Genomic DNA, 144,179 nt, shown 5'->3' on the forward strand with positions numbered 1-144,179 from the left:
CTACTGCATTTTGTTTTGCCATGTTCGCTGTCACATTGGTATGGGCATCAACATGATATACGGTTAGCTCACGATGATGGGAAGCATCCCACAACAGCTGCCACAACTATTTGCCCCATACTGGGCGGTCATGTACCAGCCAGTCATTCTTTTGCCAATCATGCATCCATACCACTAGTCCATTAGCCACAGCCCAGGAATCAGTAAACAGCCGAAGAGGGTGATCATGGGGGTCTAGTGGTAAAGTGACCGCCTTCAACTCAGCATACTGACTGGAGCCACCATCCCCTTCCTCCAATAAGTGAGTTCCTGACCTGGGATGGTAAGCCACCGCCTTCCACTTCTGCTTTCCTTGCACCCACCAGCTGCTACCATCAGTAAACCAGGCGTCCTCTTGTTCTGCTTCCTGTACCATCTCTTACGTGGTCCCTTGGATCATCACATCATCAATATAATGGTGAATCGAGAGAGAAGGTGATACTGGCACCGTCTCCAAATCACGGGCAATTAGGCTGTGGCAAATAGTGGGAGAGTGTACATAGCCCTGAGGGAGGCGGGTGAAGGTATACTGGCACCCCTTCCAGGTAAAGGCGAACTGATCCTGTGAGTCCTCAGCTATAAGAATACTGAAGGAGACGTTAGCGAGATCAATGACAACATACCATGTTCCCGAGTTCCCAGTAGCAATGTTTTCAATAAGGGTAACAATGTCCGGAACTCTCGAAGCAAGTGGTGGGGCATGTTTGTTCAAGAATCGATAATCAACTGTCATCCTCCAGGAGCCATCCAGTTTCTGGACTGGCCAAACAGGGCTATTAAAGGTTGACGTTGCGGGCCTCACTACCCCTTCCTCTTGCAAAGCATCGATGGTGGCAGTAATCTCTTCTTGCCCTCCAGGGAGGCGATATTGTGGAATGCACACTGGTTTTGGGGGGGGAGGCACCATCACAGGATCCCACTTAGCCCGACCCACCACTAGTCTTTTTGTAATAGTCCGAATTCCAAATGCAAATCCCCCTTCGCTAGTATTAAGGGCCGTACTGGCCAACATATTAATACCCAGGATACACTTGTTAGTGGCAGCCACCAGGGCGTGTAACCATATAGGGGAAGGGCCATCACCCACCGTGGCGCGGACTTTTATTTCCTTCGCCAGGGTGATCGCTCCTCCCATCCCCTCTATTCGAAATGTCGGTCCAGTCCAGAGGTCGGGGTTACCAGGAATCACCGAGTGCTCCGCACCAGTGTCAACCAAGGCCATATATTGGCGGTCATTGCCCTCACCCCAATGGATCGTTAATAGTATGTAGGGCCGTGGGTCCCCATGTTTCCGCCGTATCTCAATGGAGTAGACATGGGAACCCCGCCCACACCCTCATGCCTTAGTAGGGTTCGGGGGCTTCCAGGCCCACATGCTACTATTATCCATAAGAGCCTTTTTAACCAATTGTTGTATCTCATCACAGGTAACTGGAGCAAGAGAAGCTGGCTCGATAGGAACAGCAGTGGGAGCAGAAGGCATAGCTGGGCCAGGAGGACTCAACAGCTGGGGAAGATGTTCCCCTGCCTTCCTCTTATAAAGGGCATAAAGGACTGCAGTAGGTTTCCCATCAATATCACTTATAGGTACACCTAACTTTAACAAGGTTAGAAAAAGGTCCTTTCTTGTCGGTCCGTTATGAGCAGCAGCTCCTCTCCTTTCATCCTGCTTGTCTGATTTAACCTGGGTTGTACGTGAGTGGATTTTACCTCCCAACTCTAATTCTCGAAGCCCAGATAAGGCATGCACCGCCTCAGACACAGGGTGCCCAATTAGCAGACTAGTTACGGACAGAACCAGTCCCCGTACAGTGGGTTGGGCGGAACGAACCAATCGGGTATGCATTCCGGCCGTGAATATCTCTTTGCCAGGGCTCCCCCCATGTACCCACAGCCTCAAACTCCCTGCATACAAAGCAGAGGCCAGGGCCTGTTGACGAATTACTGCTATACCCTCCTCTGGGGTGCCCCAATTGTTATGTAAATATAAATCCCAATCTACTGGTGATGGGTATACTCGTAGCAGGGCATCCCCTAGAATAGCAAGTAAGTAATCCACCTCTCTTCCTCTACCCCGCAGCTCAGCAGTGGCCCTGATATCAGTAGACAATGTTCCTAATCCCAACAAATCCTCAGGGGTTAAAAATACATTACCCCTTCCTTGTTCCCAGACATGCAGGAGCCAGGCTGCCAAAGTTTCTCCCGCCTTTTGCCTATATCAATCTCCAATGGCAGCCAGCTCTTTTACAGAGAAGTCACATATCAATTACTGCTCTTGACCCCTGCTCCCACTTTGGCCCACAGGGTCCTTTGCCCAGTGGACGGGACGAGGCCTAGGTCTTGTCGTAGAGGGGGTGGGCCATTGAGCATAAGCAGGGTTTTGGGTACCTTCCCCTGGGTCCTCTAGTGAGATCAGGGGATCATCTACCTCTTCAATCTCATCAGTTATATTCCACCCCTCTCCCTCTCCATCTGTTTGGAAAATCTGCTGCCTTACAGGGCGGGCGTGAACAGCGGGTGGAGAGGGTAGTATGTTAAGCATATGCTGAGGAGTATCTGCATTTTTACCATTGTCATCTCTCCAGATATTCCCGTCACAATCATCAATTACATCGGGATCGTTGCCATTCCTTATCATGGCACGAATACGATGCGGATCGGGTTCTACTCCATGCCTTTCTTTATCTGCACAGAGCTGCTGCCGGAGTTTAATATTACAGCAGATCATTTGGACATGCTTATCCTCCCATTCTTTGGCTCGGTCCTGACTGGTGCAAACAATCTCACTCATCATCGAACAGCATTGTTGCAGGGCTTCTAGCTCCTCCTCTTGTTGCTCTCTCTTGTGCTGAGATTCGACTTCTCGCTGAACTGATTCTGCTTCACGCTGAACGGAGCGGCGTAAGGCTGTGGCCAGCAGCCAAAAACCGTCCATCAGCGTCCCCTTTTTAACAGGAAATTTATTTTCTCGAAGGAGAGTGGCAATCCGCTCTCCCAGAGGCGCACTTGATGGATCTAACTTCTCATCCCAACTAATGGGTGGTCCCAACAAAGCCAGGGTATTGGCCAACATGCCAAATCCATCGTATTTGGAAGTCCATCCCGGAATCAAGAACTGTTCAGGGCTCATCTCTTTCTTTCGGCGAAACATCTCAAGACCAACCCTGCTCGTTGCGCCAATTGTCCTAGGTAAACTTGTACCTCTCACTTTGTTCGTTTTAGATTGGTCACAGTGTTTGAGCTACCTAAAGAAAACAGACACCCACACACCGAGAGCACTTCAGTTTATACAAGTCTTTATTACTAAATCTAAAGCTAAATTCAAACTACAATATGCAAGCCCTTCCCAATTATACTTATCAATGCCTGGACTGGTCCCAACTCCTGAAGCGAGGCAATGACCGCACACTTGCAGTAGGTTGTCGGGGCGCCGGTAGCAGCTTCTCCACCTCCCCCAACCGGGACGTTAGCTGGACTCTAGAAGGTCTTCTTCTTGCTGAGAGATGTTTCCACCCCTCAGAGAGTCTCCACTTCAGCAGTGGGACCATGGCTTATATTACCCAAATTGTAAACAAAAGTTGTTTACTCATAGTTTATCTCTTTGAATAAATGATTTAATCTTCAAGGTCTCCTGACAGTCTGCGACCAACAAAAGGCAACTGCATCTCTGGGCCTCATGGTGGTGTAAATTAGATTATGTTTACTGATTCATATGCATCTCTGGGCCCCATGGTGGGAATTTAGATGTGTCTACTAATTCATATGCATCCTGGGCCATGGAGTAAATTAGATTATGTCTTCCTATTCAACTGCATCCCTTCTTGCATAAGCTGGTCTAAATCCTCCATTACACCGCCTCTCTTCTTCTTTGGCTTGGCTTCGCAAACGAAGATTTATGGAGGGGGTAAATGTCCACGTCAGCTGCAGGCTCGTTTGTGGCTGACCAGTCCGATGCAGGACAGGCAGACATGGTTGCAGCAGTTGCAGGGGAAAATTGGTTGGTTGGGATTGGGTGTTGGGTTTTTCCTCCTTTGCCTTTTGTCAGTGGGGTGGGCTCTGCGGTCTTCTTCAAAGGAGGTTGCTGCCCGCCAAACTGTGAGGCGCCAAGATGCACGGTTTGAGGCGATATCAGCCCACTGGCGGTGGTCAATGTGGCAGGCACCAAGAGATTTCTTTAGGCAGTCCTTGTACCTCTTCTTTGGTGCACCTCTGTCACGGTGGTCAGTGGAGAGCTCGCCATATAACATGATCTTGGGAAGGCGATGGTCCTCCATTCTGGAGACGTGACCCACCCAGCGCAGCTGGATCTTCAGCAGCGTGGACTCGATGCTGTCGACCTCTGCCATCTCGAGTACTTCGACGTTAGGGATGAAAGCGCTCCAATGAATGTTGAGGATGGAGCGGAGACAACGCTGGTGGAAGCGTTCTAGGACCCGTAGGTGATGCCGGTAGAGAACCCATGATTCGGAGCCGAACAGGAGTGTGGGTATGACAACGGCTCTGTATACGCTTATCTTTGTGAGGTTTTTCAGTTGGTTGTTTTTCCAGACTCTTTTGTGTAGTTTTCCAAAGGTGCTATTTGCCTTGGCGAGTCTGTTGTCTATCTCGTTGTCGATCCTTGCATCTGATGAAATGGTGCAGCCGAGATAGGTAAACTGGTTGACCGTTTTGAGTTTTGTGTGCCCGATGGAGATGTGGGGGGGCTGGTAATCATGGTGGGGAGCTGGCTGATGGAGGACCTCAGTTTTCTTCAGGCTGACTTCCAGGCCAAACCGCCTCTACCAATTACTCAAACAACTCATTCTACATACACATCATGTGGAAACTTGCCCTTTTGATTCTTTCCCTATCTTCCCTTAAATCTATGCCTTCTGGTTTTAGGCTTCCCTGTGCTGGGAAAAAAAACTGTGACTATCTAATCTATGATTCATTGCCCATTCCCCATTGCCTTAGAACCATAAGACTAGAAGGTATAGGAGCCGAAGAAGGCCAATCGGCCCGATGACTCACATTATCATGAGCCGATCCATTCTCCCACTCAGCCCCACATCCCTGCCCTCTCCCCATTACCTTTGATACCCTGGTAGCTATCAATCTCTGTCTTTAATATACTCAATGACTTGGCCTCTACAACCACTCTTGGCAGCAAATTCCAGAGTTTCACCACTCTCTGGATAAAGAAATTCCTTTGTATCTCCGAGTAACTTGCTTGGAAAAATCTGAGGGCAATTATGACTTGACTTCATGCACCAGGTTGATGCAAGAGCCGGTGCTTTTAGTTCCTATTGGGCATCACACCGGCTTCTATGGTAATTCAAATGTTTTTAATTAGGATCATTTCAGATGAATCAAATAGCACCTTAAATTGCCCAAACACTATGGCAGGATTTCAACTATTGATAATTTGTCCTTGACCAATTATCAACATTTGTTTCTTAATGTTGCTGTGAACCACCTCTTGTTACATTTTTTTTAACGACACAGTAGGAGCCGATTCCCACCACTGAGACCCGTTCCACCCAATTACACCCAATTAACCTGCCAACTCCCTACGTCTTTGGAATGTGGAAGAAAACACATGCAGACATGAGAAGAATGTACAGACGCCTCACAGACAGCGGCGAATTGGAACGTGGGTCACGGGCGCCATAATAGTGTCAAGCTAATGCTACACTAATCGCGCCGCCCATTATAAATGTAAATTGCTGCTGCTTCGGCAATATCTTCCATTTTCAAATTTTTTATTTTAATGATGCATGAAACCCCTGCCACCCAATCACACCCAATTAACCTGCCAACATTACACTCGATCTTAACCAAAAGGCCGTGAAGCGATAACCTGCCGACGTTGTATACATTCAGAGGGTGGGAGGAAACTAGGGCACCCAGATAAAACCCTCACTGGTCACAGGGAGAACAAACAAATGATTTTACCAGGATGTTGCATGGATTGGAAAATAAGTGTCATGAGGCAAGGTTGGAAGAGCATAGATAAGGGGACAGCCAGCACCTTTTCCCTAGGGCAGGAATAGTAAACACCAAGGGAAATCTCTGTAAAGTGAAGGGAGGAATGTTTAGGGGAGACATCAGGGGCGTTTTTTTACACACAGAGTTGTGGGTGCCTGGAATGCCTTGCCAGGGATGCTGGGACATTAGGGAAATTTCAGAAAGACTCTTAGGCAATTTGATGGAAGGGTTATAAGGTAGGAAGAAGCACGTTTTTTTATTGGAACGTATTCTAGAGATCGGCACAACATCGAGGGTTGAAGGGCCTGTACTACGCTGTAATGATCCGTATTCTATGTTCATCTGTAAAGCAAAGCACAGTATTTCAAATCTATGACTTTATGTGCTCTTTTCCTCATTCTATAACCAGTTCCCTGCATGCATCACAAGAGACTCAGGCTGCATCCATGGATAGAAATGGTCAATGTTTCGGGTTTGGACTGTATCAAAATTAAAATTGGAAAGGGTGATATAAAGAGGGGAGGAGATGAGGACTGACTGAGGTGGTCAGCTATTGGGCAGAGGATGGAAGAGGTGAAGAGGCTGGAAGAGGCAGAGAGCACTGGAAGGGAGGAAGGTGAGAGAGGAAGTGAGAACGGAAGTAGGTAAAGGAGATCAGAACAGCTGAACTGGATCAGGGTGGAAGTTACCCAAAATTGGTTAAAAAATTGTTTGTGCCTTTGAGTTAAAGGCTGTCCAGGAGGAATGTAATGTGCTGTTTGTTCCTCAGGCTTACATTTAGCCTCAATGGATGAGGCCAAGGACGGTCGTGTCTGGTGAGGGGAATTAAAGTGGTGAGCAACTGGGAGCTCTAGTTTGGGCCTCCAAAGCACTTGCGGGACCTTGGTGAAGTGTTTCCCCAATCTGCCTTTGGCCTCATCAGTTCCCTTATTGCTCATTTCTAGCCTCTCCTGCTTTCTCTTTTTTAAATATGTGGAATTAGGTTTTGCTGTCTTTGTGTCTCAGGCTGGCCTGTGATCTTTTTTCTCGCAAGAAAACATCTCCTATTCGACCAATTTGTTTAAAACCATAAGACCGTAAGAAATAGGAACAGAGCAGGCCATTCAGCCCATCACCATTCCAACTTGAGCTGATCCATTCACCCACTCAGCCCCACTCCCCTGCCTTCTCCCTATAACCTTTGATACCCTGACTATTCAGCGGCGTTTCAAACTGTACCTTAAATAGACCCAATGACCTGGCCTCCACAGCTGCCTGTGGCAGAAAATTCCAGAGGTTCACCACTCTCTGGCTAAAGAAATTCCCCCGCACCAGCTGTTTTCTTTATTCACTCATTTAAATAGGTGCCCTTCAATCCTGAAGTTATCCCCTGTCGTCCTTGACTCCCCTACCATGGGAAACAATGCTGCCATATCCACTCTGACCAGGCCTTTCAACATTCAAAATGCTCTTATGAGGTCCTCCTCCCTCAATCATCTGAACTCCAAGGAGTACAGTCCAAGAGTCGTCAAATGTCCCTCATCGGCTAATCCCTTCATTTCATGCTTGTGAATCTTCCCCAATGCCTGCACCTGCTTTCTTAAGGTATTTTCACTATTTGCCCAGATGGTCCTTGTACACCGCGTGTTTATTATTCTGAGGGTGAAGTAGAGATGGCGGGATGGTGGGGGGGGTGGGGGGAGGGCATCAAGTAGGTATCTGGATGAACAGAGCTCAGTCGAGTGCATGTGTGGAAGTCACGGTACTGAGACCATGGACTTGTTTATGTTGTATCTCATTATGTCAACCAAGCCAAAGCTCACTTCAAACAGGGCAATTAAAATATGCAGGTGCTTACCACGCTGCTCGACAGTCTGAGCACAAACTGAAATATTTTTTATCTCTCTGAATGAGTTAATTGCATTTCACAGCAAATGTTACGCTCTTGTTGCTTGCAATTGTCAAGACATTTGCAGAATCAACATCACGGTAAAGGATGATGCCAAATACCCAGCAGTTAGTGTCTTAATTAAAAGCAGACAAGGTAAACAATAATCTTGGAATTAATGGACAGCTGTTTTATTTTTTTCAGTCATTATATGTGATGATTTAACATGTCACAGACAGTAACTCCAAAATTGCTTGAAGTGCCAGTGGAGCAAAGGTTTCAGGCAGCAGGCCAATGTACCTCTGTACCCTTCTTAAATCTAAAGGCCCTCCAAGATCATTGTCCGATACAGAGTCCGCACAGTGGAGCAAGATGAGACATGCTCATGCTTTTGCACTATTATTGAGAGAGAGCTCCCTTCCCCCAGATCCCATTTCTGTGGGATCTTAGCGATCCTCTCTGGCCAATTTTTTTACACGGTTTGACTCCCTCCAAACCAGATCCCCAGCACCTTCAGGAAATTTGAGCTGACATTGATCAATCAGACTGAGGAGCACTGCCTCGTTCTTCTTCCAAATTACTCCGACACCTAATGCAGACTCAAACTGGCCACAGGTGCTGGTCAGTCTGCGTCTGCACCAATCGTGCGTCTGAACAGAAGTCGGCGACATTGTCCATGGACATGGAGGGTTTGAACTGGGTGCCTTCACTGCCTGGCAATGTCACTCCTCTTATACCCTTGTCGGCCCTGATGGATTCGGCAGACGACTCTCTGCAGTACACAAATGGAGAGAGTGGGCAACCCTGCCTGACACCAGACTTGATGGAGAAGCTATCTGCTTCACACCCAGTGATGTGGACTGCACTGGGGATGTCCATGTAGAGCATTTTAATCCAGTTTTGGATTCCCTCCACAAAATGTGTATGGAGCCAGAGGAAATAGCAGGGGTAATTGATGAATACATAACTTCAGTATTCACTATGAAAAAGGATTCTGGTGATTATAGTGATGCTTTATAACCATTTACCAAGCGGAAACAGGCCATGTCGGCCTTTCAAGTCTGCACCAGTTCACTGGAACAACTCCACTAGCTCAAACCTCCCATTCACCTCCAATAACCCTCCCAGTCCCTCATCTCCATGTACACATCCAATCTTCCCTTAAATGGCAAATATCTCATTCGGAAGTTCATTCCATTCTGCCACCACTCGCTGAGTGAAAAAGCCACCTCGAATATTTCTCCTAAAGTGTTGTCCCCTTACCCGTAACTCATGGCCTCTTGTTCCAACCTCCCGTGCCTCAGGGGAAAGAGTCTGTTTATGTCTAGTCTATCTATTCCTTTCAAAATTTTTAATACCTCTACCAAGTCCCCTCTCAGTCATCTACGTTCCAATGAATAAAGTCCCAGTCTCCTTAATCTCTCCCTGGTATCCAGATGCTGTAAGGCAGGCAACATCCTTATAAACCTTCTCTGCATCTTTTAGCAGATTGAAAAGCTATAGCATGCAGATATTAAGAGAGAGAATGTGCTGGAGCTTTTGGGAAGCATCAAGTTGGATAAGTTGCCAGGACCAGATGAGATGTCCCCCAGACTACTGTGGGAGACGAAGGAGGAGATTGCTGAACCTCTGACGATGATCTTTGGATCACCAATGGGGAAGGGAGAGGTACCGGAGGATTGGAGAATTGCGAATGTTCCTTTACTCCAGAAAGGGAACAGAGATAGCCCAGGAAATTATAGACCAGTGAGTCTTACTTCAGTGGTTGGTAAGTTGATGGAGAAGATCCTGAGAGGCAGGATTTATGAACAGTTGACAAGGTATAATATGATTGGGAATAGCCAACATGGCTTTGTCAAGGGCAAGTTGTGCCTCACAAGCCTAATTAAAGTTTTTGAGGATGTGACCAAACACATTGATGAAGGAAGAGCAGTAGATCTCGTGTAGATGGATTTCAGCAAGGCATTTGATGGTTCCCATGCAAGTAAATCACAAAATTCTGCCAACACCGTGGTTGGAATAAAATTCATTCAAAGTGCTGGAGAAACTCAGCAGGACACTGTCCTTTATCTAGCAAAGGTAAAGATACATATCCGATGCTTCAGGCTTGATCCTTTCATGGCTTATTGAGAAAGTAAGGAGGTATGAGATCAAAGGAGTCATCACTTTGTGGATCCAGAACTGGCTGGCCCACAGAAGACAAAGAATGGCTGTAGATACTGTCATATTCTGCATGGAGGCTAGTGACCAGCGGTGTGCCTCAGAGATCTGTTCTGGGACCTTTACTCTTCGTGAATTTAATAAATGGCTTGGATGGGGAAGTGGAGGGAAGGGTAGGTAAGTTTGCTGAGGACAGAAAGGTTCGGGTGGTGTTGTGGATAGTGCAGAGGGCTGTCAGAGGTTACAGCGGAACATTGATAGGATGCAACACTGGGCTGAGAAGTGGCAGATGGAGTTCAACCCAGAGAAGTGTCATGGCTCATTTTGGTAGGTCAGATATGATGGCAGAACATGGTATTAATGGTAAAACTCTTGGCAGTGTGGAGGATCAAAGGGGGTCTGAGTCCAGAGGACACTCAAAGCATCTGTGCAGGTTGACTCTACAGTTAAGAAGGCATTCATTAATCGTGGAATTGAATTTAGGAGCTGGACGGTAATGTTGCAGCTATAAAGGACCTGGTCAGACCACATTTGGAGTGCTCAGTTCAAGTCACCTCACTACCAGAAGGCTGTGGAAGCCACAGAAAGAGTGCAGAGGTGATTTACAAGGATGTTGCCTGGTTTATGGAGCATGCTTTATGAGAACAGAGTGAGTGAACCTGGCCTTTTCTCCTTGGAGGAACAGAGGATAGAGGTGTATAAGATAATGAGAGGCATTGATGATGTAGATAGTCAGAGGCTTTTTCCCAGGACTGAATGGTTGCCACAAGAGGACATGGGTTTAAGGTGCTGGGGAGTAGGTACAGAGGAGATATCAGGGGCAAGTCTTTTTATGCAGAGAGTGGTGGGTGCCCTGGAATCGGCTCCCAGCAACACTGGTGGAGGCAGGTATGATAGGGTCTTTTAAGAGACTTTTGGATAGGTACATGGAGCTTAGAAAAATAGAGGGCTATGGGTAAGCCCTAGTCATTTCTAGGTAGGGACATGTTCGGCACAACTTTGTGGGCTGAAGGTGCTGCTTTGTGCTGTAGGTGTTCTATGCTTCTATGCTTTCTGTTTTCTCCTCTCTTCGAAGGGAGTTCTATGAGAGCATATTTCACTGTTCCCCTCTGCACTCACTCCTGCCCTCAAGCTCTGCAACTATATCCTTTTCTCCACTGGTCCCCCAGCTTTTTATTCAGGCAACTGCCTGCCCTTTGCTTGATGAAGGCCTGAAATGTTGGTTATATATCATAAACTCCTATGGACACTGTGAGACCTACTAAGCTAATTTAATTTATTTATATCTATAGCTTGGTAACAGGCCTACAAACCCATGTTGCCCAATTACACCCAGTTAACCTACAACCTCAGTACATTTTGAAGGGAGGGAGGATACCGAAGCCCTTTCTCCTAACTGATCTGAGTCTCTCTGCAGCCTCTCTCACAAGCTTCCTCTGGATGCTGTGTGACCTGCTAGGTTTCTCTAGCACATTTCTGTATTTCACTTGACCCCTCCTAACTGCCCTTCCACCTATCTTTGTATCATCTGCAAACTTAGCTGCAATCCAAATAATTTTCAACATACTGCAGAAAACTGCTGGTAACACATAGCCAACCACAAAAGGATCCCTTTAGGCCCACCCTTTGTTTCCTGCCAATCAGCCAATGCTCAATGCATGCTGGTATCTTTTCTTCCATTCTAACATTCATACGTTATGTAAAAAGTACTATTTAGAGAAGATCAATTAACCTCAAGCAGGACAGCATGTTATGGGGCTCATTTAGGATCCTGATGGCTGTGGGGAAGAAACTGTCTTCAAGCCTCTTGGTGCCGGCTTTCACACTCTTGAGCTTTCTCCCTGATCGGAGGAGGGAAAAGGGTTTTTGTTCTTCTTTCTGTCAAGAAATAATTTCTAAAGTGCTTTATAAATAAAAAATGATACTTTCCTTTTAATGCTGGCAGGCCCTCCCTGCACTGTTTCCTGACAGTGCAACACTACCTGAGTGCTAAGTTATTGATCATGTAGTTGTCTCTCAGCCCTCTTCCTCCAATTCCCTTTCTCTTTGAATTGTCAGGAGAAACAATCACAATCTTGGATCAAAACCTGTCCTTCCAACATCAAACAAAGCAAGCCTCCTTCCTTGAGATTGTAACAGCAGAAATCCTCAGGCATTTCTTGCTGAGGGCTAATATTCTGATGATGCAGGATCTGTTGTCCATGCAACATTCCACAACCTCGGTAACGTTCAATCAGTTGTGATGCGCTGACAGTGCAAAATTTCCAAAATACTGACCCTTTGACAGTTCAGCCCTCCTTCAGCATTAACCTTCCAGCAGGACAGGGCTTGCATATTGGTGGGGTGCAGAGGGAGAGGTAGAGGTGGGTACAATTACAAGGCATTTGGACAGGTGTATCACAAGATATATCGCAAGTTTGCAGATGACACAAAAGATTGGAGGCGTTGTGGACAGTGAGGAAGGCTTTCGAAGCTAGTAGTGGGATCTGGACCAGCTGGTAAAATGGGCTGAAAAATGGCAGATGGAATTTAATGCAAACAAGTTTGAGGTGTTGCATTTTGGAATCACAAACCCAAAAAGGACATTCACAGTAAATGGTAGGATACTGAGGTGTGCCGTAGAACAGAGGGATCTGGGAGTACAGAAGTACAATTCCCTGAAAGTGACATCACTGGTGGATAGGATTGGAAAGAGAGGCTTTGGCATATTGGGCTTCATAAATCAAAGTATTGAGTATAGGAGTTGGGATGTTATGGTAAAATTGTATAAGACATTAGTGGAGACACATTTGGAGGATTGTGTACAGTTTTGGTGACCTAACGACAGGTAAGATAGAAAGAGTACAGAGATTTACTAGGATGTTGCCTGGACTGCAGGAACTGAGTTACAGGGGAAGGTTAAGCAGGTTAGGATTTTATTTCCTGGAGCGGAGAAAAATGAGGGGAGATTTGATAGAGGCATTTAAAATTGTGAGGGGGATAGACAGAGTAAATGCAAATAGGCTTTTCCCACTGTGGGGTCTAAAAACCAAAGGAAATGGGTTAAGGTTGAAAGGGGAAAGGTTTAGGGAGAACACAGAGAGTGGTGGGAGTGTGAAACGAGCTGCCAGTTGAGGTGGTGAATGTGGGCTCAATTTTAACATTTAAGAAGGATTTGGACAGGTATGGGAGAGGTATGGAGGGATATGGAATGGATGTGAGTCGGTGGGACTAGGCAGAATAATAGTTCAGCACTGACTTGATGGGCCGAATAACCTGTGTATGAGCTGTAAAGTTCTGTGGTTCTGTATGGGAACAGAAGTAGGCTAATCGGCCCATTGAGTCTACTCCGCCATTCTATCATGAGCTGATCCATCCTCCCACACTCCACTCCCCAGCTTTCTTCCTGTAACCCTTGATGCCCTGACTAATCAAATATCTGTCATCTCAGCCTTAAAAACACCCAATAACCTCATTTCCTCAAAGAAAGAAACATCTCCATATCTCTGTTTCAAATTCAGGCCTTTTATCCTGAAGTCCCCGACCATTGAGAAAAGGTTCAGGTTAAGCAAGAACAACAGCAGATCCTGTGCAATACACAAATGGGCTAGAGACACCAAGCAGGTCACATGGCATCCAAAGGAAGCTTTTGAATCCTATGGATGCTGTGAAACATGTTGAGTTTCTCCAGCACATTTGTGAATTGGAAAAGATACAAGTCCAAGTTTATTGCCACATTATTCCTGGCACCGTTAGAAGGGTACTTTCTCGAATTGTCTGGCAAGTCAATCTAAATGTGGAGTATTTGGTTACAATAAAAGAGAAGGAAAGTTAGTACAAAGCAAGGGCAGCATGAGATTCATTCAAGAGCCTGATGGCAGAGGGGAAGAAAGAGGCATATGCAGGCAAATTGCACTAGACCAGAATGAAGGGGTGAAACACAACAACCTGCCGATGTTGTGATTGTAGTCAAAGCCCAGAAATGATGGAGGAAATCAGCATTTCTTGCAGCATCCCAAGGAGGTTGGAGGTTTCGGGCCTGAGCCTCGAAATGAATAAAGCAATATTTATTTTTTTATTTGCATGTATGAATATTTGTCCTGCATATGTATTGTTTGCCTATAGACATGTTATGTCTGGTTGTGTGTCATCATGTTTTACACCAAGGACCAGAGAACGCTGTTCCATCAGGTTGTACTTGATGCTAATAAACTTGACTTGACTTGACTTGATATATCTTTGCCTCATGTAGGTGCCTCTGCTTCCTTAGGAGTTTGTGGAGGTTTCGTATGACACCAGAAACCCTGGTAAATTTCTAGAGAGATGTGGTGGAAAGCATGCTGCATCACTCTCTGGTATGGGAACACCAATACCCCTGAGCATAAAACCTCCCAAAAGGTAGTGGATACAGCCCAGGATATCACAGGCAAAACCCTCCCCACTATTGAGTACATCTACAGGGAAAGCTGCCGTCTGAGAGCAGCAGTGATTATCAGAGACCCTCACCACCCAGCACACACTCTGTTCTCACTGCTGCCATCAGGTAAGAGGTGTAGGTGACACAAGACTCAAAACACCAGGTTCAGGATCAGCTGCTCCCCCTCCACCATCAGACTCCTCAATGACAAACTCTATCAGAGACTCTAACTTAAACTTCATTTATTTTTTTATGTTCTCTCTGTATTGCACTGTCAGTTTGTTTACATTCATTACCTGTTTACAGTTCTTTACATTTGGACTACCAATCCGTGGCAATTTGCCACGCCTGCAGGAAAAAGGAATCTCAGGGTTATATGTGATGTACTCTGACAATCTAAAATCTCCTATAAACACTGAGAGAGCTGAGGAGTTCCTCCAGCATTTCTGAGTTTTTAGATCAGAAAAATACCGTGGACAGTATGCATATGTTGGGCTGAAGGGTCATAACCCTAACAGTGAATCTAGAACCAGACCTCCAACTGTGCTTCTTTGACACCAATGACAGTGCTGCAGTCCCTCAGAACTGCCCTTTTACCATCAAACAGCTATCGCTTGGCGTGGCTGGAATGGGCATTAATCAGGCAGCCTTGGTACACAAAAAGATTAAGCAAACCGACTGCCAAAAATTAGATAAGAAATGTTAATATGGAAATAAAGTGAATTTATAAAGAGACAAATTAGGTCAAAGAAATTTTGTTAATGTAATCTACAAAAAACATTCCTTGCCGCACCACTCCCTCATGATTAATTTATTGAGAATGAAGCTTTCCCTTGGAACTGAGCTATCTGTAGGGCAGTGGGCCCTTATTACTGATCCCCCGATGGTTCAGTGCTCACTCATTACTGATTAAAAGATTCAAGATCAAGATTCAAGATTCTATTTGTTATCGTGTACACAAAAGTACACAGATTTCTTTTCTCTACTTTGTAAAGGCAAACAAATAGATGCTATTTGTGTACCGCCACTATCTCCCTGAGAAGCAAAAGAGAGTCCTTTCTGAGACATCAAGTGCCCGTGGAGGAGGGGAGGAGAGGAGAGGAGAGGAAAGGAGGTTATCACTGTGATGCCATTAGTACTGTATCCCTGTATAGGCCTGGCCCGCCTCCTTGCTGTAACCCCTCTCCCTGAAACACCCCAATAAAGGTGATTACCCCCGAGTCCCTCCCTCAGTATGAATCCTGGAATCGGGTCAGTAACACTATCCAGTCTTACAGTAATAAAAGCCTGTCGTAAAGTAACTCCAGTCTTCTGGCGTTATTGATGGTGGATCGGGGAGGAGAGGGAGGGAGGGAGAAGGGAGGAGAGGATTGCAGAATGACAGGTCAGTATAGCTGGAAGAGTAAAAGAGATAAAGTGGAGAAGTGATGGGGAGAGGGTAGCTCTGTTGAGAAGCGAAGGGAGGAGGAGGGAGCTGGAAGAAGGATAGAGAAAGAGGGAGACTTAGGAGAGGGGTTTAGGAGGTCTATGTTAATGCCATCTGGTTGGAGAGTGCCCTGGCATAATATTAGGTGTTGCTCCTGAAATGTAAAGGGTCCCAACCGAAACATTGACAATTTCTATCCCTTGATCCCATCTGATCTGTGTTCCTCCAGTAATTCTTTGTCTGTTCAAAATACTCAGTTTCACATGGAAACAGTGACATCTAATGGGAGAAGGTTTTATTGAACACAGAACAGAGAACAAACCCTTTAGACCTCCAGGAAGCCAGTCTAGCTGTAAAAGAATTTATAAAAATTCACTCAGAAACAACAAATGTTAAGAAAAGGGCCCACTGTTTTATGTTGACTGATAATAGATTTGTTAACCTTACAGATAGGCAATTACCATTCATATAAACAAATGCAGAAATATCAACACAGGAATGTCAGATGTGAAGAAAAACTTCCTTTAGTTTGTGTGTGTGTGTGTGTGTGTGTGTGTGTGTGTGTGTGTGTGTGTGTGTGTGTGTGTGTGTGTGTGTGTGTGTGTGTGTGTGTGTGTGTGTGTGTGTGTGTGTGTGTTAAAGATTTGATTGACCCTGCAGATAAATTCGAAACCAAAGCTTCACAGAAACAAAGGTTTTTGATATATATTAGAAACAAACCCTCAAGACATTACCTTGCTTATGTAATGACCCAATACTTAAACAGGATTAGCTGTTAAGGTGATTAACTGTTTGTAATTTACATTCCTAAGAAAGAACCACAAAGACAGATGCTAAGTAACAGGAACAATCAACTTCAAACAACTTGTGAGAAATGTACCGCCAAAAAGAACCATATGAGGTGAACCAAAATACTATGAAGTGAAGTTCAATGTAAAGAAAGGGTGACACCATTTGCCTGCCCCTCTTTACATCCCCCTTACTCATAATATAATTAACTTGGTTGTATGCTCTGTGGTTCTGCCAAGTATCTTCTGTTGTTACAGAGCCAGCCGTCTATCACGTAACTACTCCCATGTGGTTGTAGCCCTGTTCCAAGCATCTGTTGAAATGCCTCTTAAACAATGCTATTGTATCTTCCTCTCCCACCTCCATTGTCAGTGTGTTCCAGGAACTTATCTTTGGCTTGGCTTCGCGGACGAAGATTTATGGAGGGGTATGTCCACGTCTGCTGCAGGCTCGTTGGTGACTGACAAGTCCGATATGGGACAGGCAGACACGGTTGCAGCGGTTGCAGGGGAAAATTGGTTGGTTGGGGTTGGGTGTTGGGTTTTTCCTCCTTTGTCTTTTGTCAGTGAGGTAGGCTCTGCGGTCTTCTTCAAAGGAGGTTGCTGCCCGCCGAACTGTGAGGCGCCAAGATGCACGGTTGGAGGCGATATCAGCCCACTGGCAGTGGTCAATGTGGCAGGCACCAAGAGATTTCTTTAGGCAGTCCTTGTACCTCTTCTTTGGTGCACCTCTCTCTCGGTGGCCATTGGAGAGCTCGCCATATAACACGATCTTGGGAAGGCGATGGTCCTCCATTCTGGAGACGTGACCCACCCAGCACAGTTGGGTCTTCAGCAGCCCTGTACAAAAGCAAAGGCGAGAAATCAGACTGCTCAAACTACAGGGGAATCACGCTGCTCTCCATTGCAGGCAAAATCTTCGCTAGGATTCTCCTAAATAATACCTAGTGTCGCTGAAAATGTCCTCCCAGAATCACAGTGCGGCTTTCGCGCAAACAGAGGAACTACTGACATGGTCTTTGCCCTCAGACAGCTCCAAGAAAAGTGCAGAGAACAAAACAAAGGACCCTACATCACCTTTGTTGACCTCACTAAAGCCTTCGACACCGTGAGCAGGAAAGGGCTTTGGTAAATACTAGAGCACCTCGGATGCCCCCCCGAAGTTCCTCAACATGGTTATCCAACTGCATGAAAACCAACAAGGTCGGGTCAGATACAGCAATGAGACACTTAACACCCTCAGTGAAATATTTATCTGCTTGATCTTCTGAGTTTCTCCAGCATTGCGTTTCTAACTTAACCTTCTCCCTTTCATCTGTGCCCTCTGGCGTTTGATATTTCCACCCTGGGAAAAAAACAAGATTCTGGCTGCCGACTCTATCTTTGTTTCTGATATTTTATATAAACTTCTTTCCTTGCCAGTCAGGGAAAATATCACAGCTGCGCAGAGGAGCCAACGGCAGTTTTATTTAAAATCCCGCCACCGCCCAAGATGGCGGCGCCTCTGAACTGCAGCAGCCACAAGGGGTTGCAGAATCCAGGGAAGCACAGGACTGGCACACGGCACCAGAAAACGGGGAGACCACCGCCACTCTGCCCCCGTCAGTGAAGGAGGAGCAGAGGAGACGACCCACGGGACGGTGACCACGGCGGCAGATCAGTGAGGGGCTCTGCGGCTGAAAGACTAACACATGTGGTGGACTGCTGACAACTTGAAGTGAGTAACCCATGGAGGCGGTGGGCTGCTGGAGACTGCTGTCGGGAGACTCGCGCCAGGCAGCGGACTGCTGGAGACTGGCTCGAAACTGGCTGAAGGGCTACAAGGTATTGGAACAGGGATGTGAGGGGAGGGCCCGAAGGGTTCCTGACCGTGTCGGAGGTTTGGATCTGGACCTCGGGTTGTGAATAGTTTGGGGTGGACTCTGTGTGGTTGAGGAGGCTGCGAAACCCCTGGAGGCGAATCTACAGACATTTGGTGACTCTGGGCGGGGTGGGTGGGCGGGGGGGGGGCACTCCCTTTAGCTTCTCTTTCTCTGACTGAAATTTTGTGCCAAGGGTGAATCTGTCTGCCTTACACCTTGAATCTTGAATCCCCCACCCACTTCCGCTCAGCTTTTTATTCAGGTGCCTGTCTGTTTTTGCTTATACCTGATGAAGGGCGCAGGCCTGAACATCGGTTACTCTTTCCTTCCTACGGATGCTACGTAACCTGTTAAGTTTCTCCTGTATTTCTCCTGCGTTCCATGTTTTTGGCAAATGAAGCTTCAGCAAGAGGGAGGCGAATCTTTGGAATTTGTTACCACAGGAGGATGTGGAGGCCAACTCATTGGTGGAGGACCAGAGGACGCTGTTTCATCTGGTTGTTCTTGTGCAATCGGATGATAATATACTTGAACTTGAACTGTACTCGTTGAACTTTCGAATGAGGGGTAATCTCATTGAAACATTGCAAATGTTGAAAGGCATGGACAGAGTAGATGCAGAAAAGTAGTTTCCCATGGTGGGAGATACTAGGATAAGAGAGCACAACTTCAGGATTGAAGGACGTCTGCTTAGAACAGAGATGCACAGGAATTTATTCAGCTAGAGGCTGGTGAATCTGTGGAATTTTTTGCCACAGGCAATTGTAGAGGTCAGGGCATTGGGCGTATTTAAGGCAAAGATTGATAGGTTCTTGATTAGCCAGGATTTCAAAGATTATGGGGAGAAGGCCAGGCAGCGGGGCTGTGGGAAAATGGATCAACCTCATGATTGAATGGAGGGGTGGTCTCGATGGGCTGAATAGCCTATTTATGTTCCTGTGTCTTAAGGTGCAAACAGCAAAGTGTTGGTGCAATTTGGATATCACACTGAGTACAGATATATGGGCCAAAGGGTCTGTTCAAGTGCCATACTGTTCTTTGTTACCCAGGAGGGGGAGTGATCTCCGCTGTTAGTTCCAATCTTGGACTCTCTGTCCAAATATTAAACTTTCCAATTATTTATCCCATTCCCTTTGGGAAGCTCTTGTTTATCCCGCTTCGAGTCCCCCCTCACACGATTCCTTATTGCTGTGGCTTTCCCCTACCCTTCTTTGGTCAACCTTCAATAGAAGCTCTACTAAGAGCATTCTGGCTGGCTGTATCACAGTGGGGTTCAATTGCTGCAGAGAAATGCATCGGAGGTCAATTCACAGGACCATTAGAGTGGCGGAGAGGATCACTGGAGTCTCTCTCCCCTCCCCCCCCCACCCTCACCCCCATCAATGTGAACTACCAGGATCATTGTCCGAAGAGGGCGCGCAAAATCATTGAGGATCCCTTCCACCCAGCACACAGTATCTTTCAGCTGTTCCCATCGGGGAAGAGATACAGGAGGATCAGAGCCAGCACCACCAGGCTGAGGAACAGCTTCTTCCCTCAGGCAGTGAGAATGTTGAACAACCAAAGGAACTGCTCACACTAACCAACCAAGATGCTCATTTTCACAAAACAAAATCTATTTATTTATTTAGATGAAATACTTGTCCTGCATATGCATTGTGCCTTATGACTGGTTGTGCGCCCACTCGTTTTGCACCAAGGACCAGAGAACACAATTTCATCAGGTTGTACTTGTGCAATCAGATGACAATAAACTTGACTTAGTCGGTTACTACATCCCAGTTATGGTTGAAGACTAGAGTTATACAGCGGAAAATAGGCCTGTCACCTCAATCTCTTCATGCCAACCAAGTCGTCTATCTCAAGTGCGTCCCATTTACCTGAGTTTGACCCCTTTTCTCTTCACCCTTTCCGATCCATGCACCTGTCTACAGGTTTTAACAAGGTTGCAATTGTACCTGTCTTCACTTCTTCCTCTGGTAGCTCGTTCCGCATACCCAACTCCCACTGTATGGAAAACGTTGCCCCTCAGGACCCTTTCAAATATTTCTTCTTTCACTTAGACCTATGCCCTCCAGTTTAGATTCTCCTACCCCAGGAAACAATTCTGTAACTATTTATCTTATCTTTATGGGTGGCACAATTAGTGTAGCAGTTAGCACCCCGCTGTTACAACACCAGCGATCGGGACTTGGGCTCAAATCCCATGCTATCTGTAAGGAGTTTGCACGTACTCACCTTGACAATGTGGATTTCCTCAGGGGGCTCTGGTTTCCTCCCACTGTTCAAAATGTACCGGGGGCGTAGGTTAATTGGGTATAAATTGGGCACCACAGACTCATGGGCCAAAAAGGCCTGTTACCGTGCTGCAAGTCTAAATTTAAAATTTTTAAATTTACTCCTCAGGATTTTATAGAATGATTCCAGGAGTGGGTTCAGAGGAGTAAAACATGAAAATCTGTAGGCACTGTGGTAGGTGAAAACACGGCTGGAGAAATTTAGCAGGACAAATAGTGTCCTTGAGATAGCAAAGGTAAAAATATATAGCCAACGTTTCAGGCTTGAGCCCCTTATCAAAGTAACCTTGATGAAGGGTTCAAGCCTGAAATGTCAGTTATGTATTTTCACCTTTGTTATATAAAGGACACCGTTTGACCTGCTGAGTTTCTCCAGCATTGTGTATTTACAGGGTTCAGAGGAGGTTCGCTAGGATAATTCTAGGTATGAAAGGGTTATCATATGAGGAGAGTTTAACAGCTCTGGCCCTGTACTCATTGGAATTTGAACCCCCTTTTACACTGGCACATTCTCCCAAGAATTAATGGGGAATTTACTGGGACAGGGTCCAGTGTGAAAGGTACACTGTCCGAATACTGGCGTCAAATGAGGTCAGGGATCAATGGTCTATATCCCTATTTGTATCCCCAGTGTCAGCTGACGCTAGCATGCCGATCAAATTAGTGGAAAGAGGACAGCAGAAAGTCACCCGTTTCCAGTTGAAGGTTAGAACACTCCGATCCTCAGAGATGAATGTGTTCAGCGGAAAAACAGTCAGTGTCCTGGTTAAAGTTGACCCAGTGGAAACAGCACAAATGGCTTCCTATCCCATCCAATTAACTGGGATGCCAGTAGAAAAGGGACTTAAGAGAATGAGGAGGGATCTCATTGAGAAGGTTGAATAAAACAAGTATGGTGTATTGATGCAGCAGTCAACTGGAAGTTCGGGGTCACGCGATTCCTTATTGCTGTGGCCTTCCCCTACCCATCTTTGGTCAACCTTCTATAGAAGCTCTACTAAGAGCATCCTGACTGGCTGTATCACAGTGTGGTTCCATTGCTGCAGAGAAATGCATCGGAGGTCAATTCACAGGACCATTAGAGTGGCAGAGAGGATCACTGGAGTCTCTCTCCCCTCCCCCCCCCCCCCACCCCCACCCCCATCAATGTGAACCACCAGGATCATTGTCTGAAGAGGGCGTGCAAAATCATTGAGGACCCCTTCCACCCAGCACACAGTATCTTTCAGCTGCTCCCATCGGGGAAGAGATGCAGGAGTATCAGAGCCTCCAAATCCAGAAGGGAAGGGAGGTATCAGAGATGGACTGTGGGACTTTTCTTTTCCAGAGAGGAGGGCATGCTTTTTTTTCCCCAAAAGGTTTACTGGAGCATTTCTTTCGTAAGTCCATAAGGTACATTATCCTCATTCTTTGATCACCAAATAATACAGGAAACCTGAGAAATAGAAGCAGATTAGTCCTCAGCAAAGGATATATAAATTATTTAAGTTATTTAATGTGGTTATAAACCCCTGCTGTCAGCAAGGGGTTTGTATGTTCTGCATCCTCCCCATGTCTGCATGGGTTTTCCCTGGGGGCTCCAGTCTTTTTCCGCCCTTCAAAACATACTGGGTTGTAGGTTAATTGGGTGTAAATGGGAGATAGGGACTCATGGCCCGAAAGGACCCTATTGCAATGCTGCATGCCAAAATTTTTAAAAATGTATAAAATTTAGATTTAAGATTCCTGTGACTTATCCTTGGGATGGTCGGAGGACGGATTAAGTGTACCAAGTTTGCCTTCACTGGAGTTTAGAAATATAAGGGAGGACCAAATGGAAACAAAGAAAGCTCCAGCAAGTTTGCAGAAGCTGAAGGTGGGAAGGATGCTTCGCCAGGACAAAGTGTTTCAAGTTGGAATCAGACCAGCATTGAGCTATGCACGGAAACTCGACAGGCATGATGAGATGGATGCCGGAACAGTCCAGTCAGGTCATTTGGCGGATTACCTCGTTGCTAATTCTGACAAACATTCACCACAACTTTGCCAGGATGCCAGTGAATCTTCCTGCCCAACCAGAACATCACCCACAATGCACGTTGCCCCCAAGATGACTGCGGTAGAGTGAAGACAATAGCCCCACCCCTGTCTGTTTATCCAGATTCCTGATGAAGGGCTTGAACCAAAACATTGGTTCCTCTTTACTTCCCATGGATGTCACGTGACCTGCTGAGTTCCTCCACCACATCTGTGCATCGCCTTCATCAGGTTCTGCTCTCCTCAGCCACTGCTTATGGGAGCTGCACTTGCCTCAACAAGGCAGAGGAGAGAAGATGTGATCCTGTCTGAGCAGTGTTGGTTTAAATTTAGACACACCGCATGATATCAGGCCCCTCTGGCCCACAAGCCCATGCTACCCAATTACACCCAATGAACCTACAACCTCCCAGCATGTTTTGAAAGGTGGGAGGAAACTGGAGCACCTTAAGGGTTCCTCGGGCTACTGATACTGATGAGCATCTCCTCTGCTCCCTCCCCACAATACAAATGTTGGAAATGGCATGTAAGGACTTCTGAGATGAAAATAATGAACAAGTTTTCATACTCTGGGATTGAGTGCTGAAGAAACTCAGCAGGTCATAGAATATCGATAGGAAGGGAAGGGGAACCAAAGTTTCAGGCCTGGCCCCTTCATCAGTAGAGCATCCATGTATTATCCCTCACCTGCTAGTCTGTGCTCCCCCTCCTAACCATACCAGGGGTGTAGGTTCATTGGGTGTAATTGGGTGGCACAGGCTCATGGGAGGAAATGGCCTATTACCATGCTGTATGTCTAAATTTAAATTTTAAACTTTAAATTACGACCCTGTCATCTGCAGCATTAGTGTCATTAGGCTCTGATAGCTCAGTGGAATCAGACCAGCACTGATCTTGTAAACCATGGATAGCAAGCTCATCCCTTGCTGGGGCCTCATTTCTGTGAGGGGCGCTGGACAAAGTGGTGACTCTCTGCCTTCCTTACTGTAGACAAAGTTAAAGAATTTCATGTCTGTTACTGTGACAGAGTACTTAGAGGTGGCTTGGGAGGAATTACTAGAGCAGCTTGCACACACTCATTTTAAAACAGAATATTTGCAGGACTTTTACAGAGTGCAACAAAGTTCCAGGATACAGCTTGCCTGGGAGAGCATGTGTTTTTTGCAGGCAGAGGGAGAATTGTTTTGCCCTCAGAGAGGGAGGGTGTGAAACAGAGAGAAAGGAGACAGAAATCAGTTCCAGAAGGACAAAGCTGGCAAACATTTGGAAGACTGCCTGGTTTAAGGAGGTGACTGGCTGTCTGAAAGGTGACCAGAAAAAAAGGAGGATCATCTGGAGAACCCTGAAGGGGCAAGTTTCATTCGCAAGACTGATTAAACAGGAATCAGGTGCAGATGTCCTGGAAAAGGAATCTCTCTCTGAAGACCAATAGGAACCCTCCTGAGTGGTAACCATTTCCCTGTTAAGCACCAAAGACTGGTGAACTTTGTTAATGCTAACTTCTGTGCACAGTACAAGAATGGCCTGCAACCAGTGAGATTGGATTGTGATCCAAAGAACTTTTCTAATCTTAAATACACATTACATACACCTGTGCTTAGTATTAGAGGGGGGATTATGTAGGTTAAGTAAGTAGGTTAAGTCATAAGTTAAAGTTTAATTCTGTTTTCTTGTTCTAGTATAATTAAAAACTACTTTTGTATAAGTACCCCTTTATGTTGTGGTGCATATCTATTGCTGCTAGATTTTTGGGGTCCTCTGGACTCTGTAACAGTTACATTTTAAATATAGTATTATGTGACAATAATGGAACATTTACCTTCACCCTTAGCCTCCACGTGATATAAGCAGCACATTACGATGGAGTATAACAGCGGCACGCACGAGGAGGTTCATGGTAGGTAGGTAGGCACTGTCCCCTGCCCTCCCCTCCCCACTGAGCGAATTTTCAAACATCAAATTGTGCCCCCTGTGGTTATCCTAATGCCACCCCCCCCTGCCCCGATTAGACCTGTTCTGACGCCGATCCTGGCATGTGCCCTTCAGGAAAGTGTTCAGGTGGTGCTGTTTGTAACCTTTCGTAACCCTTGTTGCTTAACACGCAAACTTGTGAGAGGGGACATTTGATCCGCCCAGATGCATAGCTCCGTTGCTTTTTGGAGATGATACATCAGTCAGATCACCCGCAGTGGGAGGATGAGCCTTTGGGGCATGCTGATTTCTCCACAGTTGTACTCCATGGGGCACTGGTGAGACCTCATTTGGAAAACTGTGTGCAATTTTGGGCCCCTTTTCTTCGAAGGGATGCACTGATGTCGGAGAGAGTTCAGAGAAGATTAACAAAAATGATTCCTGGAATGCAAGGGCTAACATATGAGGAGCATTTATGAGGTGCCGACATTGGAGAGGATGCAAAGGAGGTTCCCCAGGATGATTCTGGTAATGATAGGGTTATCATATGAGGAGAGTTTGACCGCTCTTGGCCTGTATTGATTGGAATTTAAGAGAATGAGGGGTGATCTCATTGAAACATTCCAAATGTTGAAAGGCATGGAGAGAGAACATATAGGAAGGTTGTTTCCCGTGGTGGGAGAGTCTAGGTCAGAGGGCACAACTTCAGGATTGAAGGGCGTCCACTTAAAACAGAGGTGTGTAGGAATCTCTTCAGCCAGAGGGTGGTAAATCTGTGGAATTTGTTGCCACAGGCAGATGTGGAGGCCAGAGCATTGGGAGTATTTAAGCCAGAGGTTGCTAAGTTCTTGATGAGCCAGGCATCAAAAGTTATGGGGAGAAGGCCACGCAGTGGGGGTGAATGGGAAAATGGATCAGCTCATGAATAGCTGAATAGCCTATTTATGCTCCTAGGTCTTCTGGATTCCCTCTGTGCAAAGGGTCACAGCAGCTCATCGAAGGAAGCTCTCATGGACCCGTCACTATGGAGTGGCCGTGGTAGGAGTTGATTCGTGCGAGAGTGGACTTGGAGGTTCCCATGTGAGAAAAATGGCAAATGCAGGAGTCTTGAGCAAACACGGAATTGCTGGGTGAACTCAGCCGATCAGACAGCATCCACGGTTAGAAATGGAAACGGTCAGTCAACATTTTGGGTCCGGACCCTTTGTCGAGACTAAGATAAAATTATAGCGATAAAGAGGGAAAGAAGCTGGGGAAGGAGCCCAGAATGGAAAGGGTATGGAAGGATGTGGACCAATGGGACTAGCCCAGAAGCCATTTTGGCAAGTATGGACAGGTTGGGCCGAAGGATCCACTCCTGTGCAGCGCCCCTCTGGCATTTTGTTCCTGTTCCCCCCCCCCCCCCCCAAAGACCTCCTTTAATACGAATTCAGTCCGGACACAGAAGCCCCTTGTACACAGTCACTTCAAGGTGACTTGAGTCCCCAGCCCTTCACTCAGCCGCCTGGGCGGATCGACCGCTTGCGCTTCCACCGCCGCCCTCTCGGGGCGCAGTCGAGCCGGGCGGGAGAAGGTCCCGGGCCGCGGACAGAGCGCAGGTGAGAGCGCGGGAGTCAGTCGGAGCCTCTCTCGGCACTTGGCGTGTGGGTGACGGGGAGAGCGGCGGAGATCCGGGGCAATGCGTGGCCTGGACAGCGCTGATAGAGCAGGGCTCCCCTCCCCCTGCTCCTGCTCCTCCCCCTGCTCATGTCCCTGCTCCTGCTCCTCCCCCTCCCCCTGCTCCTCCCCCTGCTCCTGCTCCTGCTCCTGCTCCTCCCCCACCTCCTGCTCCTGCTCCTGCTCCTGCTCCTGCCCCTGCTCCTGCCCCTGCTCCTGCCCCTGCCCCTGCTCCTGCCCCTGCTCCTGCCCCTGCTCCTGCTCCTGCCCCTGCCCCTGCTCCTGCTCCTCCCCCTGCTCCTGCTCCTCCCCCTGCTCCTGCCTCTGCCCCTGCCCCTGCTCCTGCTCCTGTACCTGCTGTTGCTGCTCCTGCCCCTGCCCCTGCCCCTGCCCCTGCCCCTGCTCCTGCCCCTGCCCCTGCTCCTGCCCCTGCCCCTGCCCCTGCTCCTGCTCCTGCCCCTGCTCCTGCCCCTGCTCCTGCCCCTGCCCCTGCCCCTGCCCCTGCTCCTGCCCCTGCTCCTGCCCCTGCTCCTGCCCCTGCAGCCCGGGCTGGTGCACTGTCTCTGTTTAAACTGGGTACTTGCCTTCCGGGTATTGCTGTTGCCTCTGGGTTCACTCCCCCATCCCCACTGGGTGTGGGGAGAGAGGGGTCGCTGGCATAGGATTGACGGTGGGAGGGAGACTGACAGCTGGTGGGTGGGGGGGCAGAGGGATCGCTGGCATGGGATTGACCGTGGGAGGGAGACTGACAGCTGGTGGGTTGGGGGGGAGAGAGGGGTCGCTGGCATGGGATTGACTGTGGGAGGGAGACTGACAGCTGGTGGGTGGGGGGGGCAGAGGGATCGCTGGCATGGGATTGACGGTGGGAGGGAGACTGACAGCTGGTGGGTGGGGGGGCAGAGGGGTCGCTGGCATGGGATTGACGGTGGGAGGGAGACTGACAGCTGGTGGGTGGGGGGAGAGAGGGGTTGCTGGCATGGGATTGACGGTGGGAGGGAGACTGACAGCTGGTGGGTGGGGGGGCAGAGGGGTCGCTGGCATGGGATTGACGGTGGGAGGGAGACTGACAGCTGGTGGGTGGGGGGAGAGAGGGGTCGCTGGCATGGGATTGACGGTGGGAGGGAGACTGACAGCTGGTGGGTGGGGGGGCAGAGGGGTCGCTGGCATGGGATTGATGGTGGGAGGGAGACTGACAGCTGGTGGGGGGAGGAATGGGGAAGACTAGTTTGTGTGACGCATTCCTTGCTGCGTCATTGCGAGGACGGGATCCCCCTTAAATCACTGGGTTGGCCATTTACTGGGGTTATCCCCCTCCCCCCATATCCAGATGCTACAGTTCAAAAGCACCTAATATATTGTCCACCCTGGGTGGAAGAGGTGATTCCTAGTGGACAGGGTAGGATAGGAAATGGGAAGAAAACTGAGGGACCCCCCCCACCCCCTCACAAATCCCAGAGAGGAAGGAGTTACAAACTCGGGACAGTCATTTAAAACAAGAGGTATCTGGGTGCCGTCTGAATTCTCCAACTCAGAGGCTGGGTTTTTAAGGAGGTTGATTTTTTTTTCCCCCACAAGTTCAGGCACCTAGAAATATAGGTGAAGGAGTTGGCCGTTCGGCCCTTCAAGTCTACTCCCCCATTCATTTTGATTATGGCTGATCATCTACTCAGTATCTGCCTTCTCCCCATACCCCCTGATTCCCTTAGCCACAAGGGTCAAGTCTAGCTCCCTCTTAAATATAGATAAGGAACTGGCTTCTTCCTGTGTCAAAGAATTCCACAGATTCACCACAAGGGAGGAGATGACAGTTGGAGCAGATCAGTCATAATTGTTATGTCTTAGAGCTTTGCAACAGAAACAGGCCCTTCAATCCAACTCTTCCACCTGAGCAAGTTGCTTCCCCAGAGTCACACTATTTAAAACCATACAACTATTGCACAGAACAGGCCCTTTGACCCTGCTAGTCTGTGCTGAACTGTTATTCTATCTAGTCTCACAGACCTGTGCCCACCATGTATCTGTCCAAATATTTTAATGTGTTATGGATCTATGTTAATAGTAATATTTAGGTTAAGCTGTATTTCTTATAAAAATGTCTTAATAAAGTAAATTATAGAGATAAAATACTGTATATGTATTCTAAGTAAGCTAGTTGTGGGCTGGTACAGGGTCACACACAGTTCACAGCACATTTACAGAGAACCATTGTACTCAGAGAAAGTTAATTCTCGAAGTCGAAGCGTTTTGGAAAGACAGCTAATGAATCTGAAGTGCTTCTTAATTATTCAAGAACAGTGGAGTGTTTGCTTTATTAAAGACTGAAGTATCTAAGTGCTCAATAAGAACAGCTGAGGAAGCCATTTGTTTCTAAACTAAACCACTTAAGCCTCTTGAACAGAGATGAGGTCAGAGGTTGTTAGGGATATTATGTGGTTTTGAAAAAGGAACAGAATTTTGGTAGAACTAAAACTTAGTCATGTGGTTTGCAAGAATTGGGACTAACCTCGTTGATGGTGTAACTGTCACAAGGGCCTGTTCTGTGCAATAGTTGTATGGTTTTAAATAGTCTGACTCTGGGGAAGCAACTTTCTCAGGTTGAAGTGTTGGATTGAAGGGCCTGTTTCTGATGCAAAGCTCTAAAACTCAACAATTATGGCTGCTCTGCTTCAACCGTCATCTCCTCCCATGTGGTGAATCTGTGGAATTCTTTGACACAGGAAGTAATTGAAGCCAGTTCCTTATCTATATTTAAGAGGGAGCTAGACTTGACCCTTGTGGCTAAGGGAATCAGGGGGTATGGGGAGAAGGCAGATACTGAGTAGATGATCAGCCATAATCAAAATGAATGGGGGTGTAGACTTGAAGGGCTGAATGGCCAACTCCTTCACCTATGTTTCTAGGTGCCTGAACTTGTGGGGGGGGAAAAAATCAACCTCCTTAAAAACCCAGCCTCTGAGTTGGAGAATTCAGACTGCCACCAGATACCTCTTGTTTTAAACGACGGCCCCGGGTTTATAACTCCTTCCTCTCTGGGATTTGTCGGGGGGGGGGTCCCTCGGCTCTCTTCCCATTTCCTATCCCACCCTGTCCCCTTGGAATCACCTCTTCCACCCAGGATGGACAATATATTAGGTGCTTTTAAACTGTAGCATCTGGGTAGCCCTCCTAGGACCTTTTAGGCTGATGGTGATGGGGGGGATGGGGAATAGCCCCAGTAAATGGCCAATCCCATCCTCGCAATGATGTGGCAAGGGACACATCACACAAACTAGTCTTCCCCTTCCCCCCCCCCCACCAGCTGTCAGACTCCCTCCCACCATCAATCCCATGCCAGCGACCCCTCTCCTCTTCCTCCCCCCCCCCAACAAGCCCACCACAACCAGTCTTTGAAGCCTTCAAAGGGAAATGCCAGCCAGAGGATAGTGCCACAAAATCCCCAGCCAGCTAGTTGGGGTGGGAGTGAGGTCTGCTTGAACCCAGATGCAACAGCAATTCCCGGAAAGCTCGGTTTCCAGTTTAACCATATTATTGAATCCACCACATGGGAGTTGGAACCTTGTGAAAGACAGGGTTGAATTACAGTAACCAGAATAGGTGATATGTGTTACTTCTACGAAAAGGGGAATACAGAAGAAGTGGGTTTTGAAATAGGAAGACCACTTTACAATCTCTTTGGAAATGAGGACAGCATTCTACAGGGTCCATTTTTGTATGGCCACTTTGTTTAACCTTTGTCTGGGTTTGTGAATTTATCATGGAAGAATATAACTTAATTCGCTGTCTCTTTGAAAAGAGGGCAGGTTCTTCGTGTGGAAAACAGATTCCTAAGTTTTCAGTAAAAGGAAAATTTGATCCTCAGAAGACAGGAATTGTATTCTCCTTTTCACAAGAAGTACATTGGTGGCTCAGAAGGTGGACACTTCCATATAAAGAATATTTTGCTGTATGTGGTATATAGCTGTGGCAGCAGCTAAACTGCTAACTTAAGGATTGCACAACCAGACGGGTTGAGTTCAGTGAGCAAAACTGTTTTATTGCAGGCTGCCTGGCTGGTCTTATACTCCCAGCCCGGACCTGGCTGAGAACCGCGCTGGGGGGCCCCGATGTCACTGGAGTGTCACGTGGGTCGCCAAGCGCGGGCTTCTGAGCCCGGTGCCAAGGTCGGGAGGAAACCCCTGACGGCGCCATTTTGGATGGCTTCCCCGCCGCATGCGTGACAAGCATGGCCAGTTCACTTGCCTAATGGCATACCGCCACATAACCATATAACCGTTTACAGTGTGAAAACAGGCCATATCGGACCTTCAAGTCCGCGCCAATTCACATGAACAATTCCACTAGCTCCCCCTCCTGCTCTCTGCCCATAACCCTCCAACCCCCTCACATCTATGTACACATCCAACCTTCTCTTAATTGACAGAAGGAACCCTGCTGCAACTATCTCTTCTGGAAGGCCATTCCATTCTGCCACCACTCTCTGAGTGAAAAAGCATCCTCTAACATTTCTCCTAAAGTTTTGTGCCCTTGCCCTTAATTTATGCCCTCTTGTTCCAACCTCCCCTGCCCTCAGGGGAAAGAGTCTATTTACGTCTCGTCTATCTATTTCCTTCATAATTTTAAATACCTCTATCAAATCCCCTCTCAGTCGTCTACGTTCCAAAGAATAAAGTCCCAGTCTCCTTAATCTTTCTCGTACTCTAGATGCTGTAAGCCTGGCAACATCCTTGTAAATCTTCTCTGCACCCTCTCCACCTTATCTATATCCTTTGTATAATTTGGAGACCAGAACTGAGCACAGTACTCCAAATCAGGCCTCACCAATGCCTTAAACAGCCACAACATCACATCCCAGCTCCTGGACTCTTATGATTTATGAAGGCCAGCATACCATATCCCTTCTTAATCACCCTGTCTATATGGGAATCCACTTTCAATGAACTCTGTACCATAACCCCAGGTCCCTCTGTTCCTCTGCGTACCTCAATGCCTTTCCCTTAACTATATATGTCCTATTTTGGTTATTTTTTCCGAAATGCAACACCTCACACTTGTCTACATTGACTTCCATCTGCCATCTTTCAGCCCACTTTTCCAAACTAACCAAATCTTTCTGTAATCCAAGAAAACCTTCCTCACTACCCACCACAACCCCTATTTTCATATCATCTGCATATTTGCTTAAATCTAAATCATTAATATAAATGATAAACAACAAGGAACCCAGCACCAATCCCTGAGGCACCCTGCTTGTCACAGGTTTCCACCCTGACAGACAGTTGTCCACCATGATTCTCTGTTGTCTATCTTCTAACCACCTTTGAACCCATGTCACAATCTCTCTATTAATCCCAAGTGGCTGAACCTTCCTTATTAACCTTGCATGCGTAACCTTATCAAAAGCCTTACTAAAATCCAAATAGATCACATTAACCGCCCTACCCTCATCCACCTTTTTTGTCACCTCCTCAAAAAACTCAACAAGGTTGGTCAAACATGACTTTCCCTTAACAAACCCATGTTGGGTGCCCCTAATCAATCCCTGCCTATCCAGATATGCGTATATACTATCTCGAAGAATATCCTCCATATCTTTCCCTACCATCGAAGTTAAACTTACTGGCCAATAATTACTTGGCCTGCACCTTATGCCTTTTTTAAACAATGGAACTACATTTGCAACCCTCCAATCCTGCGCCATCACACCCTGCTCCAGTGATCTTTGAAAAATTACTGTCAATGCTCCCGCTATTTGCTCCCTGACCTCAATTAAAGTCCTGGGAAAAATCCCATCAGAACCAGGAGACTTATCCACCTTTATTGACCCTAGAAGCTCCAAAACCCTCACTTTACTAATCCCTATCCTCTCCATAACTAAGCCATTTGCCTCACTTATCTAATATAGCCCAATGCCCGTTTCCCTCATGAATAGAAACAAGAAAAAAAAAATGTTCAATATCTCTCCCATCTCATACGATTCCTCACATAGTCCACCGCTCCCATCATCCAGTGGACCTACTCTATCCTTAACCCTCCTTTTACTGTTCACGTATCTGTAAAAACCCTTAGGATTCACTTTCACCTCATTAGCTATGGAATCCTCATACCTTTTTGCCTTTCTAATTTCCCACTTAAGGTTCTTTCTGCAATCTAAGTAATGATCATACATCTTCTCAATTTCCTGTTTCTTATATTCAGCATCGGCCTCCCTCTTTTCCGAACCAACTTCCTAATTTTTCTAGAAAACCACGGCTCCCTTGAATTTTTGGTCTTGCCTTTCGTCCAGACTGGAACATAATGATCCTGTACTCTCAAAATCTCACCTTTAAATACCCTCGAATTTTCCTCTGCATCCTTTCCAGCAAAAAAATCAATCCACACAACTCTCTGCAGATCCCTCTCATTCTTTCAAATCTGGCCTTCCCCCACTTGAAGACCTTCAACTTTGGACCCGACCTATCCCCTTCTATAATTAAGCTAAAGCTGACTGGGTTTCCCAATCTGTGCTTGGAAAATTGAAATCCCCAACCAACACCACCCTATTTCTCAATCAAAAGCTCACTCATCAAAAAAATTGGGAGTAAAGAGGCCTGAAGATATGATTTTTATAAGTGCTTCATAATTATTTCTGAACTAAGAATTTAAGACTTTTAAGCAAGACGCTGAAGTTTTAAAAATTGTCACACACACGCACACTTTTTACATTTGCGCATAGTGGGGTTAAATTTAGAGTTAAGTTTAGAGATAGTAAGAAATGTTATTAATAGTTTAATAAAAAACTATTATTTTGAATTCACCATTGTCTGGCGAATTTTCCATTGCTGCTCCTTTGTAAATGCTAACGAGGTCCCTTTCATTCCAAACATAATTTAAAATGTTTGGTAGTTCATAACAAATGTTAAAATGGACCCCGCATTCACCACTTCACCTGGCAGCTCATTCCAAGGGAGAAAAAAATGCCTCATACTATCCAGACTTTCCTCATAACTCAATCCCTCCAGTCCCAATGACCTCCTTGTGGATCATATCCACACCCTTTCCAGCTAAGTCGCATCCCATGGCTAGGCAACCAGAACTGCACCAATATATTGTACAGTTGTAACATGACATGCCAACTCTGACACTCAGGGCTCTGGCCAGTGAAGCCAAATGCCTTCCTTGCCACCATGTCTGCTTGTGTGGCCATTTTTGGGAAGTATGTCCAACGACACTCTCCTGGGCTTGCTATTTAAGTCTGACCCTGGTTAACTTTCCAAAATGCAACAGTTCACAGTGGTCTGGCTTAAATTCCATCTGCCATTCCTTGCCTCATTCTCCTAGTTGATCTTAGATATTCTTCTTCACTCTCCATGAAACTATCAATTTTGGTGTCGTGACAAACTTGCAAAACACGTTAGCTATATTCTCATCCAAGTTGTTCATGTAGATCACGAACAATGATGGACCCTGCAGGACCCCACTGATCACAGGCCTCCGACGAGAATGACACCCCTTCACCACCTCTAATTAGGTAGCTCAATCTGGTTCCCTTGTGATCTAATTTTCCAGTCCCCCCATGTGAGACCTTTTTCAAGGCCTTGCTAAGGTTTATATGGACAATGATGGGACAGAATTGAGGGTCTCCTGCTCCTATTGCCATTTATTTAGATGGAAAAAAAACTCAATATAACCATTGCCATCTGGGTCATGGATGGGTCTCATTTAGGATGGAGTGAGCATGGCCCATTTGTTTAGATCCAGCAGGAGGCTGATGGGAATGAATTTTTCCAAGACAATGACAGGAATGTGGAGCTTGTGGGTGGTATGAAGCAGTTGAGGTGAATGGCAAGGATGCAGATCAGTGCATCAAGGTTATGCTTCTAAAAGGATAGAATAACCCTGGTGTGGAACAAGAGCAGTAGCTTTTCCTGTTTGTGGTCTAATTCTATTCTGTAAACCCATGGAATTCTGTTTAAAAAGGCTTTGCACACCTGAAGGTCATCTCCAGGAATTTGAGAAGCTTCAGACATCCTCAGCATTGGACCAGACCATGTCAGCCATTTTCAAAAGTAAGTAAGATCAATTTTTGTTGCCCGCTGAATTGATTGACTCTCTCTCTCTGTGAAGAAGTTCCCCCTAATGTTCTCCAAACCTCTCCCCTTTCACCGCTAACCCTGATCCTTTGATTTGTTTCTTACCTAACCTCAGTGGATAAAGCCTCCTTACATTTTCTCTATCTATATCCATCATGATTTTGTAAATCCATATCATTTCTCCCCTCATTCTTCTACGCTCCAGGGAATAATGTCCTAACCTATTCAACCTTCCTCTGTAACATCCGAGTAAATCATCTCTGTTCTTTTTCAATCTTATTCATATGTCTCCTATAGTTAAGTGACCAAAACTACACACAATACTCCATATTTCACCTCATCAATGTCTTATACTCTTTTGTATACTCTCTTGTCATCTTTTGGCAGTGCAAGGTTACTTCAACAGACAGAGGGTCAGAGAGTCAGGAGTTACATATAGACCAGGACAGGCAAGGCTGGTAAATTTATGGCAATCCTTGGATTCCTGCTCCTCTGAGTTAAACCATCTGCTTTAACTGAATTTTTTTTATTGTCACAAGTACCAAGATATAGTAAGAAGGTTTGTTTTCCATGCTAACTAGACAATCCAACTCATACAACACACAGTGTAATAATAGTAAATAAATAGGAAGATAAATAAGTGTTGAAATCATGAGATAGGCATGGAAAATGTACAAAAAGACTTGAATAGGGAGTAGAGAAAAGTATTGTTTTACAGCGTGACCCTGTTATAACGCGATCCTTGGGATCCATAAAGTGTCATGGTGAGTAAAAGCGGGGTCGTGCTAAATATGGGTTTCACTGTGTATGCAGGATGACTCGGAGTTAGAGAAATGGAGGCAGTTTGACAATTGCGACAGATTACCAGAGGCCAGGATGTCTCCGATCGGCACTGACGCATTGCCGGGGCCAGGACCCGCTGCGGCTGGGTGGGGGGGAACGGAGAACCCGAATCAACTGGGCGTTGGGGCGGGGCGTGGGGGAACCTGCTTTGGCGGCTCCTTGTCTGTTGAACCCGAACCGCTTTGCGCAAACCTTCTGATTACCAGGGTTGCCAAAATAGCTTTCATCAGGCCACATGTCGGGAGTCTGCTGTGTCTGAACTCCCTTCATCCCCAGCATTTCACTCTCACTTAGAGTGTCTCCGCAAAATTTGTACTCGCAGTCGTCTTTAAAACATTGCGTGATTTCTCCACCGTGAAAAATATTTGTTTGATCCGCCGAGTATGCAAGTCGTCTTGCAAAAACAAGTTAAGCATTACATACCTTAATCATTTAGACACGCCACATCTAATCATCCAATGCGCCACTGGTACCACATGTTTTAAAATGGGCTTGCTTAACGTCTGATCTCGAATGAAACACAGACATGAATCGGCGCATGACTGATTGCATAATATCTAAATTTACGTTAAATCGAGGTGCTTAAAATTGGAGTTTCACTGTAACATAAACCTTTGGTAACGATGGGAAGCAAATATTCAGCCAACAGAGGGCCTTGGTCATGCTTTGCTCAGAGCAGCTATTTGAATTAGGTTGTGTAAAACAGCAATGACATTGCCCAGGATGAAGGGCAGGATGACGCTGTTGGGGTGACTCTGTTTAAGCGTCTCCTTATCCCTGATAAGTAAGAGTTTCCCCAATTTGTAAACTTGGTAGGGGGGGGTTTAATTATCTATAATGTTATTGTTCGCCTTTTGGGTGGCTCTGTGGAGGGGGAGGAACCTGCAGATGCAACAACAGTTAAATATTTCAAAGAATGTGATGGAAAATAAAGTAAAATGCTTTAAGGTTTATGCATTCATGCAAGAGAATTTGGTACAGAGTAGTACCGGGTCTTTTAAACTGTTTCTCTTTAAAGCAGCTGTATTAGTTAGGGATTGCAAGAGTAAAGTCTCAAGCAACTGGAAAGTACACTTTAGGAGTGCTAAAGTACCCCACAGGAGCTGGATACCAGGAGTTTTACAGTATATAACAATAAACTCAGTGTCATTTACCATTATTGGAACCATATAACAGAAATAAGACCTTCAGCCTTTCTAGTCTGTGCCAAACTATTATTCTGCCGCACCCCACTGACCTGTACCCAGTCCATATCCCTCCCATCCATGTACCTGACCAAATTTTTCTTAGGAACCGTTCTGCCACCATCTGGACCGTGGACCTGATAGACGGATGTGAAAGGTCGTGGATGTGACGGAAGACCTGCCTGCGTCATTGCTGCGGAACCACTGGCCGCGGAGTGCCCAAGGAGATATTATATTTAAGAATATATCTAAGAGGGAATTAGATCTATTTCTTCAGGATAAGGGTATTAAAGGTTACGGAGAGAAGGCGGGGACGGGGTACTGAACTTTAAGATCAGCCATGATCTCGTTGAATGGCGGAGCAGGCTCGAAGGGTCGAATGACCTACTCCTGCTCCTATCTTCTATGTTTCTATGAGATATCGCACAGGATGGTGCCTTCGCCGCTCGGAGTCCGGAGGTCTCGGAACCACAGGCCAGTGATGACGGTCTTGAAGGCCCTCATCTCCTCATCAGATTCCTAGTCGAAGTCGAGGCCGGGTGTCAGTGCGCAGATGGCCGGTCGCAAAAGTGCATCAGCAACCACATTGTTCTTCCCCGCCTTGTGCCGAATGTCGATGGTAAACTCCAACACGGAGGAGAGGTGACGCTGCTTGTGGGCCAACCAGGGATCCTTTGCCATCACCAGCGCCTGGGTGAGGGGGTTTGTGGTCAGTGAAGATGGTAAAAGTCCTCCCCTCCAAAAAATAGCGGAAATGCCGCACCGCCAGGTACATGCCCAGTAACTCGCGGTCGAAGGCACTATACTTGTGTTCCGGCGGGTGGAGCAGGCAGTTGAAGAATGCCAGCGGCTTCCAATGCCCATTCACCTGCTGCTCCAGGATGGCACCGACGGCTGTTACAGAGGCATCACAGAGAGTGCCATATGCAGGTCGGTGTGCGGGTGGGCGAGCATGGCGGCCTTCGCGAGGGCGTACTTGGTGGCCTCGAATGCGGTGCAGGCTTTTGGGTTCCAAACGAGCATCTTGTGGTCAGTGAAGATGGCTGCAATGAGGGTGAACAGCAGCTGCATGATGCACGCAGCTCCCAGGATGAAATGGTTGTAAACGTTGACCATACCCGCAAACTCCTGCAGCCTCTTGGGGGCCCCTGCAGAGGCTGGGTGCTCTACCACAGCGCTAGGGGTGGGCTTGGCATGGTCGTGCCCGTGCCTCCTGACCTGCTGGACCGCTGAGCCTTCCGAGAATCGTGCAAGCCATAGCTCTTAGGCCTTTTGGGTGACCTTCCTCGGGTCAGTGAAGCTCTCCTGAACCTGCAGCGGGCGGATGTCCCCGGGCATATGGTCGAGGAAAATGCGCTCGAAGAGTGGGCAGTTGGTGTGATCACCCATGAGCACGAGCATCTCATCCATCAGTTCCATCAGGGACCTGTCCCCCAGGGTGTCGAGATGCAGCACCCGAGCGGCATGCTGGTGTCTGGATAGTCCACGGGACCCTGTAAGCACTTGCTTGATGGTTTCGTACTTGTCCTCAGTGGGTGGATGCTGAACAAGGTGCAGCACGCGTCTGGCGGTGGCCTGGTCCAGGGCAGTGACCACATGGTAGAATTTGATTGTGTCGGACAAAATCTGGTGAAGGTGAAACTGGACCTTCACGTGGCCAAACCAGGTCTCTGGCTGCTGAACCCAGAATTCAGGTAGTTTCATGGCTATAGCGCTGATCCCAAGCTCGCTCATGATGGGTTCAAAGACATTTGAACCAGTCAGGGTCACCAATTGTAGCAGCGGCTACACTGCTCTTGCAATAACACACGCAACCAGACGGGTTGAGCTCAGTGAGCAGACTAGTTTATTGCAGGCTGCTGGGCTGCACTTATACTCCCAGCCCAGACCTGGCTGAGAACCGCGCTGGAGGGTGCTGACATCATCCGGGCATCACGTGGTCCCCAAGCGCAGGTTTCTGAGCCCCAAGCTGGAAGGAAGGGAAACCCCCGACAGTGCCATTTTGGCCGGCTGCCCCGCCGTGTGGCTTACAAGTGGGGCCTGTTCGCCTGCCTTGTGGTGAGCCGCCACACTTTTATATTTTCTGACTTATTTTCTGCATTTTTTTTGCCAGGTGCTTGAATTCTGGATAACAAGGATTTTATTGTACCACAATTATCCTACAACCCCCTTATGTTTTGAAGGGTGGGAGGAAACCGAAGCATCTGGAGGGTTTCCTGCAGGCAAGGGGAGGACGTACAAACTCCTGACTGACAGCGCCGGATTCAAACCCCGTCGGGGGTTTCCCTTCCTTCCATCACAGGGCTCAGAAACCCACACTGGGGGACCACGTGACGCCCAGGTGATGTCAGTGCCCTCCAGCGTGGTTCTCAGCCAGGAGTATAAGCTGGGAGTATAAGTGCAGCCCAGCAGCCTGCAATAAGCTAGTCTGCTCACTGAGCTCAACCCGTCCTGTTATTGCAGGAGCAGAGTAGCCGCCGCTACAATTGGTGATCATGCCCATGTTATCTTTTGTTTGATGGAAGGAGGCGGATGGATCCTCTAATACACAAATGTCAAACTCAGGCCCGCAGACCAAATTTGGCCCATGATATAATTATATTTGGCCTGCAAGATCATATCAAATATGTGTTAGAGCTGGCCTGCTGGCCGCCGCGCCAGTATAGCGCAAGCACAGCTAATACTACAGATCCCAGAATGCTTTGCAAATGCGTTGGCGCCGGCCCGTCAGCCCGCTAATCGCCCCCACCTCCTCTCTTTACTTTTATTAGCATCTGCGACCTGTCGCTTAACTCACATGTAATAAACCCCTTACGAAAAATGGCCAAACGAAAGACAGAAAACAGGACCTTTCAAGACAGGTGGGAGGCAGACTATATGTTCATCATTTTAAAAGACAAACCTGTTTGTCATTGAAGCAATTTGTTATTTTTTTGACTTGTTGGCTTGTGCAAAAAAATACATTTAAAAGGAGCTTAAAGGCGATAGAGAAATATTATTGATTGAATATTTTATTTCTCATTTGCTAATGCTTCTGGAAAGAGTTTAACCAAAACTATTATTAAACATTTATTTTAATAAGAAAAAGTTTAACATTACATATGTTGAAAGAAGAGAAAACATGCAGATGTTGTTGAAAATTTTCAATAAATATTTAGTTTGGCCCGCGACTTAGTCCATGTTTTTAATTTTGGCCCTCTGTGAATTTGAGTTTGACACCCCTGTACTAATGTGCTAGCAGATCTCTTGAGTCAGAAGTCAGTAGAGAGGAGGTTGGTTTGTGTGATTGCTTTCATTGCGTTGGCCACTCTCTGCAGTCTTGGGTAGAGCAGTTCCCAGACCAGGCTGTGATACACCTAGATAGGATACTCTCTGTGGTTTAAGCTTTAGTTTAAGTTCATATTTGTCTCACGGTACCTCATTACAGTGAGAAGAATTCTGCAAGCATTCTAACAGATTTTCTCTAACATTCGGACAACATGTAAAGAGCACAAATGCAGAGCATAGGAAAAGAAAGTCAAATAACTCCAAGCAAGGGCAGCATGAGGTGGGGTTCGTTCATTTGCCTAATGGCTTGTGGCGAAGAGCAGTCTTTCAGCCTGCTGTTGTGTTCTTTCACACTCTTGAGTCTTTTGCCCGACGGGAGGTGGAAGAAGAGAGTGTGCTCAGGGTGTAAACTTTGGTGAGAGACCTCAGAAACATGCTAAATTTTCTCAGACCTCTTAATTCTAAAGGTCCAATTTTATTTCATGACTTGAATATAAATTCTCCAGCTGCCATGAGAGGTATTGAACTCTACAGATCAATGATTTGCTGGTTGTCAGCAACTGCAGACTGAGAAGGGGATTTGTTGCAAATAAAAGGTCATTCACCTGATGGGTTGAGCAATTTTCTCTCGGCAGGTTTAGTCTTGTCTGTTTTATACCTTCAGATCATACGTTGAAACTTTCTTTGCAGGTGTCATGAACTACTCGAGATTTATCAACTCCGTGAGTGCGGCTCGGAGGACATCACCCATCAGAGCACTGAGTAAGTAGGTTGCCAATTGTGTCATTCTGTTTGAAGCAGTACAAGGTGAAGAAGCAAAGGTGACCAAAAGGGGCCCCTCGTTCCCGCTCCTCCTTTCGGTTTCATTCCTAATCCTGCGTCTTCTCTGAACAGATTGACCTGCTTGCTAAGTTGGCCATGCTTCCCTGGGTATTAAGTGGGGCTTGGGTAATGCTGGAGCCCGGAATGTTGGCACCCAGTGCTCGTTTACTTCACCTTGTCCCAGCGGTATCAATGGGATGAAACTCGCTGGGTTTTGTTTCTCACTCCCTCTGAACTGCTTCCTGTTCCCATTAAACTGATTTGATTGGCAGGAAAATTTATGATTACTTACTATTAATTTACTGTTAAAATAAAAGTAAATTAAATATTTGACTGGATGATATCTTCTTTCTTTGGCTTGGCTTCGCGGACGAAGATTTATGGAGGGGGTAAAAGTCCACATCAGCTGCAGGCTCGTTTGTGGCTGACAAGTCCGATGCGGGACAGGCAGACACGGTTGCAGCGGCTGCAGGGGAAAATTGGTTGGTTGGGGTTGGGGTTGGGTGTTGGGATGATATGAGCAATAGCTAATGCTCCAGCCGATCTCAGTGTCGGATTATCAGAATTCTACTGTAGATACCGCAGCAACTAAAGGGAATTATATGAGTGGGTTCTGTACCTTTAGCAAGGAATGGGAGGTGTGGACAGAACAATGTGGACTTATGTATCGAGCCACCTTACGAAGAAGCATTGTAGTGGTCCCATATCTCTTAACACATAAGTGTAAGATGTGACCAGAAGTTCGACAAAAGTTTTTAAACTAGTTTGATTTGGAGTATTGTCTGCAATTTTGGTCACCTCTCTTCTCTCTTTGGCTTGGCTTCGCAGACGAAGATATATGGAGGGGTAAATGTCCACGTCAGCTGCTGTGGCTGACAAGTCCGATGTGGGACAGACAGGAGAAATATCAATACGATTGAAACAGTGCAGCAAAGATTTACTGGGATGTTGTTAGGACTTAAGGAATGAGTTACAAGGAAGGATTTTATTCCCTGGAGTGTAGAAGAATGAGGGGAGATTTGATAGAGGTATACAAACTATGATGGGTAGAGAAAGAATAAGGTAGAGATACAAGCAGGCATTTTCCATTGAGGTTAGGAGGGATACAAACCAGAAGACATGGGTTAAGGGTGAAAGGGATAAAGTTGAAAGGGAACATTAGGGGGAACTTCTTCATGTGGAGAGTGGTGGGTTTATGGGATGAGCTGCGAGCTGAAGTGGTGAATGCAGGCTCAGTTTCAACAGATAAGAAAAATTTGGGCAGGTACATGGATGGGTGGGGTATGGAGGGATACGGACTGGGTGCAGGTCAGACTAGAAGGGCTTGTTTTCTGTGCTGTAATGTTCCATGGTTCTACAGAAATTGTCACAAATTTATTTCACTTCCGAAAGAGTGGATTTAGAAACGCACAGCTTTGAACAGAGAGAGTTGGTGGGGGGGGGGGGGGGGGTGGGTACAGGTACATAAGTCAATGAAGGTAGCAAGGCAGGTCGACAGGGAAGTGAGGAAGGTAATTATCACACTTGGCAGGACGTCATGGTACAACTGAATAAGATGTTGGTGAGACGACACTAATAGTAGTTCTGCGCTGTTATTGTCACCCAGCTGTTGGAAAGATGTTCAATTGGAAAGATTGCAAAAAAGATTCACAAGAATGTTGCTGGGACCTGGGGAGGTGGAGGAGGGTGGGGTGGGGACCGTAGGCTTGAATTATAAATAGAGGGTGCATAAATTTTAATTTTTAAAATTTAGATATTCAGCACAGTAACAGGGCCTTTAGGCCCACGAGCCTGTGCCTTCCAATTACACCCAATTGACCTACAACCCCGGTACAATTTTTGAACAGTGGGAAGAAATCTGGAGGAAACCTACGTGGGTGCGGGGAGAAGGTACATACTCCTTACGGACAATGCTGGATTTGAACCCCGGTCGCTAGCGCTGTAACAGCGTTGCTCTAACTGCTACACTAACCATACCTCCCTAGGCTGGGGCTTTTCTACATGAAGTGTAGGAGACTAAGCGGGGACCTAAGAGACATTTATAAAATGATGAGGAGTATAGAGTATCGTTTCCTCCCCCCACCCCGAGATTAGACAACTCTAAAACTAGAGGGGAGATGTTCAAGATGAGAGAGGAAAGATAAGGAACCTGAGGGGAACCTTCTACACACAGAGGACAGTGGGTAAATGGAACAAACTGCTGGATGAAATGATAGAAGTGGGTACCATTATAGTATTTAAAAGTCATTCAGACAGTTACGTGGATAGGAAAAGTTCAGAAGGGATATATGCAGATTGCAAGTAAGTGGGTCAACCTTGGATGACATGGACAAAAACATAAAACCATAAGACATAGGAGCAGAAATAGACAATTCAGCCCATCGAGTCTGCCCCACCATTTAATCATGAGCTGATCCATATTCCCACTCAGACCCACAGCCCGGACTTCTCCCCGTAACCTGGGTAATCAGGAACTTCTCATTTTCTGTCTTAAATGCACCCAATGATCCGGCCTCCACAACTGCCTGTGGCAACAAATTCCACAGATTTTCCACCCTCTGGCTGAAGAAATTCCTACACATCCCTGTCCTAAGCAGAGGCCCTTCCATCCTGAAGTTGTGCCCTCTGGTCCTAGACTCTCCCATCATGGGAATCAAAAATTCTACATCTAAAAGTTAAGTCAAAGGGCCTTTTTCCGTGCTCTAGAACTTTGTAACTATAACTTCGCCAGAGAGAAAAAAAATTTAAAGTCACTCTTTAGGTACAAGAACTAATTAGGTTTTGTCTAGTCCACACGTTATTTAATTAACTGAACTACTAGTTCTCAGTCGACAAGATAGGATTTGAATTCCACTTTCTGGATCACTAGATTATTGGACTGAAGATCAATTATTAATCACTATTCTCTATGACTGCTTCTAATTTATGAACCAGACTTCACTTTGGTCATGGTTTTAGAATGAAGATGCTTAACTTTGGTTTTTAAGTTTAAATTTTAATTTTTTTAACGATTTTAATGACACAGCACAGTAGAAAGGCATTTCCAATCCATAAAACTCGTGCTGCCCAATTACACCCAATGAACCTCCCAACTCCATATATTTTTTTTTGGAAGGGTGGGAGGAAACTGGAGCAGCCAGAAGAAACCTGCGCAGGTCATGGGGAGAACATACAAATTCCTTACAGGTCGCACCGGCTTTGAACCCGGGCCGCTGGCGCTGTAATAAGCTCTCCATTAACCATGCCGAAGGATGAAGGGAGACTTAATACAAGATTATGAGAGGCATAGATAGGGTGGACAGCCAGCACCATTTTTTCAGGGCATTTGTATAAGTAGAATTAAGTTTAAGGGAGAAATCAGGTAAGTTTGTTTTGCACAGAGTGGTGTGTGCACTGAATGGACAGGTGGGAACGGTGGTAGAGGCCGGTACAATAAGGACATTCAAAAGACTCTTAGATAGGCACATGGATGTAAGGAAAATAGAGGATTATGGGTGTGAGGTAGGGAAGGCTGGGATTGCAGTGGAGTAGATTTATATCATAGATCAAGACAGCATCTTGGCTGAAAGGCTTATTCAGTGCTGTAATGTACTTGTCAGAATGAAGTTGTTAAAGAAAGCTAGTGTATGCGTTATGTTAATCTCAATAATTTTCAAGGGCTGATGTAAATATTAACAGACAAAAAAGGTGCAAAAGTGTGAGTTTGACAAATTGGGTTAATTGCCACTAAGAGTAGTAAGTTGCTGGGTAACCAATCATCTGCTTAACATCTTGTCGAGCAGGGGTGAGAGTGAGACATGCTTCGAACAAACCAACTTGGCTTGGCACAGCGTGGAAACAAATCCGAAGCAAAATTTTACAGCTGCTGCAAATTCAGCTGAGTGTTTTCAGTGCCTGCCAAGTGGTTTCCTCAACATTGGCAAAAACTAAACAGAGGTTTGATGACTTGCATTGCATAACAGCTCCTTGAGTGACCTCGAGCGTACAAGTACCTGCTATTACAGTTCTCAAACATAAAAACAGAAACTGCTGGAAACACTCAGCAGGTCAGGCAGCATCTGTGGAAAGACAACAGTTCAGGTCCATTACCCCTAAACAGAAGTGGAAATAGGTTGACCAAAAGAAATGTCAGATTGGATGAAAATAATATAGCCATTAAAACCCAGATAAGCAGTTTAAGTTGTTTATTGTTGTGTGTACTAAGATACAGTGAAAATCTACATTTTACATGCTAGTCAGGAAACTCAAAATAGATGGTGCAATATTATTACCATATTTTCACTCATACAATATGCACATGCATATAACGCGCAGGAAATCATAAATTGTGTAGAAATATTTTTGTATAACGTGCACACGCATATACTGCATGGGTGTAGTTTTCTAAATTCCGACCGAAAAAAGTTATTTGCATTTAATTGGGACATGAGACAAAACATATACCCTATACCTTTCCCTACTCTTCCTCCATCTCCTCTTCTGAATTCACCATTTCTTTCCAACCCTGAAACCCTCTCATCTCCCTCCCTTCTCTCCAGTGACCCACCAACCTTTACCTCCCCATTCTGACCTCCCCTCTCCTCTGACTTTCCCGATGCCCCACCCACACCCTCAGACCTCCCTTACCTTCCACCTCCCACTGCCTGGGTTCCCCTACCTTCCATCTCCACCCTCTGACTTCCCTAACCCTCCACCACACTTTCTCCCACTCTGACCCCTGCTTAGTCTTTACTATCCCATCTGACCCTGTCAGAGATGGAGCTCTCAAGTTTATTTTCATCTGATTGTATGAAGAACCCAATGAAACAGCGTTCTCCAGTCTTTAGTGCAAAACGCGTGGGCACACAACCAGACATAATATACATACAAACAAACAATTCATATGCAAGACAAGTATTCATTCATACAAATAAATAAATAAATATTGCTTCATGAATATGAGAGTCTTGGATGATTGAGGTGAGCAGTTCCTTTAGTCGTTCAGAAATCTCATTGCCGGTGGGTGTGGGGTTGAAAAGGTGATCAACCATGAGGGAAATATAGGGTGGATTTAATGGGCTAAATGGCCTTATTCTGCTCCTACTTCTTAAGGTCTCAGTGGGATAAATGTATCCAAAACTCCACATTTCCCGAAGAACATTTAGTCTAATTAACACTTCCAAGTTCTTTCCTAATCCTATTGTAATTAGCCTTCCCCATTTAAATACTTCCCCATATCATCTGCTCCTGTCCTTGTACAGGGCGACGCTCAAGGAGTAGTGGTCACCATCTCCGAAATGCTTGCCCACCGATGGGTCTGTCACCTGACCAGAATCCAATATGGCTTCTCCTCTAGTCAGCCTGTCCACATTCTGCCAGGGATCTTTCTTGGACACACCTGACAAATCCTGACCCATCTAACCTTTCACATTAAAGAGTTGCAAATCAATATTTGGGAAGTTGAATCATCTATAACAACAGTGTGGCTATACTATTCCTCTAATCCGCAATGATTGCACCCATACTCTATCTGACTTCTATCACACTGACCCAGTTGACAACTCCTCCATGATGTTTCTCGTATGTTGCGCTATGTACAGGCAGTCCCCGCGTTACGAATGTCCAACTCACGGGCAACGTGCACTTATGAACATATTGTTCCCCTAATCGCACATGCACATAATGTTACCTCACGAATGCCCCTTCCGTTATGCAAAACATCTATAGAATGAGATTAAGTGTTAACTTTTAATCACGATTGGTTTTTGTTTTCTTTTTTTCATCGAAAGATAAAATATATACTATCATACTAAGATAAACATTTAACTAACTGTCTCTAAATAAGAACCTGTTCCAACTTAAGTACTTAATTTGATTTAAAGACATTTGTAACCTTGGGACTGCCAGTATGAGAGGTCCATTAGTTTGCTTGTGAAACAAACTCTATCACTGCATGTGGTATGTGTAATTTGAATTGAACCTGAAATATCTTCACACTCTCCTCATGTTTTACTATTTTAGTTCAGACTTTGATATTCTGTCCCTTGTACCCAAGCTCAATTAATCAAGTTGGTCAAACATGATTAGCTTTTAATGATCCAATCCTAAATGTCATTTATTAAACAAGGAATTTCAAAATACCATTTAATTTTTGTCAAAGGTTAATGTGCATTGGTTAATCTACCACCAACAAGCTGCAGTTTTAATGTGATGATCACTTTTTTTTTCCTTTTCCTACATCTTTCCTCCTTTCTATTTTCTCCCTTTCTTTCTTCCCCCCTATTTCTCTTTCCCGTCCACCCCTAATACCCATTTTCAATAATGGTTTTCTTACCTCCAGCCAGCACGTTTCTTTTGTACCATTTTCTCCCTCGTTCTCTCCTCTTCCACATTCTCTCCCTCTTTAATCTCTCCCTCTATCATTTTCCTCTCCCCTTTCATTCTTCTCCTTTCCTGTCCACTCTCTCCCCCTCCTGCCCCTCTTTCTCAACCCTCTCCCTTCCTTCCTTTTTCCCATTACCCTCTCCACCTCTTTCCCCCATGGCTTTTTCCAGTCCTACTGCACTCCCTATTATGCCGACATAGTGATGGGTGCAAGTTGCAAGAAATGTCCCAGAGCCCTGGAATATTTTTCTGCTACTTTCCAGCTGAACTTCTCGAGCGGAGTCCACCGACCATGATCTCCCTCGCTGGTGGACTGCCCAACCCGGACATGTTCCCCTTTGAGAGTGCCAGCTTCACCATAAAGGATGGAAGGAGCATCACGTTTGGACTGGAGACAATGAAAAGAGCTTTGCAGTACTCCTCGTCATCAGGGTAATGAGAGACTGTGCATGAGACCTCTAAGCAGCGTCTGCCCTGTCTCAGAAATGTCCAGGCATGTTGAGTTTACGGCGCATGTACAAGAAGATGGTTTAGGTAAAAGGATCTTGGAAGTGTATTGGGATACCTGCTGCTTCACCAAGGTTCCCAGATCGGAGGGAATTGGCTGCCTTTGCTTGCTTACCCTGGATGTACCTGGGGTTTCAACTCTATAAAACTATGGTTACACTGTGCTGGGAGTATTGCGTTCATTTCTGGTTCCTTCATTACAGAAAGGATGTAGATACTTTGGAGAGGGTGCAGAGGAGATTTACCAGGAAGTTGACTGGATTGGAGAACATTTTAAAGAAGCAAGGTTGACAGAGCTAGAGCTTTTCTCTTTGGAACGACAAAGGTTGAGCGGGTCTGCAGAGGTATACAAGATTATGAAGGGCTTGAATAAGATTGACATCCAAAACCTTTTTTCTCGGGTGAATAACCAGAGGACAACTGTTTAAGGTGAGCGGAGAAAGGTTTAGGGGACACGTCAGAGAATGGTGGGTACCTAGAATGCTGGTACAATGGGGGCATTCAAAAGACTCTTAGACAAAGCACGTGGATGTAAGAAAAATAGAAGCCATGAGGTGGGAAAAGATTAGATAGCTGTGGAGTAGCTTTCCATAATTCAGCACAAAATCATGGGCTGTAGGACCCGTACCCTGCTATGATCCAGGCAGCATCATAGTAAAATCTCTTCTCCATCCTCCTGAAAGCTTCGACAACCTTCCCATGGTGAGGTGACCAGAACTGAGCGCATTGTGTGTGGTGTATGCAGAGTTTTCCAGAGCTTGCTTCTTACCATTGATCAAATGTTCCACCTCCTTAATTCTTTTATCCAACCATCCATTCCTTGTCTTGGTGGGCCTAATTTGTCCAGTACCTTGTGGAAATTTCTGTTGGGCATTTCGTAGAGAATAACTGTGGCCATTTAACGTTGTAGTTCTCCCAAGGTCTTGCCTAACACCATTGCGAAAGGAAAAAGAGTTGTGGTCCCAATCTCCAAAATGCTCTTTTCTATCAACTCCCGCCTTCCAAGTGATCCAGAGTACATGCAGCTCCATAACACAGTTCCTAATTGCTATAGAAATGGCTACAATTCCAGCAATCAAAAGATATTTGACAGATATATGGATGGTAAGGGTTTTGAACGATAGGAACCAAATACAATTGGAACTCGCCCTCAGAGCTGACTTGGTTAGCATGGTTGTTGGGCTGAAGGGCTTGTCCACTTGAGAGAACTGTGACAAAGATAGTTCTTGTGTTTTGCAGAATTCCAGAGTTGGTTTCCTGGATGAAAGATCTACAAACAAGCATTCACAATCCACCAACCCTCAAGTGCAGCCCTGAGCAAGGACAAATGGACTTGTGTGTCACCAACGGCAGTCAGGAAGGGCTCAGTAAGGTGAGAAATGCCATGTTCAAAGAGTGGGAAGTAACCTTGAGCACATTGCTATTTCTCCACCAAACCCTGCATCCCGTTGTAACTAACATTCAACCCTATCCACAACATCTCCAAACCTTCAACACTGGGGCTACTGTGGCCTTCCCTGGTAAGTCATCCCTCCAAAAGTATCCAAAGTGGATACATGTGATGGAGGGGAACAGCCACGGGAATGCCCTGCACTGACCACCTATTCCACCACCACGCAGGTAGAGGATACCACTGCTCTGACAGCCATTCCATTTGTGTAATAAGAACACAGAGAGACCAGGATCAACCTCATTTACCATAGCAATCCCAAACTGAAGCCTTAACCCTCTCACCCAACCTTTCCTCTCTGCACAGCTGCATCCCAAAAACCTTGTTCTTTCCAGTCCTGTCACATACAACACCCCCCCCCCCAGTCCCCTCACTCCCAACAGCCGGGGCCCCTCACTCAACCTCTGCATACTGAAACCTTTCAAGCCACCACCTCAACTCACCACTCCAGCTCCTGTCAAGGAAACACCCGCTCAACTTCCTACTCTGATGCAGAAGCCTTTCAAGCCAAAACCTCATCTCCCAACCCAATCCAACAAACACCACTCATTTTATTTGCTGCTACCAATTTTCTGATTAACCGACCAATTATTCAATTACAATTTACAGATGTGCCACTTCTGGGCTCCTGGTCAGTGAAACAAACCAACAAATCCCGAAACCTACCCCTTGCTCAAGGTCTTGTATCCAGGGCTATGGCCTAAAGGGGGTTAAGGCAAACTTTTTTGCTGTGGATAAAATTAGAGGTTATTCCATACGATGGATACTACTAAGGATTAGGACCGGGCAGAACGGTCTTTTCTTTAAGGATCACTGGGCAACGATTTTTTTCAAAAGGTTTGCTTCCTGAAGAAATATTGGAGAATGTGATAGACAACTTCAAGCTGAACACAAAGATAATGTCAGATTTGCTGTATCACGTAAGAAGATGGAGAAACGTTTACTTTTATTGAATTTAGTATGTTTAATCGCATAATGATGTTGCCACGTTAAGTAAGTTCAACTGGGCCTAAAAATATTTTGTCATTGATTTTCATTTGTACTCAGCATCTGTTGCCTTTCGTGACCGTATCCAACAATAGTCGGCCAGCATTGATAGATTCCAGTTGCCCTGATACCAATTTTACACGGGTCACAATATCTAGTGAAACCTTCCACCATGTTCGTCACTGACTGCACCAAGACCAGCAGGGAAGAAGTCGTCCAAGTGCGAATGCAGAAAATGAATTCTCAGTGACATGATGCTTGAAGTAGACTTAAAATATGATAAGAAATCACAAAAATAGGTTATTTTCTTAAAGAAGGTATGGTGAAAATTGTAAGGTGATTTTCGTGATCAGCGGACCAAGATCCATACACACTTGAAAGTGTTCAGGAAGCAAAAATGTCATTGTCCAGTACTGTTCATAAATCAGAAACATCTTTACCCCGGGAATGGTTTGAATGCGGAGCAAACGCTGAGAAGTTGGAGGAACTCAATATGTCAGCATCTATTGGTAGAAATTGTCAGCCAATAATATTAGCCCTTGGGTCCTTTCATGGGGAGTAAAATAGCAAGGTTGATTTCCAGTCGATCTCGGAGAAGAAGCTGGGAAGGGGCTAAGAGGTGATGGGTATTGGACAGAAGGTTAGCAAAGAGGGCAGAAATTGGAGAATAAGAACAGGAAGAGGCAGAAATGGGAACAAGTTCAAGTTTATTATCATCTGACTGTACATATACAACCTGACCAAACAGCCTTTCCCCGGACCACAGTTGGCCAACATTGGTGGATTCCAATCACCCTGACACCACTTTTCCATGGTCGCCATGTCCTGGTGAAACCTTTCGCTATGTTCGTCACCAAGATCAGCAGGGAAGAAGCCAAAGAGCGAACGCGGAAAATGAATTTTCAATGACATGATGCCCTTTGTGATTTTGTAAGCTCGAGGTAGACTTAAAATATGACAGGAAATCACGAACGTAGGTTATATCTTATAAAACAGAATGTGATAGGAAATTTTTAAGGTGATTTTCATGACCAACAGCCCAAAATCCGTAAAATACTCCCAAACGTGTTCGGGAAACAAAACCTTTGTTGTCCAGTGATACTGTTTTGTAACAATGAGAGTCTCAGATGGTTACTGTGAGCAGTTCCTTTGGTTGTTCAGCCGTTGACTCAGGAAGATGAGAGCTCCCCAATAAACAGTAACTTTGCTTCATTATTTTTCTAGGTGTTTGAAATGCTCATCAGTCCTGGTGATTCCATTCTTCTGGATTGCCCCACATATTCTGGGACACTTGCTTTGGTAAGAAGTGTTTCCGGACTTCTTGGTGGGAGACCATTGATAATCTTTGACTTGGCTGACAAGGAAGATTGTTTACCCTCTGTCTAACTGCCTGACTGCCATTGCTTTGGCATAAGGCAGTCGCTACAACAGGAACACACTAGTTCCGAATCAAAGGAAGGGGATTCTCATCTCACTCCTGAGGTTCCAGTTCTCATCAGCAAGAGCTGTGGGAGCACTCCCTGGTCAATAGGGCTGCAGCTTAGATAAGATCTGTTACTGAAGGTGCTATGATTGGGCTCTGGGTGAAGAGTGGAAACTGCCCTTTCAGCCTATCTGTGCTGATCCAGATATCTCCCAAAGTTAATCCCATTTGCCTGTATCTGGATTACATAACTTTCACTGTGACTGCTTGGGATTCCTCTGTGTGCTCCACTTTTCTCCTCCAAATATGAGCAGGAATCAGACACTCATTCCTTCAAGCCTACCCCGATTTTCAGCCACAATGTAATGTTCAGCCCACAATGTTGTGCTGACCAATGTAAACTTTCTGCACAACCATCTAATGTTTCCCGACCTCACACCTATGACCCTCTAGCTACACAGGGAAGTCTGCAGGCACTGTGATTGAACACCTATATGTGCTGGAGAAGCTTAGCATCTGGGCCAGTGGTTCTCGACCTTTCTCTTTCCCCTCGCATCCCACTGTAAGTGATCCCTCTGCCATCGGAGCTCTGTGATTAATGAGGGATTGCTTATGTGAGTGGAAGGGAAGGTTGAGAATCACTGCCCTCGACCCAATTGTTACGGAAATACTTGGCTTGAGAAAAATTGTCATTGGCCCATTTCCTTTGGAGTTGTGAAACCGTGCACATAACGAGTCAATGAGGGACGATGAAAACAGTGGTTTTCAAACTTTTTCTTTTCACCTACATCCCACCTTAAGCAATCCCTTACTAATCACGGAGCGCCGACAGCAGAGGGATTACTTAAGGTGGGATGCGAGTAGAAAGAAAAAGTTTGAAAACCATTGGGGTAGCAGTTAGGGCATCTATTACAGAGCCAGCGACCGAAGTTCGAAGAAAGGAGGGAGGAAGTGCCGGGGGGGGGGACGGTGGGGGGGAGTACAGACTGATAAATAAGAGGTCATAGGTGGGAGGATAGAAGAGAAAAAAAGCTGAGAAGTGATAGTGGGAGGCGGTAGCTCTCTAAATGGAGAAGATGAGGAGGAGCTGAAGGAAAGGAGACAGAGGGATGGGGGAAGAGAGAGACTGGGGTTAACTACAAACTGGAGAAACAACACCTAATATGTCTTTGCGATTAATGTTGGTAAATGTGAGATTCTCCACTTTGGAAGGATAAATGGAAGATCAGATTATTACTTAAATGACAAGTGATGGCAGCTGTCGTGCAGACAGACTTGAAAGTTGCTTGTGCATGAATAGAAAAGGTTGCCTTCTCATCAGGAAGGCAAGTGGAATGTTGGCCTTCATTGCTGGAGGGATTGAATTTAGGAGCAGGGAGGTCATGCTGCAACTGTACAAGGTACTGGTGAGGCCCCATCTGGAATAATGCATGCAGTTCTGGTCTCCTGACTTGAGGAAGGATGCACTGGCTTTGGAGGTGGTCCAGAGGAGGTTAATTCCAGAGATGAGGTGGTTAACGTATGAAAGGAGATTTAGTCATCTGCGGCTTTACTGATAGAGGTAGATACGTTGTTTCCATTGATGGGGGAGACTGGAACTAGGGGACATAGCCTCGAGATTCAGGGTAGTAGATTTAGGATGGAGATGAGGCGGAACTGCTTTTCCCAGAGAGTGGTGAATCTGGAATTCTCTGACCATTGAGACAGTTAAGGCAGCCTCAGTAAATACATTTAAGGCAAGGTTGGATAGATTTTTTTATACAGTAGGGAAATTGAGGGATATGGGGGGAGTTGAGCCTATCATCAGATCAATGGAGTTGGCTAAATGGGCAGGATGGCCTCCTGTTTCTCATGTTCTTAGAATGCTGTTGAGTTTCTCCAGCACTTTTGTTTATTAAAATGTGAAAATAATATGGCTTGACAGGCAAGGTAAGGGGAGGTGGTTTCCGCAGAGTGAGGAGTCCAGGATTGGTGGCGCAGTTTGAAACTAAGGAACAGGCTGTCTACGACTGAGATGAGGAGAAATTTCTTTACTCAAGAGGATGGGGTGAGTCTTTGGAAGTCTGTTCCGGGCCCTTTTTAAATTACTTTTAAAATCTTTGATTTGGTATTAATGTAGAGTTGTTGGCTAATAAGGTCATTTATTATTGCAACAGGGAATTTTATTTTCTCTTTCTTTGCCAAACAGCTTCAGTTTTGGTAGTGGGATTAGATTTCTTTTTGTAATAAAATATTACTTAATATGTGTGATTAAGAATGCGAGGTACTGTGGATGAAGCAGTATGATCTGAGTGCAGTGTATTCAACACTTTTTCACTTTTCATGTTTATTTTTATATACTCTTTTGTTTTATGTGGAAATTCAATAAAAATATTGAAAATGAAAGGAAGTCAGTTCCCCCAAAGGGCTGTTGAAAGGAATCAATGTGTTCATCTAAAATAGATTTCCAAGGGGGAGGAGGTTATGGGGAGAATGCTGGAAATGACACTGAAGTTCTCGATCAGCCATGTCCTTAATGAATGGTGAAGCAGGCTTAAGAAATTATGCGGCTGCCTTTTGCTCCTATGTTTCTATGTTGGATGCTTCTTCCCCCTCCACAGATGCCGCCTGAACTTCTGAGTACAGTAGAACCCCTGGTATCCAGCACCTATTGGGGGGGGGGGGGGGGGGGGGAATTGGTAGATGCCGGATAAGCATGTTTTCCGGTTGCTTGAAACTCTGCTCTTACAATGCCTAACTAATATACCTGCATTAAGAATAAGCAGTTTAAAAGACAAAAGGAAGTGAAAAAAGGAATTTGGAAAAAAAAAAAATCAGTATTGCAGTCCTTAATTATGTGAAGTTTACTTTAATCAGATAATTCCCACAACTACAAAATTTAAATTTAAATTCGAACCAGTCTCTGGCGCTGTAACAACATTGCACTAGCCACCATGCTAACTGTGCCACCATTATAATTAACCACCTTGCCCCCAATTTACAGATAAAGCCTCACTAATATATTTAATAATATACTAATAAAGACAACGAGATAGACAACAGACTCGCCAAGGCAAATAGCGCCTTTGGAAGACTACACAAAAGAGTCTGGAAAAACCTCACAAAGATTAGCGTATACAGAGCCGTTGTCATACCCACACTCCTGTTCGGCTCCGAATCATGGGTCCTCTACCGGCATCACCTATGGCTCCTAGAATGCTTCCACCAGCGTTGTCTCCGCCCCATCCTCAACATTCATTGGAGCGACTTCATCCCTAACATCGAAATACTCGAAATGGCAGAGGCCGACAGCATCGAGTCCACGCTGCTGAAGATCCAGCTGCGTTGGGTGGGTCATGTCTCCAGAATGGAGGACCATCGCCTTCCCAAGATCGTGTTATATGGCAAGCTCTCCACTGGCCACCGTGACAGAGGTGCACCAAAGAAGAGGTACAAGGACTGCCTAAAGAAATCTCTTGGTGCCTGCCACATTGACCACCGCCAGTGGGCTGATATCGCCTCAAACCGTGCATCTTGGCGCCTCACAGTTCGGTGGGCAGCAACCTCCTTTGAAGAAGACCGCAGAGCCCACGTCACTGACAAAAGACAAAGGAGGAAAAACCCAACACCCAACCCCAACCAACCAATTTTCCCATGCAACCGCTGCAACCGTGTCTGCCTGTCCCGCATCGGACTTGTCAGCCACAAACGAGCCTGCAGCTGACGTGGACATTTACCCCCTCAATAAATCTTCGTCCGCGAAGCCAAGCCAAAGAATAAAGATAAAGACTCTGACTAAGCAGGGATAAGGAGACACTTTAAAAGAATCACTCCAACTGCAAGAGGCATCAAACAGATCTTCATTGTGGGCGACACCATTTTATTCAAACACAACACTATTCAAACAACTGCTACCATCAAAGCACGACCAAGGCACTCCACTGGCTGAATATTTGCTTCTATCAGTTGATGAAGTAGACAAAGACGATGTGGTCAAACAATAATCAGAGCTTTTATGAACAGAAACTCATGGTACAATAATGAAAGACAATAGGTGCATATACAGTTATATCCAAGGGGAGTGTCCTTAACAGTAGAGATAATGTATAGCCCATGTTAGTACAGCAAGGCTCGCCAGAGGGGAGACAGGCAGCTTGGCAGACATTCACCACAGTCTCCCCCCGGCAGAAGAAGGGTTAAAATCAAAAGGACAGCTGCTAGGAAAGACTGAAGCAAGCGATACATGGATACCATGTTTGGCCTTGAGATACTCTAACAGCCAAAATACGCCAGTATCTAGCAAGCAATCAAAATATAATGAGATGTTTTATGAATATGTCAGCCTATCAGGTTGTTTACAAATTCTGGTGCTTCGTCTCAAAACAGGTAGCTCCTTTGCAACCTTGGGAACTGGTACAGGTCTGTAGTGTGGGAAGGACTGACTTCTGGACCCGCTCCAGAATGTCCAGTGTGAGGCAGTGGAGCCTCAGCATGGCCATCTGAAAGCTTACTAGGGGTCACAGGCTGGGGGAGGAAGGGGGGTTTGAGTCCAACCTCTCAGGCTCACTCTGAGTAGGGTGCGAGGAAGGGGCGAACCAGGCGATGCCAGATCTCTTAGGGTTACAGTGTCAGTATTCCCGTCTGGGAATTTAACATGAGCGTAGTTGGGGTTGGTATGCAGTAGCTGAACTGGTTGAACTAGGGGGTCTGTTTTACACACCCGACCATGGCTCTTCAGCAGCACGGTTCCAGGCTCAGATAAACAGGCTGGCCAGTCCATCACAGTTCCTGATTTCCTAGGAAAGGCAAACATACGTTCATGAGGTGTTTGTTGTTGCAGTATACAATAAAGACCGAATAGAATGTAGTGCCTCAGGCAGCACCTCCTGCCACCAGGTAACAGGGTAACCATGTGTTTTTAAAACAAGATTAACAGTCTTCCAGACTGTTAGCCCTTTCGACCTGACCATTGCCCTGTGGGTTGTAGCTCGTGGTACAGCTGGTGGCAATCCCCTTTTGCAGCAGGGCTCGCCGCAGTTCAGCCCTCATGAATGCTGAGCCTCTTCAGAATGAATGTAATTGGGAAAACCAAAAATGCTGAAAATTCTGTCAAGTGACTTAATGACAGACACTGACGAGACGTCAGGGCAGGATATCACAAAGGGAAACCTGGAATATTCGTCAATTACAGTAAGGAAATATACATTTTTGTTGTTGGAAGCTAACAGCCCTTTAAAATCTGGCTAATCCTCTCAAAAGGTCAGGTTGCCGAGATGAGAGTGGCCTCCAAAGCTTTAAAGTATTGCGGTTTGCATTCTGCGCAAACAGGACAGCTTTTAGTCAGTTTCCTGACTTCTTACAGAGAGTAAGGAAGGTTGTTAGCCCTTATGTAGTTGAAGAATCTCGTGACTCCTGGTGGCACAGTCTGCTACGGATCTCTTTTAGCCCCTCCAGCTGAGCACCAGCAGCAGATCGTGACAATGGGTCAGAGGGATCATTTAACCTGCCCGGTCTGTACTGGATCTCATAATTATAAGTTGAGAGTTCTATTTGCCAGCGTGCCATCTTATCGTTCTTGATTTTACTTTTATGTTTAGTACTGAGGATGTTGGCTACAGATTTCTGATCAGTGACAAGAGTAAATTTTCTGCTGGCTAGAAAATGTCTACAGTAGTGAACAGCTTCAATAATAGCCTGGGCTTTTTCAATGGCAGGATGTTTAAGTTTAGGTCCGTGTAACATGCAGAGAAGAATGCCACAGGTCTGCCCTTTTGATTAAGGGTTCCTGCCAAGGCACAATCTGAGGCATCAGTTTCCTCTTGGAATGGGACATCCTCGTCAATGGACGAGAGTGCAGCTTTGGCAATATCAGCTTTAATTCTCTCGAAAGCCTTCAAGGCCATTGGAGAGAGAGGAAAAGATTTAGTGTCAAACAGAGGGCATGACTTCATGGCATAGTCCTGAACCCATTTGCAGTAGTAGGAAATGAATCCCATACACCTTTTAAGGACTTTTGCTGAGTATGGGAGCCATTCTTTCCGGGCCGGGGCGGATTTCGCCCTTGTGGACAATGTAGCCCAGGGTTGGTAGCTCTGTCACGTTGAACATACATTTGCCCTCGTTAAATGCAAGGTTGAGTTCTATAGAAAATAGGTGTAGGAGGAGGCCATTTGGCCCTTCAAGTCTACACCACCTTTCATTTTGATCATGGCTGATCATCCACTCAGTATCCTGTTCCAGCTCTTTCTCCATACCCCCTGATCCCCCTAGTCACAAGTACTAAATCTATCTCTCTCTTAAATATAGCTATGGAACCGGCCTCAATCACTTCCTGTGGCAGAGAATTCCATAAATTCATCACCCTCTGAGTGAAATAATTCTTCCTCATCTCAGTCCTAAAGGACTTCCCTTTTATCTTTAAACTGTGACCCCTGGTTCTAGACTTGCTCAACATTGGGAACAACCTTCCTGAATCTAGCCTGTCAAATCCCTTAAGAATTTGAACGTTTCTATTAAATCTCCTCTTAATCTTCTAAACTCCAGCGAGTACAAGCCCAGTCGTTCTAGCCTTTCTTCATATGCAAGTCCCCACCATCCCTGGTATCAATCTGGTCAATCTTTTCTGCACTCTCTCCACGGCAATGATGTCCTTCCTCAGATAAGGAGACCAAAACTGAACACAATACTCCAGGTGAGGTCTCACCAAGGCCCTATACAACTGCATCAATTCCTCTCTGCTCCTGTACTCTAATCCTCTTGATATGAACGCCAACATACCATTCGCCTTTTTTACTGCTTGCTACACCTGCCTGTCCACTTTTAATGACTGATGCACAGTGACACCCAGGTCTCTTTGCATCTCCCCTTTTCCTAATTGGATACCATTATGATAGTACTCAGCCCTCCTATTCTTTCCTCCAAAGTGAATAACCACACACTTATCCACATTTTATTGCATCTGCCGTGCATTTTTCCACTCACCCAACCTGTCCAAGTCACCCTGCACACTCTTTAACAGCCTCTATACAGCTTACAATGCCACCCAGCTTCATGTCATCTGCAAACTTGGAAATGATGTTTTCTATTTCCTCATCTAAAACATTAATATATATCGTAAATAACTGGGGTCCTAGCACTGAGCTTTGTGGTACCCCACTAGTAACTGACTGCCATTCTGAAAAGTACCCATTTATTCCTACTCTTTGCTTCCTATCTGTCAACCAATTCTCTATCCACCTCAATACCATATCCCCTATACTGTGTGTCTTAAGTTTGAATAGTAATCTCCTGTGTGGGACCTTATCAAAAGCCTTCTGAAAATCCAGGTAAACCACATCTACTGGTTCTCCCCTATCCACTCTACTAGTTACATCCTCAAAAAATTCAGTAAGATTAGTCAGACACGATTTTCCCTTCATAAAACCATGCTGCTCTGACCAATGAATTCACCACTTTCCAGATGTGCTGCAATCACATCTTTAATAACTGATTCTAACATTTTCCCCAATACCGATGTCAAGCTAACCGGTCTATAATTCCCTGATTTCTCTTTTTAAAAAGTGGAGTTACATTAGCCACCCTCCAGTCCTCAGGAACTACTCCAGAATCTAAAGAGTTTTGAAAAATTATCAACAATGCATCCACTATTTCATGGGCTAGTTCCTTTAGCACTCTGGGATGCAGACCATCTGGCCCTGGGGACTTGTCTGCCTTTAATCCCTTCAATTTATCCAACACAACCTCATAATTTACACTTATTTTCCCCAGTCCTTCTGTCACATTAGCCCCGTGGTCCCCTATTATTTCCTGAAGATTATTCATATTTTCCCTAGTGAAGACCGAACTAAAGTAGTTATTTAATTGGTCAATTAAATAGCTGTTGCTAAAACTTTCTTTAAGTTGTTGTTGTGTTCAGCCTGTGTTTTCCCACAGATAATGACATTATTCAGATAGGGAAACGTACCCTGTAATTCATTCATCCCAACAATCTTATCCATTTCCCTCTGAAACACTGACACACCATTAGTGACCCCAAAAGGTACCCTTTTAAACTGGTATAACCCCCCTCCCCCCATCAGCCTCAAAAGCTGTATAGGGCTGCTCTCTTTTCTTAATGGGGATTTAGTGATAAGCTGCTTTGAGGTCGATAGTGGAGTACACTTTGTATTGTGCTATCTGATTAATCATTTCGTTGATGCGTGGCAGGGGGGTAGGCATCCAGGTTCGTGTAACGGTTGATTGTCTGGCTGTAGTCAGTAGCCAGTCGTCTCTTAATCTGATTTTTCATGACTGCCACTTGGGCCCGCCCGGACTCTTACTAGGTTCAATTACTCCCTCTTTAAGCAGTCTCTGGGTCTCAGCTTTGATAAACTCACGATCCTCTTTGCTGTAAGAACGGCTCTTAGTGGCAATCGGCTGACACTCCGGGGATAAATCACTGAAAAGGGAAGGAGCTTTGATCTTTAATGAGGACAGACCGCAGTAACTAGCACGGGATGGTAAGTGTGGGTAGTGGTGCACCGAAATGTAACACTACACTGTTCATCTGAGATTGAATATTTAACCCCAGTAACACAGGGGTGCAGAGCTCTGGCATAATAAAGAGCCAAACATCAGCCAGGCAATGTCCCTGCAAATTTAAAGTAACTTTACACTTGTCCCGTACAGTTTTTGTAAGTTCACTACAAGCCATCAATATTTTTTGGTTCGCTGGATATCTCCGCAAATTTAAGGCTCTGGCAACTCTCTCGTGGATGTAGCTGTCAGTTCTCCCTGAGTCTATTAGACAATCAAGAGTCTCACCATTCACCTCCCCCTTCATAGTCGACCCTTCCAGTCCGTAACATCCCCCAAGCTTTACAGTTAAATGAGCTATCACAGGAGATCTCACCTCACCATCACTTGAAGTCGATTCAGCCTGCTCGTCTGAAGATTTCCCCCTTTTCACAGTTGCCTTCCATTCCTGCAGCTCCAGGATGCATTTTCTAGGTGCTTTTCTTCTTCTTATCAATGGGAGTACTTTTCGGCTTACACGCTTTAGTGAAGTGGCCAAGTTTCCACAATAGCTGCAAGTAGCAAATTGAGCCAGCTACTTCTGTCTGGGGTGCCAGCTCTTATCACAGAGGTAGTATTTTTCAGGAGTTTGCCCTTTTCTTTCCTTTGGGGTACCAGCACTCCTGGATGTTTCCTTTTTGGTTTCTAGCATTTCACTGGACCGCATGGCACTTCTCAGTGCTTTGGTTAGAGTGACTGCCCAGTCGTAGGTTAAGCGCTCCATCTCCAGCAGCCTCTGTCAGATGTAACTGGAGTCAATCCCATTGACTAAAGCATCCAGCTTCAAGGCATTGCAGTGTTGTTGCACATTGACTGCCCAGACATCACATTCGTTTGCCAGTGAGTCGAGAGCCAGTGTATAGACAGCATGACTTTCCCTGGGTTTCTGGCATCTAGTCAGCAACTGGTGTCGAGCAAGCACCACATTCCGTGGCGCTGCATAGTAGGTAGTCAGACATTCCCAGGCTATAGCCAGAGTGGTAGCTCCTTACATTACGGCAAAAGGGACCTCACACAGCAGAGAGTTCAGGTGACCCCACTGAATCGCCTCATCGACCATGTTGTTTCGAGCCATGTAGTAATCGAAACAAGCAATCCAGTGGTTGAAAATTTCTTTGGCCCTCGGGGCAGACTGGTCGATTATCAGCCGCTCTGGCTTGAGGGCTGCGTCCATTTCTGCTCATAAAATTGAAGCGCCAGTTGATGAAGCAGACAAAGACGATGTGGTCAAACAATAATCATGGCTTTTATTAGCAGAAACTCATGGTACATTAATGAAAGACAATAGGTGCATATACAGTTATATCCAAGGGGAGAGTCCTTAACAGTTGAGATAATGCACAGCAAGAGGGGAGACTGGCAGACATTCACCACAATCTTCAACAAAGATTTGTGTGTTATTTCAGAGAACATTTACTTTTACAATTTTTAAACATTTATTTAAATGTTTATTTCCATTTTATTTATTTATTTTCCTCAATTTTGGCTGCCAGTTGCTTGAGGTTTCCAGTTGCTTGAATTCTGGATAACAGGTTTTACTCGATCTGATTTGACTACAGTAAATAACCCGTTTATGTTTGTGTGCAGCTTCGACCAATGGGATGCAAGTTCCTCACCGTCTCAAGTGATCAATATGGGATCATTCCCCAATCCCTGTCTGACGTGCTTTCGAGATGGAGCCCAGAAGACGCAAAGAATCCTGACTCTGATATCCCAAAAGTCCTGTATACAATTCCGAATGGCGGAAACCCAACCGGAGCCTCAATTACTCCAGAGAGGAAGGTGGAGATATATCAGGTAAGTTAACAGACACGACTTGTATGGATGTTACAGGGGTGCGGTTCAATGCTTTCCTTCCAACAACTCCAATTTTCTAATTAAATTTAGATACACACGACGGTAACAGGCCTTCGAGCCCGTACCACCCAATCACAGCCAATTGACCTACAACCAGGTACCTTTTGAAGAGTGAGAGGAAACTGGAGCACCCGGAGGAAACCCACCTCCTAACCGACAGTGCTGGATTCAAACCTCATTCGCTGGCGCTGTAACGGTGTTGTGCTAACCACTACACTAACTGTGCAAAGAAACTTCCATCATACTTGAATCAGGATGATTCAGAAAGAACACATGTTGAAGGGGGGGGGGATTTTGTTTTCAACCCCTTTCCATTTTGCTTGGATATTGTCAAGTTCAAAACTAATATTGGTAGAGGATAGGAGCACTCAAGGACAAAGTAAGAGTGAGGTTATCCACTTTGGCAAGAAAAATAAAAGAGCTAAATATTATTTAAACTACAGCATGCTGTTGTGCAGAGGGACTTGGGAGGGCTTGTGCATGAATCGCAAAAAATTGGGTTGCAGATGCATCAGGTTATTAAGAAGGCAAATGGAATGTTGGCCTTCATCGCTAGAGGAATTGAATTCAGGAGTAGGGAGGTAATGTTGCAACTGTATAAGGTACTGGTGAGACCTCACCTGGAGTACTGTGTCCAGTTCTGGACAGAGGGTAGAATGGGAGGTTTATTCTGGCTGGAGGACTGCGACCAGTGGCGTTCCACCGGGATTGGTGTCGGGAACCCCTATAGTTTTGATATGTATGATTGACCTAGATGAAAGGGATAGCTGTGGGTACCCATGCATGGGCCCCAACTCTGCCTGCCTTTTCGTTGGCTACATGGAGCAATCACAGGCGAGGCCCCTCAACTCTTCCTCCGCTACATCGATGACTACTTTGGTGCTGCCTCATGTACCCGTGATAAGTTTGTTGACTTCAACCACTTCGCTGTCGCCTTCCACTCCGACCTCAAATTCACTTGGTCCATCTCTAGCAACGCTCTCGCTTTCCTCGATCTCCATCTCGGGAGACAAACTCTCGACAGACATCTTCTACGAACCCACCAACTCCCATAGCTTTTTTAAAAAAAATATTTCATTTCATATAATGCCACTAGCAAACATATCACAATATTTCAAACTTAATCCAAATGCTAACTTGACTACACCTCTTCCCACCCTGCGCCCATAAGGATTTCATTCCCTTCTCTCAACTCATCCGTTTCCATCGCATCTGCACCCAGGATGAGGACTTGCATGCCAGATCATCAAGGATGTCCTCCTTCCAACAACATGGCTTTCCCTCTACCACCATCGACTTGGCGCTCACCCGCATATCCTCCATGACCCGCACGTCTCCTCCCACAACCTACTCTGCAAATATCTAATTTTCCCTGCCCATCCATCTTCTTTCTCCATTCCATATCGTAAACCCAAACCTTCTGCTTCTCTTGCTTCCCTCTGCTGCTCACTTTCGCCGCACAAATTCCATTTACATATATACGTATACTGTATCTCTCTGCAAGCTGAGGTGTTGGTTACAATAATAGGAGAAACTTAAATTGTATAAATAACTTTTAAATAACTTTAAATAATTAATTTTAAAAATGTTATAAAGTAATAGGTGATTTCAACCCGTGAACTCTCTTGATATTTAAGTTCTTCAGTTGCCAAAACATAGAAGTGCCTACATCTGATCTCTGTTATCTGCTTCTGTGCACAATCTGTCCACCTGCCACACCAGTGTCATTGAACCGCTGACAAGCTATCAGCATCACTTGACCCAATGAACATTTTTTTAATTCCAGCTTATTAACTATTTAAGATTTAAGATTCAAGATTCAGGATTCCTATATTCACAATAAATTATTTACATTGTGTCAATCATATCTATACACTCCCACCAATGTTTATATCCATAATGTTTGTTCTCTAAATTCACCCCTGGGGCGCCTTCTCATTTCTATCCCCTCTGTTGTTTGAGGGACTTCCCCTTGATCTCAGACCCTCAATGCCCGGTAATGAGAGGACTCTAGATTGTGGTCCTTCCCCACAGCGCCTTTGCGTTAGCTTCACCGAGCTTCAGTGCGTCTCTCGGCATGTACTCCAGCAGCCTGGAATGAACCAGTTGCCAGCATTCCCTCACCGACATCTCCGTGGGCTGAAAGACCAACATGTTTCGGGCAGACCAAAGTGTGTCTTTCACCGAATTGATGGTCTTCCAGCAGTTCTGGATGTCTGTCTCTGCCTACGTCCCCAGGAACAGCCCATAGACCAGAGAGTCTCCTGTCACGCTGCTGATGGGGATGAACTGTGACAAGGACCCTTTCTACCTTCTCCACACACTCTGCAAATCTGCATTCAGCAAAGAGGTGGGTGACGGTCTCCACTCCAGCCCAGTCATCTCAAGAACAACGTGCGTGGTGGGTGATGTTCCGGTCATTCAGGAGGGATCTGATTGGGAGGGCTCCTCTCACTGTTATCCAGGCCAAGTACTGGCCCTTGTTTGCAAGCCCTGCCATTGAGGCATTCCACTAGATGACCTGGACAGTCCTCATTTCTCAGTTTCTGCAAGATGTTCTGTGCTGACCACTGCCTGATGGCCTGTGATCTAAGGTGTTGGTGTGGAAAAACATTTTCGCGAGAGGTAGATGGTGTGGCAAAGTCCATCTGACTGGGACATTGTGCAGCAATGGGGCCAAGCCTATCCATTGAGTTGTGACATGTCTAGATTCACCGAAAATCTGCCACTCATACCCAGTCTGACCTTTCTCCCCTAAAGCACGTGAATGTTTAAATATGATATCAAGCAACAATGATTTTTAAAAATTTTATCTTATTAACAATTTAAGATTCAGGATTCCTTAATTTGTCATGAAATAGTACAGAACAAGTAATATTGCACAAAATTGCCTTCTGCTTGCAGTAAGCATCGCATTACTGTTGCCCGGTGCCCCTTACAGTAAGAGAGAAAGATTTAAATTTCACAGCTGCCGTAGTTGGATTTGAACTTGGTTGTTTGCATGGCTTGATTACACTGATGGATTATTAGTCATGTAATTAACCACCACACTCAAAGTTCATTCAAAGCTACCTTACTTCTGTACGCTATGATCACAATCTGTTGCAGGAAGAATGTAGATGACTTGGAAAGGGTTCAGAAGAGATTTACCAGGATGTTGCCTGGATTGGACAACGTGTCTTACGAAACAAGATTGATGGAGTTAGAGCTTTTCTCTTTAGAGCAGTGGTTTTCAAACTTTTTCTTTCCATTCACACTCCACTTTAAGTATTCCCGATGCCTTAGGTGCTCTGTGATTAGTAAGGGATTGCTTAAGGTGGTATGTGGGTGGAAAGAAAAAGTTTGAAAACCACCGTTCTAATCGACTCATTATGTGCCAGGTTTCATAACTCCAAAGGAAATGGGCCAATGACAATTTTTCTCAAGCCAAATATTTCAAGGCACAATTGGGTCTAGAGCAGTGATTCTCAACCTTCCCTTCCCACTCACATATCATCTTAAGCAATCCCTTACTAATCGCAGAGGACCAATGGCATGGGGATTATTTAAAGTGGGGTGTGAGTGGAAAGAAAAAGGTTGAGAACCACTGCCTTAAATAATATAGTAATTAATAATTATACTTATTGAAAATAATCTCTTAGCTAACTATTTCTGTTAACCAGTTAGTCGGTTAAACAATCATACTTCTATTAAAGCATGCCAATACAGTTAGATTAGCCATGAGAGACAGGCTGTGCCAAAATTATCTTGAAACAATTTCAAATTTACATTTACACAAGCATCCAGTGCGCAAATATTTTTGTCACAGGAGAAATATTTGCACAGCATTAGATTTTTGCACACACTGACTACTAAAAATTTTAATGGGTGCCTGGCATGCAAGCCAGAGGTAGTGGTGGAGGCTGGTACTATGGGGTCAATTAAAAGACACATGGATATGAGAAAAATGGAGTGTTATGTGTGTGAGGTCAGGTAGAATGAGACTGTGGCAGAGTATATTTACATAGGTTGCCACATCGTGGGCCGAAGGACCTGTACGATGCTGTATTTTCTCTGTAACAAAACGTCTGATCCATGGAAGTGGCCCAGTAACCCACTCATCTACCAAAGAAACACTGTGGGAGTTCCTTCACCAGAATAACTACAGCAGTTTGAGAGGGTAGTTCACCACCATCTTCTCAAGGGTTATTTGGGATCAGCAATAAATGCCAGTATCTCTTTTGTCTTCACATATAGTGGTGATTTAATGTGCGCTGATGTAGTTGGTGGATCTTGCATACCTGTTTAGCTGCAGCAAGAAGGAATTTTGGTGCATCTTTATTGTCAATAAACTCTCATTACTTCTCTCCACTTTCTTTCCCTGACATTCCCTTTCTTGGCGTTTTCGCCTTCCCTTGCATCTGGACTGACACGCATTTCAAAACCAGGGGACTAAATCCTCCTTGCACCGGCAACATTAAATGCGATTGCAGTAGCATGTGCCAACTTGGGTGGGCAAACAAACAACGGGTGCCATCAGATCCTTGGCCTAAAATCCTGGCAGTTGGAAGGAGAAACTGTGACAAAGGTGAGGGAAAAGACCTTTCCCTGAACAAATTCTAAATTGTGCTATTTTCTATTTGCAGATTGCCCGAAAATATGATTTACTGATCATTGAAGATGACCCTTATTTCTTCTTGCAGTTTGAAAAGGTAAAATATCAAAAGGTTGATTCATTTTTAGATTATTTTAGACTCTATGGGCTTTTGAGGCCAATGAACTATTTTTCTCTATAAAGAGTGAAAATGTTGGGAATACTCAGCAGATCAGGCAGAGCCTGAGTGAGAGAGTGAGAGAGTGAGAGAGTGAGAGAGAGAGAGAGAGAGAGAGAGAGCTTCAGGTTGGAGACCCTTCAGCAGAACTGTTTTTATGGCCTGTGCTGGACATGAGAAGTGTGGCATCCAATTTGTGCACAGTGCACTCCCCACAAACACAATATGTTGTCTCTGAGGGGGTTAAAAATATGAGGATTCCATGAACTGCTAAAATATTGAAGAACCATCCTATCTTGGTCACACTCTCTTCTAATTCCCCCCCCCCCCCCCCCCGCCACTTCCATCAGGCAGAAGATAATACCATATAACAATTACAGTAGGGAAAAAGGCCATCTTGGCCCCTCTATTCCGCACCAATTTAAGTGATCTCTTCTAGTCCCACCTACCTGCTCCCTGTCCATAACATCCACACACTTAAACCTTCTCTTAAATGACAAAATTGACCCTGCTGCCACCACCTCTTCCGGAAGGTCATTCCATTCAGCCACCACTCTCTGAGTGAAGAAGCGTCCTCTCATGTTACTTCTAAACTCTTACCCCCAACCTTTAACTTAAGACTCCTCATTCCAATCTCACCTACCCTTAAGGGGAAGAGCCTATTCACATCTACTCTATCTATCCCCCTCATAATTTTAAATACCTCTATCAAATCCCCCCTTAACCTTCTACGCTCCAATGAATAAAGACCCAGTCTACTCAATCTTTATTTATATTCAAGATACTGCAATCCAGGCAACATTTTAGTAAACCTTCTCTGCACCCTCTCTACCTTATTGATATCCTTCCTATAATTTGGTGACCAGAACTGCACACAGTATTCCAAACTTGACCTCACCAATGCCTTGAGGAGTCTCAATATCACTTCCCAGCTCCTGTATTCTATGCTTTGATTTATAAAGGCCAGCATACTAAATGCCTTCTTTACCACCTTATCTACATGAGAATCCACTTTCAAAGAACGATGAACTGTTATTCCAAGATCTCTCTGTTGCTCTGCGTTCCTCAATGCCCTCCCCTTCACTGCATACATCCTGTTTTGATTATTCTTCCCAAAATGAAGCACCTCACACTTATCGATATTAAACTCCATCTGCCATCTTTCAGCCCACTCTTCTAAGTGTCCAAATCTTTCTGCAGTCCCTGAAATCCATCTTCATTTTCCACAACTCCCCCTATTTTTGTATCATCCGAACACAAACCTGTGGATTCAAAGGCAATTCCTTATCCTACTGTTATCAGGCTCTTAAATGGCAAGGGATCACACCTTTGCACTGTGTGTTATAGCTACTTTGGACTATGGCTTTGCACTTTTTCTGACCCTGCAGTATTTGACAACTCCATATTCTTTATTCTTTATTTATTAATTTATTGGTTATTATTGCATGAATTGAATTCCCTGGATAGCACGCAAAATGAGGCTTCTGACAGTATTTTGATATACATGATAAATAAACAATTCTAAAATTGCTGATCAGGTCTCTAGAGTTCCCTAGTCTTCATTGTAGTACTACTGCCAGTCCTTCCACATCTACCTGTGTGGGCTCTTGAATCTTTCCGTTACCATTTCTAGAAAAGACAGGAGCTGAATATGGCCATTCTGCCCATCGAGTTGGCTCCACCATTTACATCATGGCTAATGTATTCTTCCTTTCCAATGCCATTTCTTCCTAACCTTTGATGCCATTACTAACCAAAAACCAACACTTTAAACATACTCAATGGCTTGGCCTTCACAACCCTCTGTGACAATGGATTCGATAGATTCGCCACCCTCTGTCTGAAGAAACTTCTCATTGTGTTCTGAAGCAATGTCCTTTTATTCTGAGACTGTACCCTCTAGTTCTAGACTTTCCCAGTACTGGAAATATCTTCTCCACATCCATCTGCCCTTTCAATATTCTGTATTTTTGCTACACTATTGTGGCCATCTAAATTTTTTGAATGTCATTATTGTACCAGCCTCCACCACCAACCACTCTTTGTTTAAAATATCTTATCTCTGACGTCTCCCCTTAACTTTCCTCCACTCACCATAAACAGCTGTCCTCTGAGATTGATAGGTTCTTGATTAGCCAGGGCATTAAAGGTTATAGGGAGAAGGTCACGCTGAATGGTTAAATGGATCAGCTCGTGATTAAATGGTGGGGCAGACTCGGTGGGCTGAATACTCCATTTCTGCTCCTATGTCTTATGGTCTCATGATATTTGCTGTTATTGCCACAGGAAAAAGATGCTGGCTGTCTACCCCATCTATGCCACTCTTAATCCTATAAACCTCCATTAAGTCGCCTCTCATACTTTGTCGCTCCACAGAGAAAAGCCCTGGCTCTGTCAACCTTGCTCAATAAGACATGTTCTCCAATCCAGGCAACATCCTGGTAAATCTCCTCTGCACCCTCTCCAAAGCATCGATATCCTTCCTGTAATGAGGTGACCAGAACTGAAAGCAAATATCCAAGTGCTGTCTAACCAGAGTTTTATAGGGATGCAAATTGAACTCAGTCCCCCAACTAATGAAGGCCAACACACCATACACCTTCTTAATCACCCTATCAACTTGAGCAACAACATTATACACTACAGACAGTACAGGCCCTTCGTCCCTTGATGTTGTGGCAACCCATATATTCTTAGTACTAAACCCTCCCTACCCCATAACCCTCTATCTTTCTTCCATCCACGTGCCTGTCTAAGAGTCTCTTAAATGCCCCCAATGTTTCAGTCTCCACTATTATCCCTGACAAGGCATTCCAGGCACACATATCTCTCTGTAAAAAAAAATTTTTTTAAATATATATATATTACCCTGATGTCTCCCCTAAACTTTAATCACTTCACTTTGTACACATGTCCTGTGGTGTTTGCTATTCCTACCCTAGGAAATAGGTACTGGGTCTCCACCCTATCTATCTGTGCCTCTCATAATCTTGTAGACCTCTATTAAGTCTCCTCTCATCATTCTGCGCTCCAAAGAAAAAAGTCCCAGCTCTGCTAACCTTGCCTCATAAGACTTATTTTGCAATCCAGGCAACATCCTCTGCTCCCTCTCCATAGTTTTCACATCCTTCTTATAATGAGGTGACCAGACTGAACACTAGAGCTCTAAGTGTGGTCTCACCAGAGATTTGTAGAGTTGCAATATGACCTCTTGACTCTCTAACTCAATCCCCCTATTAATGAAACCCAACATCCCATAGGTCTTCTTAACTATCCTATCAACCTGCACGCCGACCTGGATAGATATAGGGATTTGGACCCAAAGGTTCCTCCACACTCCTAAGTAACCAATCATCAACCTTGTACTCAGCCTTCTGGTTTGTCCTTCCAAACTACGTCACCTCACACTTATCCAGATTGAACTCCTCCTGCTATTTTTCTGCTCAACTCTGCATCATGTCGATTGTAATCGTGAACCAACTTCCTCCAACCTTCATATCATCCACAAACTTACTGACCCATCCATCCGCCTCTTCATCTAGGTCATTTATAAAAATCAGAAAAAGCAGGGGTCCCAAAATAGATCCTTGTAGAAATTCTCTAGTCACTGATCTTCAGGGCCAGTACTTCCTTCCACTACTAATCTCTGCTTTCTACATATAGGCCAATTTTTTATCCACACAGCCAAGGTTCAGTGAATCCCATTCCTTATGACTTTTTGAATGAGTCTCTCATGGGGAACCCTGTCAAATGCCTTACTAAAATTCATATAGAACACGTCTATATTCCTACCTTCATAATTTATTGTGTTATTTCCTCAAAAAACTTCAATTAGACTTGTGAGGCACGACCTTCCCTTCACAAAGTCGTGCTGACTATCTTTGAGTAGACTGTACTTCTCCAAATGCTCATAGATCCTATCCTTCAGAATCCTCTCCAATAGTTTGCACACCACTGACGCAAGACTCCCAGGATTCTCCCTATTATCTTTTTTAAACAAGGGGACTACATTTGCCATTCTTCAATGCTCTGGCATCTCCCTGTGGCCAAAAAGGGCTCAAAGATCATAGCTACTGCCCCAGCTATCTCTTCTCTCACTTCCCACAGCAAACTGGGGTATATCACTTATCAGTCTTAATGTTTTTAAGAAGATTCAACAATTCCTCTTCCTTAATCTCAACGTCGTCTAGCACACAAGCCTGTACTATTCTGGCCTTACCGTGATCAAGGTCCTTTTCTCTTGTGAATATTGAAGTAAAGTATTCATTTAGGACCTCCCCAATCTCAATCTCCAGGCATATGTTGCCCCATTTATCGGCCCCACCTTCATTATTGTCAGCTGTTCTGCTCTTCACATACGCATAGAACACCTTGGGGTTCTCCTTAATCCTACATGCCAAGGCCTTCTTATGCCCCCTTCAAGCTTTCCTAATTCCTTTATTAAGCTTCCTGACTACCATATACTTCTCACAAACCCTTCCCGTTTCCTGCTTCTTGTATCTAATGTATGCTTCCTTCCTCCTCTTGACGAGCTGCCTCACCTGTATAGTTAACCACAATTCCTTTCTCCCTCTCCCAGTCAGACTAATCTCTCCTGACCCCAGCACAACTGGTCCTTAAATTTCCTCCACATTCATTTCCAATTTACTCTCGCTAGTTCCTGCCTCATCCCATTGTAATTAGCCCTTTCCCAATTAAGCACTTTCCCATTTAGTCTGTTTTTATCCTTGTCCATAGCTATGCTAAAGCTCAGGGAGTTGTGGTCAATTTGTGGTCACCAAAAATGCTCCCCCACTGAGAGGTCTGCCTCCTGACCAGGTTCATTCCCCAAAATTAGATCCAGTATGGCCTCTCCTCTCATACTGTGTCAGGAATCATCCTTGGACACACATCACAAATTCAGCCCCATCTATCCCTCTTGCAGTCAGGAGGTACCAGTCCATATTAGGGAAGTTGAAATCACACATAACTACAACCCTGTATTTCCTGGACTATTCCAAAATCTGCCTGCTTATCTGTTCCTCAGTATCCCAAGGGCTAATTGAGAACCTATAGACTTCTCCCAGCACATTGATGGCTCCCTTCCTATTTCTGACTTCCACCCACACTGTCTCAGTAGACACTCCCTCTGCAGCGTCCTCCCTTTCTATAACTGACCAGTAATGCTACTCCCCACCCATGCAGACTCCCCACCCCACCCCCTCCCCGCCCACCACGTTCTTGCCTCCCATCCTATTCCTTTTAAAACATCTAACCCTGGTACCTGCATCAGCCAATCTTGCCCTTCCTCCAGCCAAGTTTCAGTAACGCCCACAACATCAGAGTTCCACCAATTGATCCTTGCTCTAAGTTCATCCCCTTTATTCCTAACATTCCTAGCGTTGAAATAGACACATTTTAAACCCTCTAATTGGCTACATTTCTCTGTCTGTCCTTCCACACAAACTGAGAACAAATAGCATCGTGCTTTTGTCCCTCTGCCTTATTCTCTGCACTGACATACTGGTCCCTCCCCCTCCCCACCCCCCCGCTGCCATACTAGTTTAAACCCTCCCTAACAGCTCTAGCAAACCTGGCCACCAGGATATTGGACCCCCTCCACTTCAGAGGCAGCCCATCCTTTTTGTATAGATCAGATCTTCACTAGATCCATAAATCTGAACCCCTGCCTTTTGCACCAGCTCTTCACCCAAGCATTTATCTGCCACAACTTCCTGTTCCTACCCTCTCTAGCACATGGCACAGGCAGCAATCCTGAGATTACCACCTTTGAGGACCTGTTTTTTAACTCTTTCCTGACTACCTATATTGCCTCTAGGACCTCATTCCTACTCCTATCTATATTGTTGGCCCCCCCACATGGACCACGACATATGGCTGCTCACCCTCCCCCTCCAGAAGGTTGTGAACTCGATCAGAGACATCCCTGAACCTGGCACCTGAACATACCATCTGGGAGCCTTGATCTCGTTCACCAAACCTCCTATCTGTTCACCTAACCAACAAGTCACCAATCACCATAGTTCTCTTCTTCCCGCCCCACCCCTTCTGAGACTTTGTGCCATAGACCTGACCACAATGATGTCCATGGTGGATCGTCCCCCTCAACAGTATCCAAAACAGTATACTTATTGTTGAGGGGAATGGCCACAGGGGTGCTCTGCATTGTCTGCTTCTTCCCCTTCCCTCTCCTAACTGTCACCCAGTTACCTGCCTCCTGACCTTTGAGGGTGACTGTCTCCCTGAAGTCCCTCTCTATCACTTCCTCTGCTTCCCAAATGATCCGGAGTTCATCCAGCTCCAGTTCCCTAATTTGATCTCCAAGGAGCAGCAGCTGGACTTGCCTCTTATAGGTATAGTCATCAGGGAAAATTCTGCTATCCCAGATTTCCCACGTACTGCTTTCGGAGCATTCCACTGCCCTCGCTGCTGTCTCCATTAACTATTCTTTGTTTAAATACAAAGGTCTTATCTGGCCTTACCTTACTGGCCACAAGCTCATCCTTAGCCTCTGCTCACCGAAGCCTCGTGAGCCAATGCTTTAAAGTCCCACTCCTACCCTGAGCCACTCACACACTGGCTCTTCTGCTGGAGCTTCCCCTCTTCTCGTTTGTCACTGCTGCTTATCCGTAGTACTAACTTCCACCAATCACCATTCTGTTTAACCATAGAACATACAGTACAGGAACAGGTCTCTTAGGGTCTTCTAGTCTGTGCCAAACCATTTTTCTTTCTAGTCCCACTTGCCTGCACCCAGTCCATAGCCCTCATATCCTCCCATCCATGTCCAAATTCTTTTTAAATATTAAAATCGAACCCTTAAATTACCCTCCGCTCCCATTTTAAATACACTCACCAAAAGCTGGTTCCTGACACACACAGCTCTTCAGAGTCCCTCTTTCCTCCTCACAGTGGATGGTCCCGAAATTACAATGGCTGAGTCCCCGCTCCACTCGTTTTTTAAGTACACTCACCAAAAACTGGTTCCCGTCACACACAGCTCTCCCGAGTCCCTCATTCCTCCTCTTACAGTGAGGGATCTATGGACCTGAACCCCAAGAACACTCTATTCCTCACCACTGTTAAGAATCCTGATCTTGATACGTGTGATGTTAAACAATTATTGTTTCTGGATAATTTTTCTGACCCTGTAGGTAGAAATTCTATTTTTTCTGTTGGGCGGCACAGGATGAAATTCTTATCCAATGTTGGTTGTTCTGTGAAAGCACAATTATAAATTATAAGCTTCAATCCAATTAATTTTTGTTGTGCATTTTTATGAAGGGCACGTTCATTGCAGTTGCAAGTTGAGTCTAAAGCAAAAAAAAACGTTGTAAGTGCACCAATCTGGGAGAGAGGAAAAGTGTTCAGATATTCATGCTAACAGCCTCCTATCATACGTGACCTAAAACATTGAGCTATTCTTGCTATTTACTGGAGGCTGATGAAATAGCATGTGGCAAACATTCGCTCAGCTCGCATCACTTTTTAATTTGCTTTTAAAAATATAGACATGCAGTGCAGTAACAGGCCCTTCCGACCCACGACCTCGTGCCACCCAATTACACCCAATTGACCTACAACCACCCTGTATATTTTTTTGAAGGGTGGGAGAAATCCAGAGCAGCCAGAGGAAATTAAGGTTTCCAACATTTCCCCCCCCCCCCCCCCCCCCACTGAGCTCGTTGACCTGCTGAATTCCTCCAGCCAATTGCGTTTAGCACTGTGGAAGTGACAAACTTATTGGAATTCTTTGAGGTTCTATCGAACGCAATAGACAAAGGTGAATGTTATTTACTTGGATTTCCAGAAGGCTTTTGATAAGGTGCCGCATAAAAGGCTTATCCATGAGATTAGGATGTATAGAGTTGGAGGAGATGTATTAGCATGGATAGAGGAGTGGTTAACCAATAGAAAGCAGAGAGCTGGGATCCAGGGATGTTTTTCTGGATGTCAATCAGTGGTGAGTGGGTTACCGCAGGGCTCTGTGTACTGTTCACGGTATACATTAATGATCTGGAAGAGGGGAACTGTGGGTGGGGTAACTAAGTTTGCTTATGCCACCAGATTCAGAGGACAAGCAAATTGAGTGGAAAAGCTTACTGAGAGTCCGCAGAGATATTAGATATATACAACACACACACAAAGGTTAAGTGAGTGGACAAGGTTCTGGCAAATGAAAAGCAATGTTGGTAAATGTGAGGTTATCCACTTCGGAAAAGGAAAACTGGAAGATCAGATTATTACTTCAATGGCAAGCGATTGCAACATGGTGCCGTGCAGAAGGACTTGGGAGTTCTGGTGCATGAATCGCAAAAGGTTGGTTTGCAGGTACAGCAGGCTAACAAGAAGGACTGCAGTGATTCATAAAATCAGGAGACCAGCACCTCTTTCGTAAAAGCAGTCGAGGAGGGGCACCAAACGCTGACCTAGATATCAATGCTGAAATCCTGTTGATGAGACTAAATTTTATGCGGAGATCAATTTATTCTGAACATCTCCACATTTCAGGGAGCGGCAGCACAGGAATAGATCCTTCATCCATGCCATGTCGAGCATCAAATAGACGGTCTTACGTTAATTCCCACACTTAACTTATTTTATGCCCCCCACTTTCCCATCAACGCGCCCAGTTCACCACACACCTACACACTGAGGGCAGTTTGCGTGCCCAATTGAGCTACCAACCCGCATGTTTTGGGGATGAAACTGGAGCACCTGGAGGAAACTCACATGGCCGCTCGGAGAATGTGCAAACTCCGCACGAGCAGCAATGGGCCGCTCTATGAGCTTCACCACTTTTCAGTCATGTGAGCTGTTGTCACTATTGTAAGGATCTTCGAAGCCAATTTGCGCACATCAGTCAAGATAATGTTGAGAAAGAAATTTTTCCAGAGAGTAACTAGGGTTTTTGTTTTAGACCTGGGATACAGATACATAATTCCCTGAAAGTGGGACAGGGTTGTAAAGAGAGCTTTTGGCATAATGCCCTTCTTAAATCAAAGTACAGGAGCTGGGATGTTATGGTAAAGTTGGGTAAGACATTGGTGAGGCCAAATTTGGAGTATTGTGAGCAGTTTTGGTCATCTAACTACAGGAAAGATATCAATAAGATTGAAAAAGTACAGAGAAGATTTATGAGGATGTTGCCCAGACTCCAAGAACTGAGTTACCTGAAAAGGTTAAACAGGTTAGGACTTTATTCCCCAGAGTGTAGAAGAATGAGGGGAGATTTGATAGAGGTATTTAAAATTAAGAGGGGGATAGACAGAATAAGTGTAGACGGGCTTTTACAATGAGGGTTGGTGAGATATAAACTAGACTACATGAGTTAAGAGTGAAAGGAGAAAAGCTTAGGGGGGAACCTGAGGGGGAACTTCTTCACATAGAGTGGTGGGAATGAGCTGGCAGCTGAGGGGGTATGAATGTGGGCTCAATTTTAATATTTAAGAAGAATTTGGGCAGGTAGATGGATGGCAGAGGTATGGAGAGCTACAGACTGGATGCAGGTTAGTGGGACTAGGCAAAAGAAAGTTCTTCAGCACAGATTTGATGGGCCAGATGGCCTCTACCCCTGCTCCTGTTTCTTGTGTTCTAGCATTCTCTTCCAGGAATGCCAGTCTTGAAGAAGACCTCCTCAGACCTCCAGGGGGATTTCCAGCTGTTTTGCTGAGTGATTTCTATTTCCTTTCTAGCTTTTTGATCTTAGCAACTTAAAAGAGAATAAAAGGATATGTCATGGAGGTATATGGTCGTAATGCAGTCAAATGGGATTAGTGTGGGTGGGTCCCATTTCTGCTGTGAGTAATTCTCTGACCATAATTACAAAGTTTCCTTTTTCTTTGAAGTGAAACATTGATTCTAGTTCTAATCCCACTGCCTGCCCTGCTGAGTATTTCTTGTCTTGCCTGCCCCAGGTTTATTGGCCTAGACTTTTGTGTCCATGCTTCTGGACTGGAACTCAAACCCACAACCTTCTGACTTAAAAGGTGCAGGCCGCAGATGCACAGTGACACTGAGCATTACTCTCCTGCATTTCTTATTTTATTTGTAGCCTTGGGCTCCGTCATTCCTCTCGATGGATGTTGATGGCCGTGTACTCAGGATGGATTCCTTCTCCAAGATCTTGTCTGCAGGGTAAGGATGTTATATATTAGTATTTTGGGATCAGGGCATTGCTGGCAAAGTAGTTTTCAATTTTATTGTCACATGTAACAGGATGCACAGAGATTGTTTTGCAAGCAGGCCAGTTGGGCATCTGGTGCAGAGTACAAGATACAGTACAAAAGTACAGAGATCAGATGGTATGGAGCAAAGCCAGCATAATTTTATGATGTGGAGGTTTATTCAGGAGTCTAATAACATAGAACAATATAGTACAGGAATGATCTGGGGCCCCAAACAGGCCTTTCAAGTGAAGCATCACTTTACTTGTGTATACACAGGACTGATTTATTGCATCCGGTGCTCCCTTTGTGGCCTTATCTACTTCGGAGTGACTGGGCACAGATTGGAGATTGCTTCACTGAGCACCTCCGCTCCGTCTGCACCAGTGACAGAGACCCCACCCCACAGTAGCCAACCATTTCAGTTCTGTGTCACACTCCCATACTCGCATGTCTGTCCATGGCCTTATTCACTATCCCACCGAGACCACCTGCAAGTTGGAGGAACAACACCTGATTTTCCATCTGGCCACTCTCCACCCAGATGGCATTCACACTAACGTTTCCGGTTCCTGCTAACCTGCTCTCCTCTACCCTCTCCCCCCTTCCCTTCCCCTTTCCAGTTCTCCCCCCTTCCTTCACCGAGCCATCCCTCCTCCCCTTAATTACTGCTGTCCCCTCACTCCCTTCTCCACCTATCACCTCCTGCCTTTGCGACTACACCTTTCCCCCTCCCTCTTTTGTTCGGACACCTGCTGACATGTTTCCATACCTTGATGAAGGGCTCAAGCCCGAAATGTCAGTGATGTATTTTTACCTTTGCTATATAAAGGACATTGCTTGAGTTTGTACAGTTTGGGAACAGGCCCTTCAGCCCACATGTCTGTGGTGAACATGAAATAAAAATCAAACTAATATTTTGCTGCTTGTTTCTGATAGATATCCCTATCCACTTCATATTCATGTGTCCACTACTCCTGGCAGCCATTCCAAGCACCTCTAAAATATTTTCCCACATCTCCCCCTAAACACATGCCCTAAGGTGTGTGATGTTTTTGCCTGAGGAAAGGTTTTTGCCTATCCACTCCACCAAAGCCTCTCATAATTTCACCTCTGTCAGGTGTAACTGTACAATGCGGGGAAAATGCTTGTAGTGTGTGGTCGCACACTCATGTACATTCTTCCTGACAGGAGCAAGTGGATGAGGAGAATGCCGCCGGGGTGGGAAGACTCTTAATACGTTGGCTGCTTTTCTAAAGCCGCAGGTGTAATGGACGGAGTCGATGAAGGGGAGGGGGATGGATAGAGAGCCACATTCTCAACCCTCTGCAGTGTTTTGTGGTCTTGGGTGGAGCAGTTCCCATTACCCTCAGAGATGCACCCTGACATCAGGGAGGCCACACACCATTCTGGGGTCTTCTTGCAGCCACAGCTGGTCTGATGCCCTGATTCTAAGAGTCCCCTCTCAGCCACACTTATCTGAACTTTGAGCCTTGATTCGAGGTGCTGTTAGAAGAATAGCACCTGATTTTCTGGATGCCTTATGGAGCACTTTGCAATCCACTTCAATTCCACACCCCTTCCCCACACTGACATGCCTTTCCATGGCCTCATGCACTACCAAATTGAGGCTACCCACAAATGGGAGGAACAATGCCACATGTTCTGTCTCCAACACAAAAGCATCAATATTGATTCTCCAATTCCCATTAAATCCCTCTCATTTCTTTCTCATCCCTCTGTCTCCCTTTCTCCAGCTCCCCACCCCGTTCCCTTCCTCCTTCTACATACCTGTTAGCCGGTGGTCTACCACCCCCCCCCCCCCCCCCCCCGCAACCCCAAAATTTTTATTAAGGCATCTGCCTGTTTTCCAGCCCTCCAGAAGATGTGCTCAGGCCTGAAATGTAAACTGCCTATGGGCCTGCTGAGTTCCCCTTGCTCTTTTGTGTACTTCACTAGACCCCAGCATCTGCAGGTTTTCTTGTTGGCCGGATTTTCCATCTCAGTTTGTGAAACCCAAGATGAGCATTAAATTTTCCAACTTCAGCAAAGCCTTCACTTCCTCGGCTCTTTACTTTCTCCTCCTGGTTTGCCCATCCCCTCCCAACCAACAACAGATTAATTCCCCTCCCTCACCTGGTTCCATCTGTCTATGACCCACATACAAGACCTTCTGGTTCTCCTCTCCCCTACCTCATCTGGTTCCATTCATTCATCATCTTTCCTACATCTGGTTCCCCTTATTACCTTCCTTCCCATCAGTTTCCACACCTTGTGACAGCCAAGGACAAAGTCAAGCTTATGGTCGTCTGATTGCACAAGTACAACCCGACGAGACAGCTTTCTCCGGTCCTCGGTGCAAAACACGCAGACACGCCACCAGACATAGCACACAAACTGACAAATAATACGTATGCATGAGTCACTTACGTCAGCTTGACCAAATGCAGGCAAGACAAGATCTCCATCACCAAGGTCCTTTCTCGAGCTGGAATGCCAGGAGTTTCAACCTTGGTGATGTCAGCCAACTGCACTGGCCAGGACATGTTGTCAGAATGACTGACGGAAGACTGCCCAAGGCCCACTGTCCAGTGGTACCTGAAAATGGGGTGGCCAGCGACTACAGATGTACAAGGATGTTCTGCACAGGAGCCTGAAGAAATCTGACATTGCCCCAACAGCATGGGAGGATCTGGCAAGAGGTCGCTCATGGTGGAGGGACGCCATCAGAAAAGGTGTTGGCACTGCTGAGAAAAGCTCCAAGAGGCAACAGAGGAAAGGCATAAGAAGCCCCACAACAGAGTTTCTGTCCCTGTTGCCCCTCCAGGCCTTAAGCAGGCATTAACCCCAAGGATCAGCCTCTACAGCCACTCCAGGACACACATATCAAACCCCACAAACTGACTGAAAGGAACCATCATCATCCTACAGGATGGAAATCCAGAAGAGAGGAAGACATGCATGGCAAGTATTCATATATACAAATAAATATTGTTTCATGAATATGAGAGCCTCGGATGGTTAATTCAGCATTCATCGAAAAGCTGTTCCTCAGCCTGGTGGTGCTGGTTCTGATCCTCCTGTATCTCTTTCCAACAAGAGCATCTGAAAGACGCTGTGTGCAGGATGGAAGGGATCCTCAAAGATTTTGCATGCCCTCTTCAGACTCCATCCCTAGTAGATCACATCAATGGGAAAGAGGGAGAGTCCAGTGATCCTCTCTTATTGACCTGTGGATTGATCACCGATCCATTTTGTCTGCAGCAATTGCACCGCACTGTGATTCAACCGGCCAAGACGCTCTCGATCGAGCTCTTGTTGAAAGTTGACATAATGGTGGCCGGTAGCCTTCTCAGGAAGTACAGTCGCACTTGCCTTCCTGACAAGTGAGGAGATGTTGTGTGTCCATGAACCATGATAGGTCACTAGTGAAGTGAACCCCAAGGAACTTGGTGCTCTCCACTCTCTCTGCTACAGAGTTGTTGATGTGTAGTGGAGGGTGGTCGTTCCTGGTCCTCCTGAAGTCCACGATCATCTTCGTCGTGTCCATGTTGAGAGTCAGGTTGTTCCTCTTGCACCACTTCACAAGATTTTCCACCTCTTCTCTATGGTGCGACTCATCGTTGTTGCTGATGAGGCCGACTCCTGTTGTGTCATCTGCAAACTTGATGGCGCTGGATCTGGATCAGTAGCATAAATAGGAGCAGGCTGTCCACACAGTCCTGAGGTGCACCAGTACTCTAGACAGTTTCTTTCCCGCCATTATCAGACTCTTGACTGAAGCACATGATGTTGCTTTCGCTCTGTTCAATCTGCTTTGTAACTCTGCACTTCTCTACTCTTCTTTAATTGGGTGACATACAAGGTGTTATACCAGACTTTGCACAAACAAAGTTTATCACTGGACCTTGGTCCATGTGACAATAAAAGAAATTGACCTTGATTGCTTGTAGGTCAGCATGGATCAGTGGGCTGAAGGGCAAGTTTCCATTCTGTTGAATATTAGATGGAGAAATGATGCTCTATGTTTTACTCTGCACAACTCAAGGTAGAGAAGTTCACTGTAGCTGAATTCACTTCTATTAATTGATGGAGGACTAAATCTCTGTGGAATGAGCTCATAAAGTGCTTCTGCCCTAACCCTAACCCTAACGCTAAATATTTGATACATGACTTCAACAACCAAATCCTTGACGTGCAAGGTCACAGTAGCACTGTGCAAAATTCTATTTGACCAAGGATGCAGATGCTTCCAAGCTTGAAGAACGACTGAGGAAAAATTGAATAGGTGGGAATTTCATCGTGGGTAACCAAAGGCAGGTTGTTCATAGAGCTGCATATTACAAAGAGGGGTGGACACAGGAAAGAGGAGGGACCCGGTTTCGTGAAGTAAGCACGAATGAATGGGTACTTTTATCAGGCTCTTGAACCTCCCCCTACTACACCAACCATAAAGTGCTCCTTCGCCCATGTGACTCTGCATTTCTCTGCTGTTTCTTACCTGCTGTACGGTGCATGTACTGCTCGCTGGACTGCTCACAAAACAAACCTTAATCCCTCCATCTTGGTGCATGTGACAATAAACTTGAATCCGGGGACTACCAAATGATCTGTCTGCACTCAGAGAATATCATTTTTTGTTTTACAATAGCTGCAACTGTGCATATTGATTTTTACATTTTATATATATTATCGATTTCTGTCTTAGGCATTTTGTACTATGTTTATATTTTTCTGTTAGTTCACCTTGCTATCCTGTGTGGCTGCAGCAAGTTAGAATTTAGGTGCAGCTGTACATTGTACTGTACTTGTGTATATAAAGCAATAAATTCTATTCTTTCTTTCATTTTTATGATACAACACAGTAGAAGCCCATTCTCGCCATTGAAACCCATTTTCATCCAATTAATCTTTCAAAATCTGTACAGTTAGGAGAAAACTGGAGCACCCAGGGAAAACCCATGCAGGTCACGGGAAGAACGTACAAACTCCTTACAGACATGGGAGATTCAAGCCTGGGTCACTAGGGCTGTAATTGAGCAAACTGCCACAACAACATGCATATTCCAGTATTCTTGTGGCTTCACATTTTACAAACAGCTCAAACCATAGACCTATAGAACATGACAGCACAGAAACAGGCCCATTCGCCCCTTTTAGTCTGTGCCAAACCATTTGATTTGCCAAGTCCAGGGGTTCTCAACCTTTTGCTTTCCACCCACCTACCACCTTAAGCAATCCCTTACTAATCACAGGACTAGTTAAAGTGGTAGGTGAGTGGAAAGCAAAAGGTTGAGAACCACTGGCCTAGTCCCACTGACCTGCACTCAGTTCATAGCTCTCCATCTCTCTCCCATACATGTACCTGTTGAAATTCTTCTTGAATGTTAAGATTGAACCGCATTCACACTACAGCTGGCAGCTTGTTCCACACTCCCACCAATCTCTGTGTGAAGAATTTCTCCCTCATATTCCCCCCAAACTTTGCTCTTAACTCATGTCCTCTGGTCTGTATCTCATCTACCCTCAGTGGAAAAAGCCTATCTACACTTATTCTGTCTATCCCCCCCCCTCATAATTTTAAATACCTCTATCAAATATCCCCTCATTTTTCTACACTCCAGGGAATAAAGTCCCAATCTGTTTAACCTTTCCCTGTAACTCAGTTCCTGAAGTATAGGAAACATCCTAGTAAATCTCTGCACTCTTTCTATCTTATTGATATCTTTCCTGCAGTTAGGTAACCAAAACTGCACACAACATTCCAAATTTGGCCTCAACAATGTTTTATACAACTTTACCATAACATCCCAACTCTAATACTTAATTCTTTGATTTATGAAGCCCAATATGCCAAAAGTTCCTTATCCACCTGTGACACTGCTTTCAGGGAATTATGTATCTGTATTCCCAGGTCCCTCTGTTCTTCCTCACTCCTCAGTGCCCGACCATTTACCGTCCATTTCCTTTCCTCCTTTGTCTTCCAAAATGCAACACCTCATACTTGTCTGCATTAAATTCCATCTGCCATTTTTCAGCCTTTTATTACATCTGGTCTAGATCCCTCTGCAACCTTTGAAAACTTTCTTCGCTGTCCACAATGCCCCCAATCTTACTTTCACCTGCAAACCTGCTGATCTAATATACCACATTATCATCCAGATTATTGACATAGATGACAAACAGCAATGGTCCCAGCACCGATCCCTGAGGTGCACCACTCGTCACAGGCCTCCAGTCTGAGAAGCAATCATCCATCACTACTCTCTGGCTTCTCCCATCCAGTCATTGTCGAATCCAGTTCACTACTTCACCATGAATACCTAGCATCTGAACCTTCCTGACTAATGTCCCAGGTGGTACATTGTCAAAGGTCTTGCTAAAGTCGATGTAGACAACATCCACAGCTTTTCTTTCGTCAACTTTCCTGGTAACCTCCTTGAAAAACTCTATAAGGTTAGTTAAATATGACCTACCACACACAAAGCCATGTTGACTATCCCAATCTCTGAGAACACCTTCTACAACTGATGTCAGGCTCACCAGCCCATAATATCCAGGGTTGCTTTTGGAGCCTCTTTTAAATGGAACAATATGAGCTACCCTCCAATTCCCCTGGCTCCACACTTGTGGCTAATGACATTTTAAATATTTCTGTCAGAGCCCCTGAAATTTCTACACTGGTCTTCCTCAAGATCCAAGGAAATATTTTGTCAGGCCTTGGTGATTTATCCACCCTTATTTAGTTTAAGAGAGCAAGTACTTCCTCATCTTTAATCTGTATGGGTTCCACGATCTCACAGCTTGTTCTCTTCACTTCCCCTAACTCTGTGACTGTTTCCTGAGTGAATACAGATGAAAAAAATATTTAAAATCTTCCCATCTCTTTTGGCTCCATACAAAGCCAGCCACTCTGATCTTCAAGGAGACCAATTTTGTCCCTTGCTATCAATTTCCTCTTAATATTCAGTACTTGTAGAAACACTTAGGATTTTCCTTTGTCGTGGTGGTGCACTTTCCTTCGTCAGGAGCAGTGCCGGCTGACAAATCTTCCCTCAAGGATATTAATCCCCCTCCAGTTCAGATGCAAACTGTTCTGTCAGGACAGGTCCCACCTTCCCTGGAAGAGCCCAATTATCCAGAAACCCGAAGCCCTCCATCCTGCACCGTCATTAGCCACGTGAAGCTGCATTTTCCTCATTTTTTAACCTCACTAGCATGTGGCGCAGGTAGCAATCCTGAGATCACAACCCTGGAGGTCCTGCCCTCAACCTAGTGCCTAACTCCCTGAACTCTCCTTGTGGGACCTCCTCACCTTTCCTACCCTAGTCATTGATCCCTATATGGACCACAATACCTGGTTGCTCACCCTCCCTCCTGAGAATGCCGTGAACTTGATCTGAGATATCTCAGACCCTGACAGCAGCGAGGCAACATTCCATCCAGAATCTCTTCCTCAGAATCTCTTATCTGTCTCCCTAGCTATGGAATACCCTATCAGTACAGCTCGCCCATTCTTCTCCCTTCCCTTCCTAGCCACAGGACCATACTCTGTGCCAGAGACCTGATAACCGTGGCTTGTCCCTGGTAGGTTGCCCCCCCCGCCACGTTGACCACCGCCAGTGGGCTGATATCGCCTCAAACCGTGCATCTTGGCGCCTCACAGTTCGGCGGGCAGCAACCTCCTTTGAAGAAGACCGCAGAGCCCACCTCACTGACAAAAGACAAAGGAGGAAAAACCCAACACCCAACCCCAACCAACCAATTTTCCCTTGCAACCGCTGCCACCGTGTTTGCCTGTCCCGCATCGGACTTATCAGCCATAAACGAGCCTGCAGCTAACGTGGACATTACCCCTCCATAAATCTTCGTCCGCGAAGCCAAGCCAAAGAAGAAAAAGAAGAAAAAATGTTTGTTATTGAGGGGAATAGCCACAGGGGTGTCCTACACTGCCTGCCTGTTCCTTTTCCCTCTCCTGTCACCCATCTACCCTCCTCCTGCCTCCGAGGTGTGATAGTGTCCCTGTAATTACTGTCTATTCGCTCCCTCCGCACCCCCACCCCCTCCCCCGCCCCCCGGCCTCTGGAATGATCCACATTTCACCCTCCTTACAATTCCTTTGGTTTGTTTTCTCCTGCTGTAACTCATCATGTAACCAGAGAGCTTCATAAACAATGCGAAAACCTGCACAACCTGGCCTCACTCGATGAAAGATATCCCTTTTGTCCTATCTATCCTATCCTTATCCTCCCTGCAACGCAAAAAATACCTCCTTTCTTTCCAAATTCCAATGAAGAATCATCAACTGAACCACTAACGGTTTCTCTTTCCACAGATCTGCCCGGCTTGCTGACCGCTTCCTGCATTTTGTTGTTCTCTGATATTACATTGTGTGTTCATAGGCTGAGGATAGGATTCCTAACTGGTCCCAAGCCACTCATCAGTCGAGTCATTCTTCACATCCAAGCCTCCACAATGCATGCCAGCACGTTCACACAGGTGAGAATTAAATCCGTGAATCCTCTCCAGACCTCACTCATAGAAATTCTCAGATTCAATCTCGTCATCACTGGCAGATGTGCCTTCAACTACCTGGGCTCCATTATCCCTGGAAATCTTTCCCCCCCCCCCCCCCCCACCCCAATTCCTTCAATTCATCCTCCTTAAAACCTTCCTTCTTGGCCATGCTCTTCGTCAACTGCCCTTGCATCTCCTCGTGTGGATTGCAGTCAATACTGTTTGCCAAGATCATTCCTGTCAAAGCCTCGAATTGTTCATTGTACACTAAGAAACTTTGTTTTGCGTAGTACCCAGGTATTGAGACGTGTTGCTACATTAACAAGTGGAATAATTGTGGTTGAAACTCAAATGAATGAGCTTGAGTTGAATAGCATTGATAACTTTAGAAATGCTGGAACTGCAAAAGAACAAGTAATCTATTACCCCAAGAATTTCTCTGACAACATAGATTGATGTTCTCATAAGCATATTGCCTAAATAAATAATCAATTTACTCAAATGTTCAACTGATTATTCGATTAAATTGTTAATTAAACAATCACTATGAATGCTTAACCTTTCTTGGCAGATAGTTTATCCATCTCCAAAAGGAGTGCAGCACAGGAACAAGCCTTTCCCTCCATAATGCCTGTGCCAAACAGGAGCCCAAACTTAACTAAATTTCTTCCGCCCGCACGCGATCCATATCCCTCTATTTCCTGCATATTCATGTGCCTCTCAAATCCTTTCATCATATCTGCTTCCACCAGTAGCTTTGACAACCTGTTCTGGGCACCTACCACTCCATGTGATAAATCTGCCCCACAGATCTCTTGAACTTTCCCCCTTTCCTTAAATGCCTGTCCTCCAGCATGTGACATTTTTTTTTTATCCTGGGATAAGAAACTCTGTGCACTATAGCTACCTTTCTCGTAATTCTAGAAACTTCTGTTAGATCTCCACTCCTCTCTGATGCTGCAAAAAAAAAACACAGGTTTGTCCGATCTCTCCTTACAATAAAGATAGCATCCTGGTGAACCCCTTCTGCACCCTCTCCAAAGCCTCCACAGCCTTCCTGTAATATGGTGTCCAGTAATGCATGAAATATTCCACGTGCAGCCTGACCAAAGACTTGTATAGCTGCTACATGACCTCCATACTCTTCAAGTTTCAAGATTTCTTTATTGCTGTGTAATAGTGCAGGACATATTAAGCAAAATTGCCTTTCTGCCTGCCATAAATTAAACAGTCACCATTTGTGTCACCCGGTGTCCCTTAAAATACAAGAGAAAGAGAAGCAAAAGAGATCTCCGTCAGAGTTACTGAGTGTCAGTGGATTCACCTCCAGTGCTCCCACAGCCTCTGCAGCCACACAGACACTTGTTCATTGGTGACCCGAGCTCCAGATCCAAACCTCTGACACAATAAGGAAGCCTTCAGTGTCTGAGGCCCTTCGGGATCTCTTCTTGCCCTCAGCACCCTCTTTGGGTGACCTTCTTGCCCTCAGCACTTTGACCTGACTAGTGGAGATAAGCTTGCATACCCCTTTTTCTTCTAACCACCTTATCTACTTACCACTTCAGTATTTTTTTTCCCATGTATAATCATGAGTTGAACATCGACTATGGTCTCAGCTCAAAGTTGGAGTCCTCACCAAAGGAGAATAGGGGAGGCAACAACTACAATTCAGAGGGTCAGAGATCATGATGGATGGAGAGACATGATCGCCCATGCTGAACGACAAGGCAGCAGAATGAATGATCTACTTGAGTTGCTACTTTCAGTGCAGCTCAAGACTTGAACCCTCAGATCCCTTAGTGCATCAATAGTGTTAAGAATCCTGCCATTAACTGTGTACATTTACATTTGACCTCACACTTGCCAGTGTGCCACTCTGCAATAAATAAAGTTACTTCTCTTTTGGAAGTTAGTACAGTCTCCTAAGGACGCTTCATTTTTCTCCAAAAGCTGCAGGGTTATAATCAATGCTAATTTTGAAGACCTTTAACAATCAACAAGATATTGTGTTACGTTTGTACAAATTCTGTGAATCAATCCAAATTGTGTTAAAAATGTGTCCGAAAAATTATCAAGAAATTCTACCATGGGTAATTTTACCCACACTGTGGACATGTTGTTTTTCTTCTGTTAAAAGCAGTCCATAATTTGTTTTTGCCCCTCACAAAAATCCAGGACAGCCTACACACCACATTTGTATTGTCAACAATCAGATTCTTAAACACACTTTCTCCAACCCATCATTTTCCAGCTAGACTTTTGAGCGGATTGATTTTTGAAGTTTCCGCCACTCGCCATGTCCTCTGGTATTTGCTATTGTTGCCCCAAGATAAAGATTCTGGATATACACCCTATTGAAGGTCTTCGTTATCTTATATACCCTTATTAAGTCACCTCTCAACCTTCATTAGTAAAACATGAAAGTCTGCAGACACCGTGGTTGAAGTAAAAACACACAATGCTGGAGAAACTCATCAGGTCAAACATTGTCCTTTATATAGCAAAAATAAAAATACATAACTGATGCTTCAGGCTTGAGCCCTTTATCATATCTTAATAAAGGACTCAAGCCCGAAGCATCAGTTATATATGTACCTTGATAAAGGGCTCAAGCCTGAAACATCAGTTGTATATGTACCTTGATAAAGGGCTCAAGCCTGAAACATCAGTTATACATGTACCTTGATAAAGGGCTCAAGCCTGAAACATCAGTTGTATATGTACCTTGATAAAGGGCTCAAGCCTGAAACATCAGTTATACATGTACCTTGATAAAGGGCTCAAGCCTGAAACATCAGTTATACATGTACCTTGATAAAGGGCTCAAGCCTGAAACATCAGTTATACATGTACCTTGATAAATGGCTCAAGCCTGAAACATCAGTTATACATGTACCTTGATAAAGGGCTCAAGCCTGAAACATCAGTTGTATATGTACCTTGATAAAGGGCTCAAGCCTGAAACATCAGTTATACATGTACCTTGATAAAGGGCTCAAGCCTGAAACATCAGTTATACATGTACCTTGATAAAGGGCTCAAGCCTGAAACATCAGTTATACATGTACCTTGATAAAGGGCTCAAGCCTGAAACATCAGTTATACATGTACCTTGATAAAGGGCTCAAGCCTGAAACATCAGTTGTATATGTACCTTGATAAAGGGCTCAAGTCTGAAACATCAGTTGTATATGTACCTTGATAAAGGGCTCAAGCCTGAAACATCAGTTATACATGTACCTTGATAAAGGACTCAAGCCTGAAACATCAGTTATACATGTACCTTGATAAAGGGCTCAAGCCTGAAACATCAGTTGTATATGTACCTTGATAAAGGGCTCAAGCCTGAAACATCAGTTATACATGTACCTTGATAAAGGGCTCAAGCCTGAAACATCAGTTGTATATGTACCTTGATAAAGGACTCAAGCCTGAAACATCAGTTATACATGTACCTTGATAAAGGGCTCAAGCCTGAAACATCAGTTGTATATGTACCTTGATAAAGGGCTCAAGCCTGAAACATCAGTTATACATGTACCTTGATAAAGGGCTCAAGCCTGAAACATCAGTTATACATGTACCTTGATAAAGGGCTCAAGCCTGAAATGTCTTTTAACTTTTGCTATATAAAGGGCGCTGTTTGACCTGCTGAGTCTCTCCAGCATTTTGTGTTTTCACTTTTATCTCATCCTTCATTGTTCAAAAGAGAGAAGCCCCAGCACTGTCAACCTTCTTTCATAAGATTTGTTCTCCAATCCAGGCAACGTTCCTGGAAAATCTCCTCTGCACCCTTTCCAAATCTTCTACAGATTTCCTGTAATGAAGATACCGGAATTGGAAGTAATACTCCCAAGTGTAGCCTAACCAGAGTTTTATAGAGCTGCCACATTACCTCACGTCTCTTGAACTCAATTCCCTGACTACTGAAGGCCAACTCACCTTCACCACCCTCTCAATTTGCATGACAACAATGAGGGATCAATGCTCCTAGACCCTCCTAGATCTCTCTGTTCCTCCACCTGCTAGGAATTCTGCCTTTAACCTTCAGGTTTGACCTTCCAAAATGCATCAGTTCACATTTATCTGGATTGAATTCAATCTGCTACTTCACCACCCAACTCTGCATTATGCTTCTGTCCTATTATAACCTATGACAACTTTCTACAGTGTCCAGAACCCCTCCAATCTTTATATCATCTAACCCTCCCCTCCACTTCATCCAAGTCATTTTTAAAAATCACAGTGTCAAGGGTTCCAAAACAAATCCTTGTGGAACACTGCTAGTCACGGATTCTCTTGGGATTCATAACCAATTCAAAATATACCGAAAAACCATTTCATTTCTTGATGTGGATGCTTATGTGATGTGAAAATTAACCTATTTTCCATTGTAGCTCATGGTTTTCAATCTCCTTCAACAATGGGGACAGAGTGGCTTCCTGGAGCATGTTGACAGGTAAAGACTGCAATATAACACCATCCCCCTCTTCTTCAGGAGGACTGTGAGACAGTTTTTTTTGTAATATCACTGACCATGCCAGCTTTTAATGCCCTCATTCTGAGAGGCCAATTAATCATGAACTAGGCGAGTGGGTCTACACCGTGCATGGGCCAGACTAATGAATTTCAAAGATTAATCATGGACTGATCCAACACCACAGCAAGGACTATCAGCATTATTTAAACCCGGGTCACTGAGGCTGTAACAGTGTTGCGCAAACTGCGTCGAGAACTGTTACACAATATTTATTCTCTAAATTTCATATCTTTTTCTAATTTAACGTCTACTGTTGTAGTTGGAGGTTTTTTTGTGATGTATCTATTTGGCTGCAGCAAGTAAAAATGTTTGTGCACATGCACGTTGTGCAATTCAATCAGTATTGTTCAGGGCATGAGTTACTTCAAAAAGGAAATTAAAAGAAAACTTGAAGAGAGAAGATTTGGTTCATTGCATTGAAATATCAGTAGAGTGGGATTAATTGGCTTGTGTTTTCAAAGCACCAACTGGCGACAGTGGGCCAAATAACCTCTCACTCTGCTCTAAGGTACTGGAAACCAGTGCAGTGAATGTATTAGAAAGAAATGACGTGAATAGGGAGAGAGGCTACTCAGTCCATCGGTATTTTAGATATAACCATATAACCATTTACGGAGCGGAAACAGGCCATGTTGGCCTTTCAAGTCCGCACCTGTTCACTGATTTTGTCCATTGGAGAAAGAATATTCTTGAACCTCGATGTGGTTAACTTCAGATTTCTATATCTTCTTCCTTTCATCATCCAATCGAGATGTCTGATTTCTTCAGACATCAGAATTTCTCTTCCAGCTCTTGTCTTTATAGCTCTCTCTCTCTGATAGTGTAGATCTATTACTGCTGGGTTTTGAGGTCTTCTGGACTCGTAACAGGTGGATCCAATTATTGAAGCCTCACAGTTGAGATTACACCCACATTTAGTAGGTCTTACTGACTGATCCCTGAAGGAACATTCAGTATGCCTTTCAAAAAGATAGGATGAGAAATAATTGTGTTGTAATTTGTTCAATGCAATTGCAACAGGAGCTACATTTCATAGATTAATACTTAGACCATAAGATATAGGAGCAGAAATAGGCTATTCAGCCCATCAAGTCTGCCTCACACCAGACCGGATGTGGGAAAACCAGCAGCAAAGCACAGTCCAAGGTCAAGTCTTGCTTGTCCCGAGCCGGACTGCAGTAGGCCGTGTTCACAGACTCCTGAGAAAAAGGGAACTCCCAATCCATAACTGCTCTTTTGGGGGGTTATTGAACCAGATATAGGGAATTTTTCTGTACCTGTGCAATGGGTGGTGGCCTTCTCTACACTGTTGGCTAGAACAGCCATTTTATTTAAGTTTAGAAAACATTAGATATCATGTATTTGATTCATTGGTGAAATGCGAAGATACATGGCGACCTTTTATGTCTTATTTTCATTGGATGTAAACATCTTTAATGTGATTAGATTTAGAGATGAGATATAGACTTACCTCTGTTTTTTGATTCATGCTAGGAATCAAAAACTACAGAATATATTCATTTTGCCTGCAGCAATTGTTTAATTTTTTTTAATAGAGTAAGTTAGGTAGTTTTTTTTTATATAATATAATTTTTTGATGTCTTTTCTGTTTTCACCCAATGCAGTGGAGGGGGGATCTGATATATATACATACACACACGCATATACATACACAGACGCAGATACATACATACACACACACACAAACACACACACACATACATATGTGATATTGTATTTCAGATACATTCCCTTTTCTTCATTGTAATGTATTTATTATAAAAAATTATTTAAAAAGATTGTAAAAGAAAGAGTAAAGGGAGTTCTGCTGAGCAGGAGGGTGCCGGAAAGTTTAGGGAAGGTTGTTTAGATAGACAGTTGTGCATGCCTGGAGTGCATTGTCAGGGATGGTAATGGGGGCTGGAACAAAAGGGCTATTTAAGAAACTCATCGACAGGCACATGGATGAAAGAAAAATACAGGGTTATGAGGCAGGGAGAGTTTAGTTATATATATGGGTTGGCACAACATCGTGTACCGAAGGGCCTGTTCTGTGTTATACTGTTCTATGCATTATTACACGGATTTTGAACTGTCTGTTTATCCATTCTTTTTACCACAGAGTGATTGACTTCTACAGGAAACAGAAGGATGCCATGCAGTTGTCTGCTGAGAGGTGGTTGAAAGGTAGGGTCTGCAGAGCTCGCCCCACAGGCTAGCATGAACACTGAGCGTAAAACTTTAGTTTGCAGTCTTGTGTGCAGTTCAGGTTACCACATGACAGGAAGGATGTGGAAGCTTCAGAGGGAGCACAGAAGAGATTCACCAGGATGTTACATGGTGTATTAACTACAAGACAAAGTGAGATAAATTTGGGTTTTTCCTTTGACAAGAAGACAGAATGGAGACCTGACAGAAGTTTAGCAGATTATGATAGGATAGATGGTCAGAATCTTTCCCCCAGGTGGAATATCAAATATTAGAGGGCATAGGTTTAAGGTGAGGGGGGGTGGGGGGGGGGGAAGCATTTAAAGGATATTTTGAGATGTTTTTACATCTGCCTGGAATGTACTGCCAGGGAACTTAAAAGCAGATATGATAGCAATATTTCTGACTATTTGACACAGATACATAAAAGTACAGGGAATGGAAGTACATGCAACATTCAATACTCAGACATGCTGGAGAAAGTCAACAGGTCACACACCACTCATATGAAGTAAAGGGTAACCAACGTTTCAGGCTGAGCTGTTCATCAGGTTGAAGCAAAAACAGGCAGGCAACTGAATAAAATATTGGGGTGGAGGTGAGGCAAGGAGGGAGGAAGGGGCAGGGGAGGAGCACAGGCTAGTAGCTAAGGTGAATACAGGTGGAAGGGTAAAAGAAGAGAAAGCTGAGAAGCGATGGGGAGAGGGTAGCTCTCTGATAGGAAAAGGGGGTGGGGAGCAGGATAAAAGAAGACGGGGGATAGGGAAAAAGAGACACTGGGAAGAGGTCAACAGAAATTGGAGGTGTCGCTGTTAATACCATGTTTGGAGAGTGCACAGATGGAATATGAGGTGTTGTTCCTCCAATTTGTAAGTGGGCTCTGCTTGACAGTGCATGAGACCAGGTTGGTATGAGAATGGTGTGTGAAATTGAAGTGGGTGGCCACTGGGAACTCCTTGCTGATGCAGCGGACGGAGTCCGCTCAACAAAGTGATCTCCCAGTCTGCGTCCAGTCTCCCTGATGGTAGCGGAGGCCACATCAGGAACATTGAATGCAATAGATGATCCCCCCCCCCCCACCGCAGATTCACAGTGCATGTGAAAACAGGCAAGCAGACAGGATTAGTTTAAGTTGGCAACGTGGTGGGCACTGACAAGATGGGCTGAAGGGCCTGTGCTATACATTTTAAATAGGGAGATTCTCGAACAAGGGGACATAGTTGTAAAATAAGGGCTCGGTCATTTTAAAAAAATGCATGGAACCTTTTTCTCTCAGAGAGTAGTAAAGCTCTAGAAAACTCTGCGTTCTCTCTGATAAGAGGTCGGATCATTTAAAAAACTGAAGATGTAGATAGACAGACAGTCAGTCAGATGCTTGAAAGTTTGAGAAATTGAGGGTTTTGGACAAATACCACAGAAGCGAAGTCAAGGCCAGCATCAATCTTCCATGAGTATATCAAATGGGAGAGAAGGTTTGAAGGGCCTGGTGGCCTACTCCTACTCCTGTCTTTTTCTGTTCCTGAACCATTACACTCCTTTAAAGTGGAAAATGTGATTCAAACTAAAGCAATGGTTCTCAACCTTTTTCTTTCCACTCATACCATGGTATGTGGGTGTAAAGAAAAAGTTTGAAAACCACTGTTTTAATCATCCCTCATTGACTCGTTATGTGCACGGTTTCATAACTCCAAAGGAAATGGCCCAATGACAATTTTTCTCAAGCAAAGTATTTCAGTCATAATTAGGTTGAGAGCAGTGATTCTCAACCTTCCCTTCCCACTCACATCCCACCTTAAGCAATCCCTTACTAATCACAGAGTATCGATGGCATAGGGATAACTTAAAGTTATAGGCTGGGGCTTTATTCCTTGGAGTGCAGGAGGATGAAGGGTGAGCTCATGGAGGTGCACAAAGTGGAATAGATCAGGTGAACGCAGAGAGTCTTTTGCCTAGAGGAGGGGAATCAGTAACCAGAGGACTTTGTTTTAAGGCGAGACGGAGGAGATTTAACAGAATCCTGGGGAGAATTTTTTTTTGATCCTGAGGGTGGTGAGTGTATGGGGCTCTCAGAAAAGGTGGTGAAGGCAGTTAATATTGGTATATTTAAGAAAAAAATTGACAGATACATGGATAGGATGGGTTTAGAGGTATATGGGCCAAATGCAGGCAGGTGAGGCATTTTGGTTGGCATTGGCTAGCTGGGCCGAAGGACCTGTTTCCATGTTGTATGTCTCTGTGACATGACAGTCAACAATTTATTTAAACTTGCAGGATGTTTATACAATCTGATGGCTGCAGGGAGGACATTTTCCCAGCTGAGGAGCCGACAACTAGGGTTTACTGGAAGTAGTGAAAACATAATGCAGGAGGAACTCATCACGTCAAACAGAATACATTGACAGAAATAAAGACACAGCCAACATTTTGGGCCTGAGCCCTTCATTAAGGCATGAAAATGTAGGCAAACACCCGAACAAAATAGTGGGGGGGAAGAGCAGGAGGAGGAGCACAGTCCCACAGGCAAGGGGTAATAGGTGGATAAGGATGGAGGGTAGGAGAAGATCACAGTCTCACAGGTAAGGAGTAGGTAATGTGGATAAAGGTGAAATTGGAAGAGTTTAGGGGGAACATCTTCACACAGAGAGTGGTGGGAGTCTGGTACAAGCTGTCAGTTGAAGTGGTGAATGTGGGCTCATTTTTAACACAAGAAGAATTTGGACAGGTACATGGATGGGAGAAGTGTGGAGGGCTATGGACTGGGTGCAGATCAGTGGGACAAGTCCCACAGGCATGTGGTAGGTGATAGGTGGATTGGGGGGGAGGGGGAGGGGAGGAGCACCATCCCACAGGCATGGGGTAATAGGTGGATAAGGGAGGAGGGGTAGAGGGTGGAGCACAGTCCCACAGGAAGGGGTGTAGGTGGATAAGGGGGGGAGGAGGAGGAGGTGAGGGAGGGAACAGGAGAAAACAGGGAGAGGGGGGGAATAGCTCTGTGAATGGAGAGGGAAAGAGGTGGGGAGCTGGATGAAAGGAGGATGAGAGATAGGGAAGTGTGGGAAAACGGGGAGTGGACTAGCAGAATCCAGAGATGCCAGTATTAATGCTGTCGATGGTTAGCGAGTTCCCAGACAGAAAAATAGATGTTGCTCCTGGTTTGGCACTGAACAAGGCATGTCGGCGCGAAGACCATTTGAACTAAGATAATGAGAAATTTACAAACCACGGCAAATCTCTGGAATTCTGAAGCCTGGAAAACAGAGATCACTCTGTCATTGAGTTCATTCAAAACATATCAATAGAGTTCTGGATGTTCAGAGAATTGACGGATTTGGAAAGTGAAAGTGCAGGAAAGTGACACCAAGGCAGTAGGTCAGAGATTTTCTCAATTCTTCTCCCTTTCCTTCTAGATTTAGTTGATTGGAATGTTCCAAGTGCTGGCATGTTTTACTGGATGAAGCTAAAGGGAATCTCCGATTCTCACCAACTCATCACAGAAAAAGCCCTGCAAAAAGAGGTAATGTCCTGGCTAGCGTGACCTTCCCTTCCCTCTCACCCTGCTTTTTCCCTTTCCTCTTCATTCTCCACCTTCCACCTTCTCCTTTGCCTCCTCTACTCTTAATCTTCCACCCACTGTCCTTCTCACTCCCAAATCCCCACCACTTCAGCTCATTTCCTCCTTCTTCGCCCCTTTGCCCCCCCACTCAATTCAGCTCTTAACAAGTTCAAATGCAGAGGGAACCACGGAGCCTTAGAATATTACAGCACAGAAACAGGCCCTTTGGTTCTTCTAGTCTTGCCAAACTATTATTCTCCCTTGTCCCACTGATCTGCACCCAGTCCATAGCCCTCCACACTTCTCCCATCCATGTACCTATCCAAATTCTTCTTGTGTTAAAAATGAGCCCACATTCACCACTTCAACTGACAGCTTGTACCATACTCCCACCACTCTCTGTGTGAAGATGTTCCTCCTAAACTCTTCCAATTTCACCCTTCACCCATGTCCTTTGGTTTGTATTCTCACCTACTGCCAATGGAAAAGGCCTACCTACTCTGTCTTGATCCTTCATAATTTTAAATACCTCTATCAAATCTCCCCTCATTCTTAAATGCCCCAGGGAATGGAGTCCTAACCTGTTTAGGCTTTCCCTGTAACTTTGCTCCCGTAACTTAAGGGAAAGTTCTTCGCTCAGAGAGTGGTGAATTGAGGTGCCATCTGATGTTATGAATGCGGTCTCAATCTAAAGTTTTAAGGATAAATTGGATAGACACATGGATGGGCAAAATCTAGAGATATATAGAATGGGAGCAGGTCATTGAGACGAGCAGAATAGTGGTTGGCACAGACTAGAAGGGCCAAATGGCCTGTTTTCTGTGGTGTAGCGTTCTATGGTTCTAAGTTCAAGCAACATCCTAGTAAATCCTCTCTGCATTCTTTCAATCACGTTCAGGTCATTGAGGGAACACAGATGTATGATCTCTAAAGGTCAAGTTCAAGTTTATTATCATCTGACTGTTCATATACAACCAGACACAACAGCATTTCACCGGACCATGGCACACACACATTCGGCCACCTTCACCTCCCACATTCCATCATCACCAACTCCTGTGCACTCTCCACTTCCTTTTCATCTTTTTCACACTCTTCACATTCCACCCTCCTACTTTGCTTTCGTCTGCCCTCTCTGCCTCTACGGGATTCCTTCATTTTTTTTGTGTGTATGACAAGAGACTACAGATGCTGAAATCTTGAACTAAAACCCTAATCTGCTGGAGGAACTCAGCGGATCAACAGCATCAGTGGGAGGAGAAGAAGAAAGGTCAACATGTCAGATTGGAACCCTTCATCGAGACGGTCTTGAAGCATTCCAACCTGAATCATTACCCATTCTTTCTCTTCCATTCCCACCCCGTTCCCGTGCCAACATGTCTCTCCATGGTCTCATGCACTGCCAACCTGAGACCACCTGCAAATTGGAGGAACAACACCTCAAATTCCATCTGGGCACCCTCCAACCAGATGGCATTAACAGCGGCTTCTCCTATTTCTGTTAGCCCCCTCCCCCATCTATCCCTATTTCTTTCCTCTAGCTCTCTCTCTCTTTCCCTTTCACTCTGGGTCCTTTCCTCCAACCCTGTATTCACAGGGCCACCCATTCCCTGATCAATTCTCAGCTTTCCTCTCTTCTACGTCCAATTATCACCTTTATCCTGTTGCTGTGTGCTCCTCCCCCACCCTTTCTGCCCTTCCCCCCCCCCACAACCTTTATTCAGGTACCTGCCTTGAAGGCTCTGACCTAAATTCTCAGTAATGTATCTTTGCCTCTTATGGAAGCCATGTGTTACGGGTTATATTTTATATTATATATAAATGTCTTTAAAAGAGATAGATTGTGGGGGGTTTAGTGTAGGTCACTTCATAGAGGAAAGAAGAAACAGGAATTATCTTAAAGAGAGATTCTACAGTAGCTTTTTGAGACTGCAAGCTGGCAGGCTTGTGGAAAACTCCATTTTGAAGACAGGTTGTGAGTTCTGAGTTCAGCCTGTTCAAAACCCTTGTAGTCCTTACAAGAGGAAATGGCTGGCTTGAGTGTTTCTCCTGAAATGAGAGGAACTCTGTGGTTACCTGGAAGAAGAGATTATTATTTGGAAAGCCCACGATGGGGCAAGTTTCTTCGACAAGACACTGAAGTGACCGATCAGGGCAAATCAGTTTGTGTGTGTCCAAGGAGCAACAAATATCTCTCTGAAACCAACAAGAACCTTCCTGAGCAGTAACCATTTACCTTTAAGCACCAGAGCCTGATGAAAATTCATAAATGTTAAGTTCTATGCACAGTATAAGAATTGCCTGATATCGGAGAACTTTGAGAGGTGAGAAGTGAATGACTGGACTGTTAATCAAACGACTTTCTTGAACATTACCAACACGTGCCCTTAGAATTAGAAGGTGGTTAAGTTAACTTAATAGTAATAAATTAAAGTTTGATCCTGTTTTTTTTATGTTTAAAGAAAATTAAGAGCAGCTTTTGTTTAAGTAACCATTTGTCTTGGTTAATTTCTATTGCTGCTTAGTTTTGGGGTCCTCTGGGCTCATAACACATGAGGCCGGCTGAGTTCCTCCAGCTTCTCTGTTTTTTTGACCATCACAGCGTCTGCAGACTTTCATGTTTCACTCCCCACCTTCCCACCATTGATGTTACTCACTGAGTTACTCCAATAGGTTTTTTTTCTATTGACACCACCTCTCATTTGCGGACAACACATACCTCGCTGTAAAATACTGGTTTATTACAACACAATTCTGATCCAATCAATATGAAACTTTGCCCCATTCAAGCAAACACAACTCTCATAGCCCGACTGCCTGTGGTGACCCGCTGGCAATGATGAATGTAGGAGTCATCGAGACCCTTTCATGCCACACCTGGCCACAGTTTGGAAGGGAAGTCCACGCGATTGACCCAAGCACACCAGGGTCCTCGCATTCCCCCTGTTCTGAACTCCTGGCAACAGCAAAGTTACGTGTGCCTTCCCTACTTTTGGCCCTGAGCGCCACTCACAATCCCAGTTCAAAGGTGAAGTCTTTTCCATCAGAGGATAAATCTTACTTTTTGCTTCCTGTCACAAGACCAGTCATCTTGTCACATGACAAATAGCTTCAGCAAACAAGCTTTAATTAAGCAGTTTAATACGAATTCAAGGGTCCCCTGTGATGGATGGTAGGGATCCTCCATAGAGGAAAGGGAGACCCCAGTGATCTTCTCAGCTGTCTTGATGATCCTGTCTTCTAGTCTGATGCTCTGTAGCTATCATTCAATATTTTCACTCAAGACACTGAGCTAACAAGTTCGTTTATTATCATCTGACTGTACATATACAACCAGACGAAAGAGCATTTCTCCAGGCCACAGAGCACCACACGTGATAATCACAGACCTGCAAAGATATTATTTAAAATATTATGTAAACACGTGGGATGATTTACTGGGTTATAGGATACTGTTCAACATTCTCACAGCCTCTGGAACAAAGCTCTTTCCCAGCCTGGCAGTCCTGATGTTGATGCTTCTGTACCTCCTTCCTGATGGTAGTGAGTCAAAGATGGATGGAAAGGGCCTGCAACAGTTCTTTGAGCCTTAGCTCACTGGTCTTGAAAACCAGGGGTTGCGAGTTCCTTTCACGCTGGGGCCTCATTTCTGTGAGGGGCGCTGGACAAAGTGGCGACTCTCTGACTTCTTTACGGAGGCCAAAGTTAAAGAATGTCATGCTTGTTACATTCAAAATGTAGTAGTATTTGACAATAATAGAACCTTTACCTTTTAACTCTCCCAGTAAATGAGGAAAGGGAGGCCCCAGTGATCTTCTCAGCTGTTTTGATTATCCTCTATATTAAAACATGCAACATGCCAGATGAATGCAGTCCTTTGTTACCCATTGTCCTGCAAAGTTACATTTACTTCAGCCTCCCCTTTTATTTTACTTTCTTTGAACTGTTTTTGCAACCAGAGTAATTGATCTGAACGAATTGACTCCTGTTCAAGCATGTGAATTGGTTTGTCTCTCCTCAGGTTCTACTTGTTCCCGGTCAAGCGTTTATGGTTGATAGTTCAATGCCATGTCCTTACGTACGGGCTGCGTTTTCCCTTTCTACTCCAGAGCAAATAGATCAGGTAAGTTCTTTCAATGTTCATTCATTCAATAAATGCTTGCAAGGTAGTTTCCTGAACTCAAGCAACACACTGAAGGCTGGAGGAACTTAATGGGTCAGGCAGCATCTGTGGAAGGCAATAAATAGTCAACGTTTTGGGTCAAAACCCTTCATCAGGAACAGCAAGGAACGGGCAGGAGTCAGAATAATATGATCGGTTGGAAGATAGGAGGAGGAGCCTAGGCTGGCAGATGAATACAGTTGTGGGGGGGGGGGGGGGTGGAAGAAAGGTAAGAAGATAGGAGGTGATGGGGGAAGGGGCTGAGCAAAAATGCAGGTGAGGAGGAGAAGGGTGTGGGTGACAAGCAGGTGAAGAGGGCGACGAGGGAAAAGAGCAGGAGAAATGGGGACAGAGAGATGAGGGAAAGCAATGGGGGGGGGAAGGGAAGAATACAAAGAGGAAGTTTATTGAAAATAGAAGGTCAATGTTGATGTTTGTTTGGAAAATGCCTTGACAGAATGTAAGGTACTGTTTTCTGTTTCATGAACTCAAGACATAGGAGCAGAAAGAGCCCATTCTGCCCATTGAGTCTGCCCCACAGTTTAATCAGGAGCTGACCAACTTTCCCACTCAGCACTGCAGCCGGTCATCTCCCCATAACGTTTGATATCCTGGATCATCAAGTACCTATCAATCTCCGCCTTAAAAGCAACATGACCAGGCTTCCACAACCACCTGAGGAAACAAAATCGACAGGTTCACCACCCACTGGCTAAAGAAATTCCTCCACATGTTTCTAAATGGATGCTCTTCAATCCTGAACTTGTGCCCTTGACTCGTTCTTAGAGTCTCTCACCACCCCCCCCCCCCCCCACCATTGTCCTAAATTCCAACAAGTACAGGTCAAGACCTCTCAAATGTCCCTCATACCTTGTAATTCATGTTTTAATTGTAACTCATAGTTCACGTATCATCAGATGGAACAAGGCTCTTTTCCTCAAAGAATGAGGTCTGAGGGGGAAACTCTTGGGGGTACAATAAAGGACATGTTGACTCCATTAAAATAAAAAAAAACTGCTGGAAGTCCAAAGTGAAAATAGAACGCTCAGCGAGTAAGGCACCATCTGTGAAAAGACAAACAAATACTGCCCCATGCAGTGTCCCAGAATAGGAAGCCATTTGTGCTTTTGCACTGGACCACCTTTAACTACTTTCATCGAACACACTCATCCCTGGGGATCGGAGTGTCCTACTTTCAACTGGAAACGGGTGACTTTCTGCTGTCCTTTTTCCACTGGTTTAACCAGCACGCCAGTGTCAGCTGACACTAGGGATACGAGTAGGGGTAGAGGCTGTCAATACCCGGTGTGAAATGGCGTCATTTGATGCTGGCATGCTGACCATTTTCTTTTTCCACCGAGCCTGACCCAGTTAATTCCTGAGACTATGTGCCAGTGGAAAAGGGGCTACTGTTTCACTTTGAACCATCTATATCAGAACTGTTCTAATTGAACCATAGAACATTAGAGCACAGACACAGGCCCTTAAAGTCTGTGCTGAACTATTATTCAGCCCTAGTCCCATTGACCCACACCCATTTCATACCACTCCCACCATGTACCTGTCCAAATTTTTCTTAAAAATTGAGCCCGCATTCACTTCAGCTGGCAGCTTATTCCAAACTCCCACCACTCTCTGTGTGAAGAAATTTCCCCCTCATGTTCCCCCTAAGCTTCTCCCCTTTCTCCCTTAACCCACGTCCTCTGATTTGTATCTCACCTAACCTCAGTGGAAAAAGTCTTCTTGAATTTCCTCTATCTAATATCCCCCTTAATTTTGTACATAATACACAGGTATACCCCACTTTACGAATATTTACTTCATGCAAATTCACTTTTATGAAGGAACCGATGTTCACTATCTAAAAGAAATTTGATTGGGTTTTCGCTTTTACGAGAATAGCCTTCAATAATAGTGAATGGGTCTTCGCTTTACACCATTTCGGCATAAGAAAGGTTTTATAACACCGCTCTACTTTCATAAAGCAAGATATACCTATTTGTACAATGTCCATTTATCTGACCAAATGCCTTTTGAACGTTGAAGTTGTGTCCTCTTCTTCTGGCAGCTCAATCCAGATGTGCCCATTGTCTGGGTGAAAAAGTTGCCCCTCAGAATTCCACTTCAACCTCTCCCCTTAAACCTGTGCCTTCTCGTTCTGAAATAGTCTGCTGAGGGAAAAAGACTGTGTGCATTCACTTTATCCATGCCCTTCATTTATCCATGTTTGATCCATTGGCTACTGACAAAGGAATGGTCTTCCAAATCCCTCCATGTCCTTGTCACTCCAAGTACCTTCTATCTACCACTGTGGCAGCAGTTAAGAAGGCCTATGGGATACTGGGCTTCATTAATAGGGGGATTGAGTTCAGAAGTACAGGTCCTGTTGCAGTTCTGGTCAGCTCATCAAAGGAAGGATGTGGAAGCTATGGCGAGAGTGCAGAGGAGATTTTGTTACCTGGATTTGAAAATAAGTCTTATGAGGCAAGGTGAGCAGAGCTGGGACTTTTTTCTTTGGAGTGTAGAAGGATGTGAGGAGATTTAATAGAGGTCTACAAGATTATGAGAGGCTTAGATAGGGTGGACAGCTGGCACCTGATTCCCAGAGCAGGAATAGGAAACACCAGAGGATGTGAGTACAAAGTGAAGGGAAGGAAGTTTAGGGGTAAGTTTTTTTTTACACAGTGAGTTGTGGGATGCCTTGCCAGGGATGGTAGTGGAGGCTGAAACATTAGGGGCATTTAAGAGACTCTTAGACAGGCACATGGATGGAAGAACAATAGTGGGTTATGGGCTAGGGGGGGCTTTAGTATATTTTTAATTTATGGGTCGGCACCGCATCAAGAGCTGAAGAGCCGGGGAGGAGTCACGTGATGGAGTAGTGGCTGGACGGTGAACTCCAGCCCTCTCCAGAAAAGTCGGGAAAAACAAAAGAAAACACAAAGGCACAGAAATAAAAGTTACAGAAAAGTGAGTATAAAGGTGGAAAGAAGATGGCGACAAAAAAAAATCGAAAGCAACGGTAAGAAGAGAGGAAGAGAAGACAAAGGAGGAAAAAGGTGAAGGCCTTACCTGTCCAAAGAGGCCCGCTGCGGAGAGAGAAACCCGCTCCCTCAGGTCGGTAAATAATGGACTACAAAAATGGCTCGCAGAGCCGAGTAAAAGTGCGCAACCGCGCATGCGCGAAGTATCGCGCATGCGCGATGCGAATGAAAAAAAACACACCGACGGGAGGGGGGACCAGCTGGGGAGTCGATCTCCACAGCCGGCAACGACAGCTGCAGAACACCTGCAGCAAGAAGAGACCACAGAAGACAATAGAAACAAGAAAGAAGAGGAGGAAAGGGCACCAAAGAAACAACAGATGGCCAACCCAGAGGAAGAAGAAGAGGAAGAATACAGGGAAATAAAAGAAGAAAAGAAAGGCAAGGTAAAGGATATACTTGCTCTTATTAAAGGATACATGGAGTCATTTAAAGAATGGCAAACACAGGAATTTAAGGATTTAAGAAAAAGAATAAACAACACAGAAGAGAAAATAAATAAAATGGAGATGACCTTAACAGAAATGGGAAAGAAAATGGACAAGATGGAAGAGCGGGCAGTAGCAGCAGAAATGGAGGTAGAAGACTTAAAAAAGAAATTGGAGGAATCTAATAAAAAAACTAAAGAGACACAAGAACTACTAGCTCAAAAAATAGATACAATGGAAAACCATAACAGAAGAAATAACATAAAGATAGTGGGCCTTAAGGAAGATGAAGAAGGCAAGAATATGAGGGAGTTTATAAAAGAGTGGATCCCTAAGACCCTAGGATGTCCAGAACTACAGCAAGAAATGGAAATAGAAAGGGCACATAGAGTATTGTCCTCTAAACCACAACCACAACAAAAACCAAGATCTATTGTAGTAAAATTCCTAAGATATACTACAAGAGAAAAGGTACTGGAGAAGACAATGGAAAAAGTAAGAGAGGGCAACAAACCACTGGAGTATAAAGGGCAAAAAATCTTCATTTATCCAGATATAAGTTTTGAACTCCTAAAGAAGAGAAAAGAGTTCAATATAGCAAAGACGATTTTATGGAAGAAAGGGTATAAATTTATACTAAAGCATCCAGCGGTATTGAAAATATTTATTCCAGGACAACAAAACAGACTATTCTCGGATCCAGAAGAAGCACGAAAATTTGCAGAACAATTACAAAAATAGACCGAGGGAGGAAGACGGGTAATGAGAGTTAAAATGATCACGATTGATATGTATGTGGGTAAAGAGGTATAAGAGTGAATAGAGACAATGTGCATACGTGAAAGTATCTGTACTTAGAGGAAAATATAGATAGTATAGACACGAATTAATAAGGGAAGGTAATGGAATAGAGAGAATAAGGAGGGAATTAAAAGAGTGACCTTTGTGACATATGAAAAGTGAAATCTTTTCTGGGGGAGGCGGGGTGGGGGGAAATAGCGGTCACTGCAAAATCAGTTGACGCTTGCGAGTGGATTCGCAAATCCAAATGGAGAGGGGAGATGTGGTTGTCCGACAAGGGATAAAGGACAACTCAGGAGGTGAAGGGGAGATTGGGGATAAATAAGATAGAAATAGGAGAATAAGGAAAATGTTGGATGTTGTAGGAATGTTGTCTTATAAAGAGTTGAAAATAAGAAAACAGAAATGGAAAAGGAGGAAAGGTAATGATGGAAAAACGGAAAGAGAAGATAAACAAAATATAAAAGGGCTACGCTGAACTATATGTCTTTAAATAGTAATGGAATACATAACCAAATTAAAAGGAAGAAACTACTAAATTTAAATGAATAAATGTATTCCATTAGAAAAAATAACATATAGGTTAAAAAATAATATTGAAATATTCGAACAAGTATAGGAGCCTTACATTAAATACAATAGCGAAAACCTACCGGGGACAAACATTACCTAAGTTGATGGAAGGAGAAGGAAAGAAAAGAATGGACTCAATAGAATTTCTGGTGTAATTTTGTTGAATGACAACATTGTCTGACTGGCTTAATGCAACCTAGATTGTATACCTAAAATGGATGAGAGGGGGGGGTGGGGGGGGTGGTTTGGGAGGAAAGGGGGGGGGGGGGGGAGAAAAAGTCACTGTATATGTGTGAAAAAGAAATAGTGTATATCATGGCTAATGTGATTTATGGTGTGAAAAATAAAAAATTTAAAAAAAAAAGAGCTGAAGAGCCTGTACTGTGCTGTAGTGTTCTATGTTCTAACCCTTGATTCGTAGAGTCATATAGCATGCAAACAGGCCCTTTGGCTCAACTTGCCCATGCCAACCAAATTGTCCCACCTACCCTACTCCTACCTGGCTGTGTTTGGCCCACATCGCTTTAAACCCATCCTATCCATGGATTCATCCACATGTTTCTTAAATGTTGCAGTAGTACCTGCCTCAATTACCTCCTCTGGCAGCACCTTTTCCCAGTGTGGTGAATTTTTTAAATCAGGGGAATAGAGCTGTAAATTCTTCTGCGCAAAACAAACAACATTCCCCTTTTGAAAATCGTACCAATACAGAAGGGTGTAATTGTTACGCATTATTTCCTAATGGGAATTTCAAACGCAGTGGTGATGCTTAACCATGGAGAAATGGTAAGCATTGGATGGTCTCGCCTCCTCAGAATGGCTGACCAGTTAACCCACCACCCTTCAAATGTCTTTAATCAGACAAAGCAAAATAAAAGTTTGGCACAGACTAGATGGGTTGAGGGGCCTGTTTCTGTGCTGTGGTGAGCTACGGTTCACTACATATTTCATTGCTTCAATGAACATCTTATATTGCACAAGGAAACATTAAGATAGATGATGGTCACGTACTTAACTTCAGCGGAAGCGGCGCCGGCCTCCGCTGATGACGTAAGCAATGCGACACATGGGGGTAATAGCGCGCATGAGCGGGGGTGTTAAATGTCAGTATACGGGTGATAAATCTCAGATGCAGGAGGAGGAGAGGGTCAAGATTACCTGTGTGGCGGTGAGCCGATGGTCAGAGGAGTCTAGCTGGGTGGTGTTTTGGGGAGTTGAAGAATGCAAGGTTTTGTGTCATGAATGATAAAAGAAAGTCGGCTTCATGGTGTGGCTGAAAGAAACGCGTGAGTGTATTGTTTATTTGTTTGTAAGCTGTGGTAAATCAGTGTCATTACACAATATATAAATTCCAGGTTTTCTTTTGTCTTTTTGTCTTCATTTCAATAATGGGTTGAGTGTTCCATACTTAAAAGTCTTTCTTGTTCTTTCAGGGTTTACAAAGACTAGCTGCACTCATCAAGGAATCATTATAGCAGTGGCTGGCAGATACGATCTACAAATCAAGCCTGAAGCAAATTTAATCAAAAATTACCTTGCCCTTTTTTCTAACTCCCATGTGTTTGAATCATCTTATTTCACTGCTAGACCCCAAAGAAGGAGCTGCTGAGTGCTCAGTCAGTGTCAGTTAACTCCTGGATGTCACAGAGTTGAAGGATTCTACAGCTCGGAGGCAGGCCTTTCGGCCTGTCTGGTCTTTGCTGACCAATTTACCTGCGTTGAGCCCAGATCTATCAGAACCTCTCCTATTCATACATCCTCCGAAGGACAGATGGATAAGAATCACCTTCTGTAGAAAGTTTGACCCACTATCTTGTCAGGTCATTTTGAGGACTCTAAAGCCTAGAATATGGAGCAGGAACAGGGCCTTCAACGCACATCTCTGCTCAGCTTGATGTGTAAATTAATTAAAACACTGGTTCTTTGTATCTCTCTAATCCCTACCTGATCATGTCCCCATCTAGAAACATTTTAAATACCACTACTGTATCTGCTTCCACCACTACTCCTGGCAGCCCATTCCACGCAATCACTGCTCTGCGTTTTATCAAAACTTCAGAAGAATATAAAAGGAGCAAGAGAAGGCCATCCGGCCCATCAAGCCTGCTCCACTATTCAATAAGATGATGGCTGGACTGCTGATAGCCTCATCTCCACCTACCTGCCTTTTCCCCATATCCCTTAATTCCCTTATACTTCCTCGCATTTCTCCTTTAAACTCTTCTCCCTCAGCTCACCCACACCTTAAACATTTGTCCACTCGTATGTGGCATTTTTACTCTGGGGACATATTCTCTCTACCCTATCAATGTCTCTATCAGCTCTCCCCTCAGCCTCTGACACTCCAGGGAAAATAACCCAAGTTTTTCCAACTTCTCCCCATGGTTCCTCTTCTCTAAACCAAGTCTCATTGCGATAAATCTCCTTGGTATCCTTTCCAAAGCCTCCACATTCTTCCTGACCAAAACTTCAAGTGCCGTCCAGATTCAAGGTTCCTTTTATTAACACGTGATAATACATTTGAAAATGTAACATTTATGATATACTTTGATTTCTGCTTGTCAAACCCAAGTTTTATACAGCTGTAGCATAGCATCTGTTCTTTTCTACTCAATGCCATGCCCAATGAAGCCAAGGGTACCATATGCCTTTATTACCACCTCGCCTACTTATATGGCCACTTCCAAGAAGTTATGGGCCTCAACCCCCTGACCTCCTTGCACATTAATGTTCAGGTTTGCCACAGGTTCCAGATGCAGTGATTTTCCAGCAGAGCAGTAGACAGGCAGGGGGATCTGGGAACCCCCTGAAAGTGGTGTCACAGGAAGAGAGTGGCTCCATCACTCAAAGTATTGAGTATAGGAGTTGGGATGTTATGGTGAGGCCAAATTTGGAGTATTATGTGCAGTTTTGGTCACTTAACTACAGGAAAGATATAAATAAAATTGAAAACGTGCAGAGGTTTACAAGGACGTTGCTGGGACTTGAGTTACAGGGAAAGTTTAAACAGGTAGGACATTTTTCCCTGGAGTGTAGAAGAATGAGGGGAGATTTGATAGAAGTATTCAAACTTATGATAGGTATAGATAGAGTAAATGCAGGTAGCTTATTCCATTGAGGGTAGATGAGATACAAACCAGGGGACATGGGTTAAGAATAAAAGAGGAGAAGTTTAGGGGAACTTCTTCACTCAGTGATGGGAGTGTGGAACGAGCTGACAGCTGAAGTGGTGAATGTGGGGTCAGTTATAACATTTAAGAGGAATTTGGGCAGGTACATGGATGGAAGAGGTACGGAGGGATATGCACTGGGAACAGGTCAGTGAGACTAAACAGAAAAATAGTTTGGCACAGACTAGAAAGGTCGGAACCCAAATATAGTATAAGTATGTCACAGTGGGAAAAAAAAAACCACAGATGTACAGAGAGAGACCAGTTGGTACAGAGTCATTTTGCTATTTAGGGATGTGTTCAGGAGTCTAATAATGGCAGGAAAAGAAATTTTCTTTGGATCATGCAGTACGTGATTGAAAACTCCATTAGTGAGATTTGAACTCACAGCTGTTAATCTCGACCTCTGAGTTGCAGCTATTTAAACCACTGTGCATTATGTCAGTAAAAATTATTTTTTTCCTTAAATACAGTACTGTCACTGGACTACGTTATAGGCTCCCTGTAGACGCTTCATTTCTCTTCATTTTATCAGCTGATAAAGGTGTATAAAATATTGACAGAGTGAATGCTCCCCCCCAAAAAGATGATTCTAGAACTAGGGGACATAGATTTAAGGTGAGAGTGGAGAGATTTAGGAAGGTCATGAGGAGAAGACAGGAAAATGGGGTTGAATGGACCAATACGTCAACATGATTTGAATGACGAGCACCCTCGATAGGCTGAATGGCCCAATTATGCTTCTGTCTCTTGTGGTTTTATGCAGTTGAGGGGCAACATTTTACCCAGGAGAGTCCATATCTGGAGCAAACTGCCAGAGGAAGCTTCAGAAGCAGGAAGAATTACCACATTCAAAAGGCATTTGGACAAGTATATGGATAGCAAGGCTTTAGACCCATGGTTCTCCACATGTTTCTTCCCACGAAGTAATCCCAATGCCTCTGTGATTAGTAAGGGATTGTTTAAGGTGGTATGTGGGTGGGAAGGGAAGGTTGAGAATCACTGCTCTTGACCCAATTGTGACTGAAATATTTGGCTTAAGAAAAATTGTCATTGGCCCATTTCCTTTGGAGTCATGAAACCCTGCACAGAATAAGTCAATGAGGGACGATTAAAACAGTGGATTTCAAACTTTTTCTTCCCACCCACATACCACCTTAAGCAATCCCTTACTAATCACGGTGCACCGATGGCATGGGGATTAAAGTGGGATGTGAGTGGAAAGAAAAAAGTTGAGAACCACTGCTTTAGATCATAAGTTATAGGAGCAGAAGTGGGTCGTTTGGCTTATCGAGGTCATTCCACCAGCTGATCCATTCTCCCATAACTTTTGATACACTGACTGTTCAGATGCCATCAATCTCTACCTCAAATATACCCAGTGACCTGACCTCCACACCCCCCTGTGGCACCAAATTCCAGAGGCTCACCACTCTCTGGCTAAAATAAATACATCCCAATCTGTTTAAATGGGTGACTTTTAAACCTGAAGTTGAGCGCTCTTGTCCTGGGATTGTCTGCCACGGGAAACAACTTTGCCATATCTACTCTGTCTAGGCCTTTCAATATTCAAAATGCTTTTATGACCACCCCTACCCCTCCTCCCCATTCTTCTGAACGACATGGATCTTATGCAGGCAAATGGGACTAGCCCAGCATGATAACATTGTCAGTATGGAGGAGTTGGGCAGAAGGGCCTCTTGCAGGTCAGGACTGTCATGTTGCCACCTTCATTATGACCAGCTAGGACAACACAGAGGCAGGGTGGTGAGGGCTTCTGCACAGCGTCCAACAAGCTGGGATTGACCCTGAACTCTGGTACTGTCTATGTGAGCTCTGTGCCTTTTCCTTGCAGCTGCACTGGGTACCTGTGGATGGTCCACTCCCCTCTCATATCCCACGGGAGGCAGGTTCATTGGCCATGGTAACCTCTGTGGTGTAAGTGGGATAGCACAGGATCAGCTGGGGAAAGGTTGATGGGCTCACAAGGGAGCTTAGCTTACAGGGAACGAAGTGGGTGAATGGTACTGATTGTCGGAAATGGATTGAATGGCCTGGCACATGAGAAATGCGAATATATTCAGCCTCTCGAGGTGTCTCTACCATTTGATATCATGGGTGACCCAGAGTCACTTTCCCATCGCCTCTTTGGAGCTACTCAATAACTGAGCATCCAAGGCAGGGTGAAACGGAGAATACCGCAGCAAAGAAACTTCTCGCCTCGGACTTGTACAGCTGACTCCTTAACCTGAGACAGTTTTGGACAGAGTGCTATTAGAGTCTCTATAATCCCATAGAGCCTAATTACATCTGCAATCAATCACCCCTGTTTCAAAGAATATACCTCCACCCAACACATGACTTGGGCAGCATCCTCAAGGTCTGACCCAATTATTGCAAAACACTAAAGTCCTGAGAAACTCAGCAGGTCCCACAGCATCCCTGATGCGTGGCCTGCTGAGTTTCTCCAGCACTTATGCTTATGCACTACAATTGCAGCGTCTGCAGACTTGTTTAACTGGCCCAATTATTGACCTTACCACCTTCCCTTTTATTCTCTGCCTTCTCCGATGAAGGATCCTTAAGAACAAGGGAGTGAAGCAGGAGGAAACCCTCTCTCCCACACCAGCATGGCTGATGTTAACCTCGGTGCATTTCCTGTGCCAGTCCTACTTCAAGCACGGTTAGTGTAGTGGGTTTGAATCCGGCGCTGCCTTTAAGAAATTTGTACATTTTCTCTGTGTCCTGTGTGGGTTTTGACCAGGTGCTCTGGTGTCCTCCCATCTTCCAAAAAATGTACAGGGTTGTTGAGTGTAATTAGACGAAGTGGGTTTCATTGGCTTTCTACTGGGGTTTTTTTAAAGTTAAATCTTTGATTCCTGAAACAGTTTTTCCATAAAAGTCTTTCTTTCAACGGGATTTGCAGCTCGATAGGTTTTTTAAAAGGCACCAAAATTCATTTGCACAAAGTCAAATAAATGGTGTGACCATGTTGAAATTTTCGTGACGTGGAGTGGTGTGATTGTTTGCATTCTTCTAAGCATTTGCTGACATCATCTCATCTTTGGCCAAGATTTTCTTGTCTGATCGCCATGTCTTTGCAGCACCAAACATCATTGCCAGCACCAAACATCATTGCCAGCTAGAGAAACTGCAGTAATAACACAACGCTGGAGAAACTCAGAAACAGGGAATTATGTATAGCAAAGATACAGAGACAACGTTTCAGGCTTGAGCCCTTCATCAAGGTGTGGAAAAATGTAGGCAGGCTCCCAAACAAAATGGTGGAGGGAGGGTGTTGTTCGGGTTTGTGTGGGTCCCACAGGTTAAGAACCAGACCAAAGTGGAGGTACAAAGTACACATTTATTTCAGAGATGGAAATGAAACAATAATGATTAGTTAAGCAAACTGCACGCACACACAACACACGGGGTAAAATTACGCTTTGGATGATGAGAGAGAAACCTACAGAAACTGGGGAAATTACAAGAGCATACACATTCAACAATCAGATCAAGCTGATATTATGTGCCCCCCCCCCTTGACCAGTATGGACACGGCTCTGCTACATAGCCTCAAGACTCACCCCAACCCAGTGTGAAAGGTGCTACTTAAATGCCACGAGGAGTCCAAAGAAACAACAAAGGGGTGCATGGTCCTTTATAGTTCTGGGGGCCAATCATAAGGGACAGTGTGGCCAATGGCTGGAAGTCAAGTGCAAGAGCTCAGCAGGGGTGAACTGAAGTGGTTCACCTGGGCCAATTAGGTGAAGGTCAGGGCTGAGTTTGGGTGGGCTGCCTTGACTGCAGCACCTGGTGATTTAGGTGGGCCAATTGTAAGGGTCACCTTGATGGCTTGGGGTGAGTCTTTGACCTTGATTGGCAGGTAGTGTGTCCTCCAAACAGGAGCAGAGCAGGGCCACCCTTTGGTGGGCATTGCCTCTCCATTACAGAGGGGCAGGAGGAGCACAGTCCTACAGGCAGGATAAGGGAGGGAGGGAAGTAAGGGGCTCTGTGAATGGAAAGCAATAGGGCTGGAGAGCTGGAGGAAAGGAGACAATGGGAATGAGAAGGAAGGGAGAATGGAGAATAGGGTAGCAGAACCCGGAGAAGTTGAAGTTAATGCCATCCAGTTGGAGAGTGCCCAAAGGGAACATTGAGTGTTGCTTCTCCAATTTACGGTTGGTCTTGGTTGGACAGCACATGAGGTCATAGGCAGACGTTGGCATGGGAGTGAGGCATGGATTGAAATAGTCGGCTGCTGGGAGAACCCTGTCACACTGATGTGGACAGAGCGAAGGCACTCAGTGAAGCAGTCTCCCAGTCTGCGTCCAGTCTCTCCAACGTAGAGAAGGGCATAGCAGGAGCACCGGATGCAGGCGATAAATCCTGCACATCCACAAGTATTGTTTAGAATTAGAACTACAGTTGCTGGAATCTTGAGTGAACAAGCTGGGAGGGCTCAGTGTCCATGGAGAGAAATTGTTGGTCAACCACCATTTTTCTCCATGGATGGTGCCTGACCTGTGGACCCTCTTCAGCTTCCAGGTGAAGACAGCTTTTCAAGTTGATTTGTCACCCCATTGCACCCGTACAAGACAATGAAACAACGATCACTGGTCCACAGTGCACAGACGCACACGCGAACATAGCACACATACACAGACCATCTAAACATATACACAAGACAGGTATATTCTTAATAAATAGTAGAATCATGGAGTGCTGTTATGCTGCATCCAAAATCCCTCATCAGCAAGGTTTTCTGTGATGACAATTACATTGAGATTTTGTTATGAAATTCTTGCTGCAACTGTGAAAAAAAATACACACTAAATATTAAAAAATAGATAGATTATAAATATTCAGTTATCCAAGTGCAGAAACAAGTGACAGCAAATTGTAAGTCCTTTTGTGGTGTTGGGACAGTCCCTGATTAGTGCAACAAGGGGTGGTTTAAGAGCCTGACAGCTGTTGGAAAGAAATTGTTCCTGAACCTTAGAAGGGCTGGTCTTCAGGATTCTGTACCTTCTGCCTGAAGGTAGCAGGGAGAAGAGGTTGTGAGCAGGGTGATGGAGATCCTCTATGATGTTGCCTGCCTTCTTGAGGCAGCGCCTACGTTCACACCATCACTGGATGGGAGGTTGGAGCCTGTGGTGGACCTGGCTACGTTGGTTACCTCCTGGAGCCTTCTGCATTCCTGGGCAGTCAAATTCTGAAAACAGTGGGCATGTGTGCGTATAAAAGAGCGACTGAATATGCACACGAACCATTGTGGAATTCAAACCTTAACTGTAGTTAAGTAACTATAACTCCCCGCAATCTCAGTTGGTCAAGGCAGTACCTGCCAGAGATTGAAACAATTAAAAAATGGGGGTGCTCAAGAGGCTGGAACTAGGAGGTTATAGATACACCGAAGAACTGGTGGATGGTACAGTGACCCACTTGTGGAGCCAATGTCTTAGCATCAGAGAACTCGGCTCAATCCTCATGGGGCATGCAGAGATGCAGCACAGAGAGTCTGGATCTTTGGGCCATCAACCCAACACTGACTGTCAACCAGGTCAAGTCAAGGTTATTGTCATCTGATTGAACGAGTACAACACGACAAAACAGCATTCTCCGGTCCTCAGTTCAAAAGCGTAGACATACAACCAGACATTACACACATACAGACAATCAATACATATGCAGGACAAGTATTATAGCTATAATAATTATTGTTTTGTACAAACAAGAGTCTCAGATGGTTAGTGTGAACCTTTGGTTGGTCAGCATTCTCACTGCCTGTGGGAAGTTGTTCCTCAGCCTGATAGTCCTGGCTCTGGTACTCCTGTATCTCTTTCCTGATGAAAGATGCTGTGTGAAGGGGTCCTCAATGATTTTGCATGTCCTCTTCAGACAACAATCCTGGTAGATCAAGTCGATGGGGAGGAGAGAGAAACCAGCATTTCTCTCTGCTGCTCTTACGGTCCTGTGGATTGACCTCTGATCCATTTCTCTGCAGCAGCTGGTACCACACTATGATGCAATTGACCAGGATGCTTTTGATAGAGCTCCTATTGAAGGTTGACATAATGGTGGCCAGTAGCCTAGTCCACTTTAGTCATCGCAGGAAGTGTAGTCACTGTTCCACCTTCCTGACAAATGAAAAGGTGTTGAGTGTCCACGATAGATCACTAGTTAAAAACTCCAAGTAACTTAGTGTTCTCCACTCACCACTACAGAGATGTTAATGTTTAGGGGAGGATGGTGTTATGGGGTATATTATATATAAATATGTCTTTAAAAGAGATAGATTGTGGGGGTTTAGTGTAGGTCACTTCACAAACAGATATTTACACTTCACATCTCATTTAAAATGCCAAAACTTTGCTGAAGCCAGACATTCAGGCACCGAGTGCCTTTGCAAAGACAATGAAACTGCTTTGAAAGGGATATTAAAAAGCAGGTGCAAATGATCAGTCCAGGCTCAGAGGCTGATAAGATCTTTCAAATATTGGGTTTGGAGACTTGGGAGTTGTTGTTTGGGTTTCACAAGCAGAGAGAGATTTTAAAAAAAACAAACAGGATTCTTAGAGAGAGAGAGAGAGAGAGAGAGAGAGAGAGAAGTCAGTTCTACAGTTCTGCAGTTGCTTTTGGAGACTGCAACATGGAATGCTGGCAGGCTTGTTGAAAACCCCATTTTGAAGATGGGTTGTGAGTTCTGAGTTCAGCCTGTTCAAAACCTTTGTAGTCCTTACAAGAGGAAATGGCTGGCTAGAATGTTTCTCCTGAAATAAGGGAAATGAGAGGAACTCTGTGGTGACCTGGAAGAAGTGGTTATCATTTGGAAAACCCATGACGGGGCAACTTTCCTCGGCAAGACATTGAAGTGGCTGATCAGAGGGAATCAGTTTGTGTGTGTCCAACAAGCAACAAATCTCTCTGAAACCAACAAGAACCTTCCTGGGTGGTAACCATTTAAAGTTAAGCACCAGAGCTTGGTGAAAATTCATAAACGTTAAATTCTGTGCACAGTATAAGAATTGCCTGATACCAGTGAACTTGGAGAAGTGAAAAGAGAATGATTGAACTGTGAATCAAAGAACTTTCCTGAACACATGCACATTACATACATGTGCGCTTAGAATTAGAAGAGAGTTAAGTTAGGTTAAGTTAATAGTTATAAGTTAAAGATTGATCCATTTTTTATGTTTAAAGAAAATTAAAAGTAACTTTTGTTTAAGTAACCATTTGTCTTGGTGAATTTCAATTGCTCCTGGATTTTGGGGTCCTCTGGGCTCATAACAAAGGTCGTTCCTGGTCCTCCTGAAGTCCACGATAATCTCCCTTGTCTTGTCCCAGTTGAGACTCAGGTTGTTACCCTCATATCATTTCACAAGATCTTCCACCTCTTCTGTGTGGTGCGACTCATTGTTGTTGCTGATGAGGCCGACTCCTGTTGTGTCATCTGCAAACCTGATGGCGCTGGATCTGGCGATGCAGTCATAGGTCAATAGCGTGAACAGGACTGGGCTGAGGACACAGCTCTGAGGTGCACCAGAGCTTAGCTTGACAGTGCTCGACCTTCTGGTTCCTACCCAGATTTTCCATTAGGAAGTCTAGGATCCATTTACAGAGACGGGAGTTGAGTCCAAGTGAGGACAGCTTCTCCACCAGCCTCTGGGAAACTATCAAATTAAATGCCAAGCTGAAATCGATAAACAGAAGCCTGGCATATGAGGCATTGTTCTCTATGTGGGCCAGGACAGAGTGAAGGGACAAGGTTATAGCATTGTCTGTAGAATGGTTTCTTCGAAAAGCAAATTTAAATGGTTCCTGCATCCCTGAGAGGTGCTTTGATGATGTTGGCTGTCTTGAACCCAACGGGAATGGTGAATTGTGGCAGTGAGGTGTTGAAGATGTCCGTGAATACCTCCGTCAATTGGTCTGCACAGTCCTTCAGTACCCCACCAGGTATATTGTCTGGTCCCGCCATCTTGTGTGGGTTCACCTTGGATAGGGTTCTCTTCACCTCCGCTGCGGCTATGCGGGGGGCCCGTTCCATCAGTGGGACATGGAGATTTCTTTGGCATCATCCTGTTCTCATCAAACTATGCATAGAAGGTGTTCAGTCTGTCTGGAAGGGAGGTGTCATTGTTCTTAATTCGCAAAGGTTGACTTGTGATTTATAATAGTCTCGATCCCTTGCCACATGTGCCTCATATCACCGGTGTCACACAGCTGTCTGTGGATCTTCTGTGCATACCCTCGCATTGCCTTCCAAATTGCTCGGGAGAGTTCAGTCCGGCCGATCTTAGTGCCTTCCTATCCCTTGTCCTGAAAGCAGCATCACGAGCTCTGAGAAGGACCCGTACCTCTGCCTGGTTTCTGGTTAGCCCTAGTTGTGAAGCATTTGATCTCGGTGAGATCCTCAGTGCACTTGCTGATGTAGCCCGTCACTGAGTTTGTGTTCTCCTCTATGCTTATATGGCCACCTCCCTAGAGCAGCACCAGTCCATGCTCTCAAAGCAGTCTTGCAGTGCTGCTATGGTCCCCCCATCCACATCCTGATCTCCCCGAGAACTGACCTAGTTTGCTTTGCCAGCAATCTGTACGCCGGGGTTAGCTGGACAGATATGTGATCTGAGTAACCAAGGTGGGGGGGAGAGGTGCAGCCTTGAACGCATCAGGGGCATTGGTGTATACTTGATCCATGGTGATCTCTTGTCTGGTGGCCAAGTTCACATACTGTTGAAACCGCGGTAAGATCGTTTTTAGGTAGGCGTGATTGAAATCGCTAGCAACAATCATGGCACCCTCAGGGTGGGAAGTCTGGCCTTCGCAGATGGCATCATAAAGCTCCTTCATGGTTTCACCCTCATTAACCAAAGGCAGAAAGTAGACTGTGGCAATCACGTGGCTGGGAATTCCCTGGGCATTTAGAAAGGTCTGCATTTCACCAGGAGCTGAGCAGTCAACAGAGACATTGGTGCCCCAGTTCTCATTGATGTAAATGCCCCCCCTCCTCGAGTCTTGACAGAAGCAGCAGCAGAACTACCCATTTACATTCTCCCCCTCCCCCCCCAATATTCTCATGAGGAGACTCTGTCAAACTTCTACACGTGTGCCATGGCAAGTATACTGACTGGTTGCATCACCACCTGAATTGACAATACAAGAGCCCAGGAACGCAAAATGCTGCCGGATGTACTGAACACTGTCAGGTCCATCACAGGCTCTGACCTCCCATCCATTGCAGACATCTCTATGAAGTGCAGCCTCAAGAAGGCAGCCAACATCATAAAGGATCCCTCATCACCCTGATCACAACCTCTTCTCCCTGCTACCTTCGGGCAGAAGGTACAGAAGCCTGAAGACCAGCACCTCTCGGTTCAAGAACAGTTTCTTTCCAGCAGTTATCAGGCTCTTGAGCATCCCCTTCCTACACCAATCATGGACTGGCTCTGTTTCTACAAGTCACTTTATTATCTAGTTTTATGTGTAGTATTTATTGTCTCGTTTAGGACTATAGAACCAGAGAACACTACAGCATAGAAACAGGCCCATCAGCCCACCTAGTCCATGCCAAACCATTTATTCTATTAACCTACACCCAGACCATTCCCCTCCATACCCCTCCTATCCAATGTTTTCTGAAGTCATTCCATGCTCTCACCACCCTCTGAGTGAAGAAGGTCCCCTGAATGTTCTCTTTTAAAATTTCCCCTTTCATCCTTAACCCATATCCTTCTGTTCTTGTCTCACCCAACCTCCGTGGAACAAAGCCCGCTTGCATTTTCCCTACCTATGCCCCTCATAATTTTGAATACCTCTCTCAAATCTCCAACAATTCAGGAAGTGAATTAATTGGATTAGTTTGCTATTGCAATTTTTCATATAAGTCCGTCCGCAGCAAGTAAGAATTTCGGGCATTTGCACAATAAAACTCTTTACTGTCATTATCGTGACCTTATCCTGCTAAGTACCTTCTGCACACCAGGGACAAAGTACAATGGCCAATTATTCAACCCATTCGCAAACCTTTTCAATCTGCGGGAGAAAGCCCACGTGGTCACGAGGGGAGAATGTGCAAAGTCCACACCGAAAACTCCAGAGGTCTTGATTCAAAAATCCTGACCTTGGATGCTATCTCCATGGAGTTTCAGAATCAGATACAGAACCACAATTTATAACCATAGAACAATCACAGCACGGAAACAAGCCCCCTCGGCCCTTCTAGTCCGCACCGAACCAAGTGCTCACCTCTTGCCCCACCTACCTGCACCCTACCCATAACCCTCCGTTCCCCGCCCATCCATATACCTGTCCAATTATTCCTTAAATAACAAAATTGTCCCTGCTGCCACTACTTCTCCCGGAAGCTCATTCCACACAGCCAACTCTCTCCAAGTGAAGAAGTTCCCCCTCATGTTACTTCTAAACTTTTGGCCCTTAACTCTTAACTCATGACCTCTTGTTTCAGTCTTTCCTACTCTCAATGGAAAAGGCCTATCCACATTAACTCTTACCTATCACTCTCAGAATCTTAAAAACCTCTATCAAATCTCCTATCAACCTTCTACACTCCAAGGAATAAAGACCTAATTTGCACAATCTTTCTTTGTATCTAGTTGTTGAAGCCCAGGTAACATTTTTGTGGGTTTCAACATCTAGATTACAAAGAAAGATTGTCCTGAACAAGTCACAATTTTTTTTGCAGGACCATTAAAGGTGCAAATATTGCTATTTTAAAATAAATTAATTAATGCAAGAAGAGAAAATGAGGTACTATCTGTGGTTAATTGTCCATTCAGAAATCCTATGGCGGAGGGGAAGATGCTGTTTTTGAGCTGATGAGAGCAGTGTGAAGAAGGCATGGGCTGGGTGGTGAGGGTCTTTGAGGATAGAGGCTGCTTTCCTAAGTCACTGCATGTCCTAGAAAGAGTGAAGACTGATGCCCATAATGGCGCTGGCTGAGGTCACAACTCTGTCATCATGTCCTGTCCTGTGCATTGGCACCTCCATTCCAGACAGTGTCGGACTCTGGCTTTACCTTACTCTTAATTTAGTCTATGTGTAGACTGAGCCAAGCGTGTTCTTTGAATGAAGTGATAGGAGAAGGTATTCAGTTCAACAGTCAATTTATTACACAGCACAAGAATAAAACTTAACAGAGCTCTGGGTCAATCGTTAGTTCATAGGTCACCTGCACAGTGAGCTACTCCCCAAGAATGACCCCTATTGTCCAGTTGGCTCAGTTTATATAGATCAACCTTATCATACAGAACAAAAGTTGGCTTCCTTTGCTAGATTTCATTATCATACAGAACAAAAGTTGTCTTCCTTTGCTAGATCTTTTTGCATAAGGGTTATCACAAGTCATCTCCTGTTTTGCAGATATCTGGGGTGTAGCACTCCCATCTTAATCCTCCAGGCCGGACTATCCTGTTGTGTTGATCAGAAATTAATTCATCCACAGATATTTCTAATCACCATTCTGTTCCTGTCTGGCCAATTTCTGCTGTTCTCTTTAACCCCTCCTCCTGCCTTAATCTTCCTCCTAGATTGGTTTTCCATTCCGTTTGTTTCTTGCAGGCCATTCTTTGTTCTGGTCTGGCCTGTGTCTCCTGTGCTACGCCCCACCTCCTTCAGTTGGAGCATTCCTCCTAAATCGTTTTATGCATTTCCTCTCCCTGTATTTTGGGAGCGGACAATTTTGCTCAGCCAACTTTGCTCCATGCTGTGATTGCCACTTAATCACATTCCTCTTTTCCCCTGAACCATGCAGTAAATATACACTTATTAATTAATCATTTCTTTCATAATGTTTTAATCTCTAGATTCCAACAGTCCCCCTTTTGGTCTCATGAAAATGAGACCAACCACCAGTTAACTTATGGGACCAAGACCTCAGGAGTTTTTGCAAGGACCGGCATCTCCGACCCCTTGTTAAAATTAACCTCACAAACTTGGCCATTATGAACACACTTCAGTCCAGTGGGGGCCCCAACACTGTGTTCAGGAACATCAGTCCAATCCGCAAAGTACTGTTTCGGTTCGTTATGGGCCTCCCAGGCTGAACACAAACTCTTTGTACAGTTGTTTCCTTCTCCAGATGCTTCAAGGGCTAGGAACAACATCACCCATAGTCCCCACATAGTGTCCATCACAGCTCCCTTCATTGTTTTGATGCCAATAAATTGATTATACCGTCAACCACTGATACACACTCACCGTAGTCCAATAGTCTCTTTAAAAAAGGGACGTGTTAAGTGTTCTTAGTCCGTGGTTTCTTCACAGAGTCCCAGTCATCTCCGTTCGAATCTGTTCCAGTGTCCATGTAGGTGGGTCCGTTGCTATTCACTGACTCCAATGATACCACATCTCTCCTTTTCCCTGTAGTCGAACCACGTGGGACTACCTCTCCACCACTCTGTAGGGTCCTGTCCACCTGAGCTCCGACCACTTTCTTATGATGACCTTTAGCAGAACCCACTCTGCGACTGAAGGTATCGGTGTTTCTCCTTCTCTGTTGGGACTTATGACCTGTTGTGAAAAATCTGACACCAGAGCCGTTAGTTTATCATAATAAAGCTTGCATCCCATTGAACTTACCTCATTCTTCGTAGTCTGAATTCCGGCTCCTGGTCCTGGAAACTGGTGCCCTGTTTGTAGTTCATATGGAGTGAATCCTGTCACAGAACTTACCGAACTCCTTATTGACATTAATGCCAGGGGCAACGCATCCACCCAACTTAGTTTGGTCCGTGCCTGTACTTTCCCGATCTTACCTTTTATTGTTTGGTTCATCCTCTCCACTTTCCCTTGGGATTGTGGATGGTACACCGTTCCAAAGGAATGTTTCAATCCCAACATTGCTTCTACCTCCTGTAGATCTTTATTCTTAAAATGACTTCCATTATCAGACCTAATTTTTCTACGAATCCGTGTCTCGGAATATACTGGTTGATCAGGAATTTACATACCGTCCTTGCATCTTCTCTTTTGGCAGGGATTGCCTCCGGCCACCCTGTGAACACATCTACTGCTACTAAGAGGTATCAATAGCCACTTACCCTCTCAATCATGTCCGTATAATCAAGTACGATTTCCTGCCCTGGTAACTTGGGTAACGGGAACTGTCCTTCATGTGGCTTTACAGTCGCCTTGACATTGAAAGTTATACATACCTCACACTCTCTAATATGGTTCTCCACCATCGCCGGCATGAAGGGGTGCCACCAATGTATCAAGTACCTTATCATCTGCTTCTTTCCACAGTGTGTTAGCCCATGCGCCTCCTTGAGGAGGGGCTTCATGAGTCCAGATGGTAAAACTGGCCTCCCGTCTATCGATCTCCATATTCCTTGATCCTCGGTTGCCCCCCTTTCCTCCCATACCATCCTTTCCTGAGGTGATGCCTTTGCTTGTTCCTGTATTATTACTTCTACCCAACACGGTCGTAATAAGTCATGTGCTGTTCTGTCTGCCTGTATCATAATAAACTGAGGGCCGTATCCTGCTGCCCTTTTAGCGGCCATGTCCGCTTCCTGATTTCCCCGAGCCACCATCGTATCTGTTCTATCATGTCCTTTACATTTAAGAACTGCTAATGCCCTTGGTTTCAGGAGGGCCTCAGCCAGTTTTCTAACGTCCTTCTCGTGTTTAATTGGGGTCCTTGCTGCTGTTAAAAACCCACTTCTAATCCATTGACTAAGCTCAACCTGTATTGTCCCTACCACATATGCCGTCTATATATATTGACCTCCTTCCCTTCTGCCCATTCTAATGCTGCTATCATTCCCTGTAGTTCTTCGAGTTGTGCTGACTCCTTTCCTCTCACTGTCCCTGTAATGATTTCTTCAAATCCTCCTGTAGTTTTTCGTACCACCGCATAGGCAGCTTTCAATCCATCTGTGGGGTGTCTGTAACAACACCCATCTGTAAACAAGGTTTCATCTGGTTCTCTTAAGGGTGTAACCTGTAAGTCAGGTCTTATTTTAATATCCTTCATTACCCTCTTCTCACAACAGTGTGGTTCTCCCTCTCCCATATTGTCTGCCATGTTAATGCCTTCATGGGTAAACGTAACATTTGGAGCATTCAGGATCTTTTCTAGTCTCGTCTGCCTTAGCGAAGTCATTGTAAATGCTGTCGAGCTCACAAATGCTACAATACTATGTGTTGTTAATACCGTCAGGCCATGTCCCATTACTATGTGTGCCACCTTTTGTAGAATCTTTGCTACTCCCGCTCCATGTCTCGTACATGGTGGGTGTCTGTCTTCCGTTGGGTCTAGTGTGATACTCACATACATGAGCACACATCTTCCACCCCCTTTTTTCTGAAAAAGAACACCATCAATTGTGTGTGCTTTTTCAGAAACATCCAAAAAGAAAGGTAGTTTATAATTTGGAATCGCCAAATCTATAGCTGTTGTAAGAGCTTGCTTCAATAGAATAAAACTCATCTCAGCCTGTGCAGTCCAATCAAGTGTAGCTCCCAGATTCCTCATCCCATGCTCATTGACCAAAGTTCGCAGTGGATGTGTCAACTCACCATACGATGGGATAAACTGCCTACTATAACCTGACAAACCCAAAAACAAAAGCATCTTCTTTACTGTCTTTGGTTTTGGATGATGTACTATCGCTGTTCGATGTGCAGGGGAAATCCCTGTGCCTTTCGCTGAGACCATTCTCCCTAAAAAGGTGACCACCTGTCTGCAGCATTGCAGCTTTGAGCGAGAGACTTTAAAGCCTGCCTTGAACAGCTGCATTAGCAGGAGACAGGTGGCCTCCAAACAGGAAGTATGATCAGGTGCTGCTAATAGGATGTCATCTACATACTGGATCAGAACTACCCCACCTGGCAGTGCTAGCCCCCCCAGCTGTTCTTTCAACACCTGATTGAAAATCCCTGGAGATAAGATAAAGCCCTGCGGAAGCCTAGTATACCGCAACTTTCTACCTCTATACGTGAACGAAAACACATCTCTTAATGGTTCTGCCAGCGGCAAGCAAAAGAAAGCATTCGCTAAATCTATGCAAGAGAACCACTTGTGGTTAGGGGTTAAAGCAGTCATGGCAGTATATGGGTTTAGTACTGGAACTGTGGGTGTTCTCACAATACCATTGATGCGCCTTAAGTCATGGGCCATCCGATGTTTGTCCGTGTCTTGTTTAGGAACAGGTAATATGGGTGTATTCCAACTAGAACACGAATGTTCCAACACCCCTGAATACATAAGGCCATCAATGGTATCTGCCAAACCTTCCTCCGCTTCAGGTTTGTGGGGATACTGCATCTGCCAAATAGGGGTGCAATCTGACAGTTCGAAGTTTATGGGATCAACCTGCTGACAAAATCCCACATCTGCTGATCCCACTGACCACAGGTTCTCAGGGAGAGAATCTAGCATAGGGGCCGAGTCGGGGTGATCCATCTTCTCTCTACCATGAAAGCGTTCAATCTGTCTATGCTCAAGGAGGACTTGATCATATGTAGGAGACAAAATTCTCTATGCCTGACCAGATGAGGAGAACTGCACTGTCGGTATTTGGGTGTCAGACCAGTCACTAAGGGACATCAAGTTCCGACACATCGGTCCCAAATCTTTTGCCTGGTGAGTAGTGCCAATTGCAAGGTTGACATGAGGAATGGCCTCACCTGCCATCTCATACCATTCCAGCTGTTCAGATGTCAGTGCCACCGTAGCGGCCACTCCCTCCTTTCCTACCACTATGTAGTCCGAATTAATTTCCCATTGCCTGCCCTCTACCTCTTCATAAAAGGCATGCTGATACATTTCATCCCCATCCCTATCGTAAAAGAGGGTCATATGGGGGGGGGTCCGAGGGAGGGGTATACGGGTGTAACGTCTGGATCCACGGCTTCCATTGATTATAAAGCTTTAGCAGCCCTCCCTTCTGTGGGTCCTCTGGTTGCAACAGCCCCCAGTAAATGTCAGCCCATTGTCCCTCAGACGCGGATCCTCCAGCTGCCGCCAACAACATCTGAGAACCGGAATGAAGTGTAGTTACTGAACAGTTCATAGAATATCCATTTGGAAAGGTGACCTCTATTCCGCTGGGTCCACAAAGGATCGATGCTCCGCACTTGACCAACAGGTCTCTGCCCAAGAGATTGGTAGGCCACCTGGCTGACAAAATGTATTGATGTGTAAAAGTCTGTCCCGCCACAGAAGTGACTGGTGGTGTAGAAAACGGCAGATTTTCTGGTGTACCCGAGAACCCTATCAGCTGGACGCAAGAGGATGATGTTTTATCTTGAAACTCAGCGCCAGTGAGTGTTGAAAATCTGGCTCCCGTATCCACTAAAAAGGATACTTCCATGTCCATTACTTTAATCTGCAGGAAAGGGTCTGCCAACCTAGCCTGCTCGTGGGTGCTCGGGCTCCGTCACTGTGGGCAATATTGCTCCTCCTCTGTCAACAACGGGAATTGTCTCTTCGGAGCTAGAGCCGCATAGGGTGCCTGAAGTACCGGGGGTGGCACTGACGATCTCTGGGGCTGGACCCAATGCTCATTTTGTGGTGGTCCATATCCCCTTCCCCCAGTGTCCTGAGGACCCCAAACTAGGGGGCAGTCTCTCTTCCAGTGTCCTGGCTGACCGCATACAAAACATACGGCTGGCTGCATTCGTGGAGCACCCCGACGTCTCCCTCTTAATCGGAATCTCCCCATTGGACCTCCCGTACTGCCCACATAGGTGGGACCCGGTGCCCAATATGGGGCCGGGTGCCAACTCATATTATTCCCTTGTGGTGGCTGCGGTGGCTGCTGAATCATCTGGTTCGCACCCTTTGAGGAATCTTTTTTGCCTCATTTGCCTTTTTCCTAGCCTCTTCCAATTGAAGCTTAAGGAGTTGCACTTGTGCCAACTCTGTAGTTTGTTCGGCCTCCTTTTGCTTAGCCCTGTAACGTTTCATGTGATGGGTCAAATGTTTTTCCCATTGCTCACTCGAGCAGCCAGGAATATCAGGGTTATTCTCTAACGCTTCCCTAACAACAGCTGGCAGTCCACTCGTTACTGCAGCCCTAAAGAGTGTAGTCTGCAAGGGATCTGTGGCTGGGTGTACTCCTGCTTTATCCGTCCAACTCTCCTTACACTGACTCCAAAAGGTCAAGATCTCCTCATCCGCTGACTCCTTTTGTCTATTGTGAGGAGTGGGGGTGAGTGATCCTCTGACATTCCTACCGAGAAGGCATTCTCAAGTGTCTGTTCTTGCTCTCTCTCATTTGTTTTTTCCAGTTGCATACTAGTTTCCCTCACTTTACATACATAATTCTGTATTTCCTTTGTTAACTCCTTCATTTCCTCCACCCTTTCCTGCATAACTCTCTTAAGTCTCTCCTTCGCCTCCTGGAGTTCGTGACCTGCCAATTCAGTGACATTCACTATTCCCTCACTTATCTGCATCGCTGACATTTGGGGAATAGGATAAGGTGGTGGCAATGCCTCCGGTAACTTTGGATATAGCGGGTGTCGGACTCTGGCTTTACCTTACTCTTAATTTAGTCTATGTGTAGTCTGAGTCCAGCGTGTTCTTTGAATGAAGTGATTGGAGAAGGTATTCGGTTCAACAGTCAGTTTATTACACAGCACAAGAATAAAACTTAACAGAGCTCTGGGTCAGTCATTAGTTCATAGGTCACCTGCACAGTGAGCTACTCCCCAAGACTGACCCCTATTGTCCAGTTGGCTCAGTTTATATAGATCAACCTCATCATACAGAACAAAAGTTGGCTTCCTTTGCTAGATCTTTTTGCATAAGGGTTATCACCAGTCATCTCCTGTTTTGCAGATATCTGGGGTGTAGCACTCCCATCTTAATCCTCCAGGCAAGACTATCCTGTTGTGTTGATCAGAAATTAATTCATCCCCAGATATTTCTAATCACCATTCTGTTTTTGTCTGGCCAATTTCTGCTGTTCTCTTTAACACCTCCTCCTGCCTTAATCTTCCTCCTAGACTGGTTTTCCATTCCCTTTGTTTCTTGCAGGCCATTCTTTGTTCTGGTCTGGCCTGTGTCTCCTGTGCTACTCACCACCTCCTTCAGTTTGAGCATTCCTCCTAAATCGTTTTATGCATTTACTCTCCCTGTATTTTGGGAGTAGACTATTTTTCTCAGCCAATTTTGCTCCATGCTTTGATTGCCACTTTATCACATTCCTCTTTTTCCCTGAACCATGTAGTACATATAAACTTATTAATTAATCATTTCTTTCATAATATTTTAACCCCTAGATTCCAACAGTCCCCCTTTTGGTCTCATGAAAATGAGACCAACCACCAGTTAACTTATGGGACCATGACCTCAGGAGTTTTTGCAAGGACCGGCATCTCCGACCACTTGTTAAACTTAACCTCACAAACTTGGCCATTATGAACACACTTCAGTCCAGTGGGGGCCACAACACTGTGTTCAGGAACATCAGTCCAATCCGCAAAGTACTGTTTCGGTTCGTTATGGGCCTCCCAGGCTGACCCCAAACCCTTTGTACAGTTGTTTCCTTCTCCAGATGCTTCAGGGGCTAGGAACAACATCACCCATAGTCCCCAAATAGTGTCCATCACAGCTCCCTTCATTGTTTTGATGCCAATAAATTGATTATACCGTCAACCACTGATACACAGTCACCGTAGTCCAATAGTCTCTTTAAAAAAGGGACGTGTTAAGTGTTCTTAGTCCGTAGTTGCTTCACATGTTCTCAATCATCTCCGTTCGAACCTGTTCCAGTGTCCGTGTCGGTGGGTCCGTTGCTGGACACTGACTCCAATGATACCACGTCTCGCCTTTTCACTGTAGTCGAACCGCGTGGGACGTTCTCTCCACCGCTCTGTAGGGTCCTGTCCACCTGGGCTCCGACCACTTTCTTTTGATGACCTTTGGCAGAACCCACTCCGCGACTGAAGGTATCGGTGTTTCCCCTTCTCTGTTGGGACTTGTGACCTGTTGTGAAAAATCTGACACCAGAGCCGTTAGTTTATCATAATAAAGCTTGCATCCCATTGAACTTACCTCATTCTTCGTAGTCTGAATTCCGGCTCCCGGTCCTGGAAACTGGTGCCCTGTTTGTAGTTCATATGGAGTAAATACTGTCACAGAACTTACCGAACTCCTTATTGACATTAATGCCAGGGGCAACGCATCCACCCAATTTAGTTTGGTCCGTGCCTGTACTTTCCCGATCTTACCTTTTATTGTTTGGTTCATCCTCTCCAATTTCCCTTGGGATTGTGGATGGTACACCGTTCCAAATTACTTCCATTATCGGACCTAATTTTTCTAGGAAATCCGTGTCTCGGAATATACTGGTTGATCAGGAATTTACATACCGTCCTTGCATCTTCTCTTTTGGCAGGGATTGCCTCCGGCCACCCTGTGAACACATCTACTGCTACTAAGAGGTATCAATAGCCACTTACCCTCTCAATCATGTCCGTATAATCAAGTACGATTTCCTGCCCTGGTAACTTGGGTAACGGGAACTGTCCTTCATGTGGCTTTACAGTCGCCTTGACATTGAAAGTTATACATACCTCACACTCTCTAATATGATTCTCCACCATCGCCGGCAGGAAGGGGTGCCACCAATGTATCAAGTACCTTATCATCTGCTTCTTTCCACAGTGTGTTAGCCCATGCGCCTCCTCGAGGAGGGGTTTCATGAGTCCAGATGGTAAAACTGGCCTCCCGTCTATCGATCTCCATAGTCCTTGATCCTTGGTTGCCCCCCTTTCCTCCCATACCATCCTTTCCTGAGGTGATGCCTTTGCTTGTTCCTGTATTATTACTTCTACCCTACATGGTGGTAATAAGTCATGTGCTGTTCTGTCTGCCTGTATCATAATAAACTGTGGTTCCTCTGACATGGTCTTTGCCCTCAGACAGCTCCAAGAAAAGTGCAGAGAACAAAACAAAGGACTCTACATCACCTTTGTTGACCTCACCAAAGCCTTCGACACCGTGAGCAGGAAAGGGCTTTGGCAAATACTAGAGCGCATCGGATGTCCCCCAAAGTTCCTCAACATGATTATCCAACTGCACGAAAACCAACAAGGTCGGGTCAGATACAGCAATGAGCTCTCTGAACCCTTCTCCATTAACAATGGCGTGAAGCAAGGCTGTGTTCTCGCACCAACCCTCTTTTCAATCTTCTTCAGCATGATGCTGAACCAAGCCATGAAAGACCCCAACAATGAAGACGCTGTTTACATCCGGTACCGCACGGATGGCAGTCTCTTCAATCTGAGGCGCCTGCAAGCTCACACCAAGACACAAGAGAAACTTGTCCGTGAACTACTCTTTGCAGATGATGCCGCTTTAGTTGCCCATTCAGAGCCAGCTCTTCAGCGCTTGACGTCCTGCTTTGCGGAAACTGCCAAAATGTTTGGCCTGGAAGTCAGCCTGAAGAAAACTGAGGTCCTCCATCAGCCAGCTCCCCACCATGACTACCAGCCCCCCCACATCTCCATCGGGCACACAAAACTCAAAACGGTCAACCAGTTTACCTATCTCGGCTGCACCATTTCATCAGATGCAAGGATCGACAATGAGATAGACAACAGACTCGCCAAGGCAAATAGCGCCTTTGGAAGACTACACAAAAGAGTCTGGAAAAACAACCAACTGAAAAACCTCACAAAGATAAGCGTATACAGAGCCGTTGTCATACCCACACTCCTGTTCGGCTCCGAATCATGGGTCCTCTACCGGCACCACCTACGGCTCCTAGAACGCTTCCACCAGCGTTGTCTCCGCTCCATCCTCAACATCTATTGGAGCGCTCACACCCCTAACGTCGAGGTACTCGAGATGGCAGAGGTCGACAGCATCGAGTCCACGCTGCTGAAGATCCAGCTGCGCTGGATGGGTCACGTCTCCAGAATGGAGGACCATCGCCTTCCCAAGATCGTATTATATGGCGAGCTCTCCACTGGCCACCGTGACAGAGGTGCACCAAAGAAAAGGTACAAGGACTGCCTAAAGAAATCTCTTGGTGCCTGCCACATTGACCACCGCCAGTGGGCTGATAACGCCTCAAACCGTGCATCTTGGCGCCTCACAGTTTGGCGGGCAGCAGCCTCCTTTGAAGAAGACCGCAGAGCCCACCTCACTGACAAAAGGCAAAGGAGGAAAAACCCAACACCCAACCCCAACCAACCAATTTTCCCTTGCAACCGCTGCAATCGTGTCTGCCTGTCCCGCATCGGACTGGTCAGCCACAAACGAGCCTGCAGCTGACGTGGACTTTTTACCCCCTCCATAAATCTTCGTCCGCGAAGCCAAGCCAAAGATCATAATAAACTGAGGGCCGTATCCTGCTGCCCTTTTAGCGGCCATGTCCGTTTCCTGATTTCCCCGAGCCACCATCGTATCTGTTCTATCATGTCCTTTACATTTAAGAACTGCTAATGCCCTTGGTTTCAGGAGGGCCTCAGCCAGTTTCCTAACATCCTTCTCGTGTTTAATTGGGGTCCTTGCTGCTGTTAAAAACCCACTTCTAATCCATTGATTAAGCTCAACCTGTATTGTCCCTACCACATATGCCGAGTCTGTATATATATTGACCTCCTTCCCTTCTGCCCATTCTAATGCTGCTATCATTCCCTGTAGTTCTGCGAGTTGTGCTCACTCCTTTCCTCTCACTGTCCCTGTAATGATTTCTTCAAATCCTCCTGTAGTTTTTCGTACCACCGCATAGGCAGCTTTCAATCCATCTGTGGGGTGTCTGTAACAGCACCCATCTGTAAACAAGGTTTCATCTGGTTCTCTTAAGGGTGTAGCCTGTAAGTCAGGTCTTATATTAATATCCTTCACTACCCTCTTCTCACAACAGTGTGGTTCTCCCTCTCCCATATTGTCTGCCATGTTAATGCCTTCATGGGTAAATGTAACATTTGGAGCATTCAGAATCTTTTCTAGTCTCGTCTGCCTCAGTGAAGTCATTGTAAATGCTGTCGAGCTCACAAATGCTACAATACTATGTGTTGTTAATACTGTCAGACCATGTCCCATTACTATGTGTGCCACCTTTTGTAAAATCTTTGCTACTCCCGCTGCATGTCTCGTACATGGTGGGTGTCTGTCTTCTTACGGGACTAGTGTGATACTCACATACATGAGCACACATCTTCCACCCCCTTTTTTCTGAAAAAGAACACCATTAATTGTGTGTGCTTTTTCAGAAACATCCAAAAAGAAAGGTAGTTTATAATTTGGAATCGCCAAATCTATAGCTGTTGTAAGAGCTTGCTTCAATAGAATAAAACTCATCTCAGCCTGTGCAGTCCAATCAAGTGTAGCTCCCAGATTCCTCATCCCCTGCTCATTCACCAAAGTTCGCAGTGGATGTGTCAACTCACCATACGATGGGATAAACTGCCTACTATAACCTGACAAACCCAAAAACAAAAGCATTTCCTTAACTGTCTTGGGTTTTGGATGATGTAGTATCGCTGTTCGATGTGCAGGGGAAATCCCTGTGCCTTTCGCTGAGACCATTCTCCCTAAAAAGGTGACCACCTGTCTGCAGCATTGCAGCTTTGAGCGAGAGACTTTAAAGCCTGCCTTGAACAGCTGCACTAGCAGGAGACAGGTGGCCTCCAAACAGGAAGTATGATCAGTACTGGATCAGAACTACCCCACCTGGCAGTGCTAGCCCCCCCAGCTGTTCTTTCAACACCTGATTGAAAATCCCTGGAGATAAGATAAAGCCCTGCGGAAGCCTAGTATACCGCAACTTTCTACCTCTATACGTGAACGAAAACTCATCTCTTAATGGTTCTGCCAGCGGCAAGCAAAAGAAAGCATTCGCTAAATCTATGCAAGAGAACCACTTGTGGTTAGGGGTTAAAGCAGTCATGGCAGTATATGGTTTTGGTACTGGAACTATGGGTGTTCGCACAATACCATTGATGCGCCTTAAGTCATGGGCCATCCGATATTTGCCCGTGTCTTGTTTAGGAACAGGTAAGATGGGTGTATTCCAACTAGAACATGAATGTTCCAACACCCCTGAATACATAAGGCCATCAATGGTATCTGCCAAACCTTCCTCCGCTTCAGGTTTGTGGGGATACTGCATCTGCCAAATAGGGGTGTAATCTGACAGTTCGAAAGTTATGGGATCAACCTGCTGACAAAAACCCACATCTGCTGATCCCACTGACCACAGGTTCTCAGGGAGAGAATCTAGCATAGGGGCCGAGTCGGGGTGATCCATCTTCTCTCTACCATGAAAGCGTTCAATCTGTCTATGCTCAAGGAGGACTTGATCATATGTAGGAGACAAAATTCTCTATGCCTGACCAGATGAGGAGAACTGCACTGTCGGTATTTGGGTGTCAGAGCAGTCACTAAGGGACAACAAGTTCCGACACATCAGTCCCAAATCTTTTGCCTGGTGAGTAGTGCCAATTGCAAGGGTGACATGAGGAATGGCCTCACCTGCCATCTCATACCATTCCAGCTGTTCAGATGTCAGTGCCACTGTAGCGGCCACTCCCTCCTTTCCTACCACTATGTAGTCCGAATTAATTTCCCATTGCCTGCCCGCTACCTCTTCATAAAAGGCATGCTGATACATTTCATCCCCATCCCTATCGTAAAAGAGGGTCATATGGGGGGGGTCCGAGGGAGGGGTATACGGGTGTAACGTCTGGATCCACGGCTTCCATTGATTATAAAGCTTTAGCAGCCCTCCCTTCTGTGGGTCCTCTGGTTGCAACAGCCCCCAGTAAATGTCAGCCCATTGTCCCTCAGACGCGGATCCTCCAGCTGCCGCCAACAACATCTGAGAACCGGAATGAAGTGTAGTTACTGAACAGTTCATAGAATATCCATTTGGAAAGGTGACCTCTATTCCGCTGGGTCCACAAAGGATCGATGCTCCGCACTTGACCAACAGGTCTCTGCCCAAGAGATTGGTAGGCCACCTAGCTGACAAAATGTATTGATGTGTAAAAGTCTGTCCCGCCACAGAAGTGACTGGTGGTGTAGAAAACGGCAGATTTTCTGGTGTACCCGAGAACCCTATCAGCTTGACGCAAGAGGATGATGTTTTATCTTGAAACTCAGCGCCAGTGAGTGTTGAAAATCTGGCACCCGTATCCACTAAAAAGGATACTTCCATGTCCATTACTTTAATCTGCAGGAAAGGGTCTGCCAACCTAGCCTGCTCGTGGGTGCTCGGGCTCCGTCACTGTGGGCAATATTGCTCCTCCTCTGTCAGCAAAGGGAATTGTCTCTTCGGAGCTAGAGCCGCAAAGGGTGTCTGATGTACCGGGGGTGGCACTGACGATCTCTGGGGCTGGACCCAATGCTCATTTTGTGGTGGTCCATATCCCCTTCCCCCAGTGTCCTGAGGACCCCAAACTAGGGGGCAGTCTCTCTTCCAGTGTCCTGGCTGACCGCATACAAAACATACGGCTGACTGCATTCGTGGAGCACCCCGACCTCTCCCTCTTACTCGGAATTCCCCCGATTGGACCTCCCGTACTACCCACATAGGTGGGACCCGGTGCCCAATATGGGGCCGGGTGCCAACTCATATTATTCCCTTGTGGTGGCTGCGGTGGCTGCTGAATCATCTGGTTCGCACCCTTTGAGGAATCTTTTTTGCCTCATTTGCCTTTTTCCTAGCCTCTTCCAATTGAAGCTTAAGGAGTTGCACTTGTGCCGACTCTGTAGTTTGTTCGGCCTCCTTTTGCTTAGCCCTGTAACGTTTCATGTGATGGGTCAAATGTTTTTCCCATTGCTCACTCGAGCAGCCAGGAATATCAGGGTTATTCTCTAACGCTTCCCTAACAACAGCTGGCAGTCCACTCGTTACTGCAGCCCTAAAGAGTGTAGTCTGCAAGGGATCTGTGGCTGGGTGTACTCCTGCTTTATCCGTCCAACTCTCCTTACACTGACTCCAAAAGGTCAAGATCTCCTCATCCGCTGACTCCTTTTGTCTATTGTGAGGAGTGGGGGTGAGTGATCCTCTGACATTCCTACCGAGAAGGCATTCTCAAGTGTCTGTTCTTGCTCTCTCTCATTTGTTTTTTCCAGTTGCATACTAGTTTCCCTCACTTTACATACATAATTCTGTATTTCCTTTGTTAACTCCTTCATTTCCTCCACCCTTTCCTGCATAACTCTCTTAAGTCTCTCCTTCGCCTCCTGGAGTTCGTGACCTGCCAATTCAGTGACATTCACTATTCCCTCATTTATCTGCATCACTGGCATTTGGGGAATAGGATAAGGTGGTGGCAATGTCTCTGGTAACTTTGGATATAGCGGGTGTCGGACTCTGGCTTTACCTTACTCTTAATTTAGTCTATGTGTAGTCTGAGTCCAGCGTGTTCTTTGAATGAAGTGATAGGAGAAGGTATTCGGTTCAACAGTCAGTTTATTACACAGCACAAGAATTAAACTTAACAGAGCTCTGGGTCAGTCATTAGTTCATAGGTCACCTGCACAGTGAGCTATTCCCCAAGACTGACCCCTATTGTCCAGTTGGCTCAGTTTATATAGATCAACCTCATCATACAGAACAAAAGTTGGCTTCCTTTGCTAGATCATTTTGCATGAGGGTTATCACCAGTCATCTCCTGTTTTGCAGATATCTGGGGTGTAGCACTCCCATCTTAATCCTCCAGGCCAGACTATCCTGTTGTGTTGATCAGAAATTAATTCATCTCCAGATATTTCTAATCACCATTCTGTTTTTGTCTGGCCAATTTCTGCTGTTCTCTTTAACACCTCCTCCTGCCTTAATCTTCCTCCTAGACTGGTTTTCCATTCCCTTTGTTTCTTGCAGGCCATTCTTTGTTCTGGTCTGGCCTGTGTCTCCTGTGCTACTCACCACCTCCTTCAGTTTGAGCATTCCTCCTAAATCGTTTTATGCATTTACTCTCCCTGTATTTTGGGAGTAGACTATTTTTCTCAGCCAATTTTGCTCCATGCTTTGATTGCCACTTTGTCACATACCTCTTTTTCCCTAAACCATGTAGTACATATAAACTTATTAATTAATCATTTCTTTCATAATATTTTAACCCCTAGATTCCAACAGTCCCCCTTTTGGTCTCATGAAAATGAGACCAATCACCAGTTAACTTATGGGACCATGACCTCAGGAGTTTTTGCAAGGACCGGCATCTCCGACCACTTGTTAAACTTAACCTCACAAACTTGGCCATTATGAACACACTTCAGTCCAGTGGGGGCCCCAACACTGTGTTCAGGAACATCAGTCCAATCCGCAAAGTACTGTTTCGGTTCGTTATGGGCCTCCCAGGCTGACCCCAAACCCTTTGTACAGTTGTTTCCTTCTCCAGATGCTTCAGGGGCTAGGAACAACATCACCCATAGTCCCCAAATAGTGTCCATCACAGCTCCCTTCATTGTTTTGATGCCAATAAATTGATTATACCGTCAACCACTGATACACAGTCACCGTAGTCCAATAGTCTCTTTAAAAAAGGGACGTGTTAAGTGTTCTTAGTCCGTAGTTGCTTCACATGTTCTCAATCATCTCCGTTCGAACCTGTTCCAGTGTCCGTGTCGGTGGGTCCGTTGCTGGACACTGACTCCAATGATACCACGTCTCGCCTTTTCCCTGTAGTCGAACCGCGTGGGACGTTCTCTCCACCGCTCTGTAGGGTCCTGTCCACCTGGGCTCCGACCACTTTCTTTTGATGACCTTTGGCAGAACCCACTCCGCGATTGAAGGTATCGGTGTTTCCCCTTCTCTGTTGGGACTTGTGACCTGTTGTGAAAAATCTGACACCAGAGCCGTTAGTTTATCATAATAAAGCTTGCATCCCATTGAATTTACCTCATTCTTCGTAGTCTGAATTCCGGCTCCCGGTCCTGGAAACTGGTGCCCTGTTTGTAGTTCATATGGAGTAAATACTGTCACAGAACTTACCGAACTCCTTATTGACATTAATGCCAGGGGCAACGCATCCACCCAATTTAGTTTGGTCCGTGCCTGTACTTTCCCGATCTTACCTTTTATTGTTTGGTTCATCCTCTCCAATTTCCCTTGGGATTGTGGATGGTACACGTTCCAAATTACTTCCATTATCAGACCTAATTTTTCTAGGAAATCCGTGTCTCGGAATATACTGGTTGATCAGGAATTTACATACCGTCCTTGCATCTTCTCTTTTGGCAGGGATTGCCTCCGGCCACCCTGTGAACACATCTACTGCTACTAAGAGGTATCAATAGCCACTTACCCTCTCAATCATGTCCGTATAATCAAGTACGATTTCCTGCCCTGGTAACTTGGGTAACGGGAACTGTCCTTCATGTGGCTTTACAGTCGCCTTGACATTGAAAGTTATACATACCTCACACTCTCTAATATGATTCTCCACCATCGCCGGCAGGAAGGGGTGCCACCAATGTATCAAGTACCTTATCATCTGCTTCTTTCCACAGTGTGTTAGCCCATGCGCCTCCTTGAGGAGGGGTTTCATGAGTCCAGATGGTAAAACTGTCCTCCCGTCTATCGATCTCCATAGTCCTTGATCCTTGGTTGCCCCCCTTTCCTCCCATACCATCCTTTCCTGAGGTGATGCCTTTGCTTGTTCCTGTATTATTACTTCTACCCTACATGGTGGTAATAAGTCATGTGCTGTTCTGTCTGCCTGTATCATAATAAACTGAGGGCCGTATCCTGCTGCCCTTTTAGCGGCCATGTCCGTTTCCTGATTTCCCCGAGCCACCATCGTATCTGTTCTATCATGTCCTTTACATTTAAGAACTGCTAATGCCCTTGGTTTCAGGAGGGCCTCAGCCAGTTTCCTAACATCCTTCTCGTGTTTAATTGGGGTTCTTGCTGCTGTTAAAAACCCACTTCTAATCCATTGACTAAGTTCAACCTGTATTGTCCCTACCACATATGCCGAGTCTGTATATATATTGACCTCCTTCCCTTCTGCCCATTCTAATGCTGCTATCATTCCCTGTAGTTCTGCGAGTTGTGCTGACTCCTTTCCTCTCACTGTCCCTGTAATGATTTCTTCAAATCCTCCTGTAGTTTTTCGTACCACCGCATAGGCAGCTTTCAATCCATCTTTGGGGTGTCTGTAACAGCACCCATCTGTAAACAAGGTTTCATCTGGTTCTCTTAAGGGTGTAGCCTGTAAGTCAGGTCTTATTTTAATATCCTTCACTACCCTCTTCTCACAACAGTGTGGTTCTCCCTCTCCCATATTGTCTGCCATATTAATGCCTTCATGGGTAAATGTAACATTTGGAGCATTCAGAATCTTTTTTAGTCTCGTCTGCCTTAGTGAAGTCATTGTAAATGCTGTCGAGCTCACAAATGCTACAATACTATGTGTTGTTAATACTGTCAGACCATGTCCCATTACTATGTGTGCCACCTTTTGTAAAATCTTTGCTACTCCCGCTGCATGTCTCGTACATGGTGGGTGTCTGTCTTCTTTCGGGACTAGTGTGATACTCACATACATGAGCACACATCTTCCACCCCCTTTTTTCTGAAAAAGAACACCATTAATTGTGTGTGCTTTTTCAGAAACATCCAAAAAGAAAGGTAGTTTATAATTTAGAATCGCCAAATCTATAGCTGTTGTAAGAGCTTGCTTCAATAGAATAAAACTCATCTCAGCCTGTGCAGTCCAATCAAGTGTAGCTCCCAGATTCCTCATCCCCTGCTCATTCACCAAAGTTCGCAGTGGATGTGTCAACTCACCATACGATGGGATAAACTGCCTACTATAACCTGACAAACCCAAAAACAAAAGCATTTCCTTAACTGTCTTGGGTTTTGGATGATGTAGTATCGCTGTTCGATGTGCAGGGGAAATCCCTGTGCCTTTCGCTGAGACCATTCTCCCTAAAAAGGTGACCACCTGTCTGCAGCATTGCAGCTTTGAGCGAGAGACTTTAAAGCCTACCTTGAACAGCTGCACTAGCAGGAGACAGGTGACCTCCAAACAGGAAGTATGATCAGTACTGGATCAGAACTACCCCACCTGGCAGTGCTAGCCCCCCCAGCTGTTCTTTCAACACCTGATTGAAAATCCCTGGAGATAAGATAAAGCCCTGCGGAAGCCTAGTATACCGCAACTTTCTACCTCTATACGTGAACGAAAACTCATCTCTTAATGGTTCTGCCAGCGGCAAGCAAAAGAAAGCATTCGCTAAATCTATGCAAGAGATCCACTTGTGGTTAGGGGTTAAAGCAGTCATGGCAGTATATGGTTTTGGTACTGGAACTATGGGTGTTCGCACAATACCATTGATGCGCCTTAAGTCATGGGCCATCCGATATTTGCCCGTGTCTTGTTTAGGAACAGGTAAGATGGGTGTATTCCAACTCGAACATGAATGTTCCAACACCCCTGAATACATAAGGCCATCAATGGTATCTGCCAAACCTTCCTCAGCTTCAGGTTTGTGGGGATACTGCATCTGCCAAATAGGGGTGTAATCTGACAGTTCGAAGGTTATGGGATCAACCTGCTGACAAAAACCCACATCTGCTGATCCCATTGACCACAGGTTCTCAGGGAGAGAATCTAGCATCGGGGCCGAGTCAGGGTGATCCATCTTTTCTCTACCATGAAAGCGTTCAATCTGTCTATGCTCAAGGAGGACTTGATCATATGTCGGAGACAAAATTCTCTATGCCTGACCAGATGAGGAGAACTGCACTGTCGATATTTGGGTATCGGACCAGTCACTAAGGGACATCAAATTCCGACACATCGGTCCCAAATCTATTGCCTGGTGAGTAGTGCCAATTGCAAGGGTGACGTGAGGAATGGCCTCACCCGCCATCACATACCATTCCAGCTGTTCAGATGTCAGTGCCACCGTAGCGGCCACTCCCTCCTTTCCTACCACTATGTAGTCCGAATTAATTTCCCATTGCCTGCCCTCTACCTCTTCATAAAAGGCATGCTGATACATTTCATCCCCATCCCTATCGTAAAAGAGGGTCATATGGGTGGGGGTCCGAGGGAGGGGTATACGGGTGTAACGTCTGGATCCACGGCTTCCATTGATTATAAAGCTTTAGCAGCCCTCCCTTCTGTGGGTCCTCTGGTTGCAACAACCCCCAGTAAATGTCAGCCCATTGTCCCTCAGACGCGGATCCTCCACCTGCCGCCAACAACATCTGAGAACCGGAATGAAGTGTAGTTACTGAACAGTTCATAGAATATCCATTTGGAAAGGTGACCGCTATTCCGCTGGGTCCACAAAGGATCGATGCTCCGCACTTGACCAACAGGTCTCTGCCCAAGAGATTGGTAGGCCACCTGGCTGACAAAATGTATTGATGTGTAAAAGTCTGTCCCGCCACAGAAGTGACTGGTGGTGTAGAAAACGGCAGATTTTCTGGTGTACCCGAGAACCCTATCAGCTTGACGCAAGAGGATGATTTTTTATCTTGAAACTCAGCGCCAGTTAGTGTTGAAAATCTGGCTCCTGTATCCACTAAAAAGGATACTTCCATGTCCATTACTTTAATCTGCAGGAAAGGGTCTGCCAACCTAGCCTGCTCGTGGGTGCTCGGGCTCCGTCACTGTGGGCAATATTGCTCCTCCTTTGTCAGCAAAGGGAATTGTCTCTTCGGAGCTAGAGCCGCAAAGGGTGCCTGATGTACCGGGGGTGGCACTGACGATCTCTGGGGCTGGACCCAATGCTCATTTTGTGGTGGTCCATATCCCCTTCCCCCAGTGTCCTGAGGACCCCAAACTAGGGGGCAGTCTCTCTTCCAGTGTCCTGGCTGACCGCATACAAAACATACGGCTGGCTGCATTCGTGGAGCACCCCGACCTCTCCCTCTTAATCGGAATCTCCCCATTGGACCTCTCCTACTGCCCACATAGGTGGGACCCGGTGCCCAATATGGGGCCGGGTGCCAACTCATATTATTCCCTTGTGGTGGCTGCGGTGGCTGCTGAATCATCTGGTTCGCACCCTTTGAGGAATCTTTTTTGCCTCATTTGCCTTTTACCTAGCCTCTTCCAATTGAAGCTTGAGGATTTGCACTTGTGCCGACTCCGTAGTTTGTTTGTCCTCCTTTTGCTTAGCCCTGTAACGTTTCATGTGATGGGTCAAATGTTTTTCCCATTGCTCACTCGAGCAGCCAGGAATATCAGGGTTATTCTCTAACGCTTCCCTAACAACAGCTGGCAGTCCACTCGTTACTGCAGCCCTAAAGAGTGTAGTCTGCAAGGGATCTGTGGCTGGGTGTACTCCTGCTTTATCCGTCCAACTCTCCTTACACTGACTCCAAAAGGTCAAGATCTCCTCATCCTCTGACTCCTTTTGTCTATTGTGAGGAGTGGGGGTGGGTGATCCTCTGACATTCCTACCGAGATGGCATTCTCAAGTGTCTGTTCTTGCTCTCTCTCATTTGTTTTTTCCAGTTGCATACTAGTTTCCCTCACTTTACATACATAATTCTGTATTTCCTTTGTTAACTCCTTCATTTCCTCCACCCTTTCCTGCATAACTCTCTTAAGTCTCTCCTTCGCCTCCTGGAGTTCTGGACCTGTTAACTCAGTAACATTCACTATTCCCTCACTTATCTGCATCGCTGGCATTTGGGGAATAGGATAAGTGGTGGCAATGTCTCCGGTAACTCTGGATATAACGGGCTGATGGCTTAACCTCCCCCGTATTCTCCTTAGTGATATGGAATCCCTTTTTAATATCATGTTGAAGGTTCGCTTCCACAGCCATGCAAGCCAATGTCATAATGTGTAAATCTGCCCTTCTCTGTTCCTTCACTTCTTTCTATTGTTTAAGCCTTCTTCTATTCCATATAGATCCTTGTCCCTTTGACTCATGTTCCTGTACCTCCTTGGCTGCTTCCCTCTCTGCTTCTCCTAAGTACAGTACCAGCCGGATTTTTTCAAACCCTCGTGGTACCTTCCCCTGACTCTGCAGCTCTTTCCATATCTGTTCGTACCGTGCCATAGCCTGTACCTCCTCTCCCTTCGGTAATCCTCCCAGTAATTGATTCCTTGTTTTTTCCCACTGTCGGTTTACAGATCGGCAAACCCCTCTGTCTTCCCCGAGCTCTTGCCCTAAATCCCTATTTACTCCTTCCATCTCCGTTCCGATTTTTAACCCTTTAGTACTTCACTGGGTCTCTCCCCTGGTAGGATTTTGACACCCTGCAATCTACTTCGACCCTTCCCACATTATTATAAACACCAGCGGCACACTGTACACAATCCTTAAACAAATACTTATTATAAACTATTATGATACACTACACGATTCCTAAACAGATACTTATCCACTATAGAAGCAAATAACCATCACAATGCACCTTATACAGATACTTATTATACACTATAGAACTAAATAACTATCACCATACACCTTATTCTAATTGGCCAAGTGTCTAAACCTATCTCTCGAGATCGCTACGAGGGGACTCCAACCCTGTTCTACTAGGGGGACTCCAACCCCCTTTTGTCTACAGGGGACTCCAACCCCGTTCTACTAGGGGGACTCCAACCCCCTTTTGTCTACAGGGGACTCCAACCCCGTTCTACTAGGGGGACTCCAACCCCCTTTTTTCTACAGGGGACTCCAACCCCGTTCTACTAGGGGGACTCCAACCCCCTTTTGTCTACAGGGGACTCCAACCCCGTTCTACTAGGGGGACTCCAACCCCCTTTTTTCTACAGGGGACTCCAACCCCGTTCTACTAGGGGGACTCCAACCCCCTTTTGTCTACAGGGGACTCCAACCCCGTTCTACTAGGGGGACTCCAACCCCCTTTTTTCTACAGGGGACTCCAACCCCGTTCTACTAGGGGGACTCCAACCCCCTTTTGTCTACAGGGGACTCCAACCCCGTTCTACTAGGGGGACTCCAACCCCCTTTTTTCTACAGGGGACTCCAACCCCGTTCTACTAGGGGGACTCCAACCCCCTTTTTTCTACAGGGGACTCCAACCCCGTTCTACTAGGGGGACTCCAACCCCCTTTTGTCTACAGGGGACTCCAACCCCGTTCTACTAGGGGGACTCCAACCCCCTTTTTTCTACAGGGGACTCCAACCCCGTTCTACTAGGGGGACTCCAACCCCCTTTTTTCTACAGGGGACTCCAACCCCGTTCTACTAGGGGGACTCCAACCCCCTTTTGTTTTATTCTTTGGCTTTAACGAGGGCTTTTGCAGAGTAGTGACAACACACAATTTATCTTTGCCAATAGCAGAACATCGTTTAAACAGGCGTCTGCTTACCTCCCTTTGTAGAATGGTCACTTGTTGTTATCACCACACCACAATCGACCGGTGTTTCGTATCTTTTTCTTCCGTCACTTCTCCATCTTCATCACGTCGGGGTCACCAAATTGTCGGACTCTGGCTTTACCTTACTCTTAATTTAGTCTATGTGTGGTCTGAGTCCAGCGTGTTCTTTGAATGAAGTGATAGGAGAAGGTATTCGGTTCAACAGTCAGTTTATTACACTTCTTTGGCTTGGCTTCGCGGACGAAGATTTATGGAGGGGTAAAAGTCCACATCAGCTGCAGGCTCGTTTGTGGCTGACAAGTCCGATGTGGGACAGGCAGACACGGTTGCAGCGGCTGCAGGGGAAAATTGGTTGGTTGGGGTTGGGTGTTGGGTTTTTCCTCCTTTGCCTTTTGTCAGTGAGGTGGGCTCTGCGGTCTTCTTCAAAGTGTGAGAGATGGGAAAATTGATCTAAAATTATGAACATGGAAGAAACTAAAGTTCATCAGTAAAATGGCTGTAACCAGTTCAAACAGGATAAGCTTGGGGCTTAGGATGCAGGAAAGCAGAGTCAGCACGATTAACATAAGAATCTTCTAGTCTTTGTGACAAGACCATAGGACTAAGATAAGGAATGGTAAGGTACAATAGAATGTAGGAAGTTGAGGTAGTCTGGATCAGATAAGGGTCTCCTAGCCCTGGACAGAAGTACCAAGTCATACATTTCTAATTAGCTAACCTTACACAGATTTATACATATTAAATTAGCCAACCCTAGACAGGATGAGCCAACTCTGCATATCAAGAGACTGTAGCCCCGAGAATCAGGAAGGTGTGAATAAGGACAATAACATGAAGGGACACCGACAGGATACCCCCTGGTCCTCCAAGTATACTGAAATTGCACGTAGGCAGGCAGGATTGCCTAATGCCAAACCTCTCCAGCAGGAGGCAGAAGAATGTAAGGGGGAGGGTATTCCTATACTGAAATCAACTGTATAAAAGTTGGGTGAGCCCCAGTGTATGTGTGTATTCCCAGGGTAAGGGGAAGCACCCAACTTTGCATTGTTGTAGTAATAAATGTTCTTTGTTCTCAATTTTTGTCTCGAGCAATTTCTTTAAAGGTACTTTAATTTCTAACAAAAGGAGGTTGCTGCCCGCCAAACTGTGAGGCGCCAAGATGCACGGTTTGAGGCGATATCAGCCCACTGGCGGTGGTCAATGTGGCAGGCACCAAGAGATTTCTTTAGGCAGTCCTTGTACCTTTTCTTTGGTGCACCTCTGTCACGGTGGCCAGTGGAGAGCTCGCCATATAACACGATCTTGGGAAGGCGATGGTCCTCCATTCTGGAGACGTGACCCATCCAGCGCAAGAATAAAACTTAACAGAGCTCTGGGTCAATCGTTAGTTCATAGGTCACCTGCACAGTGAGCTACTCCCCAAGACTGACCCCCATTGTCCACTTGGCTCAGTTTATATAGATCAACCTTATCATACAGAACAAAAGTTGGCTTCCTTTGCTAGATTTCATTATCATACAGAACAAAAGTTGTCTTCCTTTGCTAGATCTTTTTGCATAAGGATTATCACAAGTCATCTCCTGTTTTGCAGATATCTGGGGTGTAGCACTCCCATCTTAATCCTCCAAGCCAGACTATCCTGTTGATTGGATCAGAAATTAATTCATCCCCTGATATTTCTAATCACCATTCTGTCCCTGTCTGGCCAATTTCTGCTGATCTCTTTAACACCTCCTCATGCCTTAATCTTCCTCCTAGACTGGTTTTCCATTCCCTTTGTTTCTTGCAGGCCATTCTTTGTTCTGGTCTGACCTGTGTCTCCTGTGCTACCCACCACCTCCTTCAGTTTGAGCATTCCTCCTAAATCGTTTTATGCATTTCCTCTCCCTGTATTTTGGGAGCGGACAATTTTGCTCAGCCAACTTTGCTCCATGCTGTGATTGCCACTTAATCACATTCCTCTTTTTCCCTGAACCATGCAGTACATATAAACTTATTAATTAATCATTAGGGGTTTTAACCCCTAGATTCCAACACAAGGTCTAGTCTTCCAGGTTCATCTTGCAGAGAGACAAGACCTCTTAGTGTACATATTAGTTTATTAAAGCTGTCTTATACTCACACTGCTGAACAGACAAGCTGCAGTGTTATTTCTTCGTAAGACGTAGTGTGGGGGGTGAGGCCCATTGTGCACTATTGTAATGCTTTCTAACTGGCACTGAAAATCTAACCCCAATCGTGTGGTGGTACACCACCAGCCTACTGCAGGGGGCAACCTCTGTACCTGCAGGAGTGTAAGAGGACAGGACAACACCTGGCCGGCTGTTAATCAGTCGGCCTGAATGGATCAAGCCCCACCCAGTCGGGTGTCAATCACCCTCCGGGATATAAGCCTGCGCCGGCCTCCCGAGGCCTCACACTGAGTTGCTGCAGCCACAGCCAGCCTGGCTCTGTGGAGGTTTTTGTGGTTTAAAGCCTATTGTTCAGTCTTTACCTTGTGTGTGTCTGATTCTGTCTAACAGCGCACCACAAATAGTACCGGGGCACAGAGGTGAGGAAGTACTAGCAATTTGAACCCTTCGTATTTTGTGCCCTGGATTTCTAGAGTAACTCTGCAAGACTGTTTTACCTCAGCCGCAAGGCTGCTGGCTGCTAACAGGATCTGGTGCTCACTCGGGCGTGTGGGGAGGGCAAGGCGGTTGACTAACCCCTGGTCAATAAAACTTTCAGTGCTTCCACTATCTATTAAGTAATTGACCCTCACATCATTAATTTTGATGCACACAGTGGCATCAGATAAATTGTGTGGACTCGTCTGATTCATGCATAGGGAAGCAAGTCTGGTGTGTCCTTCCATCCGATAGTAGTCGTCATCATATTCATCTCCTGAAGACTGTGTCCTCTGCTCTGTAGCATTTGTCCAAGATGGCCGGCTGAACATGGCATTCTTCTTCTTCTGTTTGTCTGTGGAGAAAGAAGAGTTTTTCTGCCTCTCATTAGCATGAGAATGGGCCTTGGCTGTGGCCTTGGGGCTTCTGCATACTTTTGCATAATACCCATTGTTTTCCACAGTTGGAACAGACATTTTCTCTGGCAGGGCAGTGGGCTCTGGGGTGCTTTCTTTGTCCACAGAAAAAGTACTTGGGACCCTCAAGGTGCTGCTGCTGTGAATTCCTGCGAGGCAGCAAACTTTTCTTTTCCTGGGGCTAGAGAGTCCAGCAGTGTGACGTTTGTCCCAGCCCCAGGGTCCTGTGAGTACTCCTCCAATTTTTTCCTGGTGCTTTCTAAAGCTTCTGCAATAGTCTCTGCCTTA

At 45.3% G+C, this 144,179-nt stretch overlaps 1 protein-coding gene across 1 annotated transcript; it reads left to right on the forward strand.

The window, feature by feature from the left end:
• Positions 1-26,288: 26,288 nt before the first annotated feature.
• Positions 26,289-110,604, forward strand: aadat (aminoadipate aminotransferase). Its single transcript, XM_069941344.1, has 15 exons — positions 26,289-26,327; positions 34,342-34,430; positions 40,439-40,510; positions 47,197-47,365; positions 48,680-48,812; positions 51,102-51,176; positions 61,420-61,629; positions 66,315-66,380; positions 76,495-76,577; positions 85,009-85,105; positions 89,521-89,582; positions 91,786-91,850; positions 95,279-95,385; positions 99,446-99,547; positions 105,866-110,604. Exons 2-15 carry the CDS (start codon positions 34,412-34,414, stop codon positions 105,905-105,907), a joined length of 1,302 nt encoding a protein of 433 aa, XP_069797445.1. The 5' UTR covers positions 26,289-26,327; positions 34,342-34,411; the 3' UTR covers positions 105,908-110,604.
• The last annotated feature ends 33,575 nt before the right edge of the window (positions 110,605-144,179 follow it).

The sequence above is a fragment of the Narcine bancroftii genome, chromosome 1 (genome assembly GCF_036971445.1).
Source record: "Narcine bancroftii isolate sNarBan1 chromosome 1, sNarBan1.hap1, whole genome shotgun sequence".
NCBI lineage: Eukaryota > Metazoa > Chordata > Chondrichthyes > Torpediniformes > Narcinidae > Narcine > Narcine bancroftii.

Bases quoted from the DNA above. Each gene is read 5' to 3' on its own strand.
- aadat (XM_069941344.1), top strand. The intron at 66,381-76,494 runs GTAAAATATCAA...TTTTATTTGTAG, and splicing joins TCTTCTTGCAGTTTGAAAAG to CCTTGGGCTCCGTCATTCCT. The intron at 99,548-105,865 runs GTAAGTTCTTTC...TTGTTCTTTCAG, and splicing joins CTCCAGAGCAAATAGATCAG to GGTTTACAAAGACTAGCTGC.